This window comes from Carica papaya, chromosome 1 (assembly GCF_054855325.1).
Source record: "Carica papaya isolate Zhongbai chromosome 1, ASM5485532v1, whole genome shotgun sequence".
Taxonomy (NCBI): domain Eukaryota; kingdom Viridiplantae; phylum Streptophyta; class Magnoliopsida; order Brassicales; family Caricaceae; genus Carica; species Carica papaya.
In genome coordinates, this window is record NC_142309.1 from 15450711 (window position 1) to 15594889 (window position 144179).

The window sequence follows — 144179 nt, forward strand, 5'->3', positions numbered from 1 at the left end:
TATATTTTGAATTCTCTATTTAAAAAAAGTAAACGCTTTAAAAAGCTTTTTGGGACCTCTAATTAAATTCAAACGATCAGACAAAAAAGTAATAATAATAAATTTATATGTAAATTTCTCAATAACAATGCATGAATAATTGGATAATTCTTACAATCTTCATTCAATAAATATTCGGTAAGAGGTTTAAATCACATATATCTACATTATTTCAATCTACATAAAGATATTTGTAATTCAATATAATAAATTTCTCAACAATTTAAAGTGCATGCTTAAGGAATTTTCATACATATATATATATATATATATATATATATATATATTGATATGAGCAAAAGAGGGGGGAGGCTCAAGCTTAAATAATCCAATTTTATCTTTTTAAGAGTGACAAAGGAAATTCTAGAATAAAAAACACTTTAATCATAAACTCACTGTAGACTAGCATGCAAAAACTTAATTCCTAATAAATCTTCTATACTTGAATCATATTCAAGCAATTTAGATACAAACTAAAGTAATTACAAAAATAAAAAAATATATAAAATGCCACAACTTACTTCATAAATTAATTTAGATTTTCCGAGTTAACAAGATGGTTGAAACAATCTTTCTTGAAGAATACTCACTCTCAAATTAAAAAAACTAATTTAAAGGAATAAACTCAAAGTTTATTAACGAATTATTGAACTTATAGTTGTGAATTAGAATCTAAGATGAGGTCTTTATATGACTTTCATCAAAATATTTCTAAATAATTATAATCACTTAAATTTAAATTAAACTCTAATAAAAATCTAAATTTAACTTAATCTTAATCTTAAAATAATAATTAAATATTTTAAATGATAAAATTGAGCAATAAAATATGAATTAAAAATTAATATAAAATTATCTAAATAAGGCTCCTCATTTTTACCATATTTCTCATATGCTTTAATCTCCTTTTTGGAATTCAAGTTGCTGCATAATTCTTCTTTATAAATTAATCATAAAAATCACATGTGAAAATAAGAACAATGAAAATCCTTCCCATGCATGCGGCCTGTATGCATGTACTACATGATCGATCTTAATGGGAGAGGGACAAGAAAGGATCATTTTGACTCCCGAAATCTCACACAACATTATAATCAGAAAACTTAATGACACAATACCTGCTGACAATACACCTAAATCAGAGGAGTGCAAGAATCGAGCAAGTACAGATGAGCTTCTAGGAAATGAGAGAAAGCAACTGCGAGGTAACAATACTCAAAGTTACTATGTTCTCGACCAAGTATCAAACAGTGAGGCCGAATCCATCAGACAAAGTTCCTGGCTTAGGAAAAAATGACACCAGAAGGTGCCAGAAACTTGAAGGGTGATAGGCCTTACTGTTAAAGAATGACTCAGACCGAAAATTCTGACCTAAGAAGAAAGCCCAAATGTAGTATGAGTTTGGATACCTGTGGGGTACACATGTATTGCAATGCACATACATGATACTTGACCCGCACATCCACCGATGTTCCCCGATCTCATGGTGAAGCAGTTGAGGCGACCTTATACTCCGCAGGAAAATCGAAGATCGGTAACTTTCTCAACACAGAGATTTGGAGGCCCACATGCAAGCAAGGAGGTCCACACATGCGCCGGACACGCGGCCTAGTCAGCACAACCCACGAACATGCACGTGTGCTTGCACAGATCGTGCGCACGAGCGCCTGGGAGCGCCCACGCACGCGACCTTCTAGGCCTGCGCCGAACCAATCATGCGCGTGCTAGCTCAAGGGCCAAATGTGAGCATCCCGTGCGGACGACCCAACAAAACGACCCAAGCCATTAGCTCGCGACTCTTGCGGGTTTTCTCTCATACAACCCGCGCGGACCGACCGGTGCGGCCCATCCAGGTAGCCCAACTGGCCGACCCCTTTTTTCCTTTATTTTAAAATATTATTTAATATTTATTTTATTTTAAAACTATTTTAAAAAGGCTTGGAACCCACTTTTTAAAATATCCACGTGTTAAAATTAATTTTCACATGTGTTTTAAATAGATTTCACATGGGATAGATATGAATTTTAAATTAATTATTATTTTAATGTAAGTCTATCTCTTAGGATTATTTAATTAATTTATTTGGGATAGAATAATTATTTTATTATGTAATTATCCTAGATTAAGATAGAATTTTATTTAGGATTTTATTTTATTAATTATCTCAAGGTTTTTATACTAATCTAGATTGTCCGGAAAATGATATAAGTAGACCTTTTCTCTTAAGATGTAAAACACACATTTGAGAATAAATTTGAGAGAATTCTTTAGAGTTTCGGCTTTTCTTCTTTTAGCATTTTTGCTAAAATACCTTCTTCAAGTTTTTCGGGAAGTAGGAGTCTTCAGAAGTCCTGTTGAGCCAAGGAGCGGGGATCAACTTATTGGTAAACCCATGACGTTTTTCTTTTCTTTATTTATTTTTTCTAATTTTTTTCTTGCTTTCCTTTTAGGATTGTAGATTCATTTAGAGGGAGAGGTTTACTTCTAAGTGGTTATTGTTTTGGTATTGCATGCGTTGAGTGGGTTTCAAGAGTAGATTCGATTCTCCTCATACCCTTCCACGTCACTTAACCACGTAATTAGCCATCCCCACTTGAACCACAACCAAAAAACTTTATTGCAAATCAAGGTAATTGAGAAGATAAAAAGGAATTGAAAAGACAACATGACTTATCCGATAATTTGATTCAAGATTCTCTATATCAACAAGGCGGTCTGAAGCTTTCTAACTTGAAGACGCCTGAAGACCCCTCAATTTAGAAAAACTAGTTTAAAAGCAAAAGCTTGAAATTTTATTGATATTGAGAATTATCTTTACAAGCCGAATAGTGAAGCCTTTTTATGGACTTCAATTTTCTAATACGACTAGAAGTATGATTGCATATTCCTACTCAAACTCTTAAACATAATTAGACTAGGAAACTTAAATTAAAATATTAAAATAAAAAAATCTTAATTGACGTGGGAGGGTATAGGGAGGATCGAATCTACTCCTGAAACCCATTTAACATATGTAATACCAAAACTATAACCACCTAGAATTAAACCTCTCTCTCTAATTGAATCTATAATCCTAAAAGAAAAATAAAAAGAAAGACTAGGAAAAATAAATAAGGAAAGGAAAAATACCACGAAATTACTGATAAGTTGATCCCCACTCCTCGGTTCAATAAGACTTCTGAAGACTTCTGCTTCCCGAAGAATTTGAAAAAGCTAATTTTAGCAAAAATACTAAAAGAAGAAAAACTGAATCTCTCAAGAATTTTCTCAGATTTATTATCAAAGGTTGTGTTTACATCATTGGGGCAAAGACCTATTTATAACATTTCTCGGATAATCTATATGAGTACAAAATCTTGAGATAATTAATAAAATAGTAACTTTGATAAAATTCTATCTTAACTTAGGATAAATACATAATACAATAATTACTATATCCTAAATAAATAAATTAAATAATTCTAAAGGCTAGAATTATAATAAAATAATAATTAAAATAAACCCATATTTATCCCATGTGAAATTCATTTTAAACACGTGAAAATTAATTTTAAAACATGGGCAATTTGAAAAATGGATCCCAAGCTTTTTTAAAAGATTTTAAAATAATAAAATAAATAAATATTAAATAATTTAAAAAGGAAAAAAGGGGGGCCGGTCAGCGCAGGTCGTGGGGAGAAGGCTAGCGAGAGTCGCAGGTTGGGCTTGAGTTGTTTGAGCTGTTTGTGGGCCCGTTCGCACGGGGTACGCGCGTTCGGCCCTTGGGCCTGTATGCGGACGATCGGTTTCGTGCGGGCCTAGAGGGCCGCATGCATGGGCACTTCGGGTGCTCGTACGTACGGTCCATACTGACACGTGTGCGTGTTCGTGGGCCGTGTAGGCTGGGCTGCATGTTCGGCACACGTGCGGATGTGGGCCAAGTATCTTGCACGTGCATTGCAACCCAAACCCAAACTACATTCAGACTTTCTTTTTGGGCCAGGATTTTCGGACCGAGCCATTCCTTAACGGCAAAACCCATTACCCTTCGGGTTTCTGACACCTTCTAGTGTTATTTCTTCTTAAGCTGGGCACTCTATTTGTTGGATTTAGCATCATTATTTGATACTTGATCGAAAATAGAGTAACTTAGAGTATTACTACCCCCTAATTGTTTTCTCTTATTTTCTGGAAGTTCATCTACACTTGCTTCTTATACTCCTCTGGTTTAGGTGTGTTGTCAGTGGGTATCGCGTCATCCCCTTTTTATTCGAGAGGATTCATCCTCAAATTTACAAAGACTATAAATTTTTCATACCTAAGTTCAATGAGGACAGAGGATTTACTAGACATCCACCTAGGTGCTAAGGTCATTCTTGAATGAAGAAGCAACTTTGGTCCATATTCAGATTATGGTACTTTGTCGCCTGTCTCTTAGCGAACTCCTCGTATGACCTTTTAATTTTTAGTTAATCCTCATAAGCGTCCCTTCTTAGTAAAGGTGTCAAAACATGGGTGTGGTTACCCGTTCGGATAGAGTACTGATTCTTTTCATCAGCATGGCTGACATCGCGGTCATATTGCTAGGGTCTTCCTAGCAACAAGTGTCCTGCTTGCATAGGAACTACATCATATCGTATCTCATCCGTGTAGTCACCAATAGAGAATGGGACACATACCTGCTGGGTGATGTCGATCTCTTTGCTATCATCTAACCAGTGCAATTTGTAGGGAGTAGGGTGCTGTTTGCACATCAACCGTGCCTAATCCACTAGTAAGGTACTGGCAACGTTATCACAACTGCCTCCGTCAACTATCACACTACAAAATTTTCCGTTGACCAGGCACCTTGAATGGAAAACTATCTCTCGCGGATTGTTGCCTTCGGGCTCAACCTGTATGTTTAGTGCTTGTTGAGCCACAAATATATCTCCCTGTACAGGACGAGCTATACTCTGTATATCCACTAGTGGTAGATCTTCCTGCTCATCACTATTTTCGTGGTCACTGATGATATCTCCATCATCTCGGATAATCATGGCATGCTGATTAGGACATTAAGATATAATATGCCTCAATTCTAAGCACTTAAAACATTTGACAGTGCGTTGGCGGGTGGCTGGTGTCTTAGAATTAAATGTTGGATTGCCAACGGGTTATTTTTCCTTACTATTGTCTACTTTCTTACTTTCATCCCTTTGAGGACACCTTTGGTTTCTCTAGGGAGCATTACTAACATGCCCCCGATTAGTTCCTCTACTCTTCAATTGCCTTCTAATCTTGGTGGCCTTGTGCACCATCTCGTTCAAGTCGATATAGCTTTGGAGTTCAAAGATGTTGGCGATATCTTTATTTAGATCTTCCAAAAATCGAGCCATGGTGGCCTTCGACCGCTCGTTAACTCAGAACCTAATCATGGTTATCTCCATTTCCTTATAGTACTCTTCTATCGACTTAGAACCCTAGGTCAGGCGTTGCAATCTCAGGTTCATATCCCTATCGAAATGAGCTAGCACAAACCGTTTCCACATGATGGATCTTAATTCTCACTATGTGGTGATAGACAAGTCTCCATCTCGTTCCTAGAGAAGAGATAATTAATCCCACCATAGTGAGGCATAGTCAGTAAACTCAAGGGTGGCCAACTTGAGCTTTTTCTCTTCACTATAATTACGGTAGCTAAAATGCGATCGACTTTCCATTCCCACTCAAGATAGGCTTCGGGGTCATTCTTCCCTTGAAAGGCTGGTATTTGGAACTTGAAGTCATGGAGGTCTCTGTCCACCTCTTCGCGACGGCCTCCCTACCTGTCACCAACGTCATCGCCACACGATCCTGTCTCATCGTGCACTATTTGGCATCGAGTACGACTGTGGTATTCGACTCTCTTTTGGCAATCCATATGGGTAGCCATGTTTCCCAATTGGACACTTAACTGGGTGAACATGTCCATGACTTTTTCTTCTAAGGTAGCTAGTCGGCTATTGGTGCTTTGGTGAGATATTGCAGAGTTCTTGCAAAGACAAGAGCTAGTGAAAATAATATATCTCCCTCACTTACAAGAGTTAGTAAAATCTTTTAATTAGAACAACTGACATTGTAATCTCTTTTTTATACTTCTTTTTGTGTGATCTATTAACCCATATCCGCATCAATAACACTATTAAATGCTTCAAGTATTTTGGGATTTGACATATTGCATCTTAGTGTCCTCATCAGAAGGTCATGTTGATAAGAGATAATGGAGAGATAGAAAGTGCCAATGCCAATGATAATGACCATGATAACATTCCACCATTAGAAGATTATGGAGAAAGTATAGCCCCATCAGTGCAGGGAGATGTCTTTCTCATCCAGCAAGCTCTAAACATGCAGGTCAAGCTAGAAGACAACCATCAGAGAGAAAACATCTTCCATATTGGATGTCCATTAATAGCAAGCTATATAACATGATTATAGACAAATAAAGTTACACTAATGTGGCCAATTTATTGCTTGTGGACATGTTAGAGTTAACTTGCACAAAACAACCTAATCCTTATAAGTTACACTTATTGAATATCGGCGGAGAAAACAAGTCGAAATTCCATTCTCCATCGGTAAATATGAAGATAAAGTATGTGCCTTATGTATGCAGGTCATTTATTACGTAGGCAACCATGGTAGTATGACATGAAAGTCAACCATGACAGTGGAAAAAATCAATATTTCTTGCATCTGAATGGCCTGAATCATGTTCAAGATTAAGAAATCTTTTAATGAGCTTACGAGAAAAGGATAAAAAAAAGAGACTAAAAAGAAAAAGAATCACCTAAAGTGAAACCATGAGACAAAAAAGTGATTTTATGTGGCAGAAAGGCCTAGGTGTACTTTGGTACACGACAAATTATTTTAACACTTTTTTATCTTGTTTATTTTGTAGGAAATTATCAATTTGGACGATAAAGATTCAAGGACGAATCCTTTTAAAAAAGGGTGGAATGATGTGAGCACGGATAGGCTAAAAGAATTTCTGAAGGCACCAGACATACCTTGCAAACTTACAGGAATTTTTATGAGAAAGTACCAACCTGAGGGAGGGACAGAACCTGCAGGCAACCACCTATACAGAGAAACAATGCATAAATGCACTCAGCAAGGGAGCCACGTGCACGCAACAAGTGAGCCGCACCCATGGGCAGGGAGTTTTCTTGCCAGAAAACTAAGTCCTTTTCCCACTGGGAATTCCCCAACTCCAAATTTTACAAGGATTTATATTTAGGCGCAAGTTTGTTATCTAAATTAGTCCAACAGCAAGAAAGGTTCAAAATAGTTCAAGGACTTGGATTTGAAGCCCACTTGGAATCCCACGTGCTTAGGGATTTTCGGGCTAGAGGAGAAGGCTAAGTTTTAGCCCAAAAAAGTAAAATCTGGTCCACTCAGCCTTGATTCCTCTTGGCATGATTCATACATATGACCATGTGTAAACCTCACACTTGGCCGAGAGATAGGAGGAAAGAAGATTCCTTCCTGCCAAAGAATTCTCCTCCCATGAACACATTCAGCTCGATATCCTTAGGAGAAAAGGAGACATGTTGAGGCAGAATTCCTAATCATAAAAGCTTTAAGAATTGTGGCAATCTTCTTGTGGAAGCCATGAGTCACTTTAGGAATCTTACATGGACTCTATAATCCATAAATTCATAAAATAATTGGATTAGAGTCATAAAAAAAGAAGGGAAGAGCAAATCCTAGCTGATGTTTTACATGGGAAGATTCCTAGGATAAGATTTGTCTTCTACTTCAAGAATGAAGCTTTTTCATTCAAATCCAAACTCAACTTCAACAACATAAATTAATTAAATAATGAAGATCAAATTCATGGCAAAATCTAAAAGAGGAGTTTGGCGACAACACTTCTTCATCCCAAGAGAGAAGATTTTTTATTTTAATTAAAGTGCGTTTATTATAATTATTGTTTTAATGCTTACCTAGGTCAAGTTAATTTAAATGTTTAATTAAAATTTTAATTTTTGAGTTTTATTTGGATTTGTAAGATGAATGCCTATATAAAGCTCACCTCTTATTAGTTGCAATCAAATCAATTCAAATTTTAGGTTAATAAAATATTTAGTTTATTACTTTTAGCTTATGCTAATTGTGAGTGAATGTTCAATCAAATGAGGTTATTTGATTCTCTTATTGAATTAAAGAATCAAATCAACTTATCGAGTAAGATCGTGATATCTTTTATATTCCACTTTAATTCCCAATTATCTTAATTTGCATTCACATATTGAATGTAGGTTAAAAAGGGAGGGTTTATTTAGAAATTTAAGATTTTTGAATGCTAATGTTATATGCGGAGTTTTTGATTACACTGTTGATCCTGAATTAGAAGCATCATATAGTTTTCATAGATAATAGTGATTTGTATGAATCATATTTATAATTATGTAATTATGTATTGATCTCTCTATTTTTGAATAAGTAAAATAATCATATGTTTGATTAACTTGATGTTTGAACTCTTGAGAAATTAAATTACATGTGATAATTTTAATTTGTGCTCATCATTATCATGGAAGGAGTCTGTTTATGCCCATCTATAGTATGAAATGATTATGCTGTGCTCATCTATTTTATGGAAGAGGTTCGACCCTTTTTACCGATTACGTGCCCTTCTATAAAATTAATGGGAGTCAATCATTTAGGAACTATCTTGTATCTTCCATGATGAAGGTAAAAGTGTGACCTATTGTGTATAAATGGAATTTTGCTATTGATCAATAGGTTTGATACCCATTTGTTTGGGAGTTTTGATTTATTGGATCATTATGATGTTTGCATATAATTTGTTTTCAGGTATATTCTTATCTTCTCAAACAAACTTTGTAGACAAAGCATGAATCTTCGGAAAATGCATATGTTATATGTGATTTATTATAATACTCATTGATCTCTTGCTGTTATTTTATAATTTATTACTTACCAGAATGTATATCTCATTATTTTCATAATTATTTAAGATCAATAATTGTTAGAACTTTGAGAGAAGTTTTGAAGACAATTTTAGGATGTTAATAGAGTTGTCTCTTCAAGTTTGTTATTTATGTTGCTTCCCTTTAGAGACCACTGAATGATAAAAATTAAATCTTGTACTTTTCACTTTTGCAAAGAGAAAGATATATTTATGACTTAGTTTGTAAAAGCCTTTTTTGGCAAACACTCCTAGGTGTATATACATATTACATTAACAATTTAGATTTGCTTTTTATTATATTATGGCTTACTTTAAATATTTTTTTTAAATTTATTCATTGAGTTACACTCCAAATCAGAATCAATAATTGTTAATGGGAATTACACCTAGGAGAACTGAAAATTGTCCTCAGTGCACTATGGGAAGCACCATGCCAAGTAAGGATTAAGTTGACTCTCCCGACTATATATATATATATATGACGTCTATCCTGGCTCACATTGTTACCGCTGAACGAGTGAAAATAGAGAAAATAGATCTACGTAAAATTGACATGATGGATTATCGGCCAAACTATGCTAATGTCAAAGCCCTATGTGCCCTTTTTAGGTCTAATAGAGTATTACCATTTTATTAAATGTTTTATCAAGGGTGTGTAATTCCAAGTAGTCTTTTGACTGACATTTTGCCGAAAAAGACACCCTCAAATTGGGTCATAAACTGACCAAGGCCTTCGAAAGATATAGATTTTTAAGAACAAAGGTGGATTATTTATATTGTAATAATTACCAAACATTGCAATACTCTTAACAAAACTACAATATGATTTTTTTATTATTGATAATTACTAATCTATTTCATTTCCATAATATATCATCAACATTCATTCTCTATGCTTTTTATTTAATTACTTGTTCAATGAAGACACGAGAGAGCAACAAGTAAAAGTGGAAGAATTGACAGCATCAAGGTTTCACTTATGCTGCTCGTATGGTTACATAATATGCTTATGATATGATATATGCTCGTATGGTTACTCTTCTTTACCATTTTTCCCCTCATCACCTTTTAGAAATCGTAGGAACCAATAAGCAGAAGACTTGGGGTGCCGAGTAAGCCCATTCTTGTAATCCACATATATTAAACCAAATCGCTTCGTAAAGCCTTGAGCCCACTCGAAATTATCTAATAACGACCACGCAAAATACCCCCGTACATCCACTCCGTCACTGTAAATTTATATAACGCCAAAAGAAAAAAAGGCATAAGCATGCAGTATCACTACATGTCTACATATCTGCATTTCCAAATTATACAAAATAAGTCTAGAAAGTGAGTGACTAACTTGATTGCCTTAGCAACAAAGGCAAGGTATTCCTTAAAATAAGCAATTCTCCATTTGTCGTCTAGCATCTGTGGAGACGAATCATTATATTCTTCATCCATACCTGTTAAGGAGCAGAATGGAATAGTTCGGGTAAAATGGAAGACAAATAAGCACATAGCTTTTACAAAATAAGAAGATTTGTTAACGCATTTCTTGCACTGTGAACTGAGATCTATAATTCAAGTACATTGATTGTAACTTCATTCCTAAGGAGCATCGTCAGAAATCAATACCAGGTAACCAAATAAATAAATAAATAAAGAAACCCCTCTCAGGACTAACTGACGAACTACCATGAAAGTCCCCACTCAAGAACAACACAGATTTTAATTACCAAACTGATAAAACACTTGATGCATATAAGAGCAGACAAAAACAAACTCAAATTATCAACTCATGAATGCCATACCATTCTCGGTAATATATATTATGGGATTGTTGTATGTCTGTGCTATGTAATTGAGAGTTTTCTGGATGCCCCAGGGAACAATATAGAGCCAGTCTGAGGCTGCCTGCCATGTATACAAATCTTTTAGCAGACTGGAAAGGATAGAACATCCCTGAGCCAAAACAAAAGCAAAAAATGTGTTTCTACTAGTGGGCATGCACTGATCTAGTTGTTAGGCTGCCTATCTATGTGTATGAAGCTGTTCGTTTGCATGTTTATGTCTCCCTGTATTCATGTCAGATACAGATATACATATATACATATAATAGACAGAGAGAGAGAGAGAGAACATACTCTTTTACCAATTGCTTCACCACCTTCCAATTGAACTGACGACAGGAAATAACATTATTTAGGAGAACTACTATGTACAAACTTTCAGCAATAAGCTAGTTGACATTACCAATTCTCTCCATCTGCTGTGCTTTATACACATCACCTTCTTCAGGGGTATTTTCCATGTGAGCAATAAACCTTGATGTGTAGTGATTCAATCCAACAAAGTCTATTGAGTTTTCAAGTAACTTTTTATCTTCCTGCGAAAATTTAGGGAGTCGATCTCCAACTTGCTCACGCATAGTTTGAGGATAATCTCCATAACAAAGGGGATTCAAGAACCTATAAATAGCTAGAGACTCATTACCACAGAAGTGACAGGAGAAAATATTCAACAGAAAAGGTAGAAAATTCAGTAGGAATGGAAGTAGAAAAGATTTCTTGATCTCTTCCAATATATGAAACTTTCACGTGAATCCTTTAACTGCTTTCGGATCTTTTAAATGTTTATCTAATCTACCATGCCCAATTGGACCAAATATATGGTGATACTAGTAAAGGTAGCTGTTCTTTTCAGGATCATTAGTAAAGGTAGCTGTTCTATAAGAAAAGAAAATTTATTAAAACGAAATATATCTATCTAGACCAACAAAACCAAGAAATAAAGAGAAGGAAAAAAAGCAAAAAGGAAAAAAGATTAATATAATGAAGTAGTTCAATCCTTTTGCAAGTTGACAACATAATCTCTTGAACTAATCAGGAGTCGTAACCTACAAAGAAGCCAGAATAACAACTCTATCCCTGTTTGATGGCTGACAATGCTGCTGGGAGATACTTGCCTTATGTTTTAAATTCTAACTACAAAACCAAATTATAAACTTGTTAAATGATCTGCGTTGAATTTAATGGGACAAGAGAAGGGTTGTGAAGCCCAGTACAACTAGTGGCCCAGCCCAGAACAACAGGCTCAGGCAGAGTCAGAGCTTTCAAGGGGCTCCAGGGGTCATGGTCCCCCAAATTTTTTTTTTGAAATTTTAATATATATAATTATTTTTAAAATTTAATAAAAAATAATATAATATAAATATTATCATAAAACTCCACTAGTTCTTATTGTTAAGAAAGTGATAAATATACCAACAAAATTTGTCTCTCTCTAACATGTCTAAAGATATAAAAGAGTTATCTAATATAAAGTTTCTGTTACTTCATCATGAAAAATGAACAAAATCTTAATAATGTTTCTTTAAATTTTCATATTCTTCTCTCTTTATAGTTAATCTACAAAATCTTATCTTTTTAAATTAAAATTTACTGATAATTTATGCATAATATTTAGTTTTAATTAATTTTTCAACTGAAGATCTTAAATCTTGATATTTAAATAAATAAACATGATGAGAGATTACTCTAAATTATTCATAAATTACTATATACAATTGAATGAGTTTAGTGGGAGCAGTAGGAGCATTTAACCTCACTGAAAGTCAAAACATATAACATTTGCATAAATAGTTAAGTAAAATAAAGATTTAGGACTTATTTCACCATAGGGACTATGCCCCTGCACTCTTATTTTTCCCGTAAGAAACATATATATTACCGCACCTTAAAATAATTTTGCTTCATTATTGATTTAGGAAAAAATTACCACATTTATCCTTGAATCATTCAACATGTTACAATTAGTTCTCAAAATTTTTTTCTTTATCACATTTATACTCAAAAAAATTATTTCAATTCATGATCTTTTCACAGAATTCTACAAATTTTGATAGAAAATAACAAAAAGTTTTCTATTTCACCTATATTTTGTTTTATATCAAGTTTGAAAGTTATAGTAACTAAATATTAACATTGATACAATTAAGAAAAACAGTTTGTTTCTTTTATTTAAGTCATGCAGATGAAATAACAAGCATTCCATAAGAAAGAAAAGGCCTGTAATACACATTTAAATATTTTTTTTTTTTCAATTCATATTCCCGAATATTAAAATTATATTTTTAGGTAATTTTTTGTCACTCGCAAACAGCGATAACTTTTGCTATTTATGTAAAAAGTTTCACTTAATCACATTTGAAACAATTTTTAAGTTATGAATTCAAATTGGAAATGAAAAAGTTTTAAAACTGTTAGAATATTATAAAATATTTTCTATATATGATAGTATGATTATCTTTCCAAATATGTAAATTTAATTAGAAAAAAAATTATTAGGATAATTTATATTGATTACCATATATGAATCCGTCTACATATATATCTATCCCTTCTTCTGTTTCAATAAAACATAAAAAAATATTCAGTATTCATTTCCCTAATTCTTATATGGTATCAGAACTAGGGTTAGGGTTAGAGTTTTAAGAGTCAAATTTCATCAGACTAAAAGAAGGGTTAAACAGCCCATTCCCGGCGTCGGATAAAGACAACCATCAATCTCTGACCAGTTCAGAGTGCGGTCAGCATGGTGGTGTAAACAGGAGAAGCCGAGAAAGCGGTTTGCACGGCAATTTGAGGTTGCGTGCAGCGAGACTACCGAAGGAGAGCATTCCCGTGCGTTGTTCGGTTCCCGTCAACAGAGGGACTCGGTTGACCAACTCTGTGCACGAAACCAGAAGGCCGAAGGAGAAAAAGGCGCAGCGGAGCAGATCGCGTGACAACAAGTAATTCTCCGCTCTCCGACACGATTTTGGCTGTTTCTGCAAGCGCTATTTCAGATTAGGGCCAACATTGGAGTTCTGTGGTGATTTCCAGCCAAAAGGAGGCAATTTGGTAGTTTCAGACAGCGGCGTGTGTAACTCCGACGGCGGCGCAGATCTCCGATGGTTGATAGTAAGCTTTTGGTAGGGTTGTTGATACCTGTACGTAAAGAGATACTCTGTTTTCTCAAATTTTCTGGTATATTTGTAGTTTTTTTGGTACATCTCTACCTGCTGTATTTTAGTATTTTTGAATGACAATTTGTAGATATTTTCGTGTTAAGAATGAGTGATAACAAGTTTTCGATGAGTGAGATAGTCCCGACCACGTCAAAGATCACTGAACATAAATTAAATGGTACAAATTATCTGTAGCAGAGCAAAACTATTAGAGTTTATGTACACAATATTGATAAGAATGATCACTTGACTCAAAACCCTTCCACTGATGGAACTAGGCAAATCTGACTAAGAAATAATGCACGATTGTTTCTGTAGATCAAAAATTCAATTGACAGTGAGATAATTGGCTTAATTAATTACTGTGAGTTTGTTAAAGAATTGATAAATTATTTAGAGTTTCTGTATTCAAGTAAAGGAAATGTGTCCCACATATATAATATTTGTAAAACTTTCTATCATGCTGAGAAGGAGGCCAAATCTCTTACGGCCTACTCTATGGAATTTAAAAAGACCTATAAAGAGTTTAATGTACTTTTGCTGTTCAGTGCTAATATCAAGGTACAACAAATAGATAGACCTCTGGCTATAACGAGTTTTTTGGCTAGTCTTCCATCTGAATTTGAGATTGCTAATCTCAAATTTTACATGATTCCGAGATCACATCTCTTCAGAAAGTTTTCAGTAGAGTGTTACGCACACACACTATTACATCTAATCAGCATGCTAATGTTCTTATTGCTAGAGGAAGAGGAAGAAATAATAACAGGGGAGGAAACAGAGTAATGGATAGTTGGTATTTCTTCTGATGTGTCTTCTGAACAAATTGATGATGGTATGCCTCCAACTCAAGAATAACCGCTCATTATTCATGTTTATTCCAGAAGACAACAGATTAATGATACATGTTTTGTACCAGCTTCTTCATCATCTGATCTTTCCACCCATGACCTTAATTTTCCCATCTATCTTCATAAAGATATGTCAATACACCCTTCCTCATTCTATTTATCCTATTGCTAACTTCACTTTATATGATCATTGGTCTCATTCGTCGAGCTCTTTAATTGCTTCTATAGATTCCATTTTCATACCCAAAACAGTTAAGAATGCTCTGAATCACCCTGTTTGCCGTAATGCATGCTTAAGGAGATAAATACTTTTGATAATAATCATATCTAGGATTTGATAGATTTGCCCAAAAGAAAAAAAGTTGTGGGGTGGAAATGAGTATTTGCAGTCAAAGTGAATTTTGATGGCTCTATGGTGAGACTTAAAACTCGATTGGTAGCAAAATGTTATACTCAAATTTATTGGATAGACTACTTTGATACATTCTCTTCAGTGACAAAACTTACCTATATCCGTTTATTCATATCTATTGTAACCTCTAAAGACTCACCCTTACACCAGCTAGACATTAAAAATGCATTTCTTTATGGTGATATCTTAGAAAAAGTGTATATGAAGCAATTACCTGCGTTTGTTGCTCAGAGAGAATACGGGAAAGTTTGACATTTGAATAAATCTTTCTATAGTCTGAAGCAGAGTCCCCGTGCGTGGTTTGACAAGTTTAGGAAGTAGTCTGTGAATTCGAATTGAGGAAGAACAAGTGTGATAATTCAGTCTTCTATAAACAATCAACAACTGATATTATACTTCTTATTGTTTATATTGATGATACTGTGATTACAGGAGATGACCATGTAGGAATATCCTCTCTCAAATCATTCCTGCATACCAAGTTTAATACCAAAGATTTGCAACAAATAAACTATTTCTTGAGGGTTGAAGTAACAAGAAGAAAGAGATTTTGTTATCTCAGAGGAAGTATATACTTGATCTACTTGTAGAAACAGGAAAGCTGGGAGCTAAGCCATGCAATACACCTATGATACTAAATGTACATTCCACAAAAGATGATGGTGATCCCTTTGATGATCCAGAAAAATGGAGGTGACTTGTTGGGAAATTGAATTACCTCATTGTGATTCGTCCAGATATTGCATATCCTCTCAGTATTACAAGTCAACTTATGTATATACCTACAATTAAACATTGGGAGGTTCTAAAATAGATTCTGTACTACTTAAAAAGTGTCCCGAGACTCGGCATAATGTCTAAAAATCACGGGCATACATTGAATATTTTACAGATGTTGATTGGGTTGGATCGAAAATTGATAGCAAGTTTACTATGAGCTATTGTGTTTTTATTGGTGAGAATCTCGTATTATGAAAAAATAAGAAGCAAATAGTTGTATCCCGCTCAAACGCAAAGTTTGAATATAGAGTTATGACTTAGTTCATATGTGAAGTCTTATATCCTACATCTTTTAGAAGAAATGGGTTTGAATCCCACATCTCCTGCAAGACTTTGATGCGATAATCAAACTGTCCTTCATATTGCCTAAAATCCTGTATATTATGAGAAAACCAAACATATTGAGATTGATTGTCACTTCATCTGAGAAAATATTTAGAAAAACTTTGTATACTGGTTATGTGAAGACAAGAGAACAACTTGATGATATATTCATAAAACCTCTGAATGGAACACAGATTGAATATATTTGGAACAAACTGGGTATGATTAATGTTTATACTTTAGCTTGAGAAAAAATGTTAAAATATTATAAAATATTTTTTATACATTATACTTTAATTATTTTTCTAAATATGTAAGCTTAATTAGAAAGAAAATTATTAGGATAATTTATATTAATTACTATATATGAATCCGTTTACATATATATATATTTCTACTTTTATTTCAATAAAACATAAGAAAATATTTAATATTTCTTTTTCTAATTCTTACAAAGACTAAAGTACCATATAATCTATATTTCGAGATAAACTTTCTAAATGCCCTTGAATATATATATTTATATATATATGATGTCACATTATAAACATTCTTTTATTGGCTTAAATTATAAATATCATAACAATTTTTACAAATCTTTTTCAAGTAAATTTTACGAATCATATATATTTTAGTATTGGCCCCTCCAATAAAAAGTTTTAAGGTCTGCCACTGGGCTTGGGCCAGGACCAGTAAACTATTTTAGTATTTTAATCTATTTTTAGATATTTTAATATCAACATATAATTAATTATTTCCAAAACTAGGTAGGTGAGACATAGGTAGGTTGGCTCGAAAGGGTTGGCCAACCAAGACCCCCCTAACTGGGCTAGGCCAGGCAGGGCTCAGCCAGCTTAATGTCTAAGTTCGGCCATGACAGGCATGAGACTTAGCAGCCTAACCTATTGATAGGTCTCCAGCAAAAGGAGCACCTCTCAAGAAGGCCTTATAACCTTGTTATTTTCGTTGCTGCCAATCTTTGAGATTGTGGATTAGGAAAGGGATTCCTTTTTTTATTAATTTTGACAAAAAGTTTCACCATTATAAGTTATCAAATCCTTATTTCCGATTTTTTAACGGTTTTGTCAACTTCTAAACTTATAAGTTTTCTTTTACCAAATACTCACTATTTCTGTAGAATTGAAGTAAAAAATATACATAAATATCTATAGATAGCTTATAACTCAAAAGCATTATTTACGTAGGGAAAGGGAGGATAAGTTGGTTTGGTCTGTCAAGGTGAATGTTCTTTTCTTTGTAAAGTTCTTTAGGCTCTAGATGTCAAGGGGGTTGATAGGGCAATAGAGAATCCAGTGTAGGGGTTGGAAAAAATCAAGGATCACCTAAACGTTAAAATATTTGCATGGAAAGCATTGAAGGGTCGGGTTCCTATCTTATGTTTACTATCGTTTTGTTAGGCCAAACGTTCTAATAAGATCCTATTTATATGGTCAGTGAGGAGCTTGTTGCTCATGCTCCGTCTCATTGGAGGTGGGCTTGGTTAGTGTGTGGCAAAGTGCCTCCCGTGGCGGACCATTAACCGGCAATAGGTCAATTTCTTGGGTAATTTATGTCTTCGTGCATTTTGCGTCCAACTATGGTAGGAAGATGATATATTTGGTCTTTTTTTTATTACGTGATAAACCAGTCAATTCGGCTGGCTAGAAATGCAAGAGCACTTGGTGAGTGTGTTGGCCATGCTCAAATTAAGTTAGGGCCACTTGGTGCAGCTGGTGCTTATATTATGCATCGTGAAGTACTGTTAAAATAATATTTAAGTAAAAGTAGTTTTAGTTACGAAGTTTTTCTGTGTTTCGTGAGACTATATATAAAAAAGGTAAAAGTTGTGTTTGGTAAAAACAAGCAGACATTGAAATTCCCAAAAAATGCATAATAAGGGAAAAAATATTTGAATAATTTTAATTATTTCCCACTTAATAAATTTCAGAGATCTGTATCCTTCTTAAAATGTATATTTCTTATATATATTATATTTATATATATCTATATAAAAGCAACTGCATATATATACTGTGTGCTTGAGAGCAAGAAGGAAAAAGGAAGAAGAAAAGAAGAATAAGAAAGAAGAGGAAGAATGCATAGCTGCAGGTGAGTGGGGGCTGGTGTTCCGCCTGCTGCAGCAGCATCCGATGCTTGGAGGTTGTTATCGTGAGAGGGAGTGTGGACACGAATATACATTTTCTTATATATATAAGCAACTGTATATATATATATAATTGCTTGTGTTATGTACATCTTATAGCTGCAGGGGTGAGGGTGGGCCAGAGCTCCACCAGCAGTAATGGTGTTTGGCGCTTGGGATAGCTAAGGTAAAAAAGGGCGTGTTAAGAAGAAGAGATGTCTTTTGGTTTTGATTATAAAGGGATAAATTTGTAGTTTGTAATTTAATTAAGGATAATATTGGACATGAAATGTTGAAAGTAGAAACAATTTTCTACAACCATGTATTTTTAGCTTGTGTTTACACAGATCAATAACATATTTTAGTTTTATCTTTGACCAATGTATCATCAATTTTACTGGGTTTGTTGAAAGTGCTTTAACACTGTAATCGATGCAGTCAAAAGTTGAAACCAAACAGGCTCTTAGCTTTTACAACTAGAGCAGTTTTATAACTTTGTTGGTTTCTCTCTTGATATCTTCTTATGTACATGTCTTCAATAGACTTGTGTAGCTCTGTTTGACGCGGAAGGGATGGAGAATGATCGTTTTAACTACAGGAACTTCGCAAAACATTACAATCAGAAAACTTAACCACCTAATTAACCTTCTCTACTTGAACCACAACCAATAAAATTGATTGCAAACCAAGGTAACTGAAAAAATAAAAAGAAATTGAAAAGACGCCATGACTTACCCGATAACTCAATTCAAGATTTCTTACCTCAACAAGGCGGTCTGAAGTTCTCTAACTTGAAAACACTTGAAGAACACTCACACAAAATTAGCAAAAGCTAACTTGAAAATAAATCATAAATTTTATTGATCTCAAAATTGAAAATTGTAAGTTGTGATTACAAGCCAAATAGTGAAACCTTTTTATAGGTTTCAATTTTCTAATACGACTAGAAGTAGGATTGCATATTCCTATTTGAATTCTTAAACATACTTAGACTAGAAAATAATAAATTAAAATATTAAAATATTATATTCCTAATCTACACTCAATAAAATAATCAAAATAATTAAAATAAATACTTGAGAAAGAACTCTTCTCTCTTGGCCAATCTCCATGTGATCATATCCTCCTTTGGATTCCAAATTTGAGTAGAATTTCTCTTAATTTTCAGCATAGGAATCACATGGGGAAAAGGAAAAGGAAAGGGATTCCTTTTCAGACACCAACTCCCTTTGCTTGCATGCTCCACCCGCGCGGGCAAGTTTTCCCGGTTGCGTGCAGCCTACGCGTGTGTCGCTCCCCTCTCCTGCACAAGCTCACGGCTTTAGCGTGCGCACTACTTTTCCCGCGCGCTCAACATGCTTCCATGCGTGCATGTGCGGCTTGGATGCAGGCTACTCACCCCGCACATGTGCCTTCACGTGCGCGGCCAATGGCCCTCCAAGTCCATGCTATGGCTTGGGCTTCCTCCCCTTGGTGCGAACACCTTGGGCCGAGCCTCTCCTTGGCCATGAGACTTTGATGTGCCCTTGGTTTGGATCAAGGCTTGGTCCACTTCCTTTTATGTAAATCTCCAAGCCAAAGGGTTTCTTGGGCCTTTATCCCACCTCCTTGATTTGTTTTGGACTTTCTTTGTGGACAATCCCGTTTAGGAAAGTATCTACGAGTAACCTTACTTTCCTGTTTGAGATAATTCTGTTTAGGAAACGAAGCATATCCTGCATATCCTGCATTGCTGTCCTCCTTGATGTGGCAGATAATCTTCACTCAGGGGCACTTCCTAACGCGTTCTTGAGGCATGCTACTGTGTGATCACTTACGGCCTCTCGCTGCCTTATATCCGTGAATGCTCGGATTACGAAAATATTCTCCTATGTGGGACTCCCACTTTTCACAGGGATTGTTCTCGTTTATGGTCACATCAGAGTTCTTCATTGGCCTATCCAGTGAATTGGCATCCTCTGAAGGGTGTTGGAACCTCTAATATTGATGGTTGGACATGGAGCAAACAAAACCCTACAAGTATTGGAGGCATGCTGAGGGATTGGAATGGGAAATGAGATATGTATTTCAAACATTGGGATTATTGACTCCATTGCGAAACCTTTTTGCGATTATAAGGAAGTATTGCTCTTAATAGCAAACTGTGAAGATGTTGCTGCATTGGATCGGGTGGTGGAAATGACTCCAGAGTTGTACTCTCTTGAGTTATAATGGGTTGTTATAGGTTCTCAACTAAGTGACTAATGAAATAAGATTGATGATTGCTAGGATTGACAACGTGTCATTTTCTGCATGTTAAAAAAGAATGTAATTATTGGCTATTCTTTTTCTAAAAGAAAAGGACTTCGTAGAATTCTCGATATCATATAGTGGCTCTGATAGTAGGCAAGATTGAGCTGGGATTATGAGACTGGGTTTATGGATGGCAAGTGGTTAGGTTCAAGGCAGGTTTCATAAAACAAACTTGACCTAGGCAAGGCATAAAACAGAGAAACCTGAACTCACCCTGGATCCGGAGTATGTTTATCAAAGTATCACTAATTGTTGGCCTGAATTGCTTTCCGGTTAAACCTGTTCCTATCTCACCAGCCTTCATCTCTCATTTTTCTTCTCTCCCTCAGTTTCCATTTCTTGTTCATCTGTTGTCTTTTCAGAGCAGTGTGCAACAGAAAATAGAAGAGTATCATTAAAGAAAAAAAGGGTTGTGCCAAAGTGCAGAAGAATATACAGAGTGCACAGTTAAAAAAAAAGAGCACTGTGCACCAGCAACAGCAGAACAGATGCACGAAGAAACCAAAATTTTCATTAAACAAAAAATGCAGATTATTGAGGCAACAAACTCGTTAAACAACTGAACAAATCATTTTATTTTTACAAATTGATTAAATAAACAAAATCCAAAGAAATTCATAAACATATTACACAAAAAACCAAAAAAAAAACCTTAAACTTGAAATCCAACAGAGAGAGCAAGAGAACAGACAATGTTATGTCTTTAGCACATATTTTAGACTATTTATCCCTTATATATCTACATATATATATGTATTATTCTTTTTTGAAATAGCATATATATATATATATATGTCTCCTCTGCTTCAACAAAAATCCACTAACCAAACATAGAACAACAGAAATCAATGCAAAAAAGGTTCAGCATCCAACCTTTTTCTTTGTTGGAACGGTCGCAGGTTTTTCTGCACCACTAGATGGGTTTCTGTTTTTAAGGCTGCAGGATCTTTTTGGGATGCGCTGGTTTCTTCTTGAGTTTCGAGAGTGATCAGTTTGAGAGTTGATTATGTGAGCTTTTGAGTAATTGATGAGAATGTGTTTTCTAGTCTTTTGTCCAGGTTTTTATGTAGCTGCTGAGCTCTTGCAACTGCTATAGGTGATCAGATCAGGTCTCCTTGTAATCCATGTTTATATTTAAAATTTCTGTTAGCAGAAGGTCCCCCTCACGATTATATGTATCATCCATATGTGTATCTGCTATGGATGCATCAGTTTTGATATGTCAGTTAGCTGCACTGCCATTTCTGGGAAAGCAGGAAAGTTTGAATTAATATTGGATTGTGCATCTGAAGCATGTGTCTGATAATTGCACTAGGTGTACTATCTATATGCTTAAGTTTATGTCTTCATGCTTGGAGGTGTCCTGCTGGCTGAGCTTTGCTGTGCACTTATGCTTTTGGACCAGGTTGCTGGTGCTTTTCTGCAGTGCTGTTCTTCTTTAGATGTCTTTTCCGAAATCCAGAACCTGATAGTGACTTAAGTTCAGATTTGATCCTTCTGGTTTCAGGGGGCAAGGGTTCCTTCTTAATAGAATTTGCAGACAATCATGCATTAGAGGTCAGCTGGTTTAACTTGGCTGCTACAGTCGGTTTTTGTACATCTTGGCTCCTAGTTATTTAGGAATCCAACAAAACACATGGTATTGAACTGATACTGATCAAGGTTCCCTCACCCAGATAAGCAATGGGCCAAGACAAAGGAATACACACAACCGACCCAATGAAACCCTTGCTAACTTGATCTTCAACACTAATGCTCCCAAATTGACTAGGGAAATCAAGGGAGCAAAACAAAACACAACTTAGATCCCTTGGCAGTTCTATGCGTCTCTATGAGAGAAGAGAAGGTCAGCTCTGGCAAGAGCCTTACAATTTGCATCAGATCGTAAATTTAAATTCTTTTCAATTCAATAAGTCTATTCATCTTCTGTCGTTTTCTTATGAAAAGCAGTTATTAAGGGATGAGTTCCCTCAGACTGAAGAATCAATTATTGGCAAATCAACATGGTTTGGTTTCAGCATTTATAGCAGTCAATTTTCTGAGGTGATGCAGCTGGGTAGACCGTTTGCCAATAATAAATTTCTGGCTTTCATTGAGTTCGAAAGTATCCATGACGACTTCATCTTAGTTTTTACATCTGCAGATGATTTATGCAGTCAATACAAATTTGCTTTCACACTACAAGGATCCAAAACCAGAGGAAAAAAATAACTGACTAAAAAGAAAAAGATTTGCTATTCCCAAAAAAAAGGAAGGATTTGCTATTTGCAATGTTTGTCTCTCTACTGGATTGAGTAATTCCCTACTCCTATTGCCACTTTTTGGCTGCACAACGGGTTTTGATGCTTGAGGACAAGCACCTTTTTAAGGGAGGGTGCCACATGGCTACAAGAACAAAATCGTTTCATTTTATTTATCTAGTTATCTGGTTTTACTAGATGATATAGATAGTTATTAGGATAAGTGTGAAGGTAGTTTCCAAAATATATGGAATAAATGTGTTGGTAGATTTTAGGATGGGGGGGCAGTTAAGTAGGTAGTTTCTAGGATGTGGGGTAGTTACTTTCAACTAGAGACATTATTATTCTTCCAAGTTATATTTTCTTATATAAAACAAAATTTTTATCGAAATAAGATATGTAGAAAAATTTGTCAAAAAAGTTCACTAAGCACTTTAAACTCCTGGAGATCATTAGATTCTCTCTTCACGAGCTCATACTACTAACAAAATCTATAACTAGATCCTAAGAAAAAATAATAATAAATAGTGTCAATTGCAAACTAGAGATGGGAGACTAGAACATCATCCCCCCACACGCTAAGCCCTCTCACAAACCCAAGACAGCATCCACTAAGGAATTAGAGATAATAATTCAAGTTAAATGACTAATTTAATATCATTAAGAAAAAAAGATTATTGAATTAAAAATTATAATTTCCCATGTAATTTATATTTTTAAAAAGTTTGTATAATTGAATTATGACAAAATACTTCGTCAATAGCTTTTTAATTAAAGATAATGAAATTTCCTTTTGGTTATTTTGAAAGAGCTTACAAGCTACCATTTTATCAATTGAGTAATAGGACATATGTTATGAACCTAGTAGATCATAACATCCAGTTGTTAAGAAGAAGAGAGAAGAGTGATTGAGGAAGCTAAGTCTTTGTTTGGTGGAATTTCTAACGTGCCACCAAAGATTTCTTTAGAGTTCCGCTGGAACAGTTATCTGCCACATATCAGTAATAGCAGATTTATATGACTGCCACAGGTTTGTTTAAAGTTTTGTCATGTTAGTTTACTGATACATAAGTTATGGCAGATTTAATGCATTTCATCTGGTTGTAAGCATAAAATCTATTTTGCAGTAACTAAAGGATTAGAGAAGAATTTAGAAAAAGTTTCTTAAGTACTTTAAACACTAGAAGATTGTTAGATTCTCACTGATGGGCCCATTACATTAATTTATCTGCATAACAAGTATGGACCATAAAAACGTAACTTCATGTTATCTCAATAACAGTTCAACAGTTCAATTGTAAACAAACTCGTACAACTTATAAACTGTGAAAGAGCTTATAGGATCCTACATTTTAAAGCTAAGTCAAACATCCTTTTCATACAATGTTAATGATTTATCATTGACCAAACCTTTCTACTTAACTTATTTTTTTATTTTACTAGGTTTTCTACGTTTCCCATTTTTGATGTATTTTGGTGCCTATAAATTTTGTATCCTAACTTAGTTATTAGGTAGACTACTTATAATTATTATTCAAATGTTAAGATAGTGTTTTGATTATTGAGGTTTCAGATCTCCAAGTTTTGTTCTTAATAAAATTTCCTTAAGTTTTCTTTCCAAATTCTCTTTATCCTACATCAATTGGTATCAGAACTTAAAATCGATACACCACATTTCCTAAATTTTCCCAACACAAGCCTACTGCCCAATGCACCACCAAGAAGCTGTTTGAGTATCTAAGCCACTTTAGGAGATGTTTTTTTTATACTGTTGTAGCTTATCTTCTTCCTACAATTTTTGGCAGTAGCTTTTGCAATTTTGTTGGAGAACTTGGGATGGACTGAACTTGTAGTTGCTTCATATAAGATTTTCTACTTTGAAACTAGGTTAATATTTCAAAACCCATGCATTATACCTATATTTCTCATAGTTATACCTTCATCTAACTATTTAAAAAAAAAAGAAAAAAACCCACACAACCTACCTTCTTTTAGTCTCCCCTTACATTTATTTCAAAGTGAAAAATTATTAAGCCTCATTGTGCATTCTTGCATTATTACTTTAAGCAATCATAGCAAATTCATCATTCATGAGAATTTTCAGTTCCCTCTTAAACAACATTTGTGAACATTCATCTGTGCAAGCTAATTTCTCTCCTTACAAGACTAAACGAATAGGTCAGCACTGAAAGCTTAGAAAAAACAGTTAACATGACCCTCATCTGTGTGTGTGAGCCTCTGATGAGGATGAAACCAATCAACCTACAGACAGGCCTAGGCATTTTCTAGAAACTAAACAATCGCATCATGACTTTAGGGGAGGAAACAATCACCAACAATCTAGATACAAGATCCTGATGTCTTCCTAGATTGGCTAGTCAGCATGGAAGATTACTTTGAATGGTGTGAGAGGAGAGACATAGAAAGAGTTCGATTTATAAAGATTAAATTGAGTGGGTCAACCAAAAAGTTTTGGCAAGTTATCCAGCTCAATCATGATCATTTAGAGGAGCCCCTTGCAACTCAATGGAGTATGATGAAACAGAAGCACAAAGAAAAGTATTTACCAACCTACTATAGAAACAATCGATTGACAGATTACTTAAACAGTTGATTTCTAGTGTAAGTGATAACATGTTTAAGTTTGAAGAATTACTAATTAGGTGTGGCCTCGAAGCAAAACCCTACATTACTGTTACTATGTTTATCAATGGACTTAGGACAGACCTCAACTCTCCCGATCAGTTGGAAGATGTATACATTAGAGCTTTAGAAGTTTGAGAAGTGCAATAGGAATCCTGTAGTTTGCTGTACAGGCTACCAAGAGCCACGACCAACTCAGTCAACGGTACAAGATGACATTCATAAAAATGATGAATTTAGATCTCCAATCCTTGCCTTACGGTTGCCCATTGTTTTGTTCCTTGTCCTAGGGGCTATTCCATAGAAACTCGTGGGTCGCCTATCCAATGTCACAAATGTCAAAAGCAAGGACATATTACCTCTTGTTATCAATAATTTATTTTGTGTAATAGTTGATTTTTTATTAGGTTCTTAGAGTTATTTTGTTGATTCTTAGCGAACATTTCAATTTATTTTGTAAACTTCTATAATTATATAATTCAAAGGAAATATTTATTTACAGTATTATTTTCATTTAATATTGAATATGTTTAATCATTTTTTATTGTATTATTACCTATAAAAGTACATTAAGATGCACTTTCGACCAAAAATAATAAGGAAAGATATTATAGTCACTTGTTGCTAGTTCCAATCTCTTTGAATTTCATTATCATGGAACTAAACATAGTAATATGATTGTAATTAGTCATTCCTAGTTGCTAACCAACCAGCAATTTCATTAAAGTTTTATTCTATTGCCACCAAATTGTTATTCCATCATAATCTCATTCTGCCTGACTAACCAAATGACCTCTAAGTTCTCTCTCTCCCACCTACCTTACCAGTTATCACCTTCCATCCATCAATTCATCTATCTGTGAGATGTTTTGGCCAAGTACCACATTAATGAAATAAATAAGATTGGTTAGATTTAGGGATAAATTACCATCCGAGTTGAAAATCCAGGCGCCTAGCTGCAGCCAACTGATCTTCAATTTTGTCTGAATTAGGCTCTGCCCATTCGCAATCCACCGAAATGCCTACTTGTCCCCCCTGCTTATCCTGAAACAAGACAAAGAACATTGGCACCCGGAAACATGGAACTTAATTTGATGAATTGAGATACACAGGTAAGTAAAACCAGAAAAAAGTTCATCAAAATAACACGTATATCATACTTTGGACATAACCACCTGCCTTTTCTAATGAAATGAGAAATACTATTGCAAAGGGAGAGCTGTTACAAACAAGATTGAGAGGGGAAAGGATCTTCCAACCAGAAGAGGAAAGTACTAGATGAATGACAAAATAACTATCCAAAGAGAAGAAGGGGGAGCTCTTGGGCAAAGAGAAGACCACTCTATCCCAAAACATGTGCAATGGTATCATTGCTAAAAAATTCTAGCATTTTGTTCAACCATCAAAACCACGCAAAGGGTAGAAATAAAAATTTCCTAGTCAGGGGGGACAGAGATAAACTTTGCTAATCATGGAAAATTCCATCTAAAGCAAACCATCCACACTAAGACACAAAGGAACAAACAAGGGGGTTGGGAGCACCTTTCTATGGGTCAGTATTTAGGTTAAGGGAGGCAATAAATCCTTTTTCTTTTTTTTTTGCCTCATGCACACAATTCTTTTAGAGCTGTCTACTAACTACTTTTTTAAAAAAAATTGTACTCTATTCTTTGGAAGATTTGGTCTCCATTAAAGACATAAGATAGTGCTTCTTTGGAAGGAGGTTAGGGCTTAAATTGAAGAGTCAATTTTTCCTGTGATTGTAAACTAAAATTAATTTTCTATTTAGAACTCGTACTTATTCGTTAGTTGGTGACAGAGAGAGAGAGTGCGACTGTTAACAACTTAGTTTGGCGGCCATCGGCCGGCTACTGGGGCCATCTTGACACCCTAGAATGGCAAAAAATTCCTCATTGTTGACAACAAGTCGTTTGACTTGTTGTGCAAAGGCAAGAGGATGGACGGGATGAGAATTTGTGAAAATGGTAAGGGATTTCGAACGTCAATTTCGCTCAAGAATAAAGAAGTAGACTGGCTTCTCAATGCCTTAGAAGACTTCATCTAGAATAAGGGGGGTGTTCCATGGGCTAAACACTACATGGGTTAGAATCGTGAGCTGTGAATTTCCTTTGGAACCAACAGAAGAAGAATGCATTTGGTCTTATCGGAATTATGGGAAAAGAAGGTAACACGGATATTCATACCAAAAGGTTATCAGGGGAGAGGATGGTGGCTATTCATGGTGGCGGCATTTGAGCTAGCTAAAAGATAGGTTGTTACCTTGAGAGCAAAGAAAAAGTGGAAAGGAATGAGAGAGGAGTAGACCGACTGGAAAAGGGCCAGGAAAGACTGTGGAAAACCCCATTTAACTGCCCACACTCTGCAAGAGCCATCCATTTCTCAGTGGAGGTTGGCCCGTACCTAAACAACGACACTCAACTCCAAAGGGAAGCCTAGAAATCAAGTAGGGTAGAGCTGCGACACAAAGGAAGTGGAGTTGAATCGGGCAGAAGCCCCGACCGGAAAGAAAGGGGAGATGGATTGCAAGTCTTAGCTTATATGGGGTGAGAAGAATGGGCCTAACTCATGCCAAATTGAATGGGTCCATGAGGCAGAGATGATTCTTTCATGAAGAGAAAGAAAAGTGGATCACAAGTCCTGATATAGGTGCGGATAAGCCTACAGGGAGAAGCTCGACAAAAAAAAACTAGCTGGAGGCCTGTTGGAAGTATTTTAACCTGAGGTGAGCCTTTGGGGGTTAAAGAGAGGAATGATCAAATCGCTAAAGGTGGGTCTATCGAAGGAGAGAGAGTTTACTTAGTTGATGGAGAAGAATAGAGAGATATGATATGGTGATGATTGAAAGGAGGAAGTCCCAGATCTGTCAGGTGCGCTAGATAATTAAGGAGAAGAAGAAGAATCAAGTCAGGCACTTATTGAGAACGAAACACTGGAGGATGATGATGGTAGTGAAGTGAGAGAAGTTGAAGCTATGGTATTCAACAAAGATAGTCTAGCTATGGTTTTGGTAGAGGAAGAGGCTCAAGCCGTGAAGAGTGTCTCAGCCTGAGTCTAAATGAGGATGGTTTGGAGAGCGGGAATGACGAGGGTAGTTCAGTGTGTGTTCTACAGAACATTCAGAAGTTTAGTAGGATAATGAGAGTTTCATTGGAAGACTTGGAAGATCAGGTTTTTGCTTTCTTCTCTTAAATTCACATAAGGCATGTGGCCAAAAGAAAAAGGGAGGTGAATGGCTTAAAGGGGAAGAAAAAATATGTTGAGGGAACTCCCAGAGAGTTGAAGAGACTAGAAACCTCTATAAATTATGATGACAGAAGGAAGGTGGAGGGGCTAATGGGGGATGAGGAGAAAATATCTATTTAGATGATCAGCAAAATCGTTTCATAAAATGTGAGAGGAATCAACGATCTTGTAAGAATTAGAAAAATGAATTCTAGATATTTACTTATCTTTCATTACATAGAGTTAGGGATAATATATATATAGAAGAGACATTTATATGTGAAAACATAAATCACCCCATTAATAATAGGAAATCAACTAATAATTATATAAAAATATTTCATAATATATTTTGTAATATTCTAACACTCACTCTCAAGTTTAAGCATAGTTACTGATCGTGCCCAACTTGTTATGAAAATATTTAATTCGGGTTCCATTCAAATCTCTTATGAATATATCATCTAATTGTTCTCCTATTTTCATATAATTAGAAGAAATCAAGTTCTCCTGAGTTTTTTCACGAATGAAGTGATAATCAACCTCAATGTATTTGCTTCTTTCATGGTAGCACCAGATTTGAGGCAATATGAACGCTAGCTTGATTATCATACCAAAGTTTTGTAGGTAATATGGGATTCAAACCCACTTCCAATAAGAGATGTTGTATCCATAATACTTCACAAGTGCACTGGGCCATAACTCTATATTCGGACTCTGCACTGAAGCGAAACACAGCGGTCGGCTTCTTACTCTATGATATTAGGTTCCCACTAACAAAAACACAATAATCTGTAATGGATCTTTTATCAATTTTAGATCCAATCCAATCAGTATCTGCAAAGTATTCAATGTGAGTGTGCCCATAATTGCTAAACAGTATATCAAGTTCTGAAGCACCTTTTAGATAGCACAAAATCTGTTCCAAAGCTTCCCAATATTTGACTGTAGACGCAGACATAAATTTGATAACAACACTGACAGGATATGCAATATCTGGATGAGTCGCTGTGAGATAATTTAGTTTTTCAACTAATCGTCTGTACCTTTCCGGATCATCAAGGGGGTCACCATCATCTTTAGTAAGGTGTACATTTGGTACCGTTGGTGTGTTACATGATTTAGCTTCCAACTTTCCAATTTTTACAAGTTGATTAAGTACATATTTCCTATGAGATAAGAAAATTTATTTCTTACTTCTTGTAACTTATATTCCAAAGAAATATTTTAACTGACTCAAGTTTTTAGTGTGAAACTTGATATGTAAGAATGATTTGAGAGAGAATATTTCTACACAATCATCTTCTGTAATAACAATATTATCAACATAGATAACAAGAAATATAACACCAGCTGCTGACTGTTTCTAAAAAATCGAGTAATCACACTTACTTTTCTTCAACTTGAATTTAGAGCTACTTCACTAAATTTGTCAAATCATGCACGGGGACTCTACTTCAAATCATACAAAGATTTCTTCAAATGACAGACTTTTCCATACTCTTCCTAAGCAACAAACTCAAGTGGTTGCTTCATATACACTTCTTCTAGAAAGTCGCCATGAAGGAATTCATTTTTAATATCCAACTGGTGTAAAGGCCAATTTTGAGATGCTGCAATGGAGATGAATAAACGGACAGATGTAAGTTTTGCTACTGAAGAGAAGGTATCAGAATAATCAACCCCATAAATTTGAGCATAACTTTTTGTTACAAGTTAGTAAGACTTAAATCTTGACCACAATAACATTAAGATGCTGATTGAGTGTACTAGTCTCTGTACATAACATTCTTTTGAAAACTTTCTGAAGAGATGTGATCTCGAAACCGGGTAAAATTTGAGATTTGGCAGTCTCAAATTCAGATGGAAGACCAGCCAAAAAACTCATTATGACCATCTACTCTCTGTGTGTTCATTGTCCCTGGATGTCAGCACTAAACGGAAAAAGTATAATAAGCTCCTCACATGTGTTTTTGAATTCCATAAAGTTGTGAGAGATTTGACCTCCTTCTCAGCACGGTAGAAAGCCTTACAAACATCATACATGCAAGACATATTTCCTTTATTTGAATACATAAATTTTGAATAATTCATCAATTCTTTAACAAACTCGTAGTGATTAATTAAACCAATTACCTCACTGTTAATTAAGTTTTTAATCTGCAGAAACAACCATGCATCATCTCTTAGTCAGACTTGTTTAGTTCCATCAGTGGGAGAATCTTGAGTCAAGTGATCGTTCTTATCAATACTGCATAGATAAACTCCAATAGTTTTGCTTCACTTCAGATCATTTGTGTCATTAAATTTATATTCAGTGATCTTTGACATAGTTGGGACTATCTTATTCATAGAAAATTTGTTATCTACCATTTTAATTCAGGAATATAAAAAAAATGTCACCAAGAATACCTGAACGCAATAGCTAAATATATATGAAAAACACTACAAATATATCAGAAATTCTAAGAAAACATAATATCTCTCCATGCACGGAAACCAAGAGAACCACACTGTCACCATTAGAGACCGATCGTCGCAGCACACACCACCACCGAAAATCACCAAAATACCTCCATTCGGCCGAAAATAACCGTAGAACCCAAATGCACACTTAAATCCATAATGGAGTTCATAAAATCACCTCAAATTGTGCCGAAAAACTGAAAAACGCTTGCTATCACACGATTTGCTCCATCTTGACTTTTTCTACTCCAGCCTTCTGTTTTGACTTCGTGTCAAACCACACAAAATCACCTCAAACAGACCGGTCGAGCTTCTCTTCGGGTTCTAACTTCATGCCGAGCGCAACACTCATGCAAAACGGCCTCTTCTGGCTCACCCAACGCAATAGGACCCAAAAAACCAAGAAAAAAGGCTTCCTCCACCTCTTTTGCATGCACCACCATGTCGGCCATGATCTGAACTGGTCGGAGGACAGTGGTTGACTTTCTCCGGCCCAGGAATGAGTTGTTCAATCCTTCTTTAGTCTAATCTAATTTAACTCCTAATACCCTAACCCTATCTCTGATACCACGTAAAGAATTAGGAAAAAAATTACTGAATATTTCTTGAATGTTATTCAAATAAGAGTATTCAAATAAGAATAGGGGTATATATACATACAGATGGATTCACATATGGTAACCAACATAAATTGTCTTATTAATTTTCTTCATAATTATGCTAGTATATTTAAAAATATAATCATACAAGAATATTCTATAATTTTCTAACACTCCCCCTCATGCTGGAATATAAATATTAATCATACTCAATTTGTTTCAAAGATACTCAATCTGTGCTCCATTTAGAGGTTTGTGAATATATCACCAAGTTGTTCTCATATCTTCACATAAGCAATAGCTATAAAGTTTTCTTGAATCTTCTTTTGAATAGTTACAATCTACCTCGATATGTTTGGCTCTCTCATGATACACCAGATTTGAAAATATAATCATACTATTATGCAAAGAATATTCAACAATATTCTAACAAATCTGACTCTGATTTTGATTGTGATAATATACCACCTTTAGAAGATTGTGATGATGACTTTGAGTATGCTGCCTGTGGAGAATCATTGGTTATTAAGCGAGCTCTCAATATGCAAGTTAAGAAAGAAAGTTTAGAATAAAGTAAAAATATGTTCTATACAAGATACTTTGTAAATGAAAAGGTTTGTGTCATGATCATTGATGGAGGAAGTTGTACAAATGTGGCTAGTACTGCTTTGGTGGAGAAATTGGAATTGAAATGTGAAAAGCATCTTAGACCCACAAATTGTAATGGTTAAGTGATTGTGGAGAAGCAAAGGTGATTAAGCAGGTTGTAGTTTCATTCTCCATTGGGAGATATGTTAATGAAGTATGTGATGAAGTACCGATGCAAGCTAGTCACTATTTGTTAGGTCGACCTTGGCAGTTTGATAGAAGAGTCATACATGATGGGTACACAAATCATAATTCACTTTAAATGGCATAAATTTCATACTTGTGTCAATATCTCCTTCAAAAGTGTGTAAGGATCAAATAAAAATGATTCAAACTTCAAATGGAAATTCAGGTAGTGAGGGAAGCAAAAGAAATGAGGGAAAAGAGGCAGGAAAAGAAAAGAGAAAAAGTAATAGCCCATTGGTGAATGATTGCACTAGTGAAAAAAGAAAAAGGCAAGTGCAAGAGAGAAAAGTATAATGAGAGAAGAAAAGAGTGAAAACAAACTAGATTTATATTCAAAGGAGAGGGAATTAAAGAGTGCTTATGCAAGCAAGAGAGTTTTAATAGTCCTTAGGTTTAGAGAGCTTTATTTCCCTAAAACTAACCTTAATCCAAATTCCCTTAATATGATTGTTTCTTTGTTGCTGGAGTTTGAATATGTGTTTCTTGATGAAATGCCAAATAGATTACCACTTTTAAGAAGTATTGAGCATCAAATTGATGTCATTCTTAACTTTGCAATTCCTAATAGATCATCATATAAGAGTAATCCAGATGAAACAAAATAACTCCAAAGCTAAGTGGATGAACTCTTGGCAAAAATGCATGTAAGAGAGAGCATGAATCCATGTACAATTCCTGTGCTGCTAGTTCCAAAGAAAGATGGATCATGGAGGATGCTTGTTGACCATCGTGCAATCAATAAAATTATTGTAAAGTATCGTCATCCTATTCCTAAATTAGATAACATATTAGATGAATTGCATGGTGCATGTATTTTTACAAAAATTGACCTGAAAAGTAGATATCACCAAATTCGCATGAAATTAGGTGATGAATGAAAGATTGCATTCAAAATTAAATATGGCTTGCATGAGCTGATGGTTATGCTATTTGGTTTAAGTAATGCACCTACTACATTCACATGGTTAATGAATCAAGTCTTGCATGAATTTTTTATAAAGTTTGTTGTGGTTTATTTTGATGATATTCTAATTTATAGCAAGTCTTTGGATGGTCATCTTGTGCATGTTAACTCTTCTAGAAGTTTTGAGAAAGGAAAAACTATTTACTAACTTACAAAAATATACTTTTTGCCTTGATCAAGTTGTGTTTTCAGGATTTGTTGTTAGTAGAAAAGGAGTTGAGGTTAATAGTGACAAAGTGAAAGCTATATAAGAATGGCCAACACCTAAGAATGTGTCTGATGTAAGGAGTTTTCATTGGCTGGTTAGTTTTTACAAGAGATTTGTGAAAAATTTCTCAAATATTCTTGCTCCTTTAATTGCAGTAATTATAAAGGAGGTTGGATTTAAATGGGGAGAAGAGCAAGAGCAAGCATTTAAAACTTTGAAAGATAAATTGTGTTTTACACCTGTTCTTTGTTTACCAGATTTTTCTAAAAAATTTTAAATTGAATGTGAAGCTTCTGGAATAGATATTGGAGCTGTTTTGATGCAGGATAAACGTCCAATTGCATATTTCAGTGAAAAATTAACTAGAGCACCATTGAACTATTCTACTTATGACAAAGAGTTATATGCTTTAGTTCGTGCACTGCAAGTGTGACAACATTATTTACTTGCAAATGAATTTGTGGATAGAGTTTGTCTCTCAAGCACTTAAAGGGGCAAGAAAAACTGAATAAAAGGCATGCAAAGTTGATAGAGTTTATTGAGACGTTTCTCTATGTGATTTGTTACAAGTAAGGTAAAGACAATGTAGTGGCAGATGCATTATCTAGAAAGTATGCTTTAATTTCTACACTTACTTCTAAATTGTTAAGATTTGAGCAACTCAATTATATGTATGCTACTACTTCTGATTTTTGCAATGTTTATGTTGTTTGTGAACATGCTGCATTTGATAAGTTTTATAAGCATTATGGATTTTTATTTCGTGCAAAACAATTGTGTGTGCCTACATGTTCATTGCGTGAATTGCTTGTTCATGAGTCTCATAGTGGGCGATGAATGGGTCATTTTGGTGTGCATTCAACATTCTAACTAAGCATTTTTATTGGTCAAACATACGTAAGGATGTTGAGAAACTTTGTTCATTTTATACTACATGTAAACAAGCTAAGTCTAAGTCCAAACCGCATGGTTTATACATTTCATTGTTAATTCCTACTCAACCTTAAACTGACATTTCTATGGATTTTGTGTTAGATTTGCTTAAAATTAGAAAAAGATAAAGATAGTATATTTATTGTAGTTAACAGTTTTAGTAAATTAGCACATTTCATTGCATGTCACAAAACTGACGTGCAACAAACATTGCTGATTTATTCTTTAGAGAAATAATAAGGTTACATGGTGTACCTAAACTTGTTGTTTCTAATCGTGATGTTAAATTCTTGAGTCATTTTTTGAAAAACTTTGTATGGTAAATTAGGAACTAAACTTTTGTATTCTACTACTTGTCATCCACAAACTAATGGTCAAATTAAATTTGTTAATAAAACTTTGAAATTTTTTTGCATGTTATTATTGGTAAGAATTTAAAAACTTGATAAGATTGTTTGTCATTCATTGAGTTTGCATATAATCGTTCTATTCATTCTTCTACAGGTTTTTCACCTTTTGAAATTATGTATGGCTTTAATCTATTAATTGTTTTAGATTTAATGTCGTTACTTTTAAGTGAAATTTCTAATTTAGATGGTAAGAAAAAGGCTGAAATGGTTAAACCTATCCATGAGAATGCAAGTGAGCAGATTAAAAAGAAGAACCAAGTTTATACTCAAAAGGCTAATAAAGGGCGAAAACAAGTTGAAGTTTCTGGAGATTGAGTTTGGGTACATATACGCAATGAAAGATTTCGAAAACAAAGGAAGTCAAAGCTGGATTTGAGAGGCGATGGACTATTTCAAGTGTTGAAGAAAACAATGATAATGCTTATTGGATTGATATTTCTGATGAGTATTCTCAATCTGCTATTTTTAACGTTCTAATCTTTCTCCTTTTCATATGGATGCAGATTTGAGAATGAATCCTTTTAAATAAGGGAATGATGCGGGTATGGGTTCGAAAGGCATTAAAGATAAGCATGAAGAAAAGATTACAATGCCAGCTAATCCAATCACAAAATTTCAAGTCAAGAAACTAAGACATACATTCCAAAACTTGGTACAAAAATAAATACAACAAAAACTTAGCACATGTGGACTGTTTGAAGAATCAAAGGAGTTAAAAAAAATCATTAATTTCGTCCAAATGTGTGGGCAGAATTTAGAATGAATGTTTAAGATCATTTTGGTTATTTTCTAGATAATTAAATTCTGATCATATTGTCCTAAGTCATTTATCATGTTTTACTATATTATTTAATACCATGTTTTCCAAAGCCATTTAATATCATATTATTCTAGATCATTTTCTATATAATTAAATTCTGTTCATGTTGTCCTATATCATCTATTTATGAATCCTTGGCAGAATTTAGGTGTTTTACACTAAATATTTCATTTTCAACGTAATATGACGTACTTTGATTATTGAATAAATTTTATTACCTTTAGCAGAACACTAACAAGTGAAAATTCTTATTCTTTTTGCATCAAGAATTGAATTTAACTTATCAAATTATCTTATGGCGTTTATTGATTCTTGCTTCTTTCATCTCAATCACATAAGTTCTCAATTACAAGTTAATTGTGGGTTTGATAGGGAAGATTTGTTTAGAGTTCTGAGTTATCTATGCTAAATGTATATGTGGGGTTCTAGATGTAATTTTTGATCCTCGAGTTCCGCATCACTTTTACCACCAATCACGCTTTATATCTCTCGATTGTTTCATATGTTTATATTTGATTGAGAAAACTCATTTACGTCCCACTGGTTTGTTGCTTTTTGGTATATCCACCATTTCTCAAGTCTATTTCTTTTCAAATGTCTCAATTTCCATACTCAAAATACTTTTCCATTTTTTACAAGACAATACTTCAAATATGGTTTTAAGGATTTTTTTTCTTAAATAAAAAGTATGGTTTTAAGAATATACTCATTACTTAAACATGTGAGAAATTTTTGTACGTCAATGAACATTTATCAAATAACACAAATTTTAAATTAGAATATATTAGTTAAAACATACCTAAGTATTACGGTTTCTTTTTTTCACATTAAAAGTTGTGTATATATAGGGCCAAATCATTCAATAATACGATAAAATTATATCCTCCCACAGCCACAAAACCGAAAAATGGGCAGAATATCTTCAAATTTAGGCTAATGATCCAAAGTAGGCCATATGGAGGTCATTCAGTCTTTAGGGCTATGGTTAATTATGTACCTATATTTTTTGTCCTCTGGAATTGGTAGCTAGCACACAAGCTCAAAGAAAATTTAAATCCCGAATAGTTAGGTCCAAGATTAGAGCCTCAAGCCATGAGACAAATTTGGACCTAAGCCAAACATCTTCCCCCTTCCCCCAAAAAAAGTCTCTAGCACATAATCAGATGATGGGGCACAATGTCCTAAAGAACTATGTAAAAAAGTTTGCTATAGGTTTCTTTGACATACCTAATTGTATTATGAAGAATTAGATATAAAATAATATATATATATTTGTTCAAAATTGTCTGAGTTGTTAGAAGAGCCACCCTGGCTCCCGAAGAAAGAAGAAAAGAAATGTGCATGTGACACAAAAAGGACATACTAGACAATATGAAACAAAACTTAAAATAGGGAAGCATGTCCAATGTTGTTTCCATTTTAAGGAAATCAAAGATTGCAATGCCAGAAAGAATCACCATTAACAGAACCAAAGGATCAGTAGAATTAATTTTGGAAAGTTGAGTTACTACATGAAACTCATGATTTGCTAGATAATGTAGACCTAGATGTACGGCAACGTTCTTTTATCTTTCAGACTATAAAAAATTTCTCTATTGTGGCATGCACAAATTACCAAACAAAATGCAATGCAACGAAAAGAAAAGAAAATCAAATAGGAACTAAGGACCAAAATATTCGTACATGACCATCTTCATTTTAAAGGTTAAGTGCATGAATAATATGCTAAAAATATTAAAAAGTACCTTGTACTTGCTTCTATATATAGAAAAAGCTGCTGCGTGGGCCAATATCTGGTGGTGAGACACCAAATATGGCTCAGTAGATGAATATTCACATCTTCCAGGAGCAAAAATCCCCACATCATGCCCGTTCACAGAAGTCTGAAGAGGCTCATTAAGGGTAATCCAGTTCTTTACTCTGTCACCAAAATTTGCAAAGCAAGTATCTGCATAGGCCGCAAAGTATTCTCTGGATGTTTGCAGAGATATAATCCATATCAATGAAAAAACTTAGCCAAATGTCACTAACAGAAACTTAACTTAAGAGATAAGTGGAGCTGGATGACTATTTTGTAAATAGCTTGCTCTTTGCCTTAATTACAACCATTTATCATACAGATATAACACTAATATAAGTACAACTACAATTATATAAACAAACAAGTTAGAACAAAATAAGTTCTCCGCTTTTGGTGAATTACGTACAGAATGCGACACGGTATAGAGCACAGTAAAGTTGACTATCGAGAATCCACAACCATTACAGCCATGATTCTCTCCAGAATATCTAGAATGTTCTGTTTTCCATTAATACTGTACATATCTTTTGCATTAAAGTGTAAATCTCTTGATTATCTCATTCTTTCTCTTGTAACCATCCATGGGCAGAAGGGGCCATGAATGTAAATATAGCATACACATTATAGACCACGTATACATATAACATACATAATATACACCTAAGAGCATAAGGCATTCTACCTTCTTTTGTGAACAGTGCAAGTCAACATCCTTATGACGTTGTTCTACTTTATGAACAGTAAGAACAGTAGCTGTTGTTGTACCACCACTCCACAAGGCTCAGCTATTTACTCTGATCTTTTATTACTGACAATCAGTTTCATCAATTTAGTCCGAAAGTTGCTTGTAAATACCTTATCCCAATTGAAGACTAGGCATGCCATGCAACTTATACATATTGTTCAAAAACAGCTGAGCTATCTTTTGGAGGTGAGAATGGGTGGGCTAAATAAATGAAGTGCAGATACCACCCATCAACAATCTCAACAACTTTTCCTTCCCCATTTTACTCTTTTCATCCCCAAATTCGAGAAAATGATAAACAAAATTCTTTCTTGAAAACTCCAGTACTCCATACTTCCATAGTTTCCATTAGTTCTCAGTTCATAATATTTTTTAAAACAATGAGAACTCGAGTCTGCTACCAGTGCTCTTGGTATAATCTTTAGTACTCTATTTTCTGAGGATGCAATTTGGTAATCCTACTTTTTAACCAGTACTCAAATGGCATTTTTTTCTCAAACATTTGGTATGCATTATCTTCCTCTTGAAGTATTATCCGACACCCTAACTCCACATAATTCTTTTCTATCAACCCAATCAGGAAATAGTACAAGATCAATTATTTTACCCATTGAGCAGTTTTGTTTCTGTCCTAGGAAGAGGAAATCTTATGTATATATATGGTGTAACATCATTATAAAAAATATAGAGAAAAAAAATTATTCTGTTCCACCAGCTCTACTGTCATTTCCAACACTTGTTTAAACCTAGGAGAATTTAAGATTTACATCTAGTAGGAACAGAAATTAATTGCTACAGAATTTATTATCAGAATAGAACTGGTTCAATTGTGAATCAAATATGAAGATTATAGTCAAATTGTATACATCGAGTAAGCGAGGTCAAGAAATGGAATAGGAATTGAACCAAACAGCATATGCAGTAACTTCATCTTTAAACACCTGGCATTTTAGTACTTACACAATCTTCCCATTTAACCATCCACCCATTGATTCCTGGAGATGCAAAGGAAGGTCCCAGTGGTACAAAGTTACATAAGGCTGAATACCTGCAGGAGAAGTTCTATGTATAAACCACTACTATAACTAGGAACAAATTAATTAGGAATGCTTCAATACCTTTCTCTAGAAGAGCATTAATAACATTGTTGTAGTAAGCAATCCCTTCCAAATTGACTTTGGTTCCCAAACCATCTACAATCACAAGAAAGCAAATATTATTCGAGTTGTTATCCAAAGAAAGATATTCAGAGCTATAAGAAGAAAACTTATTAGGAGAGGTGAAAGAGCTATAAGGTGTAACAAACAACAATATCATGAATGGCTTTTAGAAGAAAAAGAGAGTATTTTCTTCTAATCAGAAAAGTAAATGCATTCACGAGGTAGGAGTGCTACCCATATACAACAATATACACAAGAAACAAAATGTCAAGATAGTAAGTTTCTGAGAGGGTACAAATAGAATGACGTTGAAAAGAACAAGAAATATTATTAGCATAATAGAATCATCGGGCACATAAACTTGTAAATCTTTTTTCGATCATATTACCAAACAACCCCACTATGACCATAGTCCTTTTTATCAAGGATTCTGGCAAGTCAAAGTTCCTTATAAGGTGAAGGAATTTTCGTGGACTGTAATTCTGAATCGACTAAACACCAATAAGCTATTATAAGTCCGTAGACTTATTAGAGATATGTTCATACGAGCCAAGGTGGGGCAAATTACACTAGGCTACATAAGATTCCATGATCAAGATGCAGCTCAAACTCGCATGGAAGACCACAGGGGGAGTTCACGGCAACATGGGAGCTTACATGAGCTTGGAAGCTCACAGTCACAAAGGAATCCATGGCCACATGATCGTAAAAGGCTACGGTGGACCTTATGAAGTATGGAAGTCACGGCAATGCCAAAACAAGGAAGGAGTCTCACGGCTTGGTCCAGATTAAGTGGAAGAAAAGATCTAATTCAAGATAAGAGAAGTCCATATGGAGCAAAGCTTATGATGAATCCACTTCAAGGTGGTGCATTTGGACTTCATGGATGCGGTATCACAAAAACATAGGCCAATAAACTCAAGGAAGACTTTCAAATCTATGTCAAGGGATTGATCCATAAAAAGGAGAGTCTTGGGCTAAACTTTGAAAGTCTTAAAAAGGGAAGCTGAGCCCATCAAGTCAAGGGAAGAGGCGGCCAAAAACTTGCCCTACAACAAGGGCAAATCGGACCCTTAAAGAGTCCTACACCTCAAGGACTCTCGGCCACTCATCCATAAGGAGTTTTATCCTCCTGCAACTCAACAAAACCAAGCCAACAAGAGTCCTAAAGATTCAGGACAATTTGGATTCGCTCATGAGAGATTTTCTCTCATGCATGAGAAAATTTATCTCACACAAGAATTTTTCTCCTTTATCTCTTTATGATCGGTCAGCTCCTTCTCAAGAGTTTTATCCATGTGCAGCTCATGTTAAGTCATCCAAAAAGGAGTCCAACAATCATAGGAATTCGCCCACCAAGATTCCTACAAATTCTATAAGCAATCGGCCAACATAAAGAGTCCTTAACTCCTTGAACTCTCGGGTTGGCTTATGTATTTTACAAGTGGAAGCTGTCCACTTTTCTTGGAAAGAGTCATAGCTGAACAATCCTCTTTTCTAAGGCTTATTAAAGATGTGAATCATGGGTCCTAAGAATCTTGGACACCTGATTATTCCTCCTTCCACAACCTTGGCCAAACACAACTCTAGTAATGATTGGTTTTCAATTTCAAGTAAGTCTCATTTTTTTTAGATAAAAATAATGTATATTAAGTACAAGACACTAATGGGGTATCACTTATGTACAAGGCAGTTACATATAAATCATCCCATCCATATAAATCATGCCCAAGAATTAGAGTCCCAAGAATATGAATCCACCTATCATTAATCCTGCTCAAATCCCCCACACACCCATCAAATGCTTTGTAGTTCCTTTCTTTCCAAACCACCCAAAATATAATTAATGGTATTAGATTTACAATTTTCGATTTCTTATAAATCCCATCCCATGCCCAAAACTCATTCTTGACAGAACCCCTAATAACCCAATTGATATCCAGTAACTCATATATCATATACCATATGCTATAAGTCACTAGACACCAAAGAAGAAGATAGTTGCAAGATTCTGCCACTTCCTTACATAAATAACACCCATTGACCATAATGTAACCTCTTCTCATCAGTTTGTCTATAGTGAGAATACATTCTCGACCAACTTCCCAAGCAAAAAAAATAATTCTTGGAGGCGCCTTCACTTTCCAAATCTGTAAAGCCAGAACCCTCTCACTGTCACCATCACTATTGGCTAAGTAATCATAAAAGGACTTAACAGTAAAGGTACTATCTTTCTTTAATTTCCATACAGCCTTGTCCTTGGTAGTTTCCAGGTGTACATCGGCCAATAAGTGTAGAAGCAAGGTAAAACTCCTCAACCTCCCAATCATTGAGGTTTTTAGTCAAATGTAAGTCCCAACCACTCCTCCCATCAACCCCTCTGAAAACCTCCTCCATCACCACATTTTTCCTTAAAGTTAAAGCATAAATTCTTGGAAACTGCTCTCTAAGTTTTTCCCTCCCAATCCACTCATCCTCCCAAAAATTAATGATATTTCCCCTCTTGAGTTTCCAGTGAATACAATTAAGGAAATGAGAATGCCCTAAACTGGTCTTCCTCCAAAGTCGCACACCATAAGGCCTAACCACCCCCCTTATCACTCCCTCTCCCAACAAGTGTCCCCCACCTCGCCTTAATGACCCGATTCCACAACCTCCCCTCCTCTTATATGTATTGTCACAACCACTTCTCCTGTAAGGCTCTGTTCAGACCCACCATAGACTAGAGACCCAAACGACCCCTACTAATAGGATTCTTCAATTCCTCCCATTTAACCAAATGATATTTTTTGCTCCTCTCATCATCCCCCCCCACAGAAATTTACATTGAATATTTTTCAATTTCTTAGCAACTTTAACAGGAATAGTCGATGCTGATAAAAAAATAAATAAGGAGATTGGTGATGGTGCTTTTGATAGTGTTAACCTCCCCCCTTTTGAAATAAAGTTCTTTTTCCACTCTGCAAGTCTACACTCAAATAAATCAATCACTAGATCTCAAGTTCTCACATCTTTAAATTTAGCTCCTAATGGTAATCTTGGGTATTTAATAGGCAACTGCACAGAATTGCAACCAAGAACCTCAACCAACCTGTCGCCATCACCCCTATTCCCCAACTTTACCAGTTCAGACTTAAACAAGTTTATATTCAACCCAGAAACAGCTTGAAAACATAGAAGCACGCATTGAAGATTCAAGATCATCTTCTTCTCTGGTTGGCAGAAAATTAAAATATCATCTGCAAAGAATTGATGGGAGACTTCCACTTGATACCCACCTCTATCCACCACAATTTCTTTCAACAAGTCCTCGTCCCTGGCTTTCAAGAGTAATCTATTCAATGCTTCTATAACAATGATAAACAAAAATAGAGATAAAGGATCCCTTTGTCTCAAACCTTTGGAAGCCCTGAAAAAAAAAAAAGAAGGATCATTATTGACGATGATTGCAAACGAAGCAGTAGTGATACACGCCTTCATCCATCTTTCCACCTCCGGCCAAAATCTATTCTACCCAACATATAATCAACAAAGTCTTAACTAATGTGATCATACACCTTTTCCATATCTAATTTACACAAAATCACATCATTCCCACTACTCAACGCATCATCCACCACTTTACTAGCCACCAAAACAGCATCCAGAATTTATCTTCCCTCCACAAAAGCATGTTGACATTCACCAATCACCTTCCCTAACACCTGAGACAATCTTCTAGCTAGTACCTTGAAAATGAGCTTGCAAATGCATCCCACAAGATTGATAGGTCTGAAATCCTTAATATTTCTTGCTCCTTCCACTTTGCCAATCAGAACAATAAACGTTGAATTAAGATATTTCAGAAAAGTATCAGTTTGATGTAGTACCTTAAAGATGTTCATCAGATCTTCCTTAATCAATAGCCAGAAATCCTACAAAAATTTCATGTTGAATCCATCCAGCCCCGGAGCTTTGTCCTCATTGCAACTACTAAGACCCTCAAAGACTTCCTCCTCAGAAAACTCTCTAGGCTAATTCTATTTAACTCACTAATTTTACGGAATTGAAGTCCATCTAGTTTCGGTCTCATATTAACGTCTTCCTCATTCAACCATTGAAAATACTCCATGGCCTTCTCTCTCATGTTATCATTGCCCGAGACACGGATATTGTTAATTTGTAGCTCATTCACATAATTGCACATTCTTCTATGGCTGGCAAAGCTATAGAAATACTTCACATTACAATCCCCCTCCTTCAACCACTTCTCTCTAGTCTTTTATCACCACACACTCTCCTCCATACACAGTCTATTAGCCAATTCAATTCTCACCAGCTCCCTGCTCTGCCCTCTCTCTCTCGACCACCCCTCCTCCCTTTCCATAAAATCAGCCTCTCTAACTCTTCCATTAATTTATTAGCATCCTCTTCCACTCTTACCCTCTCTTCCCTCGCCCATTTTATGGTGACTTTCAATGATATTAACTTTTTTGTCACCCTAAAGCTAGTCTTCCCACTCACCAACTCTTCCCTCCACACCCTTTCCACCAGACTTTTAAATTCCTCTACCTCAAGCCATTTATTTTCTAACCTAAATGGATCAGGACCCTATTTAATCCCATCAGATATGGTGCAAATTGAAAAATGATCAGGGATCATTCTTGGTAAAACTTTCTATCATATACCTGAAAATTCAATAAAAAACTCGTTAGATATTAGAAATCGATCAATCCTCGAGTAAGCCGGAGGATCCCTTTCATTCATCCATGTTCACCATCCCACGATTGAAGTCTACCAAATCCATATTATCAATATTGTGCCTAAATTCCTCTGCACATCTTCTAGAAAATCGCTCACCCGACCTCTCCCTACTCCTTAACACCATATTGAAATCTCCCCCCTCAACCCATTTCCCACCCCATTTATTTTCATATTCCTCCAACTCCCTCCATAACCCCTTCCTCTCATCTCTCAAACCCCTACAATAAACAGCAGTAAACACCCATTGCAAACCCCCCATCACAACACTCAAATAGGCATGATAGAGAATAATCACCTATAATCACATTCTTACGAATGACACAATCCTATCTCCAAATCACCACCACGACATCCGCCACCCTTTTGCTGGTATAAAGTTTCAGCCCATCTCCTTCATCCTAACTTCAAGTAAGTCTCATAAGGATTCAAGAATCCTTATCCTATCAAGCATGGTTGAGTTTCAAGAGATATGCATCATCAAAACTGAGACTTTCATCAATTTAGAATTCTTATGAAGATAAGAAAGGAAGAATTCTATTACTACATGTCATGACCAGGATTACACTCTTCTGCACTCCATATACAGATTTCAACTCTAACTAAATTGAGGATAAGGAAATTTATTTTAATAATCAATACCTTCTCAGATGATATATTATGGGAGAAGGAGATTTATTAGCTTCCCTATGGGCCAACGCGCACAGAAAATTTTCTGACATCTCTCTTATGAAATTCCACAGGAATTGGAAATCATAATCACGTAGCACCTGTGGTTCCATTTTGTCACTGCTTGTTATTTATGTTATTTTGTGTTTATTAGTATCCCCTTCAATAGGATATCTTATCCACTGTATTTGTAATGTCTCCTTCTCATTCTTAATAATGATGTCTTTTCTAATCCAAAACAAAAAAGAAATATTGTTAGGAAGATAGAAGAAAATAACGCAAAAAGGAGGATATGGAATCCTAGAACAGCAACCTCAATACCACAAAATTCACAGAAAAAAAAGGAAAAGAAAAGAAAATCAGTACAAGATAAAAGCCCAATCCCTTTGCAAAATGGCTGAAGAGACCACTGAGAAGAGAGTGAGTCTTAAACCAAAAGATGAAAAAAACTAAGAAAAGAACAATCCATCCTACAGCAATAAAAGAGACTGGAAATGAGTATCTGAAAGTTCTAGCATTATGATATTTATTAATATGGACATTGTTTCCACCTTATCAAGGTGAAAACAGCATGTTTCTGGATACAGAGGTGGTATTACAAAAGGCGTCAAAGCCACCATGTCAACACAGCTACATATGTTGGAGGAAGGGAACCAAAATAACCAAGTTAGGCGACATTCAGGGAATGTACTTATATGAAAGGAAAAGGAGGAAAAGCTGAGAATAAGAGAAAAGTGAAAGCCGGACAAAACAGACGGCATGTTAATGAAAACAAAAACATTGGTGTGACCTTCTGAAGGTGGATAGGGTGCAGCAGCGACATATTCAGGCATGGGCCTAATTTTATTTATTTATTTAACCTACTTTGCTAAAGAATTGATTGTTATATGCAAATTGTACAAATATACATATACTGCCACAGCCACAGACACTATTGGTTGCATCTTTCCTTGCATCATCAGCCACCTATTTATTGCTTGAGGATGCATACTTGCAAGGTTTCAGGCTCTGGATCTGATCAAAGGGCCTGCTAGTGAGAAATCCTTCTTCCCTTTTTTTCGCCTTGTCAGCTTACCGTGAGACTCGTCTAAGACAACCTCCAAAATTTTTTGGGAGAAGCTCTTTGGATAATAGTGATGCTTATTATTCATTATAATATACTGATTTATAGGGAAACTAATATACAGATTCATTATTTCAAAAAAATATACAGATTTATAGCGAAACTAATTGAATTATATCCCTATTATATTTCTAGGAACAATAATTCGTCTTTTGTTTTAATCCCTACTATATTTCAACCCTCACACCACCCCTGTCTACAGTTACTCCTTTGATCAAATTAGCTTCCCTGGCTCTCTAGCATTGCTGCAGCAATGACAACAAGGAGACGAACCATGGTAATCTTAGCAACAGGGCTGAACGTCTCTTCATAATCCTGCCCATATAAAATTTGAGAGGGAACCTCTTTGCCACTAAGCGAGCACCGGACCCCTCCTGTCAACTCCTTTAGAAAAGCCTGATTTTGATTTGCAAGTCTTAGAGATGAGCCTGCCCAAGACTTTCTTATTTTTCATTATCCATCCATCCGGAATGTGTGTGTGTCTTTTTTAATTTAATGTTTACCAATGATTATGAAAATAGTAAAAGACGCTGTTAGTCAGAGTCTTAGACCCGAGCTGCTGTAACTAACAGCACTATTTCTGGAACACGGAACTCTGCCCTTAGCAATCTACTAAAAGTCCCCAAAACAATAATAAAGAGAAGAGGGGGAAGAGAATCACCCAAATGCAGGCCTCTAGTTTTCTTGAAGAAAAAGGAAGGTCTGCCATTTACCCTCACAGAAATAGGCATGGTGGTAATACATGTTTTCATGCACTTCCTCCATTTATTGCCAAAACTAAGCCTTCCAAGCATGTAATCAACAAACTCCAAGTTCACGTGGACATAGACCTTCTCCATATCTAATTTACACAAAATACCTTCTTTCTTTTTATTAATTATATCATCCACCACCTCATTGGACAACATCACAGCATCTAGAATCTGTCTCCTTCCCACAAAAGCTTGTCGACTTTCCCCAATCACCTCCCCTAGCACCTTTGATAAATGCCTAGGACTTTAGAGACGAGCTTGTATACACACTCCACAAGGCTGCTAGGATGAAAGTCTTCTATTTCTTTACCTCCCTCCACCTTAGCAATGAGGACTAGGAAGGTAGAATTGATCGACTTCACAAAAGAGCGCAACTCATATAATTCCTTCAAAACAGCAAGTCACCTTTAATAACATACCAAAATTCCTAAAGAAACTGCATCTTAAAACCATCTAGACATAGAATTTTTACTCTTATTAGTTCCTTAAAGAAACCAACTTCTTCCTAACTATAGACTCAAACTCCTTCCCAATGGCTCCCACACCCTCCTATGTACCTAACAACGCTCTTGTCATCTTGCGTCCAACGCTTTGGAGAAATTAACAAGTTAATATAGTCATATCAAAAACTTGTTATCCCATTTATTTGCCTTTTTCTAATTACATATGATGTATTATGGATATCTTGGCTAATACTTTTTAGAGAAGTGCCGCTAAAAGCTAATTTTGCCAAGAGATCACACCACATACATTCTTTTTTTAAAAATAAAAAGTGAAGTATATATAAACATGGTACCAAAAAAGAGATACCGCCCATTTACAAGAACTTTACCGTAGTGTTAGCACATTTATGACACTCTCAAAATTCTCATCACTAATTATATCATGATCGAACAAAATAGACCCAAAATAACAAATCCACCTATCATTTATTTTGTACATACTACTCTCAACACGCTCAAAAGTTTTACCATTCCTTTCTTTCCATATAATCCAGAAAACGGTCAAAGGAATAAGGTTAGCAATGTTGCCCTTCACATACAAACCACCCCAAACCCAAATTTCCTCTCTAACTGACCCAGCCATCACCCAATCAATCCCTAAGAGACCATGCAACATACTCCGTACGCTATACGCCAGAGGACACCACGACAATAGATGATTGCATGTCTCTTCTGCTTGTAAATAGCCATAGCACCTATTGACCAAAATCTGTCCCCTTTTTCTGAGGTTGTCAATGGTTAGAATTTTCTCATGAGATGCCTCCCAAGTGAAGAAAGCAAAACACAGTGGAGCCTTTGTTTTTCAGATTTGCACAGCCAGGAAATCAGAGCTGCAATTTCTGTCCCACTTGCACAAGAATCTGTAATAAGAAGAAACAGTAAACTCCCCTCTTTTTTCCCATTTCCAGACCACCTGATCGCTGTCCGGTTTTCACCTGCTGCGCCTCAATACACTTCAGAAGTTCTTCGTATTCACAAATTTCTCAATCATTTAAATTCCTAGTGACCTCAATCAGCCAAACAATTACACCATTAACGATTTTATAAGCTTCCTTGACAGTCATCTTTTTTCTTTGAGCAATAGAGTAGATCCGGGAAAAACACCCCACAAGGTTCCCATCACCAATCCAAATATGTGACCAAAATTTAATCTTATTTCCTCTGCCCAGATTCTATTTTAGACAGTGCTGAAACTGTGGCCACTGCATTAATATTTTCCTCCATAGCCCTCTTCCATGTCGAATACCAAATCTACCAACAAGACATTCATTCATAGGATCACGCCATCTTGAGCAAATAATTTTCCTCCATAATCTATCCTCTTCCCCAACGAATTTCCAAAGCCACTTCCCTTGGAGTGCTTCATTCATCGACACCAAAGATCTAATACCAAGCTCACCAACACTAACCGGTTTTTTAATGCCATCCCATTTTACCAAGTGAAATCTGCGAGCATCATCAACATCCCCCAATAAAAATCTGTTTTGCAAAACTTACAAGCCTCTTGGCAACATTAACCGGTATTGTAGTGGTCGATAGATAATAGATTAGAAGATTGGCCAAAGTGCCTTTTAATAGAGTATACCTGGCCCCTTTTGATAGTAAGTTTCTCTTCCACCCAGCAAATCACCTTTCAAATAGTTCAATCACCGATTCCCAAGACAATTTATCATTGTATTTTGCACCAAGTGGGATCCCAAGATATTTAAAAAGGAACTTGGTAACCTTGCATCCCAAAAACTTTGCAAACAAATCAACATTTTCCTCATCCCCAATTCTGACTATTTCAGATTTATTGAAGTTAATCTTTAGCCTTGAAACCACTTGAAAACACAATAGGACACATCGCAAGTGTAAGAGATTTTTCAATTCTGGTTTGAAGAAAATCAGTGTGTCATTGGCAAAGGAAAGGTGAGATATCTCCGTAGAATTGTCCATTCTACCAACAGATACACCAGTCATCAAGTGAAGTTCATTCGCCCTCCCTAACATACCATTAAGGGCTTTCATAACAATAATAAATAATAGAGGGGAAAGTGGGTCCCCTTGTCTCAAGCCTCTAGTTGCATGAAAGAAGTTTGAAGGGCCCCCATTAACCAACACGGCAAAAGAAGTTGTGGTGATACACAAAGACATCCATTTCCTCCATTTATCTCCGAAACCCATTCTAAAGAGCATGTAATCGACAAAATTCCAGTTGATGTGATCGTATGCTTTCTCCATATCAAGTTTACATACTAAATCATCTTTTTTGTGATTCAATAAGTCATCCACTGTTTTATTTGCTGACATAATAGCATCTATAATTTGTCTTCCACCCACAAAAACATGTTGATATTCCCCAATGATATCACCAAGCACCGTGGATAACCTCTTAGCCAATACCTTGGCAATAAGTTTGTATATGCAACCAACCAAACTAATTGGCCGGAAATCTTTAAATTTTTTGGCATCCCTCTTCTTAGGAATGAGAGTGATAAATATGGAATTTAGGGACTTGACAAATTTTCCGGAAGAATGAAAATCTGCAAAAAAATCCATGATGTCCCCTTTGAGTAGAGGCCAAAAATTCCGAAGGAATTTCATGTTAAAACTATCTGGACTCGGTGCTTTGTTCTCGTTGCAAGACTTCAAACACAAACTTCTTCCTCAGTAAAATCTGTTTCCAGTCAGATTCTGCTTTCACCGGAAATTCTGTTAAATACTAAACCATCCAGGGTAGGTCGGTCAGCATGCATTTTTCCCCATACAGTTTGAAAAAGAAATCTTTGGCAGCCTCCCTGATCTTACTTATTCCCCTTATCTTAATGTTTTTATCCCACATTTCACCAATATAATTGCATCTTCTTCTACGAGTAGCCAAGGCATGAAAATATTTAGTGTTCCTATCTCCTTCAGCCAGCCATTTTTCTCTTGATTTCTGCCTCCAAGAAATTTCTTCAGTCTTCAAATGGGCAGCCACCTTGAGTTTTAAAGAACCTCTTTTAAACCTTTCCTCTTCATTTAGGCCGTACAGGTCTTCTATTCTATCCAAAGCTTCAATCTCAGTCAGACTAGAATGAAAAGTACTTTTCTCCTTTGCAAGCTCTTCTTTAGTCTACTCTTTAATGCATCTTTTCAATTCTTTTAATTTGTAAGCAAACCTGTAACTAGCACAACCCTTGACAATGCAGCCATTCCAAACAATTTCCACCATCCTGCAGAATTTCTCATCCCCCAGTCATCTATTCTCCAAACGAAAAGGAATTGGACCCCATTTAATCCCTTCAGCCTCAAGCCAAAATGGGAAATGATCATAGGTAAGCCTGGGCAACGTTCTCTGGATCACACCTCCCAAATTGATCAAAAGATTTGTTGACAGAAAGAAACGACCAGTTCTAGACCGACTTCTCTGGTTAGACCAGGTCCAACACAGATTTGAACTCTTCAGCATCAGCCCCCTAGAAGCCAATGCCACTGCTCTCTTCCCTCTGCAGGACCATGTTAAAATCACCACACCAATAATCCAATTACCACTCCAGTTCTGTTTACAATCATCAAGTTCGTACCATAACTTACTTTTTTCCTCTTTGTTCCCTCCGCAATAAACTTCAGTGAACATCCATTCATCATTGCCCCTACAGGTTTTGTAGACAATGGACAGCGAGCAGTCCTTTTCAAGAATCCTTAAGCTAGTCACCAGATCATTTCTCCACATGATCACTAAACCACCCACTGCCCCTTTTTCAGGGATCGCATGCCACCCCAAGTCTTTGATGCCCCACAAAGTAGAAATTATATCGGAATCATCGACTTCTAGTTTTGTTTCTTGCAAGCACACCGCAGCCAGTTTCCATTTTTTCATACTTCAGCAAATAACAAGTCTCTTGCCTCTGTTGTTAGCCCCCCTCACGTTCCAGGAGATGATTCTATCAATCATTAAGCACAACTCTTTTCCAAACCTGCCTCCGACCCTCCTCTCTTTCTGCTATCATAATTTACAGTTGATTCTAACTTCTTTAATTTTCTATGCATCCCAACGTGCACTTTCTTCTTCTCTCTCCGGGCAGACCCTTCCTGCTTCTTTAGTAGCTTCCTTTTTTCAACCTCAGAAAAGAAGAAAAAAGTTAAATCTTCCATACCTTTCAAGGATACTCCCATCAATTTGCTAAATTTCTGGACGTTGTTGAAGACCTACTGGAGCAGCCAGCCTCATCTCCAGGGACAATATTAACCTCATCCAGGCTGATATGGAGAATCTCTTCAATTTCTTGTTGGTTCGCATAGACCGGCTCCTGCTCCACTTCATTTGTCAGTGCTAACTCGAGTTCTCTGTCACTGTCACCTTCCCGAACCACTTCGACCAAAGCAAGTTCATTGCCACCAAACTCTTCATAAGTCGAGAACACCGACCACAAATCATCTTCAACTCTTTCAGTCTCTGACACCTTCTTCTAGGTTCCTTCTCCGATGCACCCTTCATCATACGGCCCACATACTGTAATCCCTAAACCTTCGATATCACCACAGACATCCTTTCTCTCTGTCACAACAAGGAAGCAACCTTCTTTATCTTTAGACCCCGAAGGCTCGCATCGAGTCGACCCGGTACCCAACCTGATATCACCTCCTATCGGGACAGAAATTGAAGTGGAAATTGGGCCACCATTTTGATCCGCAGCCTATTTTCCTTTTTCTTTCCAAGTATACCTCTTCTTTTCACCCGCTCCACTCTTTTCAGTCTGGACCCGACCCAAATTGCCTTTGGAACCCACTCCTTTAGTTCTACCTCGATACTCCAGTTTGTTGTTTGCAAAATTACCCTTATTAACCCGAGATTTTACTGTTGAGTCGACCAGCTTCATATGGAGCCCGGATTTCATCTGCCCTACCCGAATCTCTTCTCCCTTTCCAGACATCAAAGCCGTCACGTAAGAACGATTACCGCCTGCATCCATTGTGACATCTATCGGTGACATGCAGTGTGGACATTGAAAGAGATCCTCAAGGGCCTCTTGGTATCGTACTCCTTGAGTTTAGTTTCCACAGAGTAACTATTCTCGCCTGGGCTCAAATGCTGCAGTCATCAACTCCCACCATCCTCTCCCCTGTTCCCTTGCACAATTAGTGACAAGTATTCCCCTCTTCTGTTTCTCCCATACAAAAGCCAAAGCTCATAACTTTTCTTTTCTAAGTGCTTAGCCCAAAATCCTGGCTTTTGTCTCCACCAAAATTCCTCCAAAGCGTTCATAAACCAAACTTCCTCTTCTCGGTTCACGAAAATGGACATGCGGAAACCCCGCCCATTCTCGCTTATTCTAACACCGTCCGCCTTGGTTCCTTCACGTACCAAATCGAATGATTTGTTCTCAACGACTAAGAACCTTCTGCCGAACGGTTTCATGTAGAGTTTATGGGTTTTGGTCGACCAAGATGGCCGACCAAGGACCGAAAAGTTTTGGGGGAGTAGAGAGAATTTTAGGGAGAGAGAAATGCATTTAGTGAGTTCAAATACATATATTCTTTGGTTATTATAAGTGTAGTTTTTAAAAAACATAAATAAATAACCAAATAAACAAGCATGCTATGCTATCCTCTTTTTAGCTTGCCCTCCCTTATATCTTATTGTTGACATCCACTTACTTCCAAAAGTGCCATCATTTCTTACACAGAAAGTTCACTTCTTAACTATTTAAAGTAAAAGCTTTAGATTAGATCGGATATTTGCACCTATATCTCCTTTGACTACATCACCAAACACTCTCACTGTTACCATATTCCCTTTTCCAAGGCATTTTGGCAAGTCAAAGTTCCCTCTAAGGTTGAAGGTGTTCGTGTGGACCACATTTCTGAATCAATTAACAGCAACAAGTTATTGCATATTCGGAGGCCTAATCGAGCTTGTCTACAGACATATGTGTTATGTGCTGTAACGTAGTGGAAACCCGTAATCACCTATTCCTTTGATGTGAGGTGGTGTCGGAGCTATAGACAAGGTTATCTTACACATTTATCTTACCTTGAATAACACCTCCTTCATTGTAATGTTTTATATGTTCCAACAATGAAGGCATATGGATGCAAAAGAAATCATGGCCTTTATGGCAAGGAGTGTTTTCACAGGCATATGGACAATTTGGTTAGAAAGCAACCATTGGATTTTTTTTAACCATTAGATTTTTTATAACTGATCCTTCCCGATTGATCCGTTATGAGAGAAATTGCTTTTTTGGCATCCTTAAGGATCAAGGCTACTTGAAAATTCTTTGATATCTCTCTCATTGTCCTTCACAGGAATTGGGAAGCAATAGTCACATGATCACCCGTGGTTCCATTTTACTATATGCTACCTATGTTTTTTGCTTTATCTTGATGCCCTTCAGTTGGATGTATGATCTGTGTTTTGTATTGTCCCCTTCCTTTCTAAAGAAAACTTCTCTCCTTATTGGAGAAAAACCTAGATCCTAATACTTAGCCATTAAGATTTACTTTGAAAGAATAAAACAAACGGTTGCTATACATGCAGTCCATGAATGGCCATCACTGCAATCATTTTTAAGAACTTAAACATCATTATATTTTCACAGCACATGATAGTGCATTCAGTTCTGTAAAACTAAGAATGTGTTCAGAACTTTTCCAAGAAAACAAAAGCAGAGTGAGAGAGTGCTTAGAGAAAATCAACTTTCCAAAAAACATTTGTTTCTCGAAGGTCATGCTTGAAAGTTTAAAAGGGGGTTTCCCTTGGTTTTCAATTTCCTAAGTTTTCCACTTAAAGAATAAAGATATAGAAAACAAAGGATTTCTGAAGAGTCAAAAGCAGGCTGCATTAAAACTTTTCCACTTCTATGTTTTTAAAAAGTAGATTACCAATTTCAACAACTAAATAAATTTTAAAATTTTAAAAAAATATATGTAGTTTCCATTCAGAAAAATGAATAGTAGAAGAAAAATATTTTCTTAAACCTCAAATTTTTTCTAAGTTTTTCCAATAAAAATTAAAATTAATAAGCTCATTAAATTGCTTCTTTTCTGGTTCAACTGCAATCCACATATGAAAAACTGACACAGGGAAAGGTCCAGCAAAATATGGGAAAAATGGAGAGATTTACAAACTGAAAGTGATGCGGCACACAAAGAGAAGCATGAAGAAGAGATTACAATGTCAGTTGCTCCAGTCAAAAGATATAAAGCAAAGAAACTAAAACATGTATTCTAAGATTTTATGCAAAGATGAATACAACAAGAACTTAGTATATGTGAACTATTTGAAGAATCAAATGAGTCAAAGAAAATCATTAATTTCGTCCAAATGTATGAGCAGAATTTAGAATGAATGTCTAGAATCATTTTGGTCATTTCCCACATAATTAAATTTTGTTCATATTTTTCTAAGTCATTTAATACCATATTTTTCCTAAATTATTTAATATCATATTTTCTCTAAATCATTTAATACCATATTTTCCTATATCATTTCCTAACTAATTAAACTCTATTCATATTTTCTTAAATCATCTAATTATGAACCTTTGGCAGAATTTAAGTGTTTTAACCTATAAATATCTCATTTTCAATGTAATATGATAGAATTTTATTATTGAATGAATTTCATTACCTTTGGTAGAACTTTGACGAGTGAGAGTTCTTATATTTCTTGTTGCATCAAGAATTGAATTAACTTATCAAGTTATCTTAAGGCATTTATTCATTCTTACTTCTTTCATCCCAATCACCCAAGTTCTCAATTACAGGTTAATTGTAGGCTTGGTATGGAGGATTTATTTAGGATTTTGAATTATCTATGCTAAATGTATATGTGGGGTTCTGGATATAATATTTAATCATCGGGTTTTGCATCAGTTTGATATCAAAGCTATGGCATTCGATAAATCTCTAGGTATTCTTTGTGTTTGATTTATCTAAATTTATCTCCTTGTTCTTGTTTGTTTAAACTATTCAACTTCTATTCTTATTATTTTTAATCATTGTTGCACCTTGTTCTTATTCTTTAATTTAGTGTTCTTTATCTTTTCATATTTTATTCTTATTAGCCGAATTAAAAAAAAAATAAAAAGAAAAATTTTTTAAAAAAAAAGAGAAAATGAAGAAAAGAAATATTAGAATCGGGTTCTATTGCAAATTCAAACTTATCAATTTCTTTGAGAATCAGGTGTGTTTCTTGAACTTTCAATTCTATCTTAGTTAAAATGTATCCATTTCACATATATTATCTCACAATAGCATAGTTTTTAATATTTAGAATGTAACTTACATTGGGAATAAATTATAGGCTTGTATATTCAGATTTATCATTGGGAGTGATCTAAATTTTATTATCATTAATCGAGAATCATTTTCTCGTATTTTTAGTTTTGTTTCTTCATATATCTCTTGTTTCTATTATACTACAAGTAACTAATTGCATCCTAGTTACTTTAATTAATTTACATAAACACATCCACCTTAATCCATGTGTTTAGATTCCGTTCTTATTTATCTAATTTGCATCTAGTGTTAATTCTTCATTAGGATTCCTTGAAGTGACGTAAACAGCTACTTGTTTATATTGATTGAGTTGTTTTCAATTGTAAAGTACAACTTGAAGAAGAAAATAGAGTGGTAAAAGACTAGAGAGTGTGAGCTTAGAAGAGAATAAAAGCCAAAATTCTGAGTGAAAACACGAGAAAAGTAACAAATCTATTCAAGAGTGAAACACACAAGGGAATGTTGTGAAGAATATTCTCTAAAATATTTTTCTTACAGGTTTTACATCATATCAAATTTTGGAAGTAAGAAGCGTAAGATAACCATGAATAACATAGTTTATTATGTTATAAGCAATGCCAAAGCAGTTTAAGAAAACATAATAAGGACATAGACAACATGAAAGGTGATATAGATAATCTTCGAGGCCGACAAGGTGGTACTAATTAAAGGAGGCAGAATAGCAAAAGAGAAAATATGTTGAATGATGACGAGATAGAAAGATAAGTAGATGAAGATAGTGAAGAGTCAACGGTAAAAAGAAAACCCAAAAGGAGGGGCAGCAACATTAATTCTATCAAGATAAAAATTCTTTCTTTTCAAGATAGAAATGATGTCGAAGCTCATCTAGAATGGGAGTGAAATGTGGAGTTGATATTTGAATGTCATAACTACTCTGAGAAGAAGAATGTGAAATTGGCAGTCATTGAATTTAGTTATTATATTTTAGTTTAGTGGGATCAGTTGCTCATCTTTAGGAGACGTATTGGAGAGACACCCATCATCACTTGGACTCAAATAAAAGCTATCATGAGAAAAAGGTTCGTTACATCATTTTACTATAAAGTGTTCCATCAGAAATTGCAAAGGCTCACTCAAAGGTCTAAATCAGTTGAAAATTATCACAAAGAAATGGAGATAGCCATGATTCAAGTAAATATCGAAGAGAATAAAGAAGTTACCATAGCACAGTTTCTAAGTGGTTTGAATAGAGAAATTGTTGATATAGTTCAATTACATCACTATGTTGAGTTAGAGGAGATGTTTAACATGGTCATGAAAGTAGAAAGGCAATTGAAAAGTAAGGGAACATCAAGGTCATATTCTGGTTCTAATAGCAATTGGAATCTAAAGTGGCCTGAGAAAGAGGAGAAGGTCAAGGAGAAAAGCTTTAGTTCTAAGGAAAAAGGTATAGATTTCAACAAAAACAAAGATAAAGGTACCTCATCATCTATTAAAGGTACTTTAAAGATACTTTTGGATCTATATCTACTAATAACATAAAAATATTAAATGTTTCAGATGTTTGAGAGTGAGGCATATTGCTTAACAATGTTCAAATAAGAAAGTCATGTTTATTAGGAACAATGGAGATGTTGAGTCTGAATCTTATTCAGATTGTGATAATATGCTACCTTTAGAAGATTGTAATAATGACATTGAGTATGCTACCTATGGAGAATCATTAGTTATTAGACAAGCTCTTAATATGCAATTAAGGATGAAAGTTTAGAACAAAGGGAAAATTTGTTCCATACAAAATACCTTATAAGTGAAAAAGTTTGTGTCGTGATCATTGATGGACGGGTTGTACAAATGTGGCTAGTACTACTTTGGTAGAAAAATTGGGTTTGAAATGTGAAAAGCACTCAAGATCTGACAAGTTACAATGGTTAAATGATTGTGGAGAACTGAAGGTGATTAAGCAGGTTGTAGTTCCATTCTCCATTAGGAGATATGTTGATGAAGTATTATGTGATGTATTACCCATGCAACCTAGTCACTTGTTGTTAGGGCGACATTGGCAGTTTGATAGAAAAACCATACATGATGGGTACAATAATAGGTACTAACTTATTTTGAATGGCAGATATTTCATACTTGTGTCATTATCTTCTTCAGAAGTGTATAAAGATCAAATGAACCTGATACAAACTTCTAATGGGGATTCGGATAGTGATGGAAGCAAAAGAAATGAGGGAAAAAAGGTTGGAAAAGAAAAGAGAAAAAGGAATAGCCCATTGGTGAGTGATTGCACTAGTGAGAAAAAGAAAGAGGGGAGTGCAAGAGAGAAAAGTACAATAAGAGAAGAAAAGAGTGAAAATAAATTGAGTTTGTATTCAAAAGAAATAGAATTTAGGAGTGTTTATGCAAGCAAGAGAACTTTGATAGTGCTTAAGTTTAGAGATATTTATTTCTCTAAGACTAATCTTAATCCAAATCTGCCTAGCATGTTTGTTTCTTTACTGCAAGAGTTTGAAGATGTGTTTCTTGATGAAATGCCAAATGAATTACCACTTCTAAGAGATATTGAGCATCAAATTGATTTCATTCCTGATTCTGCAATTCCTAATAGACCAACATATAAGAGTAATTCAGAAGAAACAAAAGAACTCCAAAAGCAAGTGGATGAATTCTTGACAAAATGGTATATAAAGGAAAGCATGAGTCTACGTACAGTTCTTGTGTTGCTAGTGCCGAATCATGGAGGATGTGTGTTGATTGATGTACAATTAATAAAATCACTATAAAGTATCATCATCCTATTCCTAGATTAGATGACATGTTAGATGAAGTGCATGGTACATATATTTTTACAAAAATTGATCTGAAAAGTGGATATCACCAAATTTGCATGAAACCAAATGATGAATAAAAGATTGCATTCAAAACTAAATATGGTTTGTAGGAGTGGATGGTTATGTCATTTGGTTTAACTAATCCACCTACTACATTCATGAAGTTAATGAATCATATCTTGCGTGTCTTTGAAAAGTTTGTTGTGGTTTATTTTGATGATATTTTAATTTATAGCAAGTCTTTGAATGATCATCTTGTACATGTTAAAACTGTTCTAAAAGTTTTGAGAAATGAACAATTGTTTGCTAACTTACAGAAATGTACTTTTTGTATTGATTAAGTTGTGTTTTTAGAGTTTGTTGTTAGTGCAAAAGAAGTGGAGGTTAAGAGTGACAAAGTGAAACCTATACAAGAATGGCCAACACCTAGAAGTGTGTCTGATGTGAGCAGTTTTCACGTGCTGCCTAGGTTTTACAAGAGATTTGTGAAAAAAATTTCAACTATTGCTGCTCCATTAACTGCAGTAGTTAAAAAGGATGTTGGATTCAAATGGAGAGAATAGCAAGAGCATGCATTCAAAACTTTGAAAGACAAATTGTGTTCTACACTTGTTCTTTGTTTACCAGATTTTTCTAAAAATTTTTAAATTGAATGTGAAGCCTCTGGAATAGGTATTGGAGTTGTTTTGATGCAAGATAAACATCCAATTGCATATTTCAGCAAAAAGTTAAATGGAGCATTATTGAACTATTCTACTTATGACAAGAAGTTATATGTTTTAGTTTGTGCACTGCAAGTGTGGCAGCATTACCTACTTCTAAAGGAATTTGTCATTCATATTGATCATGAGTCCCTCAAGCACTTAAAGGGATAAGAGAAAATGAAAAAAGGCATGCAAAATGGATAGAGTTCATTGAGACTTTTTACCATGTGATTTGTTACAAAAAAGGTAAAGACAATGTGGTGGCAAATGCATTATCTAGAAGGTACGTTTTAATTTCTACACTTAATTCTAACTTATTAGGTTTTGAGCAACTCAAAGATATATATGCTATTGATTCTGATTTTTGCAATGTTTATGCTGCTTGTGAACATGCTGCATTTGATAAGTTTTCTAGGCATAATGGATTTTTATTTTGTGGAAAACAATTGTATGTACTTACATGTTCATTACGTGAATTGCTTGTTTGCGAGTCTCATAATGGGGGATTAATGGGTCATTTTGGTGTGCATAAAACTTTGAACATCTTGACTAAACATTTCTATTTGCCAAACATGCGTAGGGATGTTGAGAAACATTGTTTATCTTGTATTGCATGTAGATAAGCTAAGTCTACATTCAAACCGCATGGTTTATACACTCCATTGTCAGTTCCTACTCAACCTTGAACTGACATTTCTATGGTTTTTGTATTAGGTTTGCCTAAAACTAAAAGAGATAAAGATAGCATATTTGTAATTGACAGGTTTAGTCAAATGGCACATTTCATGGTAGGTAACAAAACCAACAATGCAACAAGCATTGTTGATTTGTTCGTTAGAGAAATAGTAAGGTTACATGGTAAACCTAGGACTATTGTTTCTGATCGTGATATTAAGTTCTTGAATCATTTTTGGAATATTTTGTAAAGTAAGTTAGGAACTAAACTTTTGTATTCTAGTACTTGTCATTCACAAACTAATGGTCAAAGTGAAGTTATCAATAGAACTTCGGGAACTTTGTTGCGTGCTATTATTGGTAAGAATTTGAAAACTTGGGAAGATTATTTGTCATTCATTGAGTTTGCATATAATCGTACTATTCATTATTGTACAGGTTTTTCACCTTTTGAAATTGTGTATGATTTTAATCCATTAACTATTTTGGATTTTATGTCATTACTTTTAAATGAAATTTCTAGTTTAAATGATAAGAAAAAAGCTGAAATAGTTAAAGGTATCCATGTGAAGGCACATGAGCATATTAAAAAGAAGAACCAAGTTTATACTCAAATGGCTAATAAAAGGTGAAAACAAGTTGTACTTGAACTAGGAGATTGTGCTTGGCTACATATGCGCAAGGAAATGTTTTCAAAACAAAGGAAGTCAAAGCTAAATCCAAGAGGCAATGGACCATTTCAAGTCTTGGAGAAAATCAATAACAATGCTCATTGGATTGATCTCCCTATTAAGTATTCTAAGTCCGCTACTTTTAACATTTATGATCTTTCTCCTTTTGATATGAATGCAAATTCGAGAATCAATCATTTTGAAGAATGAGAAAATGATGTGGGACACAAAGAGAAGCATGAAGAAGAGATTACAATGCCAGCTAGTCCAATCACAAGGTATCAAGTCAAGAAACTAAAACATACATTCCAAGGTTTTATACAAAGATGGATACAATAAAAACTTAACACATGTGAACTGTTTGAAGAATCAAATGAGCCAAAAAAAAATCATTAATTTCGTCCAAATATGTGCGTAGAATTTAGAATGAATGTGCAGGATCATTTTGGTCATTTTCTAAATATTATTCATGTTTTCCTAAGTCATTTAATACCACGTTTTTCCTATGTTATTTAATATTATGTTTCTGTAGATCACTTAATACTATGTTTTTATAGGTCATTTAATAATATATTTTCTTAGGTCATTTCTTAAATAATTAAATTCTATTCATATTTTTCTAGGTCATATAATTATGAACTTTTGGCAAAATCTAAGTGTTTTATCCTATAAATATCTCATTTTTTAATGTAATATGGTAAATTTTGATTATTGAATGAATTTCATTACCTTTGATAGAACTTTGACAAATGAAAGTTCTTATTCTTGTTATTGCATCAAAAATTGAATTAACTTATCAAGTTATCTTGTGGCGTTTATTCATTTTTGTTTCTTTCATCCCAATCACCCAAATTCTCATTTACAGGTTAATTGTAGGTTTGGTATGAAGGATTTGTTTAGGGTTTTGGATTATCTATGCTAAATATATATATGGAGTTCTGGATGTAATCTTTGACTCTCAAGTTCTACATCAGAAAGCTTATTCCTGACTGAAAAGAACATGAAAACAGCAGCGAACTTTTCCAGTCATTGGCCACTGGGAGAACCACCAGAATTTATTTACTGTATCAGTAACAATATTCATCTAGCAGAAATATATACAGTTGGTTCCCTGTGAATAAAGAATTCATAAGCAAATATATACTGTGGGCAAACTTTTGTTTCACTTGAATGGTGTCAATATATGATTGTTGACTATTTTAATGAATAGAAAAAGACCCTATTGTTAAGCTTTTCGACTCTTACTATTTGGACGTACCAGGATAGATCCGAGACCATGATATCGAAAATCTATAAGCATCAAATCCCATCTTTGCTATGAGCTCAATGTCTTCCTGTGTATTCAGCATTGAACTGAGAAAATAATCTTGGAGAAAATGAAAAATAATAACAAGCTGAATGAGAACAAATACTTCAAATTCCATACTTATACAAATCTATCTCAGTATTGATGGCAATTTTTATCGATCTTGATCTGATAAGCTATTTTTCTTGGAAAATGCAGAGAAAAATACAGCAATAATGTATCATCTTCAAATTTTTTGTTTTTAATGTGTATGATTTAACAAAATAGTAATGAACAGAGAATTTCCACAAATGTGTACTAATGATCCTTGTTCTGTAAGCAGCTGTAGTGCAACTGATGGTTTTTATAAGATGAAACGGGATAGAGACAAAGGGATGGATGAAAAAAGAAACCCAAACAGATTCAAAGTTGGACCTTCTGAAATCTAGTAAAAAATGGATACAAGGATAAGTGCACCACCCAAGAGAAATAAAATTATTGCTTCTTGCATCTAACTTGCTCAAAACTCTAATCTATATCCATGATAATTCAAGGCACATATATTTGACACCTAAAAAATATTTTCCAGAAGAAAAAGTTTCGGTTTCAGCAACAAACTTTAGCCAAATCTGAACAACATAATGGTCCAGCTGCCATGAAATGAATAGCATCAAACATATAACTGAATAGTAAAATCAAATTCCAAAATCCCTTCTTCTCTCAACCCACGCTGGTTTCCCCCTTCCCACTCCATGCCAAACTATCCTGGAAAGGAAAAACATGACAAAAGAGATGTCCCTAATATGCCCGTACCAAGCTTGGTGTTCTGTATAAGCAAACATTAAATTCCTTGCAAGATGAAAAAATGGAAGAGAAATTGCAAGTTGTTCACCATTCAGATAATCATTACTGACCTTGTATCGGTGATAATGATCCACTGCCACATCACCATTGCTTCCATCAAGAATTTTTCCTAACAAAATAAGTTCTCACGAGTCAGATTTGTTAGGAAGAGTAGGAGGAGGAGGAGAAGAAGAAGAAAAAGAAGGCAAATACCTTCAATATGTGTAAAGGCATCCCATATACTGGCACCCTTACTACCCTCCTTGCAACCTCCTTCAATCTAAAATCAACCTTGAGTTGTTCAATGAAGTAAATGTACACCTCCTCCACAATTATTAGCTAAGCGTTAATTAAAACAACCAATCTACAGTAGTAGAGTGCAAGATTTCGTGCTAACTTTCAGATGTCAAAATTGCTAGAAACTTTTACTACAAAAGCCAACATATGATGTATTCAGAAGACCATCTCTAGCAGCCATTAAAAAGAAAACCATTTCCCCGCTAGCCCTTGATTGTCTTTTTCTACAAAGAAAAGAATCTGTAGCAAAACTACAACAGAGCAAAAAAACGAAATACCCAAATCGTACATGTATACGTGTGAACAAAAAAGGAAATAACCAGATCTCTGCAAGTACAAAATCAACATGCATCCTTAAACTTGACAAATATACATATATATATATATGTATGAATATAAGAAGAAGAGAGAGAGAGAGAGAGAGAGAAAGGTAGAGAGAGAATACAAGACCTGGTAAGCAGAAGTGGCGACCCCGAAGACAAAGTTGGAAGGAAAGCGAGACCGCGAGAGTTGTTGGGCAATGCAAGGATCCGCTTCATTCCCCTTCTTCAGCGGCATGGTTTATGGTTTCAAAAACTGATCACAAGACGACCCATACGGGTGTAAGTGTCCTATGTGATGAGTTCGTACCCTCATCGGTTTTGTTGTTACCATTAAACGATTCGCTGATTCCAATATTTTTAATATGAGAATCATTTTCTTCACAATAATGGATACCTAGACATGTTCTCTAAGAGGTAACTTGATTTTGGGTATATTTTGAAAATATTTTTATATATTTTAGGAATATTACAGTATATTTTGTAAATATTATAGAAATATTTAAAAAAATTATACTATTTTAAATATATAATTATTTACAAGTTAACTAATTTGATATATTCTTATTTTTTATCATAGTAGAAAATTTTTTCTCAATTTACCTGTGGGCATAAGCATCTTTGCTGAACTACGTAAATCTTATTTTTCTTTTTTTACTCATTAGTTTGTATGATTGTATGCGTAATTGAGATTGATTTTCACAAATTGGTACTAAAGCAAGGAAAGAAAAAAGAACAGAAAAGTAGTGATTATGTTGTCTAAGGAAAAAAAAAGAAAAAAGAAGAGGAAGAAAGTTGTCGTCGTCGACGGCTAGGATTTATGTTGCTCCTCTTGAAACTTCGTAGTTGACTAAGCAAAAGATTGATTGTTGCTCTCTTTGATACTTTCAAACCGAGAGAAAAAAGATTAATCTCGTATCGATATAGCAGAATTAGGAGGCAAAGACTAGACATTTGAAAATTAATCAGTGTGTGTGCGGTGGTGGCATTTGCATGTGGCGATTTGCATAAAGACAGACTAGTGGTTTATGTCCCTTACGCACGATAGTCCCTTTTCTATGCAATCGCCCATCTGTGCATAGTGATTTGCATGAATATAAATCGATAGTTTTTATTTATTGCGCACACTGATTTCTTCTCTATACAGCAATGACATCTACGTGCGACGATTTGTTCAAAGACATATCACCAGTTTTTACCCCTGCACATAGTGGTATTTATGCACAAAGTGTAGTTGGTTATCTCTTGCACGCAGCAGTGTGGTGGTATCTGGTTCCTGTGCATGGCGGTGTTTGGCATTACAACGTGGCTGTTTTCTGCTCTGACATGCAACAATGTTTACTTGCAATGGTGGTTCCTGTTTGTGGTGGTGTTTTGGGCACAACAGTGTTTCCCTTTGTGTTTTAGCTTTGTACATAATCTAGGGTTTTCATATGGCATCTTTATCTTCTGTAAAGTACAAGCTAAAAAACTTTGAAGATAGAATGACTTTTAGTCTATGAAATATTATAATGAAATTTCTTTGATTTTACAAGGTTTATGGAAGACAACTAAGGAAAAACTTCTATAGGGGGTGTGATGGGTGTCAAATCCACTAAAACCAAATTTCTATTCAATCAATAAAACAAAATTGCAATAGTGGTAAATAGGGTCGAATCTTCAAGAAATTGAGAACCACTTTTCTTCTGTGACCAACAAATAAAATGGTAAGACATGGGGGTTTTTCTTCTCTTTGGAGTTTAAAACGATAAAAAGATGTAACTACTGGAAATAAACTTTAACTCAAAAGACAAAAGTGAAAAAAATACTGCGGGAAAACACCCGTGGGAGAGGAACTGCCCGAGCTTGGACTGCACCCATGTGCGCGCGTGATAGGCACAGGACGTGCATACAGTCTGCACGTTCCATCCGCGCGAGGCATGGGGCTAGACCTGTGCATGCATCATATTGTGCGCAGACAGGACTGGAATTGCATAATGTGCGCGCATCATCCGCGCAGCAGGCCTGCGTGAATAGTCTTACGCACTTAGGGCATGCGCGTAGTAGGCTTGTGCACTTGGCAGAGTGGCCTCCCCGCTTGATGCGTTGCAGGCTAGCCTGCAGGCGCATGGCCCACCCTGTTGTGTACGTAGAACCTTGGCGTGTTGGGCGCTCCACGTGGGCCTACTACGCGCAGGGGCCTAACCGTGCAGACCTACTGTTCGGACGGCCTGCCTGCGCGCGACAAGACGTGCGCAGGGTTGACCCGTGTGCACGTCCCGCACCTACTGTGCGTGTGTGTGCACGCACAGCGCATGGGCGGCTTCACGGGCAACCATTTCCCACAGGATTTTTTCGCTAGACTTTCTCTCGTTTCTTTGTTTTATGAAATTCATTTAAAAAATATTTAATTAGACTAGAAAAAATAAAATTAACTAAAGTTAAATAAAATCAAAATAAATAAAAATCAGTATAATTCATGAATTACGATAATAATATGCGAAGTAAATTAAATGAGTTCAATGTGGCATAAAAGCTCAAATAAATAGGGTTTTCTGAATAAATTAAGCACAGTGTTGGGCGGGCTTTACATCCCCCCTACCTTAGAAAAAATTTGTTCACAAATTTGTCTCAAACAAGCCTAGAAACTTCTCCGTCATCTTGCTTTCCAACTTCCATGTCACCTCTTCTGGTGTATGATGCTGCCACTGTACCTTTATCATGGGGATCATCTTGTTGCGCAAGACCTTGTCGGTCCACCCAAGAATCTCCATGTAGATTTTCTCATACATCATATCAGTTTGTATATGCGTTTCATTGTGAGGAATGATATGAGAAGGGTCAGGGTGGTACCTTTTGAGTATCAAGACGTGAAAAACATCATGTAAAACCGTAAACTCTTGGGGTAGAGTAAGGGTTACGCCACGAGTCCAATGTGCTTAATGATTTGAAAAGGTCCCACATAACGAAGGCTTAACTTTCCTCTTTTTTCAAACTGCATCTTCCCCTTGTAGGGGAAAATCTTGAGGAAAACCTGGTCTTCAATGGCGAATTCCAAGGGTCGCCTATGATTATCGCTATAACACGTCTGACGGCTTTAGGCAGTAGCCAAGTTCTTATGGATGATCGCAACCTTCTCAATAACCTCTTGGATGAAGTCTAGTCCCAAATGACACTGGTTTTTGACTTCACTCCAACAAGTGGAAAAATGACAAGGACTACCGTACAATTCTTCATACGGAGCCGTGCTGATATGGGAATGATAACTGTTATTATAAGCAAATTCACATAGGGGAAGATACTCATACTAGTGATCATTATAGTTAAGGATGGAAGCACGCAACATGTCTTCCAATGTCTGAATTGTACATTTCGACTGACCATCCGTTTGAGGATGATAGCAGTGTTGAAATACTGTCCAGACCCTGGAGCTTACTGAAAGTTATCCTAGAAGTGGGAGGTAAATCGAGGATCTCGTTCGAACACAATAGACGAGGTAAGACCATGAAGTCAAACAATCTCATCAATATAAAGGCGAGCTAATTTAGTGGTGGAGTAAGTGGTCTTGATGGATAAGAAATGAGTGGTCTTGGTTTGTCTGTCAACGATGACCTAGATAGCGTTGTGACTAGAATAGGTCCTAGGCAATCCTATGAGAAAATGCATAGCTACATACTCCCACTTCCATTTTAGAATTGGGAGGCCTTGTAACAAATTGTCGGATCTTTGATGTTCTGCCTTAATTCTCTGGCAAGTGAGGCATTGGGAGACGTAGTCGACTATGTCTTTCTTCATTCCCTGTCACTAGTATTAATGCTCAAGTCTCGGTTCATCTTGGTACTCCCGGGATGGATGGATAGCTTAGAAGCTTGGGCAGTCTTAAGAACATCCGCCCCTACAGTGACGGGAACCTAAATTTAATTATGAAATCTAAACAATCCATCATTTGAAATCTTGAAATAAGAAAATTCATCAGAAGAGAACTTACTTAGATTTTTGGTGAGTTTCGGGTCCGTGGACTGAGCTTCCTATATTTTCATGAAGAGATCCGGTAGAGCTCAGATCTGAGTGAGATAGGTGCCTTTGCGATAGTAGCTGAGGCAGAGTGAGTGCATAGTATCCATTAATTTCCAATTGGAGGCCATGGTTTGGGCCAACACTACGGACTCCTTTCGACTTAGTGCATCAATGACTACATTTCCTTTACTGGGGTGATAGATGATCTTGCAGTCATAGTCCTATAGGAGATCTACTTGCATCTCTATCTCTAATTTAATTCTCTTTGCTAGAAGATGTACTTCAAAATCTTATAGTTAATGTAAATCTCGAAAATATGACCAAACAGGTAACGATGTCATATCTTTATAGCAAAGATAATGGTTGCCAACTCCAGATCATGGGTAGGGTAGTTTCACTCAAGAGGTTTCAATTATCGAGACCCATAAGTGACTATTCTCCCATGCTGCATCAGAACACACCCCAAGCCAATATGAGATGCATTGCAGTAGACGAAAAATCTTCCAATATTATCAAGGAGGATCAATACAAGAGTAGAGGTAAGACGACGCTTCAATTTCATGAAGCTTTCATTACATTCATAATTCAATGAAGCTTTCATTACATTCATAATTATAGACAAATGGCACGCCTTTTCGGATGAGTCAGGTTAATGGAGCAGCAATCTTAGAAAATCTTTCAATGAATCACCGATAGTGGGCGGATTACAGTTGATTACTATTTCAACCTTGATGGATCCACATAAACTCCTCCACTCAAAATTACATGACCGAAGAAAGAAACTCGATCCAACCAAAAGGATTATTTGCTAAGTTTAGCATACAGTTGGTTCCAGTGAAGGTCTCCAACGCTTCAGACAAGTGTACTGCATGTTCCTGCAGGCTCTTGGAGTACACTAAGATGTCATCAATAAATACGATGACGTACTGATCTAGTGCATGCCAGAAAACTCTATTCATGAGGTCCATGAATGCTGCAGGGGCGTTGGTTCCCAAACGACATTACCCTGAATTCGTATAAACTGTACTTACACCAGAAGGCGATCTTTAAAATATCTTCTTCTTTGACTCTTAGCTAGTGGTATCCCATCTTAAGGTCAATCTTGGAGAAGATCGTGGCTCGTTACAATTGATCAAAGAGGTCTTCGTACCTGCTTTTAACTGTTACTCGACTAAACTCCCGGTAATCCACGTAAAGTTTGAGGGAACCATCCTTCTTTTTCACGAACAATACTAGAGTGCTCCAAGGTGAATGACTAGGGCAGATTAACTTCCGGGTAATTAATTCAAAAAGCTGATTTTCTAGCTTTGCAAGCTCAGCATGACTCATATGATAGGCGGGCTTTGAGATTGGTTGGGTTCCGAGCAGCAATTCAATTAGCAACTCTATTTCTCACAGGGAAGGCAGACCAGGAAGTTCGATGAGAAAGACATCTGAAAAATTGTAAACAATTGGTATGGAACACACAGCAGAATCAGCACCTATATTCCTGTTTATTCAATTGTTAGGAAAAGTAATAACAATAGATTTTATTTCTTTTTCAAAGATCACAAGGTTACAATTTTGCTTTTACAATCGAATATTGCTCTATACTTTTCTAACTAATCTATTCCTAATATCACATCAAATCCTAAAAAATCTAACAATATTAGATTTCCAAATACTTATATCTTTGGAACATAATAAGATCAGAATAATTTTGAAGAACCATTATACAAAATCACCATAGCATATCAATAACTATTCTAGTAAATGTTTGTGCTTTATTAAGTCTTTTACCGACTTCTGTACGAAAATGTTATAATATATATCTACTAAGGATGGAGGAGATCCGCAGCTACCACTATGAGTAATGAATCAACTCTATTTCCATATTAGGTCAGTTATATATCCACGTTGGCTATAATCTATAACCACAGCCGCACGCTGTCACTGTCATAAGAGGGAATGCCAATCAGGGAGTGGTTCACCATCATTTCAAATTTAGAGTAGAGAGAGATAGAAACCCCTAAAAGATAACAATTAACACATTTTCATTCGTTTCTCTTTCATAACAATTACATGCTTTAAACACTCTGGGGATTTAAATACATATTTGATCCAAGACTCATTTACCCAGACTTGACCTTCGGGTCATCCTCTTAAAACAAGGTCCACTAGAATGACCCTCTTTGCCATTACCAAGTTAAGGCGAATGGCTAACCCGCATGCATTTTCAATAATCATGTTTCTATGTGTCATGCTTAATATTTCCATAATTTACGTTCAAAGAAAACAAATAAGCAATCACCATAAAGATTTAGGCATTCAAAATCATCATGCTCAACAATTCCATATTCAATGTTGAAATAAACAATAGTCCATCATCATCGAAAATTCATGCATAAAAAATCATTCGACACTTTAATTTATCTTTCTAGAAAATGCATTTAGAAATATGATAGAAAATACTGAAAGAATCTCTTACCGTAACCGTAGTTTGATTTGTCTTTTGAAAAGAAAAAGAAAAGACTCTTAGCGGTCTTTGAGAATTTTTACTCCTTTTCTTCTAAGAGCTTTCTTTCTCTTTCTAGACTTCCCTCTTTCTCTCATTAAAATTTTCTAAAATGGAAGAATGGAAGACGGTGGGCAAAATGAGGGAAAAAGACTCTTTAAATAACTAAAAGAGGAGTCTTAGATGTGCGCTATGTGGTGGCCATCTAAAAGGACATGTGGCAGATGGTTGATGGTAAGTATATCGCAGCATTGGACAGCGTACCCATGGAGGTGACAAGACCGTAGACGGAACGTGTTATCACGTTCGCGTGCCGGGGAGCAGACCCACATGATAAGAGGCCGGTTGGCAGCATGCATGGCCTGCAATGCGCAAGCATGCTGTGTCGCACGTTGCGCACTCACAGTATCGCGGGTTAAACACAACCAGCGTGATGTGACTACACATTGTGCCGCGGTCACTTATACGAATTCTTGAGGATTTTCTCCAGTTTTTTTATTTTTTATTTTTCTTCATTTATTTTTTTTCTATTTGTTAAAAAATATTTTTAAAATGACTTAAATTAATTTAGAAATAATTTAAATTAAATTAACAAATAAAAATAACAATAAAAATAACTTTAAAGAAAAAATACCAATAGAATTTAAATGGCCGTAAGGCCCAAAATAATAGAGTTCAACATCACATTTAAATGTAAAAAGGTTTCGGGTGTTATAGTCTTTCTTATGCCTAAGATACCTACTTTACATGAAATGGCGAACATACATTGGTGTTTATATTTGGGAGGTTGTTTCCTTTATATGATGGCTGATATATTCTTCTCCATACTTATTCTTTCGTTGTAGCTTTCCTTTTTCTTATTAGTGCACAACTCTTTCAAAAACTTAGCATAATAGGGTATCTGTTTGATTGCCTAAAGTAGGGGGAGGTTCACTTCAACTTTACGAAAATTCTCTAGGATGTCTTTATCTTTTATCTCCTTCTTTATTTTGGAAAATTTTTCTGAGAAGGGTGGCTTGACTATGAATGGTACTGACTGACCAGAAGCTTGCTTTGTTTAGTGGGTGTCTTTCCTCATTGGTGGCTTCCAAGCCTTGTCCAAGGCTTCTAATTTGATTCCCTTCCGTGAGCCAAGCCCAATTAGCCGACGAGTATTTTCTTATAGCTCCTTGCCACTTCATAGCATTATTGCACTTACTTTGGGCCTTGGGTTTACTTCCATCTGAGAGGGTAGTTGACCTTGATACTTTAATTTACTCACAAGTTAATGGGTGTCTAATACACCAAAAATAAATTTCTATTCAACTAACAAAACAAAATTGTAGTGGTGGTAAATAGGGTCAAATTATCTGCGAATTGAGAATCGCTTTTCTTCTGTGACTAATAAACAAAAAGGTAAAATGGTTTTCTTATTTTTGACGTTTAAAATGATGAAAAGAGGTAACTGCTGAAAATAAACCTTAACTTAAAAGGTAGAAGGTGTTTAAAGATAATAGAAATAATCAGACATAAGAATGATCTAGTTAAAAAAATAACTAGATTTCAGTTATGAAATTGATCATCGATGCAATGATTAATTTTGCTAAATTGCATCAAACTAGTTCTACTTGTTGAAAATGTTTTGACAACTAATTCTTTCTTAATCGTAAACTAATCAAGAAACATTCATTAACTGATTCTTGTTAATAAACAGTCCTGAAAACATTCCTAGAATTTAATCTATCAACAGCCTTGAGAACTAGAAGAATCTAGTTCTGATTGTCCGATTCAGCCGCGTGAACCGCTCAACTAGATCATCTATCTGTCTTAGCTTAAAGAATAATTTACCACTGAGTGAGAAACAATCCAAAGAATTACATATTTAGAATATTCTGGCTGGCAGTATGATGTTGTGTCCCACACCTAAGGGGCCTTGTTCAAGTGGTTAGCAACAATAATAATGATTGACACCGAAAAATAAACAAATACCGACCTTCAATAAAACCAGAATTAAAGTGATTAGATCTCACAATATAACTAGAATTTAACTAAATCCACTATTAGAAAAAGAGAGTTATCCGCCACTCATGTGGGTTCAGTATAAAATAATGTTTTTATGATTACTGGATAGAGGAGAAAGAAAGTTTAGAAAGCTGCAAATTATTCGATCTGCGGTGGCCAATATAGTTAGATCCCTTTTTTATTTTACGTTCTTTTAAGCTTGAGAGGATTAGGGTTTCCTTTTTCCAAAGATTGGGATCTCTTCCAATGATTTTAGCTTCCTTTTAACTTCCCAGAATCTTCTCGTCCTTGATCTTTAGTTTTCTTTTTATGAAGATTGGGATCTCTTCCAATAATTTCAGCTTCCTTTTTGCTTCCCAGAATCATCTCATCCTTGATTTTTTATTTTGATGCGATACCTGCTGACAACACACTTAAACCAAATGAGTGCAGGAATCGAAAAAAATACCGATGAGCTTTCGGGAAACAAGAGAAAATAATTGAGAGGTAGTGATACTCCAAGTTACTATGTTCCCGATCAAGTATCTAATAGCGAGGTCGAATCCATTAGACACAGTTCCCAACCTAGGAAGAAACGACACCAGAAGGTACCAAAAACTTGAAAGGTAACAAGCCTTATTACTAAAGAACGAATCGGTCCGGAAATCCCAACCCAAGACGAAAGCCCAAATATAGTTTGGGTTTGGGTACCCGTGGGGTCTACATGCGTTGCAATGCACGTACAAGATACTTGGTCTGCACATCCACCAGTATTCTTCGGTCCCATGGTAAGGCAGTTAGGGCGACCTTATACTCTCCAAGAGAACCAAGGATAGGCAACCTTCTCAAAGCAGAGATTTGGAGGCCCATATGCAGGCAAGGAGGTCCACACGTGCGCTGGACATGCGACCCAGCCAGCATGGTTCCCGAGCATGCACGAACCGCACGTATGAGAACTCGAAAACACCAATGCACGGCCCACTAGGCCCGCGCAAAACCAACCATGCGCGTACAGGCCTAAGGGTCAAACACGCGCATCTCGCGTAGACGGGCCTGCGGATGGCCCAACAGAATGGACCAAGCCCCCTAGCCTTTGATTTCCGCAGGCTTCCCCCACACAACTTGCAGGAACTGGCCGGCCCGGCCCATATAAGTAGCCTAATCAGTCGACCCTCTTTTCCTTTATTATAAAATATTATTTAATATTTATTTTGTTTTAAAACCCTTTTAAAAAGGCTTGGGACCTTCTTTTTAAAACCCATGTGTTAAAATTAATTTGCACATATTTTTTTAATGAATTTCACATGGGATAAATATTTTATTTTGTATTTATCTTAGATTAAGATAGAATTTTATCTAAGTTAATATTTTATTAATTATCTCACGATTTTGTACTCATCTAGATTGCCCTAAAAATGCTATAAATAGTCATTTGCCCCTAGGATGTAAGGCACACCTTTGAAAATAAATTTGAGAAAATCTTTAGAGTTTTGGCTTTTCTTTTTTTAGCATATTTGTTAAAATTTGCTTCTTCAAGTTCTTCGAGAAGCAAGAGTCTTTAGAAGTCTTATTGTGCCAAGAAGTATGGATTAACTTATCGGTAAGTCCGTAGTATTTTTTCTTTCCTTGTTTTATTTTCCTAGTCTTTATTTTTGCTTTCCTTTTAGGATTGTGGATTTAATTAGAGGAAGGGGTTTTACTCTAGGTGGTTATTGTTTTGATATTGCATATGTTGGGTAGATTTTCAGGAGTAGATTCGATCCTCCCTATACCCTCCCCCGTTATCTGGTATTAGAGCCAAAAAGGCCTAAGCTTAATTTGATATCATCTGGTATCAGAGTTTTGGTTCCTAGAGACTAAAATCTATCTTTATTTGCTTTAGCATTTTGTTCTTAAATTAGCATTCAAATTTATTTGGTTGTTAATTCGTATTACTTCCTGCTTAAATTCATATATATCCATTCATTTTAAGTAGTTTGTATTATTATTCAAAAAAGAAAAAAGTATTATCAAAATACCAAAAATACCCCAATTGCACCCCATAAGACAATTGGTACCTTGTTTACATTTTGCATCACAAAAGTAGAATAGTCACTTAATTGGTGACTGGAAATCTTTTGAGAAATCAAAGGCAAAGTACGTTGCCTAACTGGTGTGAGCGAAAACTTTTATTTTCATTCGCACACTATCCATAGTTGATTTTTGAATTGCATTATGTAATCTGCATCAATGTTGCATAAAGAAACTTGATTGGTCGTAGAGTGTAGCCGATAAATTGGCAGTAGTATGGAAAAAGACACCTACCAATTATATCCATCGGGATTGATCGGATCCCTCGCATCAGTCTAGATTGTCATTTTTTGTGATCTACGTTTTGTTCTTTATTTTACACTTGTTCTATTACATAGCTAAGCGACTAATTGTTACTAGTTACTTAACACACAAGGAGCACACCATTCCTTATTCTGTGTGCTTATTTATGAGCTTTAGTAGAAATCAAAATCCTTTAAGGTTCCTTACTGTGTCATAAGGACTAACATGCAGATCTAATTCAAGTGATTCTGATTTCGAATGCTTAACTCGACAAATGAAGTTGTCAATTGAGAGATTGCGAGGTAAACACGAGTGAAAGTGAGGGAGAGATATTGTTTTCACTAACTCTTGTCTTTACAGGAACTTCGCAATGTCTCACCAAAGCACCAATAGCCGATCAGCCACCTTAGAAGAAAGAGTCATGGACATGTTCACATAGTTAAGTTTCCAGTTGGGAAACACGGTTGACTATATGGATAGCTAGGAGCGAGGCGAGCACCGCAATCGTGCTCGACATCAAATAGTACATGATGAGACAAAATCGTGTGGCGACGATGTTGGTGATAGACAAGGAGTTCGTCACAAAGAGGTAGACGGAGACGTCCATGACTTTAAGTGCCAGATACCAGCCTTTCAAGGGAAAAATGACCCCGAAGCCTACCTCGAGTAGGAATAGAAGGTCGATAGCATTTTCAACTACCACAACTATACTGAAGAGAAAAAGCTCATATTGGCCACCCTTAAGTTTACTAACTATGCCTTAGTATGATGGGATCCGTTAGCTATTCTCCAAGAATGAGATGGAGACTTGCTTATCACCACATGGCAATAATTGAGATCCATCATGAGGAAGCGATATGTGCTAGCTCAGTTCGATAGGGACATGAACCTGAGATTGCAACGATTGACCCAGGGTTCTAAGTTAGTGGATGAGTATTATAAGAAAATAGAGATAATTATGATTAGGGCTCGAGTTGATGAATGTCCGAAAGCCACCATGGCTCGGTTCTTGGAGGGTCTAAACAAGGATATGCTCAACATTCTTGAACTCCAAAACTATGTCAACTTGGACGAGATGGTGCACAAGACCACCAAGATTGAAAGACAATTGAAGAGTAGTGGAACTAATGGGGGTTATGTTAGTAACGCTCCCCAGGGAAACCAAAGATGGACTCGAAGGGATGACAGTAAGAAATTGGATGACGGTAAGGGAAAATAACCTGCTGGGAATCCAACAATTTATTTTAAGGCACCAGCCATCTGCTAGAGCACTATTAAATGTTTCAAGTGCTCAGGAGCGGGGCATATTGCATCCCAATGTCTTAATTAGTGTGCCATAATTCTCCAAGATGATGGAGATATCATCAATGACCACAAAAACAGTGATGAGTAGGAAGATCTACCACTGGTGGACACAGAGAGTATAGCTCGACCAGTACAGGGAGATGTATTTGTGGCTCAATGAGCACTAAACATACAGGTTAAGCACGAAGGCATTAGTCAGCGAGAGACTAATTTTCATTCCAGGTGTCTGGTCAATGGAAAAGTCTGTAGTGTGATAGTTGACGGAGGTAGTTGTGCTAATGTTGCCAGTACCTTATTGGTGGATTAGACAGGGTTGACGTGTAAACCGCACCTTACTCCCTATAAATTGCACTGGTTGAATGTAACACCCCGCTCATTGCACACTGAATTTGTAACTGAAAACCCCTATTTATTCGAACCTTAAGGCCACATGAAGTCATTTAAATTTATTTCGCAGCTTATTATATCGTAATCCGTGATTTAAATTCGTAATTTCAATTTTATGCCGATTTAGTTATTTTATTTTATTATGATTTGTATTTAATTTTATCTGTTATCATTATTTTTATTTTGTTTTATTTTATTTATTTTTTTAAGAAAATAATTTTCAGGAGCAAACGGAAAAAGGGGGAAAACACTTGCGGGAGAGGTTCGTCTACGCGGGCACCACACTCTGTGCGGGTGCGTGCGCTCGTGACTAGGCACAATACATACGCACTGTGAGCACGTCCCATCTGTGCAGGCGCGGGGCCAGTCTTGTACGTGTCTTGTCGCATGCATGCAGGCTAGTCTGCGCATGTCACATCAGGTACGGACAGGGCTGGGCGTCGCGCGCCGTCGGCATTGTGAGGCGCACAGCCGCCTCGGGCAGTGTGCCGCCTCCCCTTGGGCGTTGTGTGCTACCTTTCGCGGTGTGCCACTGCTGATGGAGGAAATTTTCCTTCGTTTTTGCACTGTCACTAGATTTCGCTACTTGGCACAAATCCGATGGTTTTCATTTTCTATAAATGGGGGCCCTTTCTTCCATTTCCTCATCACTTCCATTCCATTCTTCCATCTTCTACGAGTTTAGAGAAAGGGAGTGATCTATAGAGAGAAGGAGAAAAGAAAAAGAAGAACGGTGTAGGAAAACTTTGAGGTTTTGGTAAGAAATTTAGTATTTCTTTAAACATCTTAAGGAGTATTTCTATAAAATTAAATTTATGAATTTATGTTTTGATGTTTTACATGTTCCATGTTTAGTAGTTCTAATAAAATGAATTGTTCTTGATTTCAAGAATACTATGTGATTTTATTGACACTTGAGGATTTACATGTAAAATAAATAATGTGAATTTGGTGATATTTGCCTTAAAAAATATAAAAAAAGAAAAAAAAAAGAAAAAAAAGGGGAAAGAGCCTGAATGGTCTGAGAAATATATGTATCTAGATTGACATACATAATCCATCGAGTTTCTCGATAGGCTTTTTATCTCTGAGAGGTATCTATTTCCCCATTCCCCATCTGATATGGAGAGACGTGAGAAGATCGCTCCCTGTGGATGACGGCGTACCCTCTGATGAGAGTGGTTACAAAAATATCTGTTAGGGGTCACCTTTGGCTAATATTGCCTTGACTGTAAAATATTTGATAGAACCACAGTGGTTGGTACAACCGTGGTCATAGATCGTACCATGATTTGGAAAGCTAGAAATATGCTTGAATAAATTGTTGTTATCTGTATCTGATCTGGTCATTCCACATGTGTAGTCGAAAATCCGTATCTACCCTTAGGGATAAAAGTCAGAACGACTTCACGAAACATGACACAAAAATCTTAGCATTTCATGATTTATTTGATTTTTTCTATTATCAAGTATGATGTTTGATTTTGATTGTTGTGACTATGACAAGATATTTCTTTTAATAAATAAAATTATTTTCATAAATTAAGATAGGATCCTGACGTGACCTGATGGTAAGTATTTATCATATAATTATTCACCTTTAAAATCTTACGAGGTTATTTAAATAATGTTTTCATTACTGAGTATATGGACCTCACCCTTTCCATACCCCCTTAGATGAGGAAGATAATGAGGTACCGATTGCTGACCTACCCCTTGAAGTATATGAGAATCCCATGGATCCACAACCCTTGAGTGCTTGACTTGTCCCGCACTCTAATGAGTCCAATTGCATAATGATAGAAGTGACCTTTTTATATTGATATTTTGTATTTTGCCACTTCTGACCTTAGTTATGTATATGGGTAATTAGAACTCATATATTTTAGTAAGGAATTTGTAATAATTTACTCCGCTGCATACAATTTTATCATACACTCATAATATGTTTCTCTATCTAGCACCCTTATGCCTTAGTTTGCATTTGGGATGTCACATTGGATGATAAGAAAGAGATTGACATCACCAAGCAGGTATGTGTTCCATTCTCTATTGGTGACTACACGAATGAGATATTGTGCAATTTAGTCCCCATGCAAGTAGGACACCTGTTGCTAAGAAGGCCCTAGTAATATGATGGCGATGTCAGTCATGCTGGCGAGAAGAATCAGTACTCTATCTGAATGGATAACCGCGCCTATGTTTTAACACCTTTTCCAAGAAGGGATGCTTAAGAGGATCAACTGAAAATTAAAAATTCATACGAGGAGTTTGCTAAGAGACAGGCGTAGATGGACCAAAATCTGGACCTGGGCAAAAGTTGTTTTTTCATCCAAGAACAACCTGAGCACCCAATCGGATGTCTAGTAAATTCTCTGTCCTCATTGACCTTAAATGAAAAATTTATAGTTTTGGCAAGTTCGAGGATGAGTCCTCTCGAAGAAGGGGGGGATGACGCGATACTTGCTGATAACACACTTCAACCAGAGGAGTGCAGGAAGTTAGCAAGTACCGATGAGCTTTCGGGAAATGAGAGAAAACAATTATGAGGTAATGATACTCCAAGTTACTCTATTCTCGATCAAATATCAAACAGTGAGGCTGAATCCATCAGACACAGTTCCTGGCCTAGGAAGAAGAAATACCAGAAACTCGAAGGGTAACAGGCCTTACTGCTAAAGAACGACTTGACTTGAAAATTCCAATCCAAGACGAAAGCCCAAATGTAGTTTGGGTTTAAATACCCGTAGAGTACACATGCCTTGCAATACACGTGTAGGATACTTGGCTGACACATCCACCGGTGTTGCCTACTCCCCTGGTAAGTCAGTTAGGGCGACCTTATACTATACAGGTGAACAAGGACATACAACCTTCTCAAAGTAGAGATTTGGAGGCCCATACGCAGGTAAGGAGGCCAACATGTGGGCAGGACATATAACTTAGTCCGCACGGTTCCTGAGCATGCACAAACCACATGCTCGCACACGGAAATGCCTATGCACGAGACCCAATAGGCCCGCGCGAAACAAACTACGTGCGCACAGGCCTAAAGGCCGAACACACGCATCCTGCATGGACAGGCCCGTAGACGGCCCAGCAGAACCACCTAAGCCTGCTAGCCCACTATTTCTACAGGCTTTCCCTTGCACAACTTGCGTGAACTGGCTGGGCCGGCCCATCCAGGTAGCCGAACCGGCTGACCCTCTTTTTCTTTATTCTAAAATATTATTTAATATTTATTTTATTTTAAAACCCTTTTAAAAAGGCTCGGGACCCACTTTTTAAAACCCATGTGTTAAAATTAATTTTTACATGTTTTTTTAATGAATTTCACATGGGATAAATATGAATTTTAAATTAAATATTATTTTAATATAAGTCTATCCCTTAAGATTATTTAATTAATTTATTTAGGATAGAATAATTATTTTATTTTGTATTTATTCTAGATTAAGATAGAATTTTATCTAGGTTAATATTTTATTAATTATCTCACGATTTTGTACTCTTCTAGATTGCTTGGGAAAGGCTATAAATAGACCTTCCATCCTGGATGTAAGGCACATATTTGAGAATAAATTTGAGAGAATTCTTGAGAGATTCAGCTTTTCTTCTTTTACCATTTTTGCTAAAATTAGCTTCTTCAAGTTCCTCAAGAAGCAGGAGTCTTTAAAAGTCTTATTGTGCCAAGGAGTTAGGATCAACTTATCGGTAAGTCCGTGACATTTTTTATTTCCTTTTTTTATTTTCCTAATCTTTGTTTTTTTCTTTCCTTTTAGGATTGTGGATTCAATTAAAGGGAGGAGTTTTATTCTAGGTGGTTATTGTTTCGATATTGCATATGTTGGATGGATTTTCAGGAGTAGATTCGATCCTCCCCGTACCCTCCCGCGTCAGGTTTCCTCTTCTAGATGCAACGACATTCTTTTTAATTTCAAAAGTGCACCTTTTTTTCTTTCAAACTTGCTGCAGCACATATCTAAGCCTTGGTCGAGGCATATTTGTGCTTAATGTGGTTCTCCCCATGTTGTCATGATGTTAGTTGTGCCAAGGGTTACTTATGCGTCGACTGGTTTTCTATTTTTCATTGGAATGTAAGCCTTACTAGCGGCTTAGTTGTGTGTGTATTTGAGACTTGAATCCTCTCTGATGCCTTAGCCTTGCCTGAGGCTTATAGATAGAGGCCTGCTGCTTTTATTGGGTTGCACAAAGCCTGTTTCTGCGAGACTTCTTTCTCAATATTGAGTTCTGCCTCTTTCACTTGCATAAAATAGCCAAAACCACCTAAATTAGTGAGTAAGTAGTTTAATTTTATATTTAAAATAAACAATAAATAGTGTTGTTTTTATGCTTTATTAGGGTGAAAAAGACTAACAAGGTTGATATGAAAGAGAGAGTCTCAAGGGCATTTTTCATGAATGTAACTGTTAATGTTATACGGGAAATTATTGGAGAACTTTTAGTATTTGCAGTGTGGAAGAAATTAGAAGAGTTATACTTCACAAAATTGCTGAGAAATCGCCTTTACTTTAAGAAAATGCTATATAACATGATAATGAGTGAAGGTATGCCCATAAAACAACATCTTGATAAATTTAATTTAATTGTTATGGACCTGAACAATATAGATAGAAAGAACCATAATAAAGATCATATTTTAATTGCATTATGTTACTGTCATTCTCTTGTAAGACTTTTGTTGATACTTGTTAAGTAACCCAATAGTTGCAATGGTTGATAAGTTATGTACCCAAACAGTTGCGATCTATCTTTTCTTTTAAATTCTTTTTCGGTCACAATCTTTTAAAATTATCATAATTACCCAAAAACTATTTAAAATTTAATATTTTTCCTAAATTAAGGTTTTAATGGATTACATGCCAAAACTGAGTCCTAACAGCTTGATATTAGAGCAGCTTGATTCTAACAAAATTCTTGCAAGTTTCATGACCATGGTTAAAAATAGAGGTAAAGCCACGGTGTCCAAACTGTAAAAGATACTGACGTTTGAGGAAAATATACGTGAGGTGGATAAAAAATTCTCAAAGTTTAGATTCAAAATGTATGAATCACAACAACAAGCCTGAGTTATAGTGAATTAACAACTGATTATGTTTGGCCAACAATTGCAAAGACTCACTGAACTCGTGCAAAACAATATGCATATTGATGAAACAGCCGCTCGGATAAGTCTCTCCATCTCTATTTTAAATGTTGATAGAGGAATATTATTGAACCCAAGAACCAAGAAAATTAGGTTTGGTAGTTTGGATCAAAGGGCTAACCAAACTGGTAACCCTATCCCGAAAATTAAAATTCTTATTTTTAATGGAAAAAATCCTATAACATGGATAAGATGATGCAATAAGTATTTCTATATTTTTAACATCCCATTAGACAATAAAGTGGAAATAACCTCATTTTATCTTGGAGACAAGGTAGAGATTTAATTCCATGGGTTAGCAAATAACTCAAATATGTTTGAATGAGAAGTATTCGAGGTAGAACTTTACAGAAGGTACGGTGGAATAATTGAATTGTTATTGTTGAGGAGTTCAACAAATTGATCCAGGAAGATATCGTCCGACAATATCAAGAAAGATTTGAAGAAATGAGGTCTTTATTATTAACAAAAAATCTAAGGCTTTTTAAAAAATATTTCATCTCTAGTTTTATTAGTGGTCTAAAAGAGGAACTTAGACCGACAGTGAGGATGCACATACCACGCACCTTGACTCAACCATTTGAGTTGGATTTATGGCAAAAACAAGTAGTAGATGCCATCAACTGCCACAAGAAGCCAAATCACTCTACAACTTCTGCTAAAGAGAGTGTTCCCATTACTGAAAATTCTTCTAAAATTCAAAAATTTCAAGAATCTTTGCTATAAATTTAAGGAAAAATAGTCTTTAGGACATCAGTGTAAAGAAAAAGTAGTTGTAGCAATTGAGACATATGGGGAAGAAGAAGAAGAAAGTGAAGAGAATAACCTCCAAATGATAAACAGAATAATAATACAAAAGATCCACAGAGGGTTCTTTGGCAGTATAGTAAAAATATATATATAATATAAATATATATATATAGAATATAATATAATAAATAGTAATAATATCTTTTGATACCAAATGTTTGAAAGTTGAATCTTAACCTTGAGGGCAAGGTTAATTCTCTAATGAGAGGGAATTGTTAAGAAACCCAATAGTTGTAATGGTTGATAAGTTACGTACCCAAACAATTGTGATGGTTAGTAAAAATTCTCATTTATTCGAATAGTTGTAATGGGTGATAAAGATTTCATGTACCCTTTCATGTCTATTAACATTAGTTGTAAATCAAACCCAAGACATGTAACTTTTATAATAAAATATCATATTATTTTTTTCTCTTTAAATTTTCTATCTTTCTCTTCTCCCTTCTTTTTCTCTCTCTCTTTCTCTTTATTTTTCTCTATTTCTCTCTCTAATAGCCTTTCTCTCTATATATCTTTCTCTCTTTCTCTCTTTAACAGTCTCTCTCTCTCTCTCTCTCTAAAACTTTCTTTCTTTCTTCCTTTAAAATCTCCACTCTCTTTCTCTCTCTCAAACTCTCTCCTTCTATCTCTCTCACTTCTTCTTTTCTCTCTTTTTAGAACTCCTCTATGACATCTTAGATACTAATTAAAGTATAAGGGTGCCAAATACATAAACAGATACGAGTGCATATAAGATAAATGGATTCCGTAGAATAAATAATTATAACCCCTTATAAAATAATAATCAGGTTCCCATTCTTATGATACTGAGGTAGAAATAAAATTAATTACAAGCCTCTACAAAAGATGGACTCATCAGAGTACGGAACAAAATATGCACTCACAATGTTTCACGGATCCATGGGATCCTCAAAGGCTTCAAGGGGTAAATCAACGATCAGTTCTTCACTATCGTTCTCATTTGAGGGGTGTATGAAAAGGGTTGAGTTCCACATACTTAGTAGGGAAAGTAGTATTTAAATAACATCACCAAGATTTTAAAAGTAATTTAAAATTGAAATAAAGTACCATAATTACTTACTATCGGGAATCGTGTCAGGGGTTCATTTATTAATTATGAAAATAATTTACTTTATTAAAGAAAACATCAAATCAATTATATCACGTCAATCAAATCAATCATGCTGAAAATAGAGAAAATCAAATCATGTCATGCTCTTTATTTCATTTTATTCTTTATGCGAAGTTGTTTTTACTTCCATTTACTGAGGGGAATACGAATTTCCGACTATCATTTGGAATGACCAATTCATTTAATATTATATCAACAATTTGCGGCTTACCAAACCAACAATACATTTACGACTTGCCAAACCATGACACGATCTATGACCACGGCCGTACTAACCACAGTGGTCCTACATGTAAATTATGGTCATGGTCGTACTTCACCAAAGGTGACTCCTATAATCATATCATTTCAGCTCTCTCGTCAGAGGATATGGCGTCATCCATAAGGAATGGTTCTCTCACGTCTTTTTAGACCAGATGGGGAGAAACAAAAACCTAACAAATTATATCATTTATAAACCATGCATGCCAATTTCGGTAAATATTTCTCATGTTTATAACATCATGCTTCATCGTTTAATCACGTTATCCTATATACTTTATTTATGTATAGCATAAACATGTTTTTAACATATACATTTTCATAGGGAATATTTAGTTTAGACAATAATCAAGCATGCAATAGACGGTTTATGTTCATTCGTATAAACATGCATTTAACATGTAATAATCACGTTAAATCATATAAATTCAAGCATGTAATAAACCAGTTAATTAATTAATTAAAACTAGAAATACTCCTGATACGTAAAAGTAAATACTAAATTCCATACCAAAACCTTGAAGTTTTCCTATGTCTTTCTCTCTTCTAATTCTTCCCATTCTCTCTCGAGCTTTCTCTCTCTCTAAAACTCTTTGGTGGATGAAAGAAAGAATTTGGAGTGGTGAGGAAACGGTGAAGAGAGGTCCCTATTTATAGAAAATAGGGACCGTTAATTTGTGCCAAGTGGTGAAATCTTGCGAGGAGAGAGGAAAAAAAAAGTGAGTTGATGTGACACAACGGCTAACGAACGCGACTGATGGATGACCAATGTGACGACAGTGCAAAAACCTGAGGCATGCCACCCAAATGATGGCATCACATTGCCCAAGTAGTGGTGGCACATTGCCCAACCGATGGTGCACGCCCCTAAGGGGTGACACACACTGCCTGAGCAGCGCCCGCTACCCCAACCTACCACACACTCTTTTTGAGGGCCTGTGTGCACATACACAAGCGATGCGCAGGACCCGCGTGGGCGTGGAGGCCTTCATGCGGGATTTTTTTGTAGTTTTCTCCTTTGTTATTTTTAAAACTTTTTTTTGTTAGTTTAAACAATGTTGATAAATATCAAAATAATTTTAAACAATTATTTAAATTAAATGATCAATAAATACGAAAAATTTGTATATAAATTTCAAACCATTTCATTCAGAAATCAATGCACGAAATTTAAAGAGTTCAAATGGCCTTAGGGCTCAAATAATTAGGGTTTTACGGTACAATCAAGCACAAAGGTTTTTGGGGTGTTACATTTGCCAACTTTTAGAGAATTTAGTCCCCCAAATTTGTCATGAATAAATCAAGAAACTTCTCTCGTATTTCAGTCTCTATTTCTCATGTTGCCTCTTTCGGAGTGTGATGTTGCCACTGGACCTTTACCATGGGGGTCCTTTTGTTACGTAGAACTTCATCGGTCTAACCAAGAATTTATGCGGGGAGCTCCTCGCAAGTCATGTATGCTTGGACCTGCATTGTTTGGTGAAAAATGATATGAGAAGGGTTAGGGTGGTACCTTGTGAGGATGGAGACATGAAAAACATAATGCAGATCCATAAACTCTGGAGGTAGAGAGAGGCGATACACCATGAGTCCGATACGTTCCATGACCTGAAAAGGTCTCACATGATGGGGGCTCAGCTTACCCTTCTTACTAAATTGCATTTTTCCCTTATAAGGGAAGATCTTAAGGAAAACATGATTACCAACAACAAACTCCAAGGGTCTTCTACGGTTGCCGACGTAGCTGTTTTAGCGACTCTGAGTGATGGTTAGGTTCTTTCTAATAATGGCAACTTTTTCAATAGTCTGTTGAATGTAATCTGGTCCCAAGTGACGCTAGTTCCTGACTTTATTCCAGCAAATGGGGGAATGGTAGGTTCTACCATACAGAGTTTCATATGGAGCCATACTGATGCTATAATGATAATTATTATTATAAGCAAATTCATATGAGAGAATGTACTCATATTAGTTATCTCTAAAGTTCAGGATGATAGAAAGTACTAAAGTACAATCTCGAAATAAGTGCTTCCTAAAAACTATCCCAAAAATGTGAGGTGAATCAGGGATCTATGTTTGAATTAATAGATGAGGGAACATCATGGAGTTGAACAATCTCCTTGACGTACAGGCAGACTAGCTTATTAGTGGAGTCTGTTGTTCTAATTGGTAGAAAATAGGCGCTCTTAGTCAATCTGTCAACGATGACCCATATTGTGTTACGACCGGAACAGGTTTCAGGCAAACTGGCAATAAAGTCTATGGTCATATGCTCCCATTTCCTATCTGAAATAGGGAGACTTTGCAACAAATTATCAAGTCTCTGGTTTTCAGCCTTAATTCACTGGCAAGTAAGATATCAAGAGACATAGTCAATAATGTCTTTCTTCATTCCAGTCCATCAATGTTGACACTTCAGATCCCAGTACATCTTAGTACTTCTGTGATGGATAGATAACTTAGGGGCATGAGTAGCCTTGAGAACATCCATCTTGACAGTGGCAGGGACCCAAATGCGATCCCAAAAATGACACAATCCATCATCGGTGAGCCTAAAATTAGGAAATTCATTAGAAGTCAACTTACTTAGATTTTTGGTTATTTTTGAGTCGGTGGATTGAGCTTCCTAAATCTTCATTAAAAGATTAGGCAAGGTCTGGACCTGGGCGAGATAGGCACCATTGCCATAATGGTTAAGGTGGAGTGCCTGTATTGCATCAATTAACTTCCAACTAGATGCCATTGTCTGGGCCAACAAAGCAGACTCCTTCTGGCTCAAGACATCAGAAACCATATTACCTCTATCAGGGTGGTAGATGATCTTACAGTCATAATCCTTCACGAAGTCCATCTAATGTCTCTGTCTCATATTCAGTTCTCTTTATAAAAATATATACTTCAAACATTTATAGTTAGTATAGATTTCAAATGTTTGACCATACAGATAATGTCATCATATCTTCAGAGTAAAGACTATAACCGCCAACTACAGGTCATGAATGGGGTAGTTATGCTTCTGGGATTTCAGTTGTCTGAATCCATAAGCAACTAATGACCATGCTGCATCAAAACACATCCCAAACCCATGTGAGATGCATCACAATAAACCTAAAATAATCCAATATTGTCTGGAAAGATCAATACTGAAGCAGAGATGAGGCAATACTTCAACTCAGCAAAACTTCCATCACATTCATAATTCCAAATAAAAGGGTACACCTTTCCTGGTGAGACAGGTCAATGGAGTTGCAATCTTGGAAAATCCATCAATAAATCACCGATAATAACCTCTTAAACTAAGAAAACTATGTACCTCAGCGACATTCATTGGTAGGTTCCAATTTATCACTATTTCAACCTTCAATGGATCCACAGAAATTTTTTTGCCAAAAATTACATGACTTAGAAAGGAGACTCGATCCAACCAAAAAAAGTTTTTGCTAAACTTTGCTTATAAATGATTCCGACAGAAAGTTTTCAATACTCAAGATAAGTGGTCTGTGTGTTCTTCATGGTTATTAGAGTACACTAGGATGTCATCAATGAATACGATGACGTATTGATCCAATATATGCCGAAAAACCCTGTTCATGAGATCTATGAAAGCAGCAGGGGCATTAGTCTGTTCAAAAGGCATAACCTTGAACTCATACTGACCGTATCAACATCAAAAGGTCGTCTTTGGGATGTCTTGTTCCTTCACTCTCAATTGGTAGTACCCGATCTGAGATCAATTTTTAAGAAAACTGTAGCACCTTATAATTGATCTTAGTGATACTAATATGGGATAAAGGATACTTAACTTTTCACTGTCACTCGGTTGAACTCTCTGTAATCAATACACAATTGGAGGGAACCATCATTCTTCTTTATAAATAACATCGAGACACCTTAGGGAGAATGACTGGGGTGAATAAATCTTTGCCCAAGAAGCTCAAAGGGTTGGTGTTAAAGTTCAATGAGTTCAGTACGACTCATGCGATAAGTAGGCTTTAAGATTGGTTGAGTTCCAAGAAGCAGATCGATAAAAAATTCTATCTCCAATGGGGAGGTAGACCAGGTAGTTTCTCTGGAAGGACATCTAGAAAGTTACAAATAGTAGGAATGGTATAGACGGCAGGGTCGACATCCATATTCCTATTCATTCAAAGGTTAGAAAGTAGCAAAACAAAATTCATAAGATTTGTATTTCATTTTTGCGAACGTAGAGTTACAATCTTACTCTCATAATTAATAATTGCTTTATATTTCTCTAACCAATCCATACCTAAGATAACATCAAATCCTGAAAAGTCTAAGAGTATAAGATCTACTTATTGTTTTACTCCTGATGCTTTTATTTTACAATTTTTATAAATGTAATGAGATTTTAAAAGATTTATAGAGGGAGTCTCTACTGCTAATACCTCATTTAAAGGTTCAATCTTAATATATAATTTACAAGTAAAAGAGGAAGAAATAAAAGAGTGGGTAGCACCTGTATCGATCAGAGCTCAAGTAGAAGTGTCATGAATAAAAAACATACCCTAGATAACATAAGGAGTGGTGAGGGCATCAGACTCATTAAGGTGGTACACACGACCCTGTGCTACTAGTCTGGCAATGTCCTTTGGCCACTGGGGACAGTCTTTTACAAAGTGTTGAGTGTTTTTGCATTTATAGCAAACATTATTTAAATGCCGACAGGGCTGTTTACCATGTAAGCGTCTACAATGCTAACGTGGTTAGGTAGGCCGGGTAGGGTGTCCAGTGGTAGAGGCAAAGGAGGAGGAGGGGCAACTAGGGGACAACTGGGTATGTTCCAACACTTCAGCATACGAGCTAGGTCTCAGCATCGTGACCTGGTCATAAATATTGACATGAAGGGTCTTTAGGAATTCCTAGCCTTACAATTCTCAGAGGTGACCACTAGTGGGGCAAACCTAGACAGCTAGACAAATCAGGCTGCATACTAGGCAACTGTAATATTTTTCTAGCAGAAGTCATAAAATTCTTTCTCTTTCTTTTTTTGAACATAGACAGAGAATAAGTTTTTAAAAAAAGCATCCATGAAAACTCCTAAGTGGTAGGGGTAGGTAAAACTTCTTTTTTAAGTTGCCACCAGTGTTCAGCTTCTTCGGATAACATGATGGCCGCTAGGGGAACCTTCTATTCCTCAGTTAGGTCTAAAATAGATAAAAACTTCTCTATCTACAAGATCCAGGCTTCAGCTACTAAGGTCTGGTCCTCCTTCGAAGTGTGATAGGTTAAGTTTCTTAAACTCCTCCATATTTTGGGAGATAGATCTCTCGGCTGGGTGATAGTCAAGGGCAGGAGGGTGTTGGTAGTGATTTCTTAGTTTTGGCTTACAGCTGCAGTTAGACCTTGGATGGCTCAGAAGAACTTGGTAAATTCGGCCCTGGTCGGATGATCCTGGGCCTCGGATCTTTCGATTAGTTCTACAGAAGGTCTTCTTTGCATCATTCCTATAAAAAAAAAAGAAGACATGAGTTGGTGGTCTAGATTTAAAAAAAAGAAATACTCTAAATATTCTAGAGGGGTTTCCTAACAATAACCCCAGTCGTAAGGGATTATTCTGCATAACTGATATGATATTATTTGTGACATTCCGGATACTGATTAAAGTATAAGGGTGTTAGATACAAAAATAAATACGAGTGCATATAAGATAAATGTATGCAGCATAATAAATAATTACAATCCCTTACAAAATAATGATAGAGTTTCCATGTTTACAATACTGATGCAAAAACAAAATTAATTACAAGCCTCTACAAAATGTGGACACATAAGAGTGCAGAATAAAATATGCACTCATAACAGTTCAAGGATCTACGGGATCCTTGAAGGCTTCAAGGGTTAGGTCAACGATCTGTTCCTCACTATCGTCCTCATCTAAGGGGGGCATGGAAAAGGGTGAGTTCTACATACTCGGAAAGAAAAATATTATTTAAATAACATCACCAAGATTTCAAAAGTAATTTAAAACTAAAATAAAGTATCATAATTACTTACAATCGAGAATCATGTCAGGGATCTATTTATTAATTATAAAAACACTTTACTTTATTAAAGAAAACATCAAATCAATCATATCATGTCAATCAAATTAATCATGCTGAAAATAAAGAAAATCAAACTAATCATGTCATGCTCTTTATTTCATTTTATTCTTCTTGCGAAGTCATTCCAACTTCCATCTACTAAGGGCAATACAGATTCCTTACTACCCATGTGGAATGACAAATTCATTTCATATTATATCAGTAGTTTGTGGCTTTTCAAACCAACAACATATTTACAGCTTGTCAAACCATGACACGATCTATGACCATGACCGTGCCAACCATAGTGGTCCTACGTGTAAATTATGGTCACGGTCGTACTTCGCTAAAGATACACCATCATCCACAGGGAGTAGTCTTCTCGCTTCTTTTCAGACTAGATGGGGGAGAAATAAAAACCTCTCATAGATAAAAAACCTAACGAATCATATCATTTATAACTCATGCATGCCAATTTCAATAAATATTTCTCTTGTTTATAACATAATGCTTCATCGTTTACTCACATTTTCCTGTATACTTTATTTACGTATAGCATAAACATGTATTTAACATATACATTTTCGTGAGGAATATTTAGTTCATACAATAATCAAGCATGCAATAGTCGATCTATGTTCATTCGTATAAGCATGCATTTAACACATAATAATAATGTTAAATCATATAAATTCAAGCATGCAATCAACCAATTAAGATTCATTAACTAAAACTAGAAATACTCCGTGATATGTAAAAGTAAATACTAAATTTCTTACCGAAATCTTAAAGTTTTCTTATGTCTTTCTCTCTTCTAATTCTTCCCCTTCTCTCTAGCCCTCTCTCTCTATTTCTAGAACTCCTTGGTGGAAGAAAGAATGAATTTGGAGTGGTGAAGAAACGGTGAAGAGGGGTCCTTATTTATAAAAAAATGGGGACTATTAGATTTGCACCAAGTGACAAAATCTTGAGAGGATAGAGGAAAGAAAAAGTGACTTGATGCGACGCGATGACTGATGGATGGCCGATGTGATGACGGTGATGTGACGATGGTGCAAAAATCAAAGGCCTGCCGCCCAACCAGCAGAGGCACTCCCCTCAAGGCATGCACACAGGGCTTGTGGAGCCATACACCGGTCTACACTTGATGTGCCATGCTCAGACCACGCGCCTCGTGCCCTGTGCGGATGGGACGAGCGTGTAGGCACACAGATGGGATGAGTGCACAGGCGCGCGTCCTGTGCTGGCTGTGTGCGCGCATGCACGAGCAAAGCGCGGGCCCTGCGCAGGTGGGGTGGCCTTCTCGCGGGAGCTTTCTGCCAGATTTTTTCGCCGTTTTCTCCTCTATTTTTTCTAAAACTTTTTTTTGGTTAATTTAAACAATGTTGACAAATATCAAAATAATTTTAAACAATTATTTAAATTAAATGATCAACAAACACGACAAGTTTTTAAATAAATTTCAAACCATTTCATTCAAAATTAAAAGCATAAAATTTAAAAAGTTCAAATCGCCTCAGGGCCCGAATAATTAGGGGTTTTATGATACAATCAAGCACAAAGATTTTCGGGGTGTTACACCCTCTCTTTTCTTTTAAATTATTTTTTTGTCATAATCTTTTAAAAATATCAGAACTATCTAAAAATTATTTTAACTTTATTATTTTTTCCTAAATTATTGTCATACTGAATTACTTGTCAAAGTCAGGTCCTAACAATACTCTATTGTATGGAATAGAGTATTTAAGTAAATGATGTTAGTAACACAGCAAAATCGAAAGAGTTGAAAAAAACTTTTTAAAAAATAGAATAGAATGAGAGAGTTTGGTGAGTATGTAACACCCCGCATCTTTATTAAAATTTTTAATTAATAAAATCGTCATGTTAGGTTAATAATTTTAATTTTAATTTTTAAAATTTTGACAAATCAAAAATTAATTTTAATTAGTCAAGTTTAATTTTGATGAAAAAATATAGAGAAATAAAGGTAAGAATAATTTAAAAATAAATTTAAAATCTAAAAATTAATTAAAATAAGGGTTTAGCGACCCAAATGAATGAGACTAAAAAATTTGAGGGCCTTCTGTAAATTGAAAAAAGGGCCTAGGGACCTAAATGAAAGAAAATTTCAAAAATTGACTTTTTATAAATTCATTAAGTCGAGACACATCATAGTGTGACTTGTCCGTGATCCCAATTGGGGTTCACCAAGTGACGAACACGCGAACAGGCCGCACTCGTGGTCATGTAAGAAAATGGAATTATATAGATTAGACGACCTAGATCGCACATAGGAGATCCAATGACCGAGATCTAATTGTGCAGTGGATGACTAAGATTACATCCCACCTAGACAAATGGCCCAAATCTCTTCTCGCCTAAAATTGAAAGAGTGACAAATTTAAAGATGGGATAAACCACTCATATTACATGACGAAGGATCCAACTGCTAGGTTTTAAGGAAGTATAAAAAGGCTGAAAGGCCTTTAATGGAACCTTAAATCAAACGGTCACGATTTAAGGAAGGAATACTGGGCGATGCTGATTTATTTTTTCACACAAAATGATTGAAATGCCCTTGACTAATCCAATAGTCCAGATTTCATGATGGAGATCGGACAACTCACTTGTGGGCTATTTAAGGAAACCCTATTAGGGTTTCCCACAAAATTAGAAGGGGTCGATCTGTGAGGCTGGAAGGAGCAATGACTGGGAGAGAAAGCATAGAGAGTTAGGTGGCACTGGAGGGATATAAGTCAAAGGGACTCTATCACGTGGAAGAAGAAAAATAAGAAGAAGAAGAAGACGAAGAATAAGAAAAAGATGAGAAGGGCGGCGACTAGGTGAATACAAAATCTTCGCACATGAAAAGAGAGACAACAAGAGAAGAAAGGGAGACCAAGGGGCACCGAGAGAGATATGTGAAGACGAGAGAGGGAAAGTCGATGGTAGCTAATGGAGTCGAAAGGAAGAGAGGGTGCTAGAGAGATTTTTTGCGTGCGAAGGGAGAAGAAGGCGAGCCAAATGTTTCTTCAGTGGCTACCGCTGCACCTACACGGTGAGGCCTATAACCCACGTGTTTTTAAATCTTTTTTAACACTAACTAATAGGTATTTCTTACATGCATTTATAATTGTGAATAAAAAAATTAAAAATCGAGAAGAAGGAAAATGAGTTTGGTGAAACCCAAATTGAGGAGACTTCCGACCATTTTCCAATTCCATGTTCGAAGTTGGGTTAGTTCATTCGGAGATCCCTCATAGTTTTATAAAATTATATATTTATTTAAAATGGTTTATTTAAAATTTTTACATATTATTTCATTTTTATTGATGTCTTTTTTACAAACATTTCATGTGGTGGAAGGATATGTATCATTTTATGTGGTTATATATGTATGTGTACTGTATGTAAGTTATTATAAATGTGATGTACATATATGTCATTCTATGTGTGAGTGTATATTTATAAAAATTGAGTATATGTCAGTATATATATATATATACACACAGGTGATGATGTGTGTATGGAGGTGTGCATGAATATGGATGTGATTATAGGTTATGTGCATGAATGTTTATATGTATGCATTTGTGATGGTATATATATGATGATATGTGTGTGTGATAGTGTATAGGTATATAATCTATTTGTATAAGTATGTGCGTGTGTAAGAATATAAGTATCAATATGTATGTATATGTGTATATAATATGTGAACATATATGTATTTTAATCTATATAAAGTTGTGTGTGCTTGCATATATATATATAAATGTGTGAGTGTCGTATGTAAGCATATGGTATTACATGTATGTATATATATATATATAAGTATTAACCTGTGCGTAGGAGTAAATGAGAAGAAGATATATTTAAACTATAAATATATATGTGTCTACATGCATATATATATATAAGTTCATAATTTTGTATGTGTTATGTAATTTTATAAAGAGCCAGTATGAACATATATGATGTGGAACCCAGGATCAATAGTTGTGACGCGATAACCACTGACAACACACTTAAACCAGAGGAGTGCAAGAAGTGAGCAAGTACAGATGAGCTTCCATGAAACGAGAGAAAGCAATTTTGAGGTAACAATACTCCAAGTTACTCTGTTCTCGACCAAGTATCAAACAGTGAGGCTAAATTCATTAGACAAAGTTCCTGGCCTAAGAAGAAATGACACCAGAAGGTGCCAGAAACCCGAAGGGTAACAAGCCTTACTGTTAAGGAATGACTCGGCCCGAAAATCTTGACCCAAGAAGAAAGCCCAAATGTAATATGGGTTTGGGTATCCATGAGGTACACATGCGTTGCAATACACGCACATGATACTTGGCCCACACATCCACCAGTATTCCCTAGTCCCATGATGAAGCAGTCAGGGCAACTTTATACTCTACAGAAAACCAGGGACAGGCAACCTTCTCGAGGCAGAGATCTAGAGGCCCACATATAAGCAAGGAGGGCCCGCATGTGCGCCGGACATGCGGCGTGGCCCTTAAGGCCCACAAACATGCACGCGTGCCCACACAGACTGCGTGCACGAGCACCCAAAGGGGGAAGATTTTCATCTAGTTTGTATCATTTTTACAGGATCTATATAGACACATAGATATATGGATCCATACATCTCGATCAAAAAAGAATCAATAGAAACAGAAAAAATCGAAATTGATCGATCTATTTCTCGAAACAAACGAAAAGAAAACAAAAAGTGAAACATAAATTATGGATCAACTAAGCCCTCTCGGGGAATTGCATGAGAATAAAAAAGAGGAATCTCGTGTAAATACCATGGAATAAGGTTTGATCTTATTCATAGGGATTCCGTAAATATTCCATTCCAAAAATAGAAAGTTTGAAACAATTGAAATTTTTTTGGAGATTGGATGCAGTTACTAATTCATGATCTGGCATGTACAGAGTGAAAATTTTATTCTCGATTCTTCTAGATAAAAATAAAATTGTGAGGCTGGGATCTTGGGTCGAGACAGGCAATATTTTAATAGGTAAATTAACACCTCAGGTGGCGAAAGAATCATTGTATGTTCCGGAAGATAGATTATTACGGGTCATACTTGGCATTCAGGTATCTACTTCAAAGGAAACTTTTCTAAAATTGCCTATAGGTGGTAGAGGTTGGGTTATTGATGTAAGATGGATTCAGAAAAAAAGGGGGTTCTAGTTATAATCCAGAAATGATTCTAATATGGAAAAAGAATTGATATCTTGTACTTCTATTGTATCAATTATCATTTTAACGATAGCATGCGACCATCTAGGCCCACACGGAACCGACTGCGCGCGCGCATGCCCAAGACGTCAAATGCGTGCATCCTGCACAGACGGGCCCTCGAATGGCCCAAGCGACCCATGGCTGCCAGCTTGTGACTCTCGTGGGCTTTCTCCCCACAACTCGCACGGACCGGTCGGCCCAGCCCATCTGGGTATCCCAACTGGTTGGCCCCTCTTTTCTCTTTTTTTAAATATTTAAATTATTTAATATTTATTTTATTTTAAAATCTTTTAAAAAGGTTTGGGACCCACTTTTGAAAATACCCATGTGTTAAAATTAATTTTCACATGTGTTTTAAATGGATTTCACATGGGATAAATATGGATTTTAAATTAATTATTATTTTATTATAAGTGTGTCCCTTAGAATTATTTAATTAATTTATTTGGGATAGAATAATTATTTTATTATGTAATTATCCTAGATTAAGATAGAATTTTATCTAGTTATTATTTTATTAATTATCTCGTGATTTTTGTACTCATCTAGATTGCCCGGGAAAGATTATAAATAGACTTTTACCCCTAGGATATAAAGCACACCTTTGAGAATAAATTTGAGAGAATTCTTGAGAGCTTTGACTTTTCTTCTTTTAGCATTTTTGCTAAAATTAGCTTCTTCAAGTCCTTCGGGAAGCAGGAATCTTCAGAAGTCTTGTTAAGCCAAAGAGCGGGGATCAACTTATTGATAAGTCCATGAAACTTTTCTTTTCCTTGTTTTATTCCCTAATCTTTATTTTTTACTTTCCTTTAGGACTGTAGATTCAATTAGAGAGATGAGTTTAATTCTAGGTGGTTATTATTTCGGTATTACATATATTGAGTGGGTTTCAGGAGTAGATTCGATCATCTCCATACCCTCCCACGTCAACTTGCAATTCAAAACCACACATATAACATTAGAATGCAGAAACTTAAAATCTCTAAACAAATTCTCTCTACTTAACTCACAATCAACTGTGTGAAGATGAACTAAGTTAATAGGAAAATAAAGAGTCGGAATTGAAAAGACACAATGAGCTTACCTTGATAGGTAGATCCAATTCCTAACTCAACAAGATGGTTGAAGAACCTCTTGATGAATGCTCACAATTAACAATAGTTTAAAGTAAATAATTGATATTTTATTGATATGAGAATTGAATGAATAACAATCTAGGGGTGAGTCCTATATATAGTCTGTCACAAACATATTCTGCTAGAATTCAGAAAACAAAATCTTAGTTAAACTATTAGTTTAATTTTATCTAGGAAAGCATTAAAATAACATTAAAATAAGCAAACTTTAATTAAAACATGAATTTTTCTCTCTTGGACAGTTGGAAGACTTTGAATCCAACCTAAAAATCCTTCCTCATGTCGACTTATATGTGTAATATTTAATTAATTTTGAGGTTTATGAGCCATTCTTAAAATCTTGAAAACATTTTCATGTTAAGGTAGAATTGGGAGGATGAATTCAATTGGGAAAGAAAAAACTCTTTGACCAAATCCTTTTTACTCTTTTTCTTTATTAATTAATTAATTTTTTGATGAATGAATCCTCCTTGAATTCTTGATTCCCAATCCACATGAAATTCTTCCTTTTTTATGTAGCCTGAAGCAAAAAAGAAGTCTTCTTGGCTGGGTTAGAGGAGGAATGGTGGCGGAGGGACAAATCCCTCTTAGGTTACAAATCTTGCATGGGCGAGATTGTCTTGCTTCTTGTTCACATCTTTTTCTTCCATTATGAATGTGAATCTTTATCTTTCTTGGATTATTCTTCCCAAAGTCACTTGCCTTAATTATGTAGGACTCAAACTTCTAAGAGCCAAAAGGAGAACTCGTCACGGGATGAGGAATCTCGCACAAGTTGGACTCTCCTCTCCCATTTCCTCTCAGCCTCATGTGTGGATGATGGAATTAACATATGGATGAGGCCTTCCTTGATTTCTTGGGCCTTTTCTTGAACTATTTTGGGCCTTCAATCTTAATTTTTCATTAGTCCAATCTTAAAACAAGAAGATTGAAGGTTTGTTGGATTTTTTTGGACCTAGATCTTGTAATCGAGTTTTCCTACATCATAATCCACTTTTTAAGGTCTCCAAGTCCGTCTTCTTAAAAGTTCTTTGGCAGTCCTTGATGTTGGCCTTGTGTAAGAAGTAAGTCTGGGTCGAAAACCATCTCCTTTACAAAATTGGAGTCGTGGGAGTCCTCGTGGGAAGAGGATTCCTCTTTCCTATAAGGAAAATCCCCTTTCCCAAGGGAGCAGGCGTCTCCCTACTACGCAGGCATGCGTGCGCAGTCCTCGCTCACTAATGTGCGCGAGTACAACTTTTCTTGTGAAGGTGCGGATGTTGTCTTCTTCCCATGCAACTATGTGTGCATTTGTTTACAATCCCACGTGATTCTTACTACTTACGAGTTGATGTTTGTATCTTGAGGAAATATTCTTCTCTGTTACCTTGGATCACATTAATATATATATATATATACAAGAATCTTATAATTAGTGTATAACCATAAAAAATCTGGGTAACCATGTGTTTTATGTAGGGGCATAAAAGCATATGTAAGCATATGATAACATAGAATGGGAAAATAAGATTTTTACAAAAGTTATGTGTGCAAAATTAATTCATGTAAGTGAAAGATAAAAATAATTTGACAATGTAAGACAAATAGAACAAAAAATAAGACTATTGGAAGAAGGAAAATATGATTTCTGCGAATAAGTAACTAAATAAATAAGACTTGAAAAAAATTTAAGATAAATTATAAATTTATGATTGAAAGTGGATAAAATTGTGAAATGAGAACATAACTCTTATGGAAAGAAAAATTAGAAATATTTTGAGATATAAATGCTTAAGAAAATTAGGTATCAGAAAATGAAGATAAGAAAGGGAAATTATGAAAGAATTTCTAAAAGATGAGGAAATCTGCTTAGTAGATACTAGAGAAGGAGGGTGTTGTGTGTAGTTAAGTTTGATGAGTGAGTGTGGTGAACTCTACCCATGAATACAGCCTCAGTCAAACGTGGCTAGGAAGTCCCATATATAACCGTTCCATTTCGGGTGTATGCAGAAAATGTTAAGTGTTATGTGATCAGTATTTAGTATCCATGTGATAGAGGAAATCCTTAGTGCGATTAATATTCCTGGTAAAAACGGCATTATGCGATGAAATTTTTGTAATAGGTAGAGGTGAAAATATAAATGAAAATGTAACCTTATTAAGAATCTAAAGCAAGTAAAAATAAAAACTATAACTTAAGAGTGTCAAGTGAACTATGCGAAGTGAAATGATATTTGTATGTGCAGTGTAAGAGCAAAGTGAAAGTGAAAGTGATATATGTATGTGTAAAGTAAGTAATATATCTATAAAGAGTAATATGTGAATGTGTGAAAAGTGAAAAAATGATAATTAAGAATGTGAAATTCGATTAAGGAAAAGAAATGAAATGATAGTGATGGATCACGAGAATAATAATGTAAATTGAAATTCAAATAGAATGATTAAGAAATTTTTTTTTATGTTGATTTCAATTTGGCATTTTTCTCTACTAAAATTACATTAGTTTTATCCACCATGTGTGATTGTATATGTGCATGTCTCTGTATGGGTACTACACTTTTCTTGCTGAGCTTGTGAAGCTCACCCCAATTCAGACCCCCCATTTTAAATTAGGGCATATTAGAAGTAATCTCAAGATTAGTGGGAGACTTGGAAGAAACTTTCCAGCTTTTTATTAATTAGGTTTATAAAACATATTTAGATTGAGATATGATTGTACTAAATTTTATTGAGGCTCTGTATCTTAACTCTAAACAAAGGATGTATAATTAATAATATATTATTGCGTAATAGGGAAAATTTATACATGTTATAATGTCACCTCTCATCAGAGAAGTCGGGATGTTATAGAACAGGGAAGAGCACAAACAAGGAAGAATTTTCTGGCAAGAAGAATTCAAAAACCAAATCAAAATCTAGATTTAAGAAAGTAAATTTTTTTAAATGTGGGAAGTATGGTCACTTTTGGGAGAGACTATCCTAAGTTAAAAGAAAAAAAAGAAAGAAGTAAAAAAATTTTGCAAATATTTTTGCCATTAATAATTCTGATGATAATGATAGTGAAACTACTGTGGAAGTTTTATTCGTGAGTTCGAATCACGGAATGAATCCATAGATTCTTGATTCTGGTACTACATTCCACATGTATTCGTATAAGCATTAGTTTAATACTTATAAATGGATGAATGGTACTATGTTTATGGGTAATAATAGTTCATTATCTGTAGATGCAATTGGTAACATCAAATTGAGAATGTTTGATGGAGTTATTATGACTATGGAATGTTGGCATATTCCACAGGTAAGGAGAAACTTGATTTTTCCTTTAACACTGGATTCTCAAGATTATAGATATCATGTAGAAAATGGTGTTCTCAAAGTGTGCAAAGGCCCTATAGTATTTATGAAAGACATTTTGAAGTCTTAATTATATATTATTCAAGTTAATACAATTTCAAGGGATGTTGTTTAACATCAGGGAACAGTAATTAGAATCAGACTAAGTTGTGACATCTATGTCAAGGTCATATGAGTAACAAGAGGTTATCTATTTTGAGCAAGCAGAATTTGTTAGACGGATATAAAAAGGAAGTCATGGAATTTTGTGAACAGTGTGTGTGACACAGGAGGGAAAGGGGAGGATCATTTTAACTCGTGAAACCTCAACTAATGCATCAGAAGACCTAACTACTTAATGCACCCTCCATACTTGAATCTACACCCACCTATATGGCATGCCAAAACAAGATAATAAGGAAAACATTTAGAAGAAAGAAGGACGTCACGACTTACCTAATAAGTCGATCCCAACTCTTTTACTCAACAAGACTTTAGAAAGCTCCCTACTTTTGAAGATCTTGAAGAACACTCAACAAAATTGGTTAAGTTGATTTAAAAAAAAAAGAAAATGCCTTAATTTTTATTAATAAACTGAATTGTGTTTACAACCGATGGATTTGAAGCCTTTTTATAGGATTTTATTTACTAGTTTGACTCAGAGTAAGATAACAACTTCTTACTTCGACTTTTGAACAATAATTAAACTAAAATAATTCAACTTAAAATAATAAAATAATTAAAATTTATCTAAAGAGGATAATTAAACAAATAAAAATAATTAAAATTGTAGAATTATTTCCTTATAGCGAAATTTGGACTCTCTCTCAGGTTTGAAACCCTATTTGCATTCACCTTCATCTTTGTTCATTCTTCTTTCATTCTTGAGGAGTCTTTGAATAGGATTCTTGTTACAATTCACAAGACTTGAAATAAGACTCATTAAAAGGACTTCAGCTTGGAATAGGTTCTTTTAGTCGATTGCATGCTTGATCTTGGACTCCTTTTTGAAGTTAAGTTCTTTTCTCATCTTCTTGGTTGTTTGTTCTTTGGATGAAATCTTCATTTTCTAGCTTTTAATATTCATTGGAAAATAGGAATTCTTCTTGCTCTTGGACTTGTGATGGATATGGGAGAGTGGTCTTCTCATGGGCGTATAATTCCTTTTTGTTTCCTTCTTCATCTCTATAATTTTTGAATTCAGTAAGGCAAAGGCATCCTTTGGCTGACGGTTTCCTCAAAGGGCCTTTTTCTTTTTGGTTTCGATTTCCCCCTCTTCCTCCCCTAAATTAGAATCAAAGAAGATAAGCCTCCTTATGCAGCCGACCTTTCTTTTTTTTGGCTTTCTTAGCCACGGCTTATTGGACTTAAGATCGAGCTTGGCCAAGCTTTAGCTTTTTTCTGGGGCTACAACCATATCTTTTCTTGGTCATCCAAGATTAAATTTAGACTCAAGTTCTTTGAATCATCTTGGATTGTGCTCAATAAACCAATCTTGGACCAGGTCTTGGAAGTAAGGCCGTTGGATCTTTAGGTTTTAGGCTTTTGCCACTTGGACCTCCCCTTGGATTGTGCACACTTGTTGGGCTTCAAAAAGATCCACTTTGTTTGAAAACAAGTCCACAAACTCATGGGAATCCTCTTGTACGTGGGAGTTGTTTTTTGTGTAGGAAAAGGACCCACAGGTTCGTGGCCTTACATGTGCGGGATGCATGTGCGCACTAGCAATAGGTGTGTGCTCCTTATGTGTGAACAGATGGTAGGCTGTGTGCGCGCGTGTGTGCCTCTCTTTGTGGCCAGGTTTTCTCTCCCATATACCTACTTCATGGGTAATTTTTCCACAACCACTCCAACCCTCATAAGTTTCCCCCTCAACTTGGGACCCCCCATTTTTTAGAAGGATTCGTCCTCGAATCTGAATCTTCACCCTAAACAAAACTTGGGACATAACCTGAAGCTAGAAACAAATGAAAATAATTCGATCAGTACATAAGAATGTTGGAACACATCCTCATATATAATTGCTTTATAGTTTCTATCTTTGGTGCCATGATGAACCCATTGTCTTTTAGGTTGAGCCTTAGAGTCGAGTCTCCTTTATTGGGACTTGCACGTTAGTCTCAAGATGTTGGCAAGGAATCTTAAAGGAATATTAACTATAAAACTCAAAACAATGTAATGCAGTACAGACTAATAAACGTGAAACAAACAGTTTTTGTTTGCCGAAGTGAGTTAATCTTCTTTTGCTTTATGTAATAAAATGAAAACAAAAGTTTTCACGCATACCTGGTAGGTGATTTACTCTTCTTTTGACAGTTCAAAGGTTTTCAATCACCTTAAAAAGTGGTTACTCTTCTTTTGTATGGTTTAATGTAAATAGCATTCCAATTACTTTATAGGTGCAATTGGGATTTTTTGGTGTTTTTAATTTTATAGTTTTTAAATAAGAAAGAAATACACAACCACTTGAATCAAATGGATAATATGAATCCAAGCGGGATGAAGAATGAACTAGTAATCTAAAATTTGAATTAATAATTTATCAACAAAAATGTTAAAGCAATAAAGATTATAGGTTCATTAAGAGCCTAAGCTCTAATACTAATCAACGCGGGAGGGAATGGGGAGGATTGTTTTGACTCCCAGAACCTCAACCAATGCAGGTAATCAAAAGACTTAACCACATAATTCACCCTCCTTACTTGAATCTATACCCACCTATATGGTTTGCAAAAAACAAGATAATAGGAAAAAATAAAGAAGAATGAAAGATGTCACATCTTACACAATAAGTCGATCCCAACTTCTTAACTCAGCAAGACTTCGGAAAGCTCCCTACTTTTGAAGAACTTGAAGAACACTCAAGAAAATTAGCCAAACTAATTTTGAGAAAAAGCAAAGCTGTAATTTTTATTAATAAATTGAATTATGTTTATAACCTAAGGACTTAAAGCCTTTTTATAGGTTTTTATTTACTACTTCGACTCATAGTAGGATAACAACTTATAACTTGGATGCTTAAACAATAATTAAACTAAAACATTTCAACTTAAAATAATAAAATAATTAAAACTTATCTAGATAAGATATTAAACAAATAAAAATGATTAAAATTGTAGAACTCCTCCTTGTAGTTGAATTTAAAATCCTTTTTGGGTTTTGACTCCTACTTGCATTCAGCTTCATCTTTCTTCATTCTTTCTTAATTCTTGAAGATTCTTTGAATACGATTTTTTCTGGAATTCACAAGACTTGAAATAAGACTTATCAAAAAGACTTCGGGTTAGAATAGTTTCATCTAGCCGATTGCATGTTTGATCTTGGACTCTTTTTTCAAATTGAATTCTTTTCTCATCTTATTGGTTGTTTGTTCTTTGAATGAACTCTTCTTTTTCCAGCTTGTAATCTTCAATGGAAAATAAGAATTCTTCTTGCTCTTAGAATTATGATGGATGTGGGAGAGTGGTGGTCTCCTCATGGGCATAGAATTCCTTTTTTTTTCCTTCTTCATCTCCATAGTTTTTGAATTCGGCAAGGCCAAGTAGTCCTTTGGCGAAAAACCTTTCCAATGGTCTTCTTGGTCCTTTTTATTTTGGGTTTCAATTTGACCCTCTTCCTCCTCCAAATCGAAATCAAGGAGAATAAGCCTCCTCATGTGGTTGGGCTCCTTTTTCTTTGGGCCTTCTCAGCCACGACTTTTTGGAATTAAGGTCAGGCTTGGCTGAGCTTTGGCCTTCTTCTTGGGCGGTGACCATATCTCTTCTTGGTCATCTAAGACCAAATTTGGGAACAAGTTCCTTAGATCATCTCCAATTAGGCTTGACAAGCTAACCTTGGACCAAGTCTTAGAAACAAGGCCTTTGGGCCTTCGGGTTTTCGAATTTTGCCACTTGGATCAGTTTCCTTGATCTATTTGGACCTTCTCTTAGGCTATGCATGTGACACCAACACCTTTGTGCTTCATATGGTATTAAGACTCCATTTTATTCGGGCTTTTGGCCATTAAATTTATGTGATGTAATATTATTTCGTTTTATTTTAGTTTAGATTTCTGTCATTTTTTCTAATTTATCCAAATTTGTTTCATTATTCTTATGTTATTTTATTTCATTTTTGTTTTAAAAATTGTTAAGGATTTCAAATTAAAGGAGAAGAGGAAAGAAAATTTAGAAACAATTACCACGGGAAAAGCCCAGACAACGCGAGGACGCCCGTGCGCCTACGTACATGTGCTCCAGGCCAACTGGTTGTGCACATAGACACATGACCCATCAAGTGGGCGCCCGTGGCGCGCCTTGTCTGCACACGAACCACGCAGGGACACCCACGCATCGTACGCTTGCTCGCACACACACTAGGCCAACTGGGCGTGCACACAGGCACACGACCCATCAGCCGAGCGTGTGCACTGGTGCACAACCCATCAGCCGAGCATCTACGCTCCACCCTGTCTGCTAGTGAATCCCTGGTGCAGATGCATGCTCTGGGCGTGTGGCTCCGCGCGCGTAGCCCTAGTTTGTCGTGCGGGTAAGTGATCCTTCTAAGTATGCAGATAAGCTGCTTACATGCACCAGGCCTAGCCTACCACACGCGGTAGAATTGGACAACGAGCGGCACCTCAAGCCCTGCACCGTCTTCACCGCCACTCTACATTGCCGTCACCGCCGCACCACACCATCGTCAATGCTGCCCTACGTCGCCATCACTGCCACCGTACACTGCCGCCGCCGCCACAACCTCGCGCCATCGTCGCCTTGGGAGCCATGCCTCGCCCATGACCAATTGACACTAATGATGTCATGATGACATCATTATTTTCTCTCTCCTCACATATTCGTGACACTTGTCGCTAATTCGATGGTTTTCTTCCTTTATAAATAGAGAGCTCCTCCACCATTCTTCCTCACCCATTTTCACCCTCAAAGACCAAAATTCTAGAGATAGAAAGTTATAGAAAGAAACGAGGAAAATTTGAAGAGAAGGGGGACTAGCTTACAAAGAGTCGTTTGTATTGATAAGGGATTTAGCATTTTTTTGCACATTCTGAGACGTATTTTTAAAAAAATAAAGAAATGAATGTTGATTTTATTATATGATTGTAACATGATTTTAAAGAAATGAATGATGATTTTATTGCTGATTATAACATGATTTTGAGAGTGTGATGAGTTATTAATTATGACGATTGTTTTAATTATACATGCGTCGTGTAAAGGCTTAGTTGTTTTTTCATAAATGAAGTTGAAATGCAATTGATACAAGAAGAGCTTACATGAAATTATTGACATGGCATGAAAAATATGAATGGACACATGAAACATGATTTAATCCGTTAGACTATTTTACTACTTCTATTGTCCCCACCCTTTCTGAAAGATGTAAGATGACCACTCCCTGTGGATGACAGCGAAAAAGCATGTAGGATATCCTAGGACCACTGTGATGAAGTACAACCGTGGTTATAATCTTTAGGATCACAATGGTTGAGATGACTGTGATCATAGATCGTGCTATGATGTGGCAAGCCGTAAATCAGCTATGGTGTAGTGAGCCATAAATCTGTTATGGTTGAGCAAGCCATAAATTGTCATTAGTGTGACCACAATGGTAGTTGGGAGTTCGTATTAGCCTGTAGATAAAGATTCATAACGGGCTTCACGTGAAGTATGGTAAAAGACTTTGATTATTTTGATTTGTTTGATTTTCTCACTTAATAAGTTATCTATATTATTATGTTATTTAATGATCATGATATTAAATGTTTTCTTACATCAACTCTACTCGTATGGATCGTTGTAAATGATAAGTAGAAAAAGGTATTTTTCTCAAATGTTTTTAATTTTATAAAACTTTTTAGATATGTCAATTTAATATTGTATGCCTTACTGAGTTTCATAGAACTCACCCTTTCTATGTTGGGCCCCCTTCCATATGACATTGAAGAGGATGGTTGTGATGAGTTGTCCGTCAAGTTACCCCTTGAAGCTTGCATGGATCCCGTGGATCCATGATTGTTGATGAGTGCATGTCTTATTTTGCACTCTAATGAGTCTATTTACATAATGATAGAAGTGGCCCTCTTTTGTATATTATTTTTTATTTTGTCGTAATTTCTTATCTCAGTTGTATATGTTATTGGGAATTCATATATTTTTTAAGGGATTTTGTGTTGAAAAATTTCCGCTGCATATATTCTATTTGAATGCACTCATATTTTGTATTGGTATCTGGCACCCTTATGTTATAATTAGTATTGGGGATGTCACAAGTTGTATCAGAGTAGAATCTGCAAAAAAATTCCCTTACAATTGAGGCCAATCTAGAGTTAGGAAATATCTTAACGTATAGGAAACTTCTTTTTAGAAACCTTGTTTAGAAACTTCTTTGAAATCCATACTAATTGTCTCCCTTTTTCATTTTTAGGAAATGACATGGGGGAAACCATCGGTAGAAAAAACTGAGGCCAAGGATACATCGACCAAGGCCAAATTTAACGAGCTATTTCGAGCCATTTAGGGTTTGACAACAACTATCATGCATAATCAGGCCAATAATTGTCAACCTCATCTACCTCCTGAGTGTTATCCCTTTGATCGTCCTATCTCCTAGCACATCACAAAGTTCAAAAGACTGAACCCTCGTCACTTTGACAGCGGTCTCAATCCCATGGTCCCTGAAGCTTGGACACAGAAAATGGAGAAGCTCTCCATAGTATTAGATGTGACGGAAGAGTAGAAGGTTTCCCTGGCTACTTTCATGTTTATTGGTGAAATGGCTCACTAGTAGCGAGTGAAAAAATATTTACTACCGACTCCCACCACTTGGGAAATATTTATCGATGCCTTCTATGAGAACTTCTTCCCAGCTTATGTATAGGATAAGAAGGAAGAGGCGTTTATAGAACTTCGACAAGAAAATCTGATGGTTAGCTAGTATACGGCTAAGTTTATTCAATTTTCAAGGTTCACCCCATTGTTGGTGTTCATTGAAGCTCGGAAGGCACAAAAATTCTTGAAGGCTCTTCGCCCAAATATCTTTGATCGAGTCGCAATGTCCAAGCTCAATTCCTACGGTGAGGTGCTAGAGAATGCCCAATTGGCCGAAGACCTTATCTCAGCCCGCAACTAGCGCACCACCCACTTCCGTAGTTAGCAACAACAACAACTGAAGAGGAAATTTCTTGACTCTAACCCTGACCACTCAAACAAGAGACCCCGTGTTGTTTTAGCCCCTATTTCCTTGCCTCCTCCTACTAGAGATCCTATTCGGATTTTTTCCCTTTGCCAACATTGTGGTCACTACGATGGTGATCAGCTCTGTCGATGCCTGAACCACTCTTGTTATAAGTGCGGGAGTACACAACATTTAGCAAAGGATTGCCTATAGAGACCTAAAGACCTCACCAGACCTGTTGCCTAGGGATGTGTGTACCACCTGGATGAGCCTGATGTTCCTATCACACCCGTTATGATTCAGAGTATGTTTTCTATTCATAATACTACCACACGTGCTTTGATTGATACAGGTGCCTCTTACTCTTTCATATCTTGTAATTTTGCTTGTAAATTAAACCTTAAGCCGAAACCTCTAGGAAAGATTTTATCTATAGAGACACCTTTTAGGGGATTATTAGAAACGTTTTATGTATATAAAAATTAAGAAGTAAAAGTCTCAGGGAAAGAACTCACTTTAGATCTAATACAATTGGACTTTTTAAGATTTGATATAATACTAGGTATGGATTGGTTAGAAAAATATAGAGTAATTATTGATTATGAGACAAAAATTATAAAACTACGTTCACCTAGGCAGTAAACTTGTCTTGTTTTGTCTAAATTATGTGAAATAAATAAAGAGTATTTTCTTCTGAAATTTTTTGTTGCTTTGCTCAACTTGTGTTGAGCAAGAACATGGATTACAATCCTATAATTTTTTCAATTCCCTTTATATGCAATTTCTCAGAAGAACCTCCTAAACGAGAGATAGAGTTTTTGAATAACCTGATTCCAAGTACCTAGCCAATTTCACAACCCCCTTATCGCTTGAGCCATGCAAAACTTGTAGAATTGGACCACTTACTTTCTGAACTACAAGGATTGAGATTTATCCGCTCTAGTCATTCCACTTGGGGTGCACTTGTCTTGTTTGCCAAGAAAAAGGACAGATCCCTCTGCATGTGTATCGACTATCGCAAACTCAATCAGGTGACCATCAGTTTGACCAATTATAGGGTGTTTCTGTATTTTTGAAGATTGATCTTCGATCTGGCTACCATCAGTTACGAGGGAAGGATGAGAACATTCCTAAGATGACCTTTTAATGCATATATGACCAATTTGAGTTTAGAGTTATGCCATTTGGATTGACCAATGCCCCCATAGCCTTTATGGACTTGATAAATAGAGTTTTTCATCATGCACGAGATCAATACGTCATCACCTTCATCGATGATATCCTAATGTACTTAAAGAGCCTGAAGGAGCATGCCGATCACTTGATCCGTGTTATGATCACCCTTCGTGAGCACCACCTCTACGCCAAGTTTAGTAAGTGTTCCTTTTGGTTGAACCAAATGTCTTTTCTTAGCCATGAGATTTCTAGTATTGGAGTTACCATCGACTCCTCTAAAGTTGAGGCAGTTGTGACTTGGAACCAGCCGACCAATGTCGCCGAGATCTGCAGCTTTTTGGGTCTGGCCGATGATTATTGGCATTTTATTGAAGGCTTTTCTAATATTACAACCCTTTTGACTCATCTCACTAAAAAGGTAGTCTTCCATTAGGATGAGAAATGTGAAGAATCTTTTATGGAATTGAAGCGTCAATTCTACACCGCTCCAGTGTCGATCCTCCTCGAGAACACAGAAAGGTTTTAGGTATTCTGTGATGCCTCTCACGTTGGTTTGGGTTTTGTCTTTATGTAGCATGGACGGGTAGTCGTATATGGTTCTAAACAGCTCAAAATCCACAGTGCAACTACCTCACTCATGTTCTTGAGTTAACAGCCATTGTGCATGCCATGAAGATTTAACATCATTACCTCTATGGCCAAACCTTCGAGATCTACACCAATCACAAGAGCCTGAAGTATTTGTTCTCGCAAAGAGAATTAAACATGAGGCAAAAACGCTGGATTGATTTATTGAAGGATTATGACTGCAGGATCCTTTATCACCGCAGTAAAGGTAATGTAGTCACTGATTCCTTGAGTCAGAAGGAATCAGTCATATTAACCCAGATGATGATATTTACTTAGAAGTTAATAGACTCCATGCAGTCTCTCCGTTTAAATCACTTTTGTAATGGTGTTTACCTTGCCAAGATCTTAGCCCTACTAAGTATTTTCATGAAGATTTAGGAAGTCCAATCTACTAATCCCGAGTTCGCACGAAACCCCAGCAAGTTCACCTCTGATGATTTTGCTGACTACAGGATGTCCAATGATGGCCTATATCAGTTTTAAAATTGTGTTTGGATCCTTGCTACTGTCAGGGATGATGTTCTACAGGCAGCTCATACATCCAAGCTGTCTATCAATTCAGGAGGTAACAAGATGTATCGTAATTTGAAACGTCAGTACTGATGGCCAAGAATGAAGAGGGATATTGTGAATTACGTCTTTCGATGCCTCACTTGTCAGCAGGTTAAGATTGAACATCAGAGACCTAGTAGGTTGTTGCATAACCTTCCCATTCCGGAATAGAAGTTAGAACATGTGACCATGGACTTCATCACTGGTCTACAAAGGACCACTAATAGTTGTGATGCAATTTGGGTCATTGTAGATAGAATAATCAAGACAGCCCACTTCCTTGCTATTAAAACCATTGATCCTGTAAGTAAGTTAGCCTGTTTGTATGTTGACTAAATTTTTTGACTTCATAGTGTACCATCCTCTATTATGTCGGGTAAAGATCCCTGAATTACTTCTTACTTGTGGGATAGTTTTAAAGGCCCTAGGCACTAAATTGCATTTCAGTACTGCCTATCATCCCCAAATCGATGGGCAGTCTGAACGCACTATTCAAACACTTGAAGATATGATGTGTGCCTGTGTTCTGGATTTTAGAAGTAATTAGAGTAAACACCTCCCTCTCTACGAGTTTGCCTCCAACAACACTTTAGCATCTGTATGGCTTTATTTGAAGCTCTTTATGGTAGACCATGTTGATCCCCTACCTGCTAAAATGAGATTGGGAATTGATAGTATACAAGGACGAACTTTATCCAAGAGATAATTGACAAAGTAAATCTTATCCAGAAGAACTTTTTCACTGCCTAAAGTTACTAGAAGAGTTATGCTGACAACCACAGGAGGCCTTTAGAGTTCGCTCTTGGCAACCAAGTATTCATTAAGGTCTTTTCCTTCAAAGGAGCAATGAGGTTTGGGAAGAAAATGAAGCTAAGCCCTCGATATGTTGGCCCTATGGAGATTTTAGAACGTGTTAGCCCTATGGCATACCACCTTACTCTGTCCTGAGAGTTCGTCGGTGTACATAAATTGTCCTAATTCAGAAAAATCTTGTCAACTCCAACTTGGCATACACAGAGTACTCGATAGAGATACTAGGATGGACCGACAAGGTGCTACACAACAAGAGGATCTCGATGGTGAAGGTTTACTGGCAGCATCACACCCCAGAGGAGGCTACGTGGGAATTGCAAGATGAAATGCGGAAAAACTTTCTGTACCTATTCATAACAATTTTGGAGGACAAAAATTTTCAAAGGTGGGGGGGAATGTGACACCTCGCACCTTTGTACTTCATGTGGTATTAAAACTCCATTTTATTCGGGCATTTGGCCATTAAATTTCTCTGATGTAATATTATTTTATTTTATTTTATTTTGGATTTCTGTTGTTTTTTCTTAATTTATCAAAATTTATTTTGTTATTCATATGTTATCTTTTTTTTTTTTTGCTTTAAAAATTGTTAAGGATTTCAAATTAAAGGAGAGAAGAAAATAAAATTTTGCAAAAAGTTGTCATGGGAAAAGACCAGCTGCGCAGGCTTGCTCGCACACTCGCGTGGGGACATCCACACGGGCTTGTCCGCACCCCACATGCCGTGCACCCACACGTACACGCGCTTGGCCAGTTGGGCATGTGCACAAGCGCACGACCAATCAGTTGGGTGTCTCTGTCGTGAATCCTGTATGCAGACGTATATGTCAGGCACGCGCAACCCAATGGTCACTCTGCGCACACAACCCAACCCTCACTCTGCACACGTAGCCCAATGTTTGCACCACGCACGTAGCTCCACGTGCGTCTATGGGACACAACCATGCAAGACGACCTACACGCGTGCAGGCGTTGGTTGCCATGAGCATCAGCACACCATTCGAGCATGCAGATTAGCTGCACATGCGCACTAGGCCTAGCCTGCTGCGTACAGTAGTCTTGGACCTTGTGCGGCACCTCGAGCCCTGCATCGCCGTCGCCACCGCCCACTGTCGTCGTCACCACCACCTTACGCTGCCATCACCGCCACCTCACGTTGTCACTGCTACCTCGAGCTTTGCACTACTGCCGCCTAAAGCTCTGCATCGCCGATGTTGCCTAAAGAGTTGTGCATCCCCCTTGATTGATTGACTTTGATGATGTCATTATTTTCTCTCTCCTCACGAATTTGCGACACTTGTCGCTAATATAATGATTCTCTTCCTTTATAAAAGATCTTCTCTACCACTCTTCTTCACCCATTTTCACTCTCAAAGACCGAAATTTAGGAAGAGAAAGTTAGAGAGAATGGAAGAAAAATTGAAGAGAAGGGGGACTAGCTTATAAAGAGTCGTCGGAATCGGTAAGGGATTCAATATTTTCTTGCACATTCTAAGACGTATTTTTTAAAAAATAAAGAAATGAACGTTGATTTGATTGCACGATTTTAAAATGATTTTTAAGAAAATGAATGATGATTTTATTGTATGATTATGGCATGATTTTGAGGGTATGATGAGTTATTAATTATGACGATTATTTTAATTATACATGCATTGTGTAAAGGCTTAGTTGTTATTTCATGAACAAAGTTGAAATATAATTGATACGATAAGAAATTACATGAAATTGTTGACATGACATGAAAAATATTAATGGATACATGAAACATGAATTAATCCCATAAACTATTTTATCTACTTTTGTTGTCCCCACCATGTCTGGAAAGACAAGAGATGACCACTCCCTGTGGATGACAACGCAAAAGTGCATAGGATATCCTAGGACTATTGTGACGAAGTACAACCGTCGTCATAGTCTTTAGGATCATAGTGGCTAGCAGGACTGTGGTCATAAATCGTGCTATGGTGTGGCAAGCTACAAATCAACTATGGTGTAGCGAGCCCTAAATCTGTTGTAGCTAAGCAAGCTATAAATTGTTGTTAGTGTCACCAGAGTGGTAGTTGGGAGTTCGTATTAACCAATAGATAAAAAGTTATAATGGACTTCACGCGAAGTATGGTAAAAGACTTAATAACAATTATTATTCTAATTTATTTGATTTTCTCACTTGATAAGTTATATGTATTATTACGTTACTTGATGAAGATGATAATAAATGTTTTCTAGCATCAATTCTACTCGTATGGATCGTTGTAAATGGTAAGCAAAAAAAGGTATTTTTCTTGAATGCTTTTAATTTAATAAAATTTCTTAGATATGTTAATTTAATACTATATGCCTTATTGAGTTTCATAGAACTCACCCTTTCTATGTCGGGCTCCCTCCCATGTGACGTCCAAGAGGATGTTTGCGATGACTTGCCTGCCGAGTTACCCCTTGAAACTTGTTTGGATCCTGTGGATCCATGATTGTTGATGAGTGCATGTCTTGTTCCGCACTCTGATGAGTCTATTTACATAATGATAAAAGTGGCCCTCTTTTGTATTTTGCTGCCACTTTTGGCATCAGTTGTATTTATAATTGGGAATTCATATATTTTGTGAGGAATTTTGTATTGAAAATTTTTTACTGTATATATTGTATTTAATGCACTCGTATTCTATACTAGTATATGGCATCTTTATGTAATAATTAGTACTGGGGATGTCACAGTGCACACTTGTTGGGCTTCAAAAGGGTCCACTTTGTTTGAAAATAGCCCACAAACTTGCGGGAATCATCCTACACGTGGGAGTTCTTTTTTGCGCAGGAAAATGACTCATGAGCATGTGGCCTTACATGTGTGGGGTGCACACACGCACTGGCAGTACATGTACGCTCCTTATATATGTGCAGATGGTAGGCTATGCACGTACTCGCAACCACTTTAACCCTCACGGGGTTTCCCCCTTAACTTGGGACTTCTCTTCTGACATAGATTTAGAGCTCTCAGATATCACATCAGTGTGTTTGAGAAAACACTAATGTAAAGTTCCATTAAACAAATAGTGCATAAAACCATAGATAAGTTGGATTATATCCATTCTAATTTATTGGGTGCAAATAGAATTTTTTCCAAGAGTGGTGCTAGATACTTTATGAATTTTATTAATGATTGCTCTCGAATAGTTTGTGTGTATGTTCTAAAATAAAAAAAAAATGAATTATTTTTAACCTTTGTCAATTAGATAACCATGATTGAGAGGCAAACATAAATGAATGTCATGTGGGAGGGTATGGGGAGGATTGTTTTTACTCCCGGAACCTCAACTAAATATGTAATCAATAACTTAACCACTTAAGTAAATCTCCTTCCACTTGAATCTACACCCATCTATATGGGATGCAAAAGCAAGAAATAGAAGAATTAAAACGAGAAAAAGAAAGATGCCGCAACTTACCCGATAAGTCAATCCTAACTCATTGCCTTAACGAGACTTCGAAAAGCTCCCTATCATTTAAAGAACTTAAAGACGCTAAGAAAATTAGCCAAAACTAATTCTTGAAGAAAGTACAAAGCTTAATTTTATTAATTTTCAAAGGTATGATTTACAAACTAAGAACTTAAACCTTTATATAAGCTTTTATTTACTAATTCTAATTAGAATAGGATTTATAATTCATATCCAAAATCTAGGAATTAATTTAATTAGAAACCAAATATATAAATATTAAAATAATGGAATCTTATCCTAAGATAACTTAAATAATTAAAACAACTAAAATAGTTAATAAGATGATATTTTCTCTTTCTACAAATCTTCAAGTATCTTGATCTTGCTTGGACTTCAAAATTGGGTAAAATTTCTCCTCTAATTTGGCATTTGAATCACACAAAAAAATTTGTTAAAAAAGTCCTTTGAAATTCGAAACTTTGTGGCACATGGAAAAGGAAGAAAGGAGTCCAACAAGAACTTAAAAAGGGGATCCCATGTGGGCAGCATGCGGATTGTACGCGAGTCGCACGGATGAGTCAGGTGGATTGCGTGATCCTGCAATGTGGAGCTCACTCACGAACACATTAAGTATTGGGTGTACATCTGGCCTCCTGCACATATGTGTCTGCCGCACGCATGCCGGTTGGCATCCACGCATATGCTTATACGCGTGTACACCCATGTGTGTGTGTTGCACATATGGGCAGCCTATTGCGCGTCTGTGTGCATGTTGTGGGGCGTGCAGGCGCTGCTGCTCGCATGTCCGGCATGGTTGGCCATATAGGTGAGGTGCCCGTATGTGCAGGTCCCACGACTCACACGTGTAAAGGTGCACACACATGTATGCCATGGGTATCCATACCCCCATAACATTTTGGACTCGCTCTTTGGTTGGGATTCGTGAATCGAGTCTTTCCTTAGTCATAAGGCCCAATAAATTTCTCAGTGTCTCATCTTTTCTAGTTTTGTCTCATTTTTTGTCGAGGTCTAGATGTATCTAATCCAGATTCACTACCTTGGGCCTGCACTTGGGTGGCATGCCTTTATTTTTGTGTTGCTGTCACATCACATCGTTCATCCGTCAGTCACATCTGTCAGTCATCACATCACTTTTTTTTCATTGACTTTCTCTCACTTCACAAGATTTTGCTACTTGGTGTAAATCTGATGGTCCCCATTTTCTATAAATAGGGACCCTCCCTTCACCATTTCCTCATCATTTCCATTCTATTCTTCCATCCTCCAAGAGTTTAGAGAGAGAGGGAGAGGAAAAATAGTAATTTAGTATTTACTTTTAAACAGTCTAAGGAGCATTTCTAGAATTAAAATTAATGAAGTTTAAATTTATGATTTGCATGGTTGAATTTTATGCCTAAATGAAATAATTTTACGTGATAATAGCTGCTTTATGATCATATATGAACTTATTAATTTACACATGTAATTTATATGATATGATGCTCAAAATAAATGTTGAAATGTAATTGACGATAGAAAAATAAAAAATGATGAAATGATGCGTAGACATGAGAAATATGTGTTGATATTGACATGCATAATTCATAAAGTATTTCGTTAGGCTTTTTATCTCTAAACGGTTTCTGTTTCTCTCCCATCTGGTCTGAAAAGATGTGAGAGGATCGCTCCCTATGGATGACGGCGTACTCTCTGACGAGAGTGGTGATGCGATATAATTGCAAGGGTCACCATTGGCAAAGTGCGATCGTGGTCATAGTTAACATGTTGGACCACTGTGGTTGGCACGGCCGTGGTCATAGTTCATGTCATGGTTTGGCAATCCGTAAATGTGTTGTTGGTTTAGCAAGCCACAAATTGTTGTCATAAATAAAATAAATTAGTCACTCCACATGGATAGTCGAAAATCCGTATTGCCCTCAGTAGATGGAAGTTGAAACGACTTCGCGAAAAATGACACAAAAATAGTGCATATCATGATTTGTTTGATTTTATCTAATTTCAACTTGATATATTTGATTGATATGATACAATGAATTGATGATTTCCTTAATAAAATAAACTATTTTCATAATTTAATGAACGATCCTGACATGACTCTTGATGGTAAATAATGATGATACCTTTAATCACTTTTAAAATCTTATGATGTTATTTAAATATTGTTTTCCTTACTGAGTATATGGAACACACCCCTTTCCATGCCCTTCTCTAGATGAGAAAGATAGTGAGGAATCGATTGCTGACCTATCCCTTGAAGTTTTTGAGGATCCCATTTATCTATAAACCTTTTTGAGTGCATGACTTGTCCCGCACTTTTATGAGTCTTTTTACATAATGATAGAAATGGCCCTTTTTGTATTTTGATATTTTGTATTTTATTGTGGCTTCTGGCCTAAGTTATATATGTAATTGGAAACTCATTTATTTTGTAAGGAATTTGTAATAAATTGTTCCGCTGCGTACATTTAACTATTATGTACTCGTAATCTGTTTCTATATCTAGCATCCTTATACCTTAATTAGTATTTGGGATGTAACAGAATATTGATTCTTTCCATCAACATGACCAACATATATGTGGTAATGCCATGTTTTTCCTAGCAACGAGTGCCATGCTTGTATAGGAATGACATCACACAGGTTTTTTTCCTTATATTTACCAATAGAAAATAGAACTCATACTTGTTTGGTGACTCTGATCTCCTTACTACCATCTAATTAGTGTAGCTTGTAGGGATTGGGGTGTTATATGTAAGTCAACCCTACCTATCAACTAATAAGGTGCTAGCAACATTAGTGTAGCTATTCCCATTAATAATCATGCTACACACCTTTCCATTAACCGGACATCTTAAGTTGAAGATTGTCTCTCTCTGGTCATTGTCCTTTAATTTAATCTACATGCTCAGAGCTTGTTGAGCCACAAACATATCTCCTTGAACTGGTTGGGCAATATGTTTTTCACTAGCTCCAAATGAAGGCATGTCCTTCTATTCACTCTCACTATCACTAATGTCATCTCCATCATCTCTTAACACGTTGATTGGGACATTGAGATGCAATATGCCCAACCCTTAGACACTTTAAACACTTAATAGTGCTTTATCTTATAGTAGGTGCCTTAGGATTACCTGTTGGATTGTTGGAAGGTTACTTCCCCTTTTTGTTTTCAACTTTCTTATTCTCATCCCTTCGAACTCATCTCGAAGTAATTTAAAGGGGTGGCACTGAAAAACCCTTGAGTAGTTGCTCTACCTTTCAACTGCCTCTCAATCTTAGTAGCCTTATGTACCATCCCTTTTAGGTCAACATAATTCTGTAATTCAATGATATTGACACTCTCCTTATTCAGGCCTTCCAAAAACTGAGCCATGGTGGCTTTTGGGCGTTTTTCAACCTTAGCCCCAAATCATGGTTATTTCCATCTCCTTGTGATACTCTTCTATTGTCTTGGAACCCTAAGTCAAGTGCTAGAGCTTCAAGGTCATGTCCCAGTCAAAATGGACTGGTATAAAATGCTTCGTCATGATGGATCTTAACTCTCTCCAGGTAGTGGCTAATACATCTTTATCTTGTTTCGTGAGAACAACTAACTGACCCCCCCAGAGTGAGACATATTTAGTAAATATTCACCTTTTTCTCCTCATTTTAATTACAGCAACTGAAGATGTGATTGACCTTTCGTTTCCATTCAAGATAGGCATTGGGATCATTCTTCCCTTAAATGATTGCTACCTGTAATTTAAAATCATGGAGATCTCCATCCATCTCTTCTCAGCAACCTCTTTGTTGATCATCAACATCATCATCACAAGACTCTATTTCATCCTGCACTATTTAATGTCAGGCACGGCTGTGATGGTCTCCTCATTCTAAACAATCCATTTGCAGATTCATATTTCCTGAATGGACACTTAATTGGGTAAACATGTCCATGATCCTTTCTTCCATGATTATGGTTCTATTGTTGGCATTTTGTTAAGACATAGTGAAGTTCTTACAAAAACAAAGGTTAGTGAAAACAATTAAACTCTCATTCACCTTCGCTTGTGTTTACCTCACAATCTCTTAAATTATAACTTCTTCTATCGAGTTAAGCGTTTGAAATTGGATTCACTTAGATCAAGATCTGCATGTTAGTCTTTCTAACATAACAAAGAATCCTAAGGGAATCTGATTTTGGCAGAAGCTTAGAAACAAGCACACAGAAAAAGGAATTATGTATTTTTGTTTATATGTTAAGTAATTAATAACGATTAGTCGCTTATATATGTAATGGAGTAAAAGCACAATGAAATAATGGAAACATAGATCACAAAGAGGACAAGAAATACTTAAACCGTAGGAATCCAATCAATCTCGATGGATATAACCAAAAGGTGTATCCTAATTATGTTACCCCTAATGTCGGCTATGTTCTATGATTAGATCAAGTTTCTTCATGCAATGTTAAACCAAAATTCTAGGATGCAAAGCAGAAAGTAAACGTGAGGCAAAAAATTTTTTGCTCACAATGAGTAAGTTAATCTTCCCTTTACTTTATAAAACAAAATAAAGAACAAAACTTTTTACGCACATCTGCTAGGTGATTTTCTCTTCTTTTAATTCTTCAAATGTTTTTCGTCACACAACAAGGCAGTTACTCTACTTCTTAATGAACTAAATGCAAACAACATGCCAATTGCCTGATGGTATGCAATTAGAATATTTTTATGTTTTTGATTTTATATTTTTATTTTACTAATGATAGAAACACAAAACCACGTAAAGTAAACGGATAAAATGAATACAAGTAGGATGTAAAATGAAATAACAATCAAAATAAATTGAAATGTTAACTAATTAACAAGAATGTTAAGGCAATAAAAGGATAACGAGTTCACTAAGGATTCTAACATCTCTAATACTAGATGATGCGAGAGGGTATGGGGAGGATCATTTTGACTCCCAAAACCTCAACTAAACATGTACTATAAACTTAACCACCTAATGAACCCCCCTACTTGAATCTACACCATCTATATGGAATACAAAAACAATAAATAGGGAAATTAAAATAATGAAAAGAAAGATGCCACGACTTCCCCGATAAGTTGATCCCAACTCCTTAGCTCAACAAGATTTCAGAAAGCTCCCTAACTTTTGAAGAACTTGAATACCCTAAGAAATTTAGACCAAGCTAATTCTTGAAGAAAGTAAAAAGCTTAATTTTATTAATTCTCAAAGGTATGATTTACAAACTAAGGACTTAAACCTTTATAAAGGTTTTTATTTACTAATCTAATTGGAATATGATTTAGAATTCTTATCTAAACTGTAGAACTTAATTTAATTAGAAAATAAATACAAAAATATTAAAATATGGGAATCTTATCCTAAGATAACTTAAAATAATCAAAACAATTAAAAGAATTAAAATAGTATTTTTTCCTTATCCAAATCTTCAAGTATCTTGATTTTCCTTTGGACTTCAAAATTGGGTAGAATTTCTCATCCAATTTGGCATTTAAATCACATGGAAAAATTTGTTAAAGAAGCCCTTTAAAGGTGGAAACCTTGTAGCACTTGGAAAAGAAATAAAGGAGTCCAAAAAGAACTCAAAAAGGGTTTTCCATGTGTGTAGCATGTGGGTCGCGTGCGAGTCAAGGGCTGGTGTCGTGCGAGGTCGCATAGGCAAGTTGCGTGAGTTGCATGATCCTGTTGCACAAAGCTCCCTCATGCGCGCTCTAGGCGTTAGGCATGTGCCTAACCTCTCATGCACACGTGCATGCTGCGTGTATGCCTACTGGTGTTCACGTATATGCTCTTGTGCATTGGGGCGAGTGCAGATACCTGTCTGCACATGCAGGCATTGTTGCTTGCATGTCCGACATGCTTGGCCGTGCAAGTGAGGTTTCTACATGTGCGGGTTCAACAACTCACAAGTGTATACTATGAGTGTTCATACCTACATTACATTTTGGGCTTCCTTTTGGGCTGAGATTCGTGGACCGAGTCTTTCCTCAGCTGTAAGGTCTAATTACTTTCTCGTTTCTCATCTTTTCTAATTCTGCCTCTTTTTTGTCCAAGGTCCAAATGCATCTAATCCAGATTCACTACCTTGGGCCTGCACTTGGGTGGATTCAGCTTGATCACTTTTTGTCTATGAACACTTGCAGATATTTCTAGGAAGCTCACTATTGTTTAACCTTTTTAAACCCTTTGTTAATCATAGAAATTTCCTGTTTATCACTAGGCTTTTTCTCAATTATTATCTCATCAGAATGTCAAGTGTCTTAGAAGTGACTATAGGTTAGACTTTTACAATCATGTATTTAATGATTTCTGTAGAAAAAAAGGCATAGTAAGACATTGCACTTGTGTAGGAATACAATAATAGAGTAATATTATAGAATGCATTAATAAAATGCTTTGTGATAGGGTATAAAACATGTTGTCACTTTCAAGTTTGAGATGAGAATTATAGGCGGAGGTTGTTAACACTGTTTATTTTTTTGTTAGTAGATCTCTATCTACAACTATTGAGTGCAAAGCTCTTTTTGAGGTAAAGTCCATTCAAAGCCCAAACGATCAAAATCGAAACTCACTCCCTTAGCTCTCGGATTTCACTTTATTTCTCCCAAAGTTTCTTCTATGAAAATTTTACTCTTTTAACATCTCTCTATCTTTATGTCTTAACTTGCTCTTCTCCAAATTTGGGCTTCAAATTCCATGTATTTTGGTCTCGGGAAGGAAATTCCTCCTAATAGGTCATTTTAAGGTTTTCCAGGGGAAAACTGTGACATCCCAAATGCTAATTAAGGCATGTGGGTGTCAGATATAGAAACAGGATTATGAGTGCATGATAACATTTTATACAGCAGAATAAATAAATACAAATCCGTTACAAATATATATGAGTTTCAGCTACATACATATAACTGAGGCCAGAAGTGGTTACAAAATACAAAAGAGGGCCACTTATTTCACTATGCTATTGGACTCATCAGAGTGCGGGGATGATCATGCACTCAAGTTTTATGGATCCACGGGATCCTCATAAACTTCAATTGGTAGGTCAGCTTGCGGTTCCTAATTTTCTTCCTCATCTGAAGGGGAGACATGAAAACAGTGAGTTCCATATGTTCAGTAAAGAAAACAGTACTTAAATAATATCATAGGGTTTTAAAGGTGAATTATTCTAACATAAATACTTGCCATTTGGCTACTTCATAGACCTGTCTTATATTATGAAAATAATTTATTTATTAGAGAAAATAACACGTTAATATAATCAAACAAACACACATCATAACAGATAATAGAGAAAATCAAATAAATCATGAAATGCTCAGATTTCCGTGTCATGCTTCGCAAAGTCGTTACAACTTCCATCTTTGAAGCCAGATATAGATTTTTAACTACCCATGTGAAATAAGCAGATCAGATACAGATAACAACAATTTGTTCAGGCACATTTCTGGCTTATCAAACTATGATATGATTTATGACCACGGTCGTATCGACTATGGTGGTCCTATCAGATATTCTATAGTTACGACAGTACTTAGCCAAATTTGACCCCTAACAAATATTCACATCACCACTCGTCAGAGGGTACGCCGTTATCCACAGGGAGCGATCCTCTTACATCTTTCCAAACTAGATGGGGGAAGGAGAAATAGATATCCCGGATAGGATTAGGGGAACAGATACCCCTCAGAGATAAAAAGTTTAACGAGACACTTGATGTATTATGCATGTTAATATAGATACATACTTCAGACCATTCATGCTTCATTCCACATTTCTCTTTTTCTTTTTTTTTTGTTTCTTTTATTTTCCAGGAAACTATACTGACTTCATATTATTTTTATTACATGCAAATAATCAAGTATCTATAATTACATAGCATGCTTGAAATCAGCAACAATTTAGCTTATTATACCTATAAACACAAAAGCATGCAAAACGAGCAAAATTAAAATTATCAATTTAATAATTCTTTTATCTAAAAATACCCCTTAAGACGTTTAAAAAAATACTAAATTCCTTATAGAAACCTTGATAATTTCTTCTACACCGTTCTTTTTTCTTCCTCTCCTCTCTCTAGTTCACTCTCTCTCTCTTTCTCTCTCTAGGTCTTGAAAGGTGGAAGCATGGAAGTGTGGAGAAAATGGGAAGGAAGGACCCTATTTATAAAAATTGGGAGTCGTTGGATTCACACAAAGTGGCAAAATCCGATGAAGAGAGAGAGGAAAAAGATCCCTGACACAAAAAACGAGGGAGAAAAGTCTCCTCCACCGCTTGTGGCGGCGCGCCGCCTGCAGGCGCACAGCCCTCCCTGCTGCATGTGTAGGGACTTGGCATATTAAGCACCGCGCGCGTAGTCCACAGGCACAAAGGGGCATTTCTGCATAGGCCTGCTCCACATATGGTGCATGCATAGTGTGTGATGCCTGCCCGCGCGCGAGGTGACGCGCCTATGGCCCACTTGCATATAGATGGGACATGCGCGTTGTTCGCACGTCTCACACCTATTGTGGGCGCGTGTGCGCGCACAGTCCACAGGCGCCTGCTCGGGCAGCTCCCCTTCCCCACAGGATTTTCCTACGGGATTTCTTCCATTTTTCCATTTTTCTGAAATTCATTTTTTACTTGTACTGAAATAAAATAAAACTAAATAGAATTGATTAAAATTAAATAAAATCAAAAAAATAAAAAATCGACAAAATTCATAAATTACGATAATAATTTGCAAAGTAAATTAAATAAGTTCAATGCAGTCTAAAGAGACTTGAATAAATAGGGTTTTTAAAATTAATTAAGCACAGTGATGGGTGGGGTGTTACGTCCCCTCCACCTTAAAAAAAATTTGTCCACAAATTTGTCTCGAACAGGTCTGGATACTTTTCCTTCATCTCGCTCTCCAACTCCCACATGGCTTCTTTCAGGGTATGATGTTAACATTGTACCTTCATTATGGGAATCGTCTTGTTGCACAACCCCTTGTTGGTCCATCCAAGAATCTTTATGGGGATCTTCTCATACTTCATATCCGCTTGTATCTACGTTTCAGTGTGAGGAATGATATGAAAAGGGTCAGGGTGGTACCTTTTAAGCATCGAGACATGAAAGACGTCATATAAACCCGTAAACTCTCAGGATAGAGCGAGGTGGTATGCCATGGGTCCAATGCACTTAATGATCCGAAAAGGTCCCACATAACAAGGGCTTAACTTCCCTTTTTCCCGAACTGCATCTTTTCCTTGTATGGAAAAACCTTGAGAAAAACATGGTCTCCAATGGCGAATTCCAGAGGTCGCCTACGATTATTGGAATAACTCTTCTGACGGCTCTGGGCAGTAGCCAAGTTCTTTTGGATAATCGCGACCTTCTCTATAGTCTATTGAATGAAGTCCGGTCCCAAACAGCTCTGGTTTCTGACTTCACTCTAACAAGTGGGAGAACAGCAAGGCCTACCATACAATGCTTCATACGGAGGCATGTCGATGCTAGAATGATTACTGTTATTATAAGTAAATTCACGTAGGGGAAGATATACCAATTATCACCAAAGTCGAGAATGCAGGCACGCAACACGTCTTCCAATGTTTGGATTGTACATTCTGGCTGACCATCTGTCTGGGGATGATAAGAGGTGCAGAAATACAATCAAGACCCAGTGCTTCCTGAAGACTATCCCAAAAGTAGGAGGTAAATCAAGAATCTCGATCAAATACAATGGATAAGGGAACACCATGAATTCGAATAATCTCATCAATATATAGGCGAGCTAATTTGCTGATGGAGTCAATGGTTCTGATGGGCAGGAAATGGACAATCTTGGTTAGTCTATCAACGATGACCCAAATAGCATTCCGACCAGAACAAGTCCTGGGTAATCCTGTGACAAAATTCATAGTTATATGTTCCCACTTCTATTCTGGAATCATGAGGCCTTGTAACAAACTGTCAGGTCTCTGATGCTCTGCTTTTATCCTCTAACAAGTGAGGCATTGGGAAACGTAGTCGACTGTCCTTCTTCATTCCTGGCCATCAGTATTGATATTTCAAGTCTCGATACATCTTGATACTCTTGGGATAGATGGATAGCTTGAAAGCATGAGCGATCTTGAGAACATCCACCCTTACAGCGACAGGGACCCAAATCCGTTTCTAAAATCTAAATAGTCCATCATCTGAAATTCTAAAATAAGGAAATTCGTCAGAAGAGAACTTACGTAGATTCTTGGTGAGTTTCGGCCGTGGATTAAGCTTCCCAAATTTTCGTGAAGAGATTCGACAGGGCTCGGATCTGAGCAAGATAAGTGCCTTTGTCGTAGTAACTAAGGTGGAGGGACTGCATAGTATCCATCAATTTTCAATTGAAGGCTATGGTTTGGGCCAACACTGCGGACTCCTTTCGGCTTAATGGATAGGTAACTACATTTCTTTTTCTGCGATGATAGATGATCTTACAGTCATAGTCCTTCAGGAGATCCATCTAACGTCTCTGTCTCATATTTAACTCCCTCTGTGAGAAGATGTACTTCAAACTCTTGTGGTCAGTGTAAATCTTAGAAGTCTGATCAAACAGGTAATGCCACCATATCTTCAAGGCAAAGATAATGGTCGCCAACTCCATGTCGTGTGTAGGGTAGTTTCGCTTATGAGGTTTCAATTGTCGAGACCCATAACTAGCCACTCCACCATGTTGCATCAAGACACACCCAAGCCAATATGAGATGCATCGTAGTAGACATTAAATCTTTCTATATTATCAAAAAGGATCAATACAGGAGCAAAGTTATGACGATGCTTTAATTCCATGAAGCTCTCATTCCACTCGTAATTCCAGACGAATGGTACACCTTTTCGGGAGAGTCGGGTCAATGGAGTAGCAATTTGAGTAAATCCGTTGATAAATCGCTGGTAGTAACCTGCCAAACTAAGGAAACTACGTACCTCACTCATATTGGTGGGTGGATTCAAGTTAACTACTGTTTAACCTTGGACGAATCCATAGAAACTCCTTCACTTGAAATTGCATGACCGAGAAAAGAAACTCAATCCAACCAGAAATAGCATTTGCTAAGTTTACTTGGTTTCGGTGAAGTGTCTCCAGCACTTCAGTCAAGTGTACTGCATATTCCTCCAGGCTTTTGGAGTACATTAAGATGTCATCAATAAATACGATGATGTACTGATCTAGTGTGTATCGAAAAACTCTGTTCATGAGGTCCATAAACACTGCAGGAGCATTGGTTAACCCGAACATCATTACCCTAAACTCGTATAAACTGTACCTACACTGAAAAGCGATCTTTGGAATATCTTCTTCTTTGACTCTTAACTGGTGATATCCCATCTAGAAGTCAATCTTAGAGAAGACCGTAAATCCTAATAATTGATTAAAGAGGTCGTTGATATGAGGTAAGGGGTATTTGTTTTTAATTGTCACTCGGTTGAGTTCTCGATAGTCCACACAGAGTCTGAGGGAATCATCCTTCTTTTTCACGAACAATACTGAAGAACCCTAAGGAGAATGACTAGGGCGGATAACTTTTTGGGTAATTAGTTCAAAAAGATGATTTTCTAGCTCCATAAGTTCCGTCATACGATAGGCGGGCTTCGAGATTGGCTGGGTTCTGGGCAGCAATTTAATTAAGAGCTCTTCTCGTGGGGGAGGCAGACCAAGAAGTTCGATGGAAAAGACATCTAAAAAGTTGTAAACAATTGGTATTAAACACACAGCAGGATTGGCACCCATATTCCTGTTTATTCAATTGTTAGGAAAATAATAACAATAGTTTTACCACCTTTTTCGGGGACTGCAAAGTTACAATTTTACTTTCACAATTGATTATTGCCTATACTTTTCCAACCAATCTATTCCTAATATCACATCAAATCCTAAAAAATCTAACAATATTAAATTCACAAATAATTTAAATCCTTGAAGCTTTTATCTTATAATCTTTATATACATAGTGAGCTTCTAATAGTCCCCTAGAGAGAGTTTCTATCGTTAATATTTTCACAAAAAGTTTTGGCATAAAATCCATATTACAAGCAAATATACAGTAAATAAAAGAGTGAGTAACACCTGTATCGATTAAAGCCTTAGTAGAAGTATCATGAATAGAAAGCATACCCTAGATAAGAACAGGAGTGGGGAGAGCATTGGGTTCATCTAGGTAGTACACACGACCTTGGGCTATAGGCATGGCTACGTCCTTTGGTCGCTGGGGGCAGTCTTTTATAAAATATTGGGTGCTTCTGCACTGATAGCAGGCGTGATTGATATGCTGACAAGGCAAGTCACCATGCGAGCGACCACAATGCTAACAGGGTTGGTTAAGTCGGGCAAGCTGAGTTATAGGTGGAGGTAAGACAGAGGGAAGGGTAACTCTAGTTCGTTTATCAGGGTGTCTACTTATTGGATTAACCAATCTCTTTCGAGGTTTTTAGAGTTGTTGTTGTTGGGTACAAACTTGGACAATGCATTGATGCTTGCTCGAGATGAGGCCTTCAGCCAACTGGGCATGTTCTAACAACTCTGCATACGAGTTGGATCTCGGCATCGCAACCCGGTCATAGATGTTAGCACGAAGGCCCTTTGAAAACTTCTTAACTTTTCGAGTTTCGGGGATGACCATTAGAGGGTTGAATCTAGACAGTTGGACAAAACAGGCTACATACTGGGCAATTGTTAGATTTTCTTAGCAGAGATCTTAAAATTCGTCTTCCTTCTTTTCTCGAACATAGGCAGGGAAAAAGTTATCAAAGAAGGAGTCCATGAAAAACTTTCTAGGTGGTAGGGGTGGTTAGAACTTCCTTCTTAAGTCGCCACCAGTGTTCTACTTCACTATTTAGCATAAAGGCTGCTAGAGGAACTTTATGTTCCTCAGTTAGGTCTAAGACAGAGAAAAACTTCTATATCCATAGGATTTAGGCTTTAGCTACTAAGGGATTAAGGCCACCTTCGAAATGTGGTAGATTAAGCTTCCTAAACTCCGCTATGTTATGGGAAATGGACCTTTCAGTCATTCAATATTATGGGGCAAGAGGTAGACAAGGGTTGACTTGATTTTATCATACGGCTACAATCAATCCATAGATGGCTCAAAAAAGTTCGGTAAATTCAGTCCTGGTCGGGTGATCGTGGGCTTCAGATTGCTTGGTACACTCTACAAATGGTCTTCCTCACGTCATTCCTACAAAAGAAAGGAAGACACAAGTTGGTGCTCTAATTTTTTGAAAAGAGGACTTATTCTTCCTAGGTACTTTAAGAGTGTTTCTACCTAAGGTCTCAGTGTAAGAGATTTGATCAACATAATTATGTTCTGATACCATATGTGACATCCCAAATGCTAATTAGGGCATATGGATGTCAAATATAGAAACAAGATTACGAGTGCATGATAAATTTTTTTATAGTAGAACAAATTAATACAAATCTCTTACAAATATATATGAGTTTCAATTACATATATATAACTGAGGCCAGACGTGGCTACAAAATACAATGTTAAAATAAAAAAGAGCACAACTTCTTTCACTATACTATTGACTCATCAGAGTGCGGGGACGATCTCATACACTCAAATTTTGTTGATCCATGGGATCCTCATAAACTTCAATAGGTAGGTCAGCTTGCGATTCCTCATTTTCTTCCTCATCTAGGAGGGCACAGAAAGAGTGAGTTACATATGCTCAATAAAAAAAACAATATTTAAATAATATCTTAAGGTTTTAAAGGTGAATTATTCTAACATAAATACTTACAATTTGGCTACTTCGTAGACCCATCTTACATTATGAAAATAATTTATTTATTAGAGAAAGCAACACGTTAATATAATCAAACAAACACACATCATACCAAATAATAGAGAAAATCAAATAAATTATTAAATGCTAAGATTTTCGTGTCATGTTTCGTGAAGTCGTTGCAACATCCATCTCTCACGGTAGATACAGATTTTTAATTACCCATGTAGAATAACTAAATCAGATATAGATAACAGCAATTTGCTCACGCACATTTTCAGCTTACCAAACCATGCTACGATCTATGATCACGATCGTACCGACCATATTGGTCCTATCAAATATTCTATAGTCACGACAGTACTTAGTCAAAGGTGACCCCTAACAGATATTCGCATCACCACTTTCGTTAGAGCGTACGCCATCATTCACAGGGAGTGGTATTCTTACATCTTTCCAGACCAAATAGGGGAGGGGGAAACAGATACCCTTGATAAGGTTAGGAGAACAAATGTCCCTCAAAGATAAAAAACCTAACGAGACACTAGATATATTATGCATGTCAAGACAGATATATAATTTGGACCATTAATGCTTCATTCGACATTTTTCTTTTTTTTTGTTTCTTTTATTTTTCAGGTAGCTATACCGACTTCATATTTTTTTTATTACATACAAATCATGAAGTGTTTATAAATCACATAGCGTGCTTGAAATCTGAAACAATTAAGCTTATTAGACCTACAAACACAAAAACATGCAAAACATGCAAAATCACAATTATAAGTTTAATAATTTACTTTTATTTAAAAATACCTTTTAAAACGTTTAAAGAAATACTAAATTCCTTACAGAAACCTTGATAATTTCTTCTATACCCTTCTTTTTTCTTCCTCTCATTCTCTCTTTAGTTCACTTTCTTTCTTTCTCTCTTAATGTCTTGAAAGGTCAAAGAATGGAAGTATGAGGAAAATGGGAAGGAAATGCCCCTATTTATAGAAATTGGGAGCCTTCGATTCGCGTCAAGTGACAAAATTCAGTGAAGAGAGAGAGGAAAAAGATGCTCGACACAAAAAATGATGGAGAAAAGTCTCCTCTGCCAGCAGCGGCGACGCGCCGCTCGAGATGACAGCGGTGCACTACCCGAGGCAGTAGTGGCCCACCCAGCGCGCTGCAAGATAGCTTGCAGGTGCACAACCCTCCCTGCCACGTGCACAGGGGTTAACGTGTGCATGCCCAGGGCGCTGCGCGCGCATGCCCTAGGTGCACAGGGGCCTATTCACTCACGAGGTGACGCGCAGACAGCTCGCCTGCGCGCGTCTGACACGCGAAGGGTTGATCTTGCCTAACGCGCGCAGATGGGACGTGCGTGCTATGCGCATGTCCCGCACCGGCAGCTCCCTTTTCCTGTGGGATTTCTCCCATTTTTTCGTTTTTTCGAAATTCATTTTTTATTTGTATTGAAATAAAATAAAATTAATTAAATTCAATTAAAATAAAATTAAATAAAAATAATTAAAATTAAATAAAATCAAAATAATTAAAAATGGATAAAATTCACGAATTATGATAATAATTTGCAGAGTAAATTAAATAAGGTCAATGCGGCCTAAAAACCCAGAATAAATAGGATTTTCTAAATTAATTAAGCACAATAATGGATGAGTGTTATAAAACTTTTTTGAACATCATTTCTCTCCTATTTTTCTTATTTCAAAAATTTTCTCACTTTATAACTCTCTTTTTTCATATGTTAATATCACTTTCCAAAATTTTGTCTCAAAATTACACTGATTGGAGACTCGGTAAATGTTTCAATCACAAAGTGTCATTTTCTCTCACTACCCAAAAATTAGGGTTTTTATCTTAACTTAATCCTCTTTTTCTCTTCTGAATTTCACTTTTAACCTTCTTTTCATATTTTGGGATATTTTTCAACTTTTTAAGATGTCATTTTGATCTCGAGAAAAGTTTACTAGCCTAGGAAACTCGATTTCCCCTTTGAGGGAAAATTCTCACTTTAAGGGATTCTCTCTCAACCTAACCTTACTGTTTATGTCACATCCCCAATACTAATTATAGCATAAGGGTGTCAGATACCAATATAGAATACGAGTGCATTTAAATAGAATATATACAGTGAAAATTTTAGCATTACAAAAATCTCTTATAAAATATATAAGTTCCCAATTACATATATAATTGAAGCTAGAAGTGGCAACAAAATACAAAAGAATATCACTTCCATCATTATGTAAATGAACTTATCAGAGTGCGGAACAAAATATGCACTCGTCAATGATCATGGATCCACGGGATCCAGGCAAGCTTCAAGGGGTAGCTTAGACAACTTATTGCAAACATCCTCTTCGATGTTATCTGGGAGGGCCCAGCATAGAAATGGTGAGTTCTATGAAACTCAATAAGGCATACAGTATTAAAATGATATAACTAAGAAAGTTTGTAAAATTAAAAAGCATTTAAGAAATACCTTTTTTCGCTTACTAATTTTTGATGATCTATTGATGTAAGAAAAATATTTAATATCAAGATCATCAAATAACGTAAAGATAATGCATCAAAAGAGAAAATCAAACAAATTAGACAATAATTGTTATTAAATCTTTTACTATACTTCATAGAAAGCCCATTACGAATTTTTATCTACTGGCTAATACGAACTCCTAACTACCACTATGGTGACACTAATGGCAATTTACAGCTTGCTACACCATAGCTGATTTGCGGCTCGCCACACCATAACTGATTTGCGGCTCACCACACCATAGCATGATCTATAACCACAGTCGTGCCAACCACTGTGGTGCTAAAGACTATGATCACGGTTGTGCTTCGTCATAGTGGTCCTAGACTATCCTACGCGTTTTCGCGCTATCATCAACAGGGAGTAGTTATCTCATGTCTTTCAAAATAGGTAGGGACAACATAAGTAGATAAAATAGTCTAACGGATTCATGTTTTATGTATTCATTCATATCTTTCATGCCATGTCAACAATTTCATGAAATCTCTTCTTGTATCAATTGCATTTCAACTTCGTACATGAAATAACAATTAAACCTTTCACGATGCATGTGTAATTAAAATAATTGTCTTAACTAATAAGTCATCTCACCCTCAAAATCATGCTACAATCATGTAATAAAATCAGCATTTTTTTCTTTAAAAATCATGCCACAGTCATGTAATAAAATCAACATTCATTTCTTTATTTTTCTAAAAAAGCATATTAAAATGTGCAAGAAAATATTGAATCCCTTACCGATACCGATGACTCTTTGTAAGCTAATCCTATTTTCTTCAAACTTTCCTCCTTTTTCTCTCTAGAATTTGGTCTTTGAAGGTGAAAATAAGTGAGAAAAAGTGGGGAGGAGGTCCCTATTTATAAAAGAAGATAACCGTCGGATTTATAACAGGTGTTATGAATTTGTGAAGAGAGAGAAAATGATGACATCATCGATGTCAATCGGTTAAAGGGAGGCATGGCTCCCAAGGCAACGACGGTGCGAGGCTCAAGGCGGTGGCGACGGCACAAGGCTCGAGGCAGTGGTGGTGTAGGGCAGTAGTAGGCGACGGTAGGGCAGAATATAGGGCTCGATGTTGCGACAGTGCGAAGCTCGTGGCAGCAGTGGTGCGAAGCTCGAGGCAGCGGTGGTGCGAAGCTCGAGGCATCGATGACAGTGGGCTTGAGGCGGCGACGACACAGGGCTCAAGGAAACAGTGGCAATTTTTTCCAAATTTTCTTTTATTCTCTCTTTTAATATAAAATCTTCAAGAATTTTAAAATAAAACAAAATAAAATAACATAATAATTAAATAAATTTTGATAAATTAAAAAACGGAAGAAATCTAAAATAAAATAAAACAAAAGAATAGTACATCACCAAAATTTAATGGCTAAAGGCCCGAATAAAATGGAGTTTTAATACCACATAAAGCACAAAGGTGCGGGGTATCACAATTTACTTCCCGTTTGTCATTAAACTGAGTTCTTATCATTACCACATCTCCCTCTATATACTTATGTATGTTTAATTATCATACCAAACACAAGAAATTAGTCCAAGAAAAATCCGGACTATTACATCATAGCTCAAGATAATACGCTTATGATGAATTGGAAGAAGCTTTTAAAAAATTACATTAAGATTTTAGAAAACTCTCATTAAAGAATATTACTAAGAATGTTGTTACAACTCTTAGTAATGAAGATGAGCTTATAAAAGAAGACAATGAAAAAAATTAAAATTAAAATTGGAGAACTCAATAAATGAATTGGGAAATAAAACTAACATAAAGAGTAAAAATGATTAAATTAAACTACTGAGTAATTTTGTTGAAAAAAAGCTCCATAACAGCAAACTTGTAAAATCTTTAAATACTCGGTGTCCAAATATTACATGTTATTGTTATTGTAGAAGTGGACAAATGAAATTAAAACTGGAGAACTCGACAAATGAATTGGGAAGTAAAATTCTATCTTTACATGAGAATATTGAGAATTTAATAATGCACTCTCAATGTTTAAACAAGAAAAAAGGTTCACTTGAAAAATTATTTCCTAACATAGATAGTAAAAATGATGAAATTAAATTAGAAAATGACTTTATTAAGAAAAAAACCTCTAAAAGAAAAAATTTTCAAAATCTTTAAATATTTGTTGTCAAAATATTATATGTTATTAATTATCTAAATATTGTATGTTACTAATTATCATAGAAATGGACATATATGTCATTTATTTTAATTAGAAATTTTTAATATATTGAAGCAAAGATTTTTTGGTTCCAAAAAGAATCATACTTTCTACCACTAGCTCTAATGAACCCAAGAAAATTTAGATACTAAAAATTACAAATTGATTGCTCTTTTAGGCATCTCTCCAAGAATTATGAATAAATACTGAAGAGCACATATTTGAATTATGATCATTCTTGGAGATATTTGGAACAAAATGAAAAATAATGAGTACAAAGAAATTGATAACATTATTACCTTATTTGATTTAGATTTATTCAAATAATTGTTTGGTGGTGAATTGATTGGTTGAGTTTTCACATGTTTATTAAACTTAATTGGAAAAACTATTGAACTAGTAAAAGTTTCTTGAGAAAATTACAAAAGAAAACATGGTTGATATAATAATCTTTCGATCTTTATCTATTTTAAAATTGAGTTGATGATGACACTTGATTTGATTAATGAGAACTAGAAGAGTGTCTATTATGTTATGAAAAATTGTTCTACGAATCATAAATTGAATTGATTTCAAACATTTTAAAATTATAATCTTCTCAAATAAATTGAATTGGCAATGTTACTCATAAGACTTAGATTTTTATTAGTCTAATTATTTGATTGAATTGGCTACTTAGGATTAGTTAAGTTATTTGAATATTTTTAGTGATGAATATTGTACTTGAAGTTGAATATTCGACAACTAAACTTTGATGATGAAAGTTTTTGGTGATGAACTTTTTAGTTTTGGTATTAAAATGTATTGAATAAGAAAGATACTTTTGAAAATGATTGACATTAAATAATCTTAGAAAATGGATTCTTTTGATCCTCTCATTGGAGATCCTAATTGATTACTTAATTATTTAAAATTAAAAACAAATTTGATTCTTTGGAATTGAGTTATATCATTAGGTTTGATGTTTTCTAATTGATTTGGTTCGTTATTTGTAACTAATATAATTTTATTATTTGGAGTTGAAATGAAAATGAACTATTTGGAATAAATTATTATTTCAACTTTCTTGGACTTGAATTCATCACTTGTAAAAAAGTTATGGAATGTTTAATACAAAGTTGCATATGTCTTTTAGATTTATCTGCTTATGTTATGGCAAATTTTAGTTATTTAGTGGAATCCATTATCATTACTTTTAACTTGACAAAAAGTCTTTTTATATAAAAAAATTGTATTTGATGGGTTTCTCTTTCGATTTTATTTCCAATTGATTTAGAAATTTGAGAGAGACAGATATAGTAATCACTTGGACTTTTAGTAATTGATTTGATAGTTATACTTGATTCGTTCAATGATCATGAATTTTTGACTAAAGTGTTTAAATATTAATCATGCTAAGTTTGGATTGACTTGATATGATAGTTCGAATAGGTATTGTTTTATAGACAATTTGAATTGGTTTAAATATTTAATTTAGTGTCAACTATCTTGGACTAGTTTAATATTTTAACATAAGTTTATAGAATCAATATGGATGAAATATACCATAGCACTTAAAATAAGGTAGATTTATAGCAAAAGGATATAAAGAAGAAGTGTGAATTGATTTTCATGAAACTCTCGTACTAATAGTACCTTCCGTGGCTAAAGTTGAATATAGAGCTTCCAGAAGTTGTTATATTCCAGTAAAATAAATATACAACAATTTTTAAATTGATAAAAGTGAGTATTGTACCAATATGATGTGATATTAACTAGTGTTATTAATTTAAATAAACATCATATTTAGTTTTTAAGAACCAAACATATTGAGATCAGACAAAATTTCATTAGAGTTCATATTCAAAGATATTAAACTAGAATTTGCTCCCACTAAACTTAAACTTACTAGTATATATACTGCACCACTTACTGAAGATAATTATCTATGATTAGAACATAACTAAAAATGAGTGATCCTCATGTGAACCTGGAAACTCACGAGTAGTATTTCTTGAATACTTGAGAGAAGCATGCCCGCGAACAAGGCCAAGCCTGTGCCCGCAATCTCATCTGCGAAGAACGCATGGGAAAAGATGTCCGCAGACACAAAAAAGCACACACCATTATGAGTTATTTTTCTTTTGATGGTCCGTATAATAACTCAAATATAAATCCTTCATAAAATATTTCTATCATGTTTGTTAATGAAGAAAAAACAAGTCAGTTGTTCAAACTAAGTAATAGCAGGAGGTATTTATCAATTTTTTTGCTTCTGCTAATCTTCATTTATTTTGTTATTTAAATATATTAGAACATTTAGATGACTAACATTTGGTATCAATGCTATATATAATCTCTGCCTTTTTAGTGTTTGAATGTTTACAAAATTTTTATAAAATGTTGTTTAGTATGAAGTTATTATTGTTCCTTGAGGCTAAAAACATGTCGTTTTTCGTGGGGATGAGAAAAACTACTTGTTTTTTTTATTGTGCAAGGGACCTAAACTCAACGTTCGAACGATACATCATTTTGGCTTAAGGCTTATAATAGCTCGAACTCTAATGTCAGTAGATACGGACATTAACACAATATTTCTAACTAGTAGAATAAATAAATATTAAATATGCAGCGGAACTACACTTTAATACACATCTCTTATGACTGGATAATTATTTGTTTATAAATAATTGAGGCATCTAAATTAATTTACAATATTAAAATAAAAACTAATAAGCTTTTTTTCGTCATCTTCCATTGATCTTGGACTTCTTCTGACTTGGATGGGGGGGTAAATTATGATGAGTTTCACAAGCTCAGTAAAAAAAAGATTCTATAATGGAGAAATACATACATATATTCATGCAATATATAAAATGTTTATCATCAAGAAAATATCAAACAAAGTATCACAATCAAAATACATAACAAAACAAATCATCACACGAAGCATATTCTAATCATCACTCTTTTGATCTAATTCTTGTTCTTATTTTAAATCACACTTATGGATTCACAGAGTCCTCAAATTAAAACAGATTTACTCAGACTTAGATATTACTATACTTCGATTTATAAAGAAAATTCATATTCTTTATTCGTAATATTTTTCTAGCAAATATTATACATCAAATCGGATATCACATCTACCTTTTAAATATCACACTACACTCAAAATGTCACATCTAAGACTTCATCACGCGATGCAATTTACATTTTCATTTAGGAGAGGCGAAAAGAATCCCTCCATCGCATGGATATGACACATAATCTCACATTGGTCACAACAGTTATGTTTGCTAGGTGACCCGCTCATAAATACCTATCCACGTCTGGACTAGATTTCAAACACTATCCATATACAGGTTCACCATACCTGCTGAACTTCAGCCACACACGCACCCTTCCCTCATCGACAGCTAAACGAGTAGGTGTCCAGGGTCTTTACACTCCATACTCTTTCCAAATCTCTCTCATTTCTAATTCACTTATTACATACCTAAAATCTCAATTTCTACACATAATAAAATACAAACACACACACATAATACAAGATATCATCACGCACATCAGAGCTATACATTTTCCAAACTACTTTCTGAATCATCATGTACCTATACATTTTCCAAACTACTTTCTGAATCATCATGTACCAAATCACACAGCAAGCATAGGATATTCAAATTCCTCGCGCAACTGTACTAGATCACACAACAAGTATAGTGCATCGTACATCTGCACCAGATTACACAACAAGTGCAGTGTACCCAAATTCCATACGTACACATACTAGTTATACATTTCATATGTATAACATATATACACACATATTAATATACATATATTACAATACAGACATGTACCATCATTACATATCTCACACAGAATATATATTTATATTTACACACATACAATCTCTACTAATACATACGCACATGTTCATAGTTAAACACGTATACACAATCACATACAAGATACCATATATATATTTATTCATGCATTTATTCTTATTAGCTCTGTCTTTATCAATTATGTCTTTATCAATTCATATCTCATCTACTGTATGTTTTTACTTATATACACATATGCGTAACAACGTAGATATATATACACTATATAAATATATACAAATACAAATTAGATATACTAATTATATTCATATTATATTATACATACATTTGAATATTCACACATATTGTACTATATATACACATTTACATAAACATATAATTTATATCTCTGTACGGAATACATATAATTCTTACCTACGATGTGATCGAAAAAGTTTTAGAAATCTTTTTTGGCTCGGCCTACGATCCTCTCAGAAATTCAGATACCATTTGAATAGTTTTTCTCGTTTATAATAGAAATTACATTAATTTACAAATAATTTCGAAAACTTACACGCAAAAGGAGGAACATATTTTTCCTTCAGACACGTGATCCCAATCGCCAGCGTCACCATGGGCCATCACATATGTGTCATTGGAAATTCCACACGCTGATGCTGGGATCCGTGCACGTTGCCATATACGGCGTACCAACAGCAGATTCGATCGCCGCACTCCCTTTTTTCTTCCCTTTTTTTTCCTTCTTTTCTTTTTTTTTTTTTTTTTTTTTTCTTTTTTTTTTTTTTTTTTTTTTTTTTTTTTTTTTTCTTTTTTTTTTTTTTTTTTTTCTTTTTTTTTCTTTTTTTTTTCTTTTGTTTTTTTTTTTCTTTTTTCTTCTTCTTCCCCACGGCTATTTCCTCTCCCTTACTCTATGTCATGGCCATCATGTCTGCACGCACAAAACTTCAGCTCCGGTAAGTTCATTGCGTTCTCTTCTCTTTCTTCTTCCCCTTTTTCTTCTTCTTTCTTCCTTTCTTCTTCTTCTTCCTGTTTTTTTTTTCTTTTTTCTTTTCTTCTTCTTCTTCTTTCTTTTTTCTTCTTCTTCTTCTTCTTCTTCTCTCTCTCTCTCTCTCTCTCTCTCTCTCTCTCTCTCTCTCTCTCTCTCTCTCTCTCTACCCAACCATGATTCTTCTCTCTCTTCTTTTCCTTTTTTTTTGCCCGTCACCACGTCGCATAACCCTGCACAACTCTCCTCTTTCTTTCTCTTTCGGCTGTGGCATCGTACAACACCGTGCGACCCTTCTCTCTCTCCCATCGATGCCACTCCACACTTTCTCTCCTCCCATAGTTGCGCCTCTCTCTCCTGGCTCTCTGTCTTTTCTGCTATTTATATATATATATATATATATATATATCTGCCACTTAAGTCCTGCTCCACATCCTTTTTTTTCATTTATAATTAATTATATATATTATTTTTTTTCCTTTTCTTTTGTACCCAGCTGGTGCCCAAACTGGGTATTTTCTTTTATTTTGTACCCAACTGGGTATGGTACCCAGCTGGGTATTACAAGGCTATTCCAAACAGTGTGGTTTTTATGGCCAAACTTGTTATAAAAAAAGGGAGGCAATTTTGGAAAAATATTTGGCATTGTTTGTTAGTATTTCTTAAATTTAATCTTTTTATGAAAATTTTAGAAATTTTGTTATCTTGTGTAAATTTTCATTAAAGTATGATCTTAAATTTTAAAAATTTTATTTTGTTAATATTTAAATTTATGTGCTTAAATTTTGTATTTATTGTATGCATTTATTGTTCTATGCATATAATTTAAGTCCATAAAAATAAATAATTTCATTGATGATGTTACATAATGTATTTAGCAAATCACTTTGAATAAAATTCATGAGAAGTGATTAATATAATTTTGTTTAATTAGGGATTAACTACAGTAACTTTAATGAGATAAAATTATATTATGTCTAAGATCACATAAAAAAATTATAAATTGCTTATGAATTAGTAATTAAATTTTGATTTAATGTATAATGATCCACATAATCATATTTAATTGGACAGCACTCACGACATCTTTGATTAAATAAAATTATATATTATATTTGGGATCATATAAGATAATTATAGATATTATTATGATTAATTATGCTCAATATAATAAATTTATCCCACAGGAAATTAATTATATTTTGTATAATTGATTTAGATAAAGTATTAGATAAATTTTCATAATCTACCTACGGGATTATGGAGTAGAATTTATGTAATACCCCTGATACATGGAGAGTAAAAGGGAGCCAACTACCAAGTAGTTACGAGTGCTAATAACAAGTTTATCATTGACGTGAAAGATAGAAATCCCTTACAAAGTAATCTAGTGTTAATATTTATATCGGAGGCCATTAGTCAACAACCCTAAGTATCAAAATACAAAAGATATAAGTTCTTACAAGATACTACATCAAAGTGCGCACTAAACTATTGTGCTTGAATTATGTTCTAGAGATTCACTAAGGATTTGTGAACGAGTCCAAACAAGCTTCCAAAGGCAATCAAGGGAATAATTCTTCAACTTTTACATCATCTAGGGGGGCACGGATTAGGAGTGAGTTCCATATAAACTCAGTAAGGGAATCAGTATTTAAACCACACAGTTAAGGTTTAAAAAGTAATTAACTTAAACAATATTTCCATATAAACCTCTTACCTCAAAGGACTGTAGCAGGATGAATTTATTCAAGTATTTAAAAAAAATCTTTTGTCTTTCTTAAAAAAATCTACTTAACATATTATAGAACCAAACAAAAAATCCCACATGTATTTTAGAATCATATTTCTGTAACTCTCATACATATCAACTAACATTTCATATTAATATAAACCAAGCGTCAACAAACATAATAATTCATGCATTAAGTCAAGTAATATTCCAATATAATTTATCTAAAAAGTGCAATTAAAAATGTAAGAGAAAATACTATAGAATCTTTTACCAAAATTGAAGTCAAATAAGTCTTTAGGAAAGGAAATAAAGGACCTCTAACACTCTTTGGTCAAGCTCCTTAAACTCCTACTTTTTTCCCTTCATTCTTGCTTATTTCTCTCTCTAAAATTCCCTCTTTCTCACTCTAAAACTTCTCTCTTTATTTCTTCAAAATTTCTCTCTAGAAATTAAAAGTGGAAAAAGAAATGAAGTGTGGGAAATGAGGAAAAAGGGAGCCTTTAAATATGCATGGAGAAGGCTTAGATGCACGTCATGTGGCAAGCATTCAAGAAGGACACGTGGCAGGTAAGTAGCTGCCACGATATGGGGTGGTCATACCTACAAGTGCGATGTGACCATGGGCTGTCATGTCCATGGATTTTGGGGGATCTTCTCCCCTTTTTTGTTTTCCTTTCTTTTCTCCTTTATTTGTCTTTTCCTAAAAATTATTAAAAATAAAGCATAATAATTTTATTAAATCAAAATACTAAATTTAATAAATTAAAATTAAAAATGCAGAAATATCAATAATTAAAATACTAAAAATTTAAATACTAATAGAAATTTAAAATGGCTATTAGGCCCAAATAATAGAGTTTTGACATACATTAAAGTGCAAAGATTTTGGATGTTACAATTTAATGGTTTTATTATAAGGAATGGATAGAATATCAAATTATTTATAAAACAAAATTGATAATTTTACCATAAATTAAAAATTCAGCCCACAGGTAATTTTTACATCATTAGATTCATTATTTATATGATTCACATTGTTAAATCATAATTTTTGTTAATTAGTCTTAATGAATGATAAGCATGAAATTTTATAGTTACGAAACCTGCGAATTTCTCTAATATTAAAATTGATATTACCAAATTAAATGGTGAAAACTATAGAGTTTGGAAGGAAAGAATTCTCTTCCACTTAAGGTGCATGGACATTGACTATGCTATTAGGAAAGATGAACCAACAATTTATGAAACCAACACTTTAGTTGAAATTGCTCTTCATGACCAGTGGGAGTAGTTTAACCGCCTCAGTGTGATGCTCATTAAGAAAAAAACTCTTGTTGATATTTGTGGTTCTGTCAAACAATATACTGATGTCAAGGCATTACTGAAGGCAATTGATGAACAATTTGAAACTTCATATAAAGCATTTGCTAAGACCTTAATTATGAAGTTTTCATCTTTAAAGCTCATTAGTGTGAAACGTGTGAGTGAGCACATCATGCAGATAAAGGATATTGTTGCTCAACAAAAGAAACTTGAGGTTGAGATGTCTGATACTTTCCTTGTGCTTTACATTTTGAACACTCTTCCATAGTATGAACCCTTCAAAATCTCACACAACACGCATATGGATATGTGGTCAATTAATGAACTTTTGATCATGTGTGTTCAATAGGAAAGGAGACTGATAATGAAACAGGGAGAAAGTGTTTTTTATAGCAACACAAGAAAAGAAGAAGAATCAAGCCAATAATAAGGGAAAAAACAAAATTTCTCCCAAAACTAATATAAAGAAAAAATCCAAGTGTTTTTACTGTAAAAAGAAGGGGCACATGAAGAAGGATTATACTAAATTTTAGAATTTGCTTAAGAAAAAAAGTAACTAATCTCATTAGTTTGTTTTGAGTCTAATATAGTTTATGTTGGTCATAACATATGGTGGATTGATTCTGGTTCTACAATCTATATTTCGAATTCCTTGCAGGATTTGCAAAACCTAAGGAAACCAGTGGCAGTGAGTAATGCATCTATTCAGGCAACAAGATGCTTTCATATGTGGGAAGCCATAAGAACATTTAATTTGGTGTTAAGTAGTGGTTTTATTTTGAAGTTAGAGAAATTATTTTATATTCCAAGTTTATCTTGAAATTTGATTTCAATTTCAAGACTTCTACCTATTGGATATTCCTTTAATTTTTCATATACTCATTTTGATTTATTTCATAAATCTAAGCTTGATCGAAATGGTACAATGTCTGCTGATCTTTGTTTTTCTTAGTTTACAAAATGAAATTGTTTATGATGTTATGCATGTTCAAGGTGGTTCTAAACGATGTGTTATGGATGAGGACTCCTCTATTTTGTGGCACTAAAGATTAAAACATATCTCTATTGATAGAATTAAAAGATTAGTAAAAGACAGAGTACTTGAAACTTTGGATTTTACTAAATTTGGCAATTATGTGGATGGCATTAAGGGCAAGCAAACCAATAAGTCAAAGAAATATTGCAAAAGGAGCTTAAAATATAATAAAAATTATATATTCATATATTTATTGTCCATTCATGGACACATATGGTCAAAAATACTTCATCATCTTTATAGATGACTGCTCATGATACACGTATCTATATATGCTTTGTAATAAAGATGAAGCCTTAGATGCTTTTAAAGTTTTCAAGGCTAAAGTAGAGAAAATATGTGATAAACAAATTAAGATCATGAGGACTAATAGAGGTGAAGAGTATTATGGAAAATACACTAAAGATGGACAAGTACTTGATTCATTTATGAAGTTTCTTAAAAAAAATAGAATAGTTGCCCAATACGCTATGTCTGGTTCTCTAGACCAAAATAGAGTAGCAGAAAGAAGGAATTAAACTTCAATGGATATGGTGCGTAGTATGCTTAGTAGCTCTAAGCTACCTAATTCATTATGGGTCGAAGCTCTTAAGATGACGGTGTATATATTAAATCGAATTATAACCAAGGCTATTCTAAAGATATCATTTGAGTTATTCAAGGGTTAAAAATTGAGTTTGCAACATATACACATATAGGGATGTCCGTCTGAAGTAAGAGTTTACAATCCCAAAGAAAAGAATCTAGACTCGAGGACTATTTCATTAGATATGCTGAAAGATCTAAAGGATATAGATTCTATTGTCCATCTCACAATACTAGGATTATTGAGTCAAGAAATGCAAATTTTCTTAAGAATGACTTAATCAATGGGCGCGATCGATTTCAAAACATAGTTTTTTTATTCAGGAGATAGATTGGTTATCAGACACAATAACCCTAAAGAATAATTGGGAGTTGAGCAACCAATCGTTGAAGTTCCACAAGATGCTAAAAATATTTCGGTAGATCAAATTGTTCAAGAGATAATCCTTAATTGAACAACCAATTGAACGACATAATCCTCAAGAACCAGTTGCTGCAACATTAAAGAGATTTATTAAAGAAATTCAATAATTTATAGTGATTATGTTGTATATCTACAAGAGTCTGGCTATAATATTAGAGCAGAAAATGATCTTGAGTCCTTTTCACAGGCCGTGAGTTATAGAGAGTCAAAATTATAGTTCAATGCCATGAAAGATGAAATGGATTCCATGAAGAGTAACAAGGTAGGGGATCTTGTTGAGTTGTCTGATGGTGCAAAAGTAATTAGTTGTAAATGGGTCTTCAAAATAAAGAAAGACTCATTAGGCAATATTGAGAGATACAAAAAATGTCTCATTGCAAAATGATTCACTCAAAAAGAATGAGTTGACTACACGAAGACTTTTTCTCCTGTATATGAGAAAAATTCCTTATAAATTATATTGGCATTGATAGCTCATTTTGACATAGAGCTGCAACAAATAGATATAAAAATGATGTTCCTCAATGGTGATCTAGAGGAATAGATTTACATAAACAACTATAAGGATTCTCCTCTAGTGATGGTGAACACTTAGTATGCAAGTTGAAGAAATCCATAAATGGATTGAAACAAGCCTCTTGTCACTGGTATTTAAAATTCCATAATGTTATTTTATCATTTGGTTTTATAGAGAACATTGTGAATCAATGTATATACTAAAAGATTAATGGAAGCAAAATTTATTTCCTTATCTTATATGTGGATGATATTCTACTTGCAAGTAATTATAAGATAATGTTGTATGAGATGAAACAATTTCTCTCTAAAAATTTTAATATGAAAGATATGGGTGATCTATCCTATATTATCGGAATTAAGATTTATAGAGACAAAAATTAATGTATTCTAGGTCTGTAACAAGAAACCTATATTAACAAAATTTTAGAGAGATTTCATATGAAAGATTATTCACCAAATATAGCTTCCATTGTGAAGGGTGACAAGTTCAATTTGAATCAATGCCCGAAGAACGATCTAGAGAGGGAACAAATAAAGAGCATTCCATACGCTTCTATTATTAAAAGCATAATGTATGCTCAGGTTTACACAAGACCTAACATTGCATTTGTTGTCAGAATGTTAGGAAGATATCAGAGTAATCCAGGTATTGACCACTGGAGAGCTACAAAGAAAGTTCTAAGATGTCTTCAAGGAACAAAGGATTACATGCTTATATATGACGAACTGATAACTTAGAGGTGATTGGCTACTCTGATTCAAACTTTGCTGGCTATGTTGATTCATGAAAATCAACATCAAGATATATTTTTATGTTTAATAGTGGAGTTATATTTTAGAGGTGCGCTAAGCAGACCTTGACTGCTACTTCCACTATAGAGGTTGAGTTTGTTTCGTGTTTTGAGGCTACCTCACATGGAGTATGGTTAAAAAGTTTCATTTATAGGCTTAAACTTAGTGATTTAATTTCTAGGCCATTGAAGATATATTGTGACCATTCAATTATTGTCTTCATAGCTAAAAACAACAAAAGTGGTAGTCGAAGTAAACATATTGATATTAAGTACTTAGCCATAAAACACATGTTAAAGATGAGAAAGTGGTCATAGAACATGTTAGAACTGAACTGATGATAGTTGATCCTTTGGCTAAAGTCATGCCATCATTGAAATTTAAGCATCATGTGATCATTATGGGACTTCCCCATTATGTAAATTTCATTATAAGAATGAATGTAAATTAAACTCTATTTGTTTGTGATCTTTCTCATTTTGATTTTCTTGTGTACATATTTATTTTTTTATTTTGAGAAATATCATTAAAGTTTAGATCTAGAATAAAGATATGGTTTATTCATTAAGTAATAATGTGTAAAATTAAAGAAGTAAAATACATAGTGATACATGGAAGATAATACTTTAGAGTACTTATCGCCATGATTAATGTATTTTCCTTTTATTTGAATATTATTGATGAGATATATGGACCAAGTGGGAGAATGTGAGTTATTTTTTCTTTAATGATCCGTGTAATAACTCAAATATAAATCTTTCATAAAGTATCTTCATCCTCGCCACCTTAGAAAACTTTGGTCCCCAAATTTGTCTCGAACAAGTTCGGAAAATTTTCCCTCATCTCACTTTTCAACTCCCATGTCACCTCTTCTGGTGTATGATGCTACCACTGTACCTTCACCATGGGAATTTTCTTCTTGCGCAAGACCTTATCGGTCCATCCAATCTCCATGGAGAATTCCTCATAAGTCATATCAGCTTGTACTTGCATCTTCTCGTGAAAAATGATATGATAAGGGTCAGAGTGGTACCTTTTGAGCATTAAGACATGGAAAACATCATGCAAACTCGTAAACTCTCAAGGTATAGTAAGACAGTATGCCACGGGTCCAATGCCCTCAACGATCCGAAAAGATCCCACATACCGAGGGCTTAACTTCCCTCTTTTCCCGAACCGCATTTTCTCTTTGTATGGAAAAACTTTGAGGAAGACCTGGTCTCCAACAGTAAATTATAGGGGTCGCCTATGATTATCAGCATAACTCTTCTAACGGCTTTAGGTGGTAGCCAAGTTCTTACAAATGATCGCGACATTCTCAATAATCTCTTAGATGAAGTTCGGTCCCAAATGACATTGGTTTCCGATGTCGCTCCAACAAGTGAGAGAACGGCAGGGCCTACCATACAAAGCTTCATATGGAGCCATGCCGATACTGAAATGATAACTATTATTATAAGCAAATTCACATATGAAAAAATACTCATACCAGTTATCACCAAAGTCAAGGATGCAAGCATCCAACATATCTTCCAATGTCTGAATCGTACATTCTGATTGATCATCTGTTTGGGGATGATAACCAGTGCTGAAGTACAATCCAAACCTCAGAGCTTCCT

The 144179-nt window shown here is 35.5% G+C and overlaps 2 protein-coding genes across 2 annotated transcripts; both read right to left on the reverse strand.

Moving 5' to 3' along the window:
* Nucleotides 1–9787: 9787 nt before the first annotated feature.
* BGLU42 (beta glucosidase 42) lies at nt 9788–63829 on the reverse strand. Its single transcript, XM_088220444.1, has 13 exons — nt 63600–63829; nt 63066–63132; nt 62924–62982; nt 61983–62058; nt 39801–39875; nt 39643–39730; nt 37882–38107; nt 26588–26703; nt 11220–11434; nt 11111–11145; nt 10778–10880; nt 10327–10429; nt 9788–10210 (listed from the first exon to the last, which is right to left on the reverse strand). The coding sequence occupies exons 1-13, from the start codon at nt 63705–63707 to the stop codon at nt 10015–10017; spliced, it is 1467 nt and encodes a 488-aa protein (XP_088076570.1). The 5' UTR covers nt 63708–63829; the 3' UTR covers nt 9788–10014.
* Nucleotides 63830–66066: 2237 nt separating this feature from the next.
* Nucleotides 66067–67243, reverse strand: LOC148270360 (uncharacterized). The gene is made up of 3 exons (XM_088214415.1): nt 67125–67243; nt 66370–66525; nt 66067–66301 (listed from the first exon to the last, which is right to left on the reverse strand). The coding sequence occupies exons 1-3, from the start codon at nt 67241–67243 to the stop codon at nt 66067–66069; spliced, it is 510 nt and encodes a 169-aa protein (XP_088070541.1).
* Nucleotides 67244–144179: the final 76936 nt, after the last annotated feature.

Excerpts from the sequence above, each read along its gene's own strand:
- BGLU42 (XM_088220444.1), bottom strand. The coding sequence starts at position 63,707 with ATGCCGCTGAAGAAGGGGAATGAAGCGGATCCTTGCATTGCCCAACAA. Across the intron at positions 39,731-39,800 it reads TAATGCTCTTCTAGAGAAAG|GTATTCAGCCTTATGTAACT; the intron begins GTATTGAAGCAT and ends CTTCTCCTGCAG. Across the intron at positions 11,146-11,219 it reads ACAGCAGATGGAGAGAATTG|TTCAATTGGAAGGTGGTGAA; the intron begins GTAATGTCAACT and ends TCCTGTCGTCAG.
- LOC148270360 (XM_088214415.1), bottom strand. The coding sequence starts at position 67,243 with ATGAAGAAAGACATAGTCGACTACGTCTCCCAATGCCTCACTTGCCAG. Across the intron at positions 66,526-67,124 it reads ATTCTAAAATGGAAGTGGGA|CGATAATCATAGGCGACCCT; the intron begins GTATGTAGCTAT and ends GACGTGTTATAG. Across the intron at positions 66,302-66,369 it reads AAGCACATTGGACTCGTGGC|GTACCACCCTGACCCTTCTC; the intron begins GTAACCCTTACT and ends GATACTCAAAAG.